Source organism: Hemitrygon akajei, chromosome 19 (genome assembly GCF_048418815.1).
Source record: "Hemitrygon akajei chromosome 19, sHemAka1.3, whole genome shotgun sequence".
Lineage (NCBI taxonomy): Eukaryota > Metazoa > Chordata > Chondrichthyes > Myliobatiformes > Dasyatidae > Hemitrygon > Hemitrygon akajei.
The window spans coordinates 35,299,340-35,443,518 of record NC_133142.1 but is presented as its reverse complement, the minus strand read 5'-3'; positions in this window follow the sequence as shown (position 1 = coordinate 35,443,518).

The following is a 144,179-nucleotide window of genomic DNA, read 5'->3' as shown; positions in this document are numbered from 1 at the left end:
ACTCCTTACAGACAATGGTGGGAATTGAACCCTAATCTTACAGTTTTGTGCTGTAAAGTGTTGTGCTAAAAGCTATACTAATATGCCACTCCACACCAGATCCCTGAGGCATCCTGATGGGGACAATTTCCCAGCCAGGTCGTAATCCATGTCCAATTGTCGTCAGGGTTCTATTGGTTATCTATGCAACATATTTTCATTTTACTTTTAGTACTAAACTTAAATCTAAGACTAGTCCATTGTCTGCCATGATTCTATCAACTACCTTCTTCACAACCTTAAACCAAAAACGAAAATGAAGTCAAGATGATCATTTTTGATTAATATGTGTTCTTTCTGGCTTAAAATATTATTTACATCCAGTAACTCCTTCCTATTTTCTTTGACAAATGATTCTACTACTTTGCCTACAATAAGGCAACTAACAATGTGCAGACTCCTTGGCCGTATTTGCTACCTTTTGTTTAAAAAAAAGCAGGAGTAACATCTGCCTTTCTCCATTCCCCAGGCACATCTCCAGTACTCAATGATTTCTGAAAGATTTGTGCCAGAGTTCCTGTAATTTCCTTTCTTACTTCCTTAATGATCCTCAAATACATCTTATCCGACTCGCGGGATTTATTTACTTTAAATTTGCACAGCTGTTCAGCAACCATGCAAGTAGTAATCTGAATGGTGTCACATCTTACCTCTGCAGCACCCTGATTCCCTTTTCCTGATAACATAAATTATATCCCCTCTTTGATAAAAACAGAGGCAATAAAATTATTTAACGTTTTTGCTGAATATGCAGTGTCTACTGCCAGTTTCTCAACTAACTCCGATTTCAGTATTCTGCTCAACCTCTGACTTTCCTAATTGAACTACAATAGCTTTATTCACCTTTGCTTCTCTTGCTATATTCAATACAGGAGTTCTGATGCTTGCTTCATAAAACTGCGATGCCTTTTGATATTGAATCCATCTTAATCTTGTGTGACTTTCTCCATGTCCCTTTCCATTATTATAAATTGCTTAAATATACTTCTTCAATCTGAGCAAATTGCCTTTCATTTCTGACACATCCTATCCCCCATTTGGCTATTAAAATATAAGTAAAGACTTAGTCACAGAGCCACCATATTGGCCTTCCTTGCAGCTGCAAATGGACCAACTATTATACCACCAACTGTCTTAACATTTGAACAGCATGCCTTGTGTTTTTGATCAAGCTGGAATCTGATTTCACTCTCACCTATCTTAGCCAGAAACACAAAAAAAACAACTTGTGCTAGAGGAAGTTAGAAAGCCAAGATGCACCTATCTAGTTTTTAGGAGATGCAACAAGGTAGGTCTATCAATGATATGAGGCTGTGTTGAGGCAAAAGAAGCAGAAACACTAGTGGCAAAACCTCTCTAGATCATGACGCAAGCACTTACCATTTGGAGTGCACTCTGTTTCTTGGTTCATCCATGGGACTCGGCCTCGATCCTCCATATGTATAGATAGTCAATAAAAAGGAATTTGAAAGCAGGAGGTGTAGTACTGGGTGAATCCCATACATACACAAGGAGTGCCCAGTAGTGGGAAGAGATTGCGCTGGAAAAGGAGTGATTACCTCAGTTCCTTTCTCAATAGCTTCAGGTACGACTTGCAGCCAAAAATTGAAAGAAGCCCCGATGGAAATATTGGTCATGTTCAGCTTCAACACCCTCAACTGCAACTATCTCAACACAGGCAAAATACTTCAGGGAAATGAAGACCTGTTGTTTCCAATGTAGCTTTTCAAATGATCTAATGTTCTATATAACATCCAGGGCAAAGTTACCTTTGCTTGACACACATTCATTACTTCATTCTCATTTTAGAACAATCAATCCACCAATGGGATTTAGAACATTTGTTATGAACAATATCATTCTTTGTTTCTCTCCCTTTTAGTTATTGTGGCAAATGACTAACTGATCCTTAGAATGAATATAGAGTCAGAGAGAAGTACAACACAGAAACAGACCTGCCAGCCCCTTTAGTTCATGTTGGAACTGTTATTTTGCTTAGTCCCATCCACCCATGTCTGGACTACAGTCCTCCATGCCCTTCTCATCCATGCACCTACCCAAACTTTTCTGAAATTTTGCAATCAAACTTGTATCCAGCATTTCTACTGGCAACAATTCCATAGTCTCCCTCAGAATGAAGAGGTTTCAAAGGTTTTAAGTGCACATTTAATGTCAGAGAAATATATACAATATACATCCTGAAATGCTTTTACTTTGCAATCATCCATGAAAACAGAGGAATGCCCCAAAGAATGAATGACAGTTAAATGTTAGAATGCCAAAGTCTCCCCCAGCACCCTCCCCCTGCGCATAAGCAATGATCCCCCCTCCCCCCACTGGCAAAAAAAAGTATTGGCACCCATCACCGAGCAGTCAAGCATGCAGCAAAAGTAACAGCAAAGACACAGACTTGCAGTAGTTCAAAGACTACGCGTTGACACGGTATTCGACATACCGCAGGTTCTGTCTCTCCCTAATTAGGGAGAAAGAGGTGTCTCCGTTTCACAGCGCGAGGGGAGACATAACAAACAACTTGCTGGTTTCACCTTAAATATTTCATCTTTCACACCTAACTTATGACCTCTTGTTCCAGTCTCACCCAACCTCAGCTGAAAAAGCCTGCTTGTCTTCTCTATCCATACCCCTCATAACTGTGTATAATTCTTTCAAATGTCACATTATTCTTCTATGCTCCAAGGAAAAACATCCTAACTTAATCAACTTTTCCCAATAGTGAGGGTCCTCAAGTCCTTGTAAATGTTCCCTGTAGTCTTTTATTTTTATTGGTATCTTTCCTGTAGAATGCTCCAAATTTGGCTTCAATCCCAATTCCTGTACTCAATACTCTGATTTACAGTATGAAAGCCAATGTGCCAAAACCTGTCTATCTGTAACACCACTTTCAAGGAATTATGGACACACATTTCCAGATTTCTTTCTTCTACTGCTACCCTCAGTCACAGCTATTCACTGTGGAAACTCCTATCTTGGCTTGTCCTCCTGAAGTGCAACTCTTCACACTTGCTTGCATTAAATTCCATCTACCACTTTTCAGCCCATTTTTCAAAATTGTCCATATCCTGCTGCAAGTTTTGATAGCCTTCCTCGCTGTCTACTATGCACCCTATCTTGATGGCATCTGCAAATCTGATGATCCAATTTACCACATTATCATCCAGATCGTTGATATAGGTGACAAACAGCAATGGACCCAGAACCAATCCTTGTAGCACATTATTAAGCACAAGCCTCCAGTCAGAGAGGTAAGCATCTACTATCACTCTCTGGCTTCTCCCACAAACCCAATATTGAATCTATCTTACTACCTCATCCTGAATGTCAAGCTATTAAACCTTCTGGGCCAGCCTACCATGTAAGACTTTGTCAAGCTTTTGCTAAAGCCCAATGACAGGAAATGTATAGTCATGCTCTTTGGTAGAAGGAATGAAATGGTTGACTATTTTCTAAATGGAGAGAAAATACACAAAACTGAGGGAGTTCTTGTGCAGGATTCCCTAAAAGTTAACTTGCAGGTTGAGTCTGTGGTGAGGAAAGCAAATGCAATGTTAACATTCATTTCAAGAGGAGTAGAATACAAGAGCAAGGATGTAATGTTGAGACTTTATAAAGCACTGGTGAGGTATCACTTGGAGTTTTGTGAGCAGCTTTGGGCCTGCTATCTTAGAAAGGGTGTGCTGAAACTGGAGAGAATTCAAAGGAGGTTCATGAAAATTATTCCAGAATTGAATAGCTTGTCATATGAAGATCATTTGATGGCTCTGGGCCTGTATTTGCTGGAAGAAAGATGAGTGACCTATTGAATGGTGAAAGGCCTTGATAGAGTGGATGTGGACAGGATGTTTCCTGTGGTAGGAGAGTCTAAGACCAGAGAACACAGCCTCAGAATAAAGGGGTCTCATTTGAGAATGGAGATGGGGAGGAATTTCTTTAGCCGGAGAGTGGTGAATCTGTGGAATTCTTTGCCACCGGCAGTTGTGGAAGCCAAATCTTTATGTATATTGAAGACAGGTCGATAGATCTTTGATTTATCGGGGCATGAAGAGATAATGGGAAAAGGCAGGAGTTTGGGGCTGAGAGAAAAATTGGATCATCCATGATGAAATGGTGGAGCAGACTACATAGACCAAATGGCCTAATTTTGCTCCTATATCTTACGGTCTTATGGTCTTATAGAAAATATCCACTGCATTTGCTTTATCAACCTTTCAGGTAAACTCCTCAAAACACTTTATAAGATTAGTTAGGCAAAACTTACTACACCCATAGCCATGTTGGCTATCTAATCAGGTCTGGTCTATCCAAATACTTATATATCCTATCCATTAGAATACATTCCAATAATTTACCCACTACTGATGTCAAGCTCAATAGCATATAATTTCCTGGCTTATTCTTAGAGCCCTTCTTAAACAATGGAGGAATATTAGCTGTTCTCAATTCCTCCAGTAACTCACCTGTGGCGAAGGATGTTTTAAATACCTCTTCCAAGGTCCCATCAATTTCTGAAGTTGCCTCCCCTAAGGTCCGAGGGGATATTTTGTCAGACCTAGGGATTTATCCACCCTAATTTGCCTCAAAACACCAAGCACCTCTTCTTCTGTGATCCACTTGACCTTGCTACTGTTTTGTGTTAGTTCTGTAGAAATTGTGTCCACCTCCCAAGTAAATCCAAATGAAAAAAATCCATTTAAGATCTCCCCTTTCTCTTTCAGCTCCATGCAAAGATAACCATATTAATCTTCAAGTGGACCATTTTTGTCATTTGTTATCCTTTTAACATCTTAACATATCTGTAGAAGCCTTTAGGATTCTCCTTCACCTTGTCTTCCAGAGCAACCACATGCCTTCTTTTGGCCCTTCTGATTTCCCTCTTAAGTGTTCTCTTGCTGCTCATATATTCCTTAAGTGCTTCATTTGTTCCTTTCTGCTATGCACCCCCTCCTTCTTAAATGGGGCCTCAATATCCTTAAACCTGTAAGCCTCACCTTTTATTCTAACAGGAACATACCAACTCTGTACTCTGAATATTTTACTTTTTGAAGGCCTTCCATTAACCAAGCATCCCTTTCCCAGAAAACCATCTATCCCAATCTACACCTTCTCGATCCTTTCTGATGCCATCAAAATAGGCTTTCCTCCAATTTAAAATCTCAACCCAATGACCAGTTCATTTCTTCTCCATAGTTACCTTGAAACTAATGGAATTGTGATCACTAGATCTAAAGTGTTTCCCCACACACATTTCTGCCACCTTCCCTGTCTTGTTCCTTAATAGAAGATCCAGTTTCATGCTCCCTCCAGTTAGGACTTCTACATATTGATTAAGCAAACTTTCCTGAAAACATTTGATAAACTCTATCTCATCCAGTACAGGAGTCCTAGTGAATAGGTGGAAAGTTAATATCACCTACTATCACAACTGCAGTTTTCTTGTAACTGTCTGCTATCTTTCTACAAACTTGTTCCTCTAAATCAGTGTTTCCCAATCTGGGGTCCATGGACCCGATTCTTAATGGTATTGGTCCTTGGGATAAAAAAAAAGTTGGAAACACCTGCTCTAAATGCTGCTGACTATTAGGTCATTAACATGACCTTTTTCATTCCTCAGTTCCAGCCATATAGCCTCAGTAGACAAGCCCTTCAGTCTGTAGAGTCTGACCACTGTTGTGACATTTGCCCTCATGAAGAGTCCAATCATCCAATATTCTGAAGCCCTTCATCCTGCACAATCTCCCCAGTGATACATTATCATCTTATTTCTATCCTCACGAACATGTGCTACAGGAGTAATCCTGAGATCACCACCCTATCCTTTAACTTAGCACATGATGCCCAGACCTCACTCTGCAGGACCTTGTCACACTTTCTACCTATGTCACTTGTACTGACATGGACCACAGCATTAGGCTACTCGCCCTCACCCTTAAGAATGGTATGGACTCAGTCTGAGATGTCCCTGACCCTCACACCTGGGAGGCAATATTCCATCCATAGATCTCATTCTTGTTCATAGAACCTCCTGTCTGCTCCCCTAACTAATGAGCCCCATCACTACTTGTTCCTTTCTGTGCATTGTGGTGCATCGGGTGGCAACCTGGCATTTTCTTCAGCATTTTTGTCTGTTTTTTACGAGGCTGAGTTGCTAGCTCGATGCTCAAGTCAGCACGGATGATATGTGTTCAAGGAGCTAGCTGGACTCGAACCCAGGACCACTCACCTCAAAGTCCGGTGTGGATGCCACCACACCACCGGCTGGCTCCTGTCACTACTGCTCACCTCTTATCCCCACTTCCCTTCTGAGTCACAGAGGCAGGCTTCTTGCCAGTGACCTGACTGCTATGACTTCCCTCTGCTAGGTCATATCATCCCCAACAGCATCCAAAGCAGCATACTTGTTTTTCCCAGTGGCCTGTGTCCTAGAAACACTGAGTGAGGAACACTTGAATGAGCACACTGATTTGGTTTGAACTTCTTATGTCTCACAGGTATCAATCTGTACCCTCTGTTATGGAATTTGTTTGTGATTAAGAACTCACTGAGCACTTATTCCACAGTGGCAATGAGAATGGAATCGCAAAGTCTCCCAGCCACCAAAGTGGCTGAATAGTCTGAATAGGCTGAATATCTGAATAGTCACTAACACTGAGTGGCTGCATGTCGGCTTGTGGGATGGTTGGAAAGCTCTGATTGTAACAAACTGAAGGTGCAGACTGGAGCACAAGGAAAAAAGGTAGAATTTGCAGATTTGGCAGAAAGATGGATTTCTGGTAAGATGACAGCACGCTTGGATGCAGTGGCCCCTCTGAGTCCAAACAAAAGTGGAATTGTTTAGCGTTTTTGTCTTTTTTATCACTGTAAGCTTTACTGAATAGTAAGAACATCAAGTCAGGTAGGTCTACCCCACAAGTGAGTTGCTCAATAGCAGTGGAATGGAACTTGTAGCACACTGTATTGCAGTTTGCTTCAGCCACTCAGGGTAGAAGGCATCAGAGGCAGAGTGCAGGCCAACTAACAGTGGAAATGATTGGCTTGGGCATTTTTATTGTGATTGCAAAACCCTGTTGGACACTGGTAATGCAGAATACTGCAAGCTCAGTTCACTGGTTCATTGGTGAAACTGACGACGGGGAAGATGCGTGGCCTTGGTTTTGGCAAGGCCCAGGCTCTCATGCCTCTAGGTCACCTGTTACAGCCACCGGGGAAGGAGATGCCAGAGCTGGCTGTGTGCTGCTGGATTCTATACTGGGTTGGGGACTGGCCTCTCCCATTGGTACTGCTCTCCAGTGTTTGCTCGGGGAAGACAAGTTGGGTTGTATTCATTAGCAGCTGCACTTGCATGAACTGAGGAACTACTGAGGGCTTGTTCTTGTTGAAATGTGGCTCCAGGGCAACATCCATGCACCATCAATCTATAAACGATGACACGAGGTCTTGGGCTACATTATTATTATTACTTTCATATATTTTTTGTAAGTGTATGTTTTTCTGCTATCATAATTATATGTGATATATGTGCTGTTTGCTGTGTGTAACTATTGGTACTGTGTTTTGCACCTTGGCCCCAGAGGAAAGATGTTTGGTTTGGCTGTATTCATGTGTATTGTTAAATGACAATTAAACTTGAACTTGAACAAATGGTCACCCGAGCTTAAATTTGTTACATTGGAAATCTCAATGGATTTCAAAGCTCACAAGCAATTCATAACGTTGAAGAAACAAAGATCTTTTATAGGTTGAATAGCATGATAAAAGTAGAGATTGAGAGAAAAAAGAAGTTTCTCAGACAATGCCCAAATACAAAAAGATGATCCAGTTCATTCATAGGAGTAGGAACAGATTCTTATGGAACACCGGCAAATGTAATACGTTCCATTGAACAATGTTAATAAGGAGAAGTACAGTGAAAAGCTGGAAGATCAGACATGTAATCGGAGGTCAGGAAAGAAGCTAACAGTGACATAATGATTGAAAAAAGATTTGTCATGGCATTGTAAGTGTGCTGTTGGGTCCATTGCTGCAAGATATTTTTGTGTATGGACTAACTGATGGCTACTTTCAGTCAATTTGTCAAACACACTAGATAAAATACTGAAAACTGATGTGCAGTGTAGCTACATCCATGGAACTTTAAACTTAAATTTGAGAAGAAATTTTGCATGGTACAAAATGTTAGTATAACTCTTATAAATATTGGTAAGGAGTTTAGAAGGGGCCATGAATACAGCTTTGTCATAGCACATGGCCCTTAGTAGAACAGTGAATCAGATTGTGAGATCGAAGATGACAACACAGTGAATCTCATAATAGTTTAAGGACAAATGTAATTTTTCTGATAGGGGTCAAGTAAGGCAACATCACTGAGTGCAGTAAACTCTGGTGAAAATGTGATCTTAATAAAGGTAAAACCAGCATTACAGTGAAGATGATGGCATCTTGAGTCTTGATAAATTTATAGTTGTTGCTTTAAGGCTTTTAGTTTGTGAAGAATTATATCTTGTGACTAACCATTTCATGAGCTTCAGCAGTATACATAGGATGTTCCAGAGAGAAGCTGTGAAGAGCCTTTGGATAAATTAACCACAGCTAGTCTGATCCCTTGATGTATCTGGTGTGTTAGTTCCTATATTCTGTAATGGAGGACAATAACCCACTCAGCACTCACAACTACGATACATTTTCAATAGTTATTGCAGTTTTCTACAACTTAATTTGAATTGAGATTTTAGACTGAAGTATTTGCAAAGTATGGTGAGGTCAGCTGGTGACTCTTGTTAACTGATGATGGTACTGCAGGAATGAAAGGGGGATTTGGAAATCCATGGTGTTGTTGTTTCAAGGATATTTCACTGTTGGTAGTTTTTTTTCTATCCTTTCCTCCTCTTCTGTATATGTCCACCATCAAGGACTTATATACGGAAAGCTGCCGAAGAGGGACATAAATATTATGAAGGATCCCACCCACCCTGATCATGGACTGTTTGTCCCATTTCCACACTTCCATCAGGGAGGAGGCTACGTAGCATCCACACCAGGATCATCAGACTCAAAAACAGGTACTTTACCAAGCAGAAAGGCTAACTAACACCTCCACCCACTAACCCACCACCACTACTTTATCATTTCCTGTCAGTGTCACCTGATGTACAAACAATCCAGTACCGAGCATCACTTGATGTACATACCGTCAATCTATGCATGTAAGCTATCTTCTGTATTTATACTTACTGAGTTTTTTTATTATTGTGTTCCTTATCTTATTGTGTTTTTTTGTTTGGTGCTGCATTGGATCCAGAGTAACAACTATTTCATTCTCCTTTACACTTGTGCACTGCAAATGTCATTAAATAATTTTGAATCTTGAATTCGGATTCCTCCTTGGGTGAGAAAGCTCCCAGCATCACACTCAGCTGATAGTGTGTGACATATCATCATGCGTAACACTGCAGGTTAGCAAATCTCGTCCTTGCTTGCCTTCGTGACCTGCTGACGTCTGGCTGAGGTGATGGGGTTACGGAGACTGCAATTCTGGCAATTTCCCCCAAATTACAGGCCATACAAAACAAGATGGATAACTGATGAAACAAATATGAAGTGATAGCAAGGTGGCCAGGACCGGGAAATGAATTTTCAAAGATAGTTGGGATTTTAGTAAGCAAGCAGAAAGAAAGAGGAGGTGGGTACATCTGTTAATAAAGTACTGCAGCAAGCCTGTACTGTTGGATCTCTGTTATTTTTCTGATCCTTGGGGTTTTTCTGGGGGTTAAGTATGGTGAGGAGTTCTAATTCTTAACAATCATTTATGTTAAAGTTTAAATAAAGAACCAGATATTTGAAACTAACTGAAAAGCTGAGATGCAAAGCAGTGATTCAATAAAAAGCAAAGATGGAGAAGGCAAAAAGAAAAGAACAGAGATTGTACCTCTGAAAAATCTATCACTTTTTATAATCCATATAACAGAAATTCCTTAGATAAGAATAAACCAATCACCGGTTGCACAATTACCTCATGTGGGTAACGTGCTAACACTCAGCCAATGAAAAATGAGAAAAGCGATGCATCATTTTGTAACTGCTGTACTGTTTTGTGCCAGTAAGTGGGAACGGACCAAGACATATTGTGAAAAATGTATGAGTTTGTTAAAAAATTACAAATTATGATTAAACTACAACTTTAGTCTTACATTAATTCATCCAATATCTTATAAAAAGTATTAAAAAGCAGTGGGTTCCAACAGTACTTCATTAATAGAGTCTGCACCCAGATGTGTAGTCAGTTTGTATGAAAATAAGAAATAATAAGAAAAATAAATCACTGATAGGAGTAGTCTGCAGGTTCTATAGCAGAGTATAAATGAAGAAATAACAGGGACTTGTAAGAAAGACTTGTAAGTACAATAATTCTGAATGACTTTATTCTTCAAAGAGATCAGACAAATCAAATTGTCAAAGGTAACCTTGAAAAGTTGTTCACAAAGTATATTTGGGGTCGCTTCTTAGAACAATTTGTTGTGAAACCAACCAGGGAACAGATCATTTTAGATTTAGTTTTATATAATGAGATAGGATTAATTAATGATCTTATAGCAAAAGAACCCCCCCCCACCCCCCGGGATTAGCAATCATAATATGATAGTTTATAGTGCTTTGAGAATGAGAAAATTGTCTGTAACTAGTATCTCAAGCTCATATAAAGGAAATTCAAAGATATGAAGATAGAGGTGGTTAAAATGGACTGGGAAAATAGATTAAACAATCAGACAGTAGATAAATAGCAGCTGACAGATAAAATGATAATTCATAATTCCCACTAAGGATCTATTCTACTGAGAAATAAAATCCTTCAAAACAATAATATATCTGTGGCTAACCAAGCGAGTTTAGTATCAAAGTATAAGACAATGTATGAAATGTTGTAAATACTAGTGGTAGGCTAGAGGATTAGGACAACCTTAGAACCAGAAGAAGATGACTAAACTATGTGAAGAGTGACAACATAAATAAAAAAGAAGAGAATGATCACGATTCACATTATTTCCTTGGAGGATGATCCTGGGGAATTAACAATGATAAATAATAAAGTAGAAGAGTGTTTCAACAAACATTTTGTACTTCTCAGCATAAAAAATAATAGCATCGTAGTAATAGTAGTGAATCTGGGAATAAAAAGGAGAAACTTATAAAATCTCCATCAAAAGAGAAAAGGCAGTAAGCAACTTAATAGGAGTATAGGTTGGCAAGACTGTGGACCTGATAGGTGGCTTCCTAAACCAAGTGACTGCAGAGATTACTGATGTGTTTCCCATGATCTTCCAAAGTTCCATTGATTGGGAAAAGATGCCAAAAAATTGCAAATACAATACATCTAATCAAGAACGATGGGGAACAGAAAGTGGTTAGCTGAATAACTGTCCTTGGGGAAATGCTGGAAGACACTATTAAGGAAGAAGTAGCAGGACATTTAGAACATCATAATACAATCAAGTAGAGACAACATGGTTTTATGAATGAGAAAATGTGCTAGAATTTTTTTTACGTTATTTATGGATTTATGGAGGTAATGAGCAGGGTGGATAAAAAGAAATCTATGAAGCATTCAAAATACTGCGTGAAATAGTATACACGAGCTAAGAGCTCACGGCATTGAGAATACAATGGGAGGATAGATAGAGGATCAGTGAAACAACAAAAAGACAGGGTATGAGCAGGTTATAAATAATGTGGTGCCATAGGTATTTATTTATTTAGCCATATGACACAGAGAGCAGTCCGAGAACGAATGACCAGAGGTTTGGATGATTTAAGCCGCCGAGCCAAGTTGAAAGGTCCAAGGTTTTGGGGCTGGAGGTGAGGGACAGGCCAGTTCCACTCACTGCTCCAAGTGGGTGACCAGTCTCCCTGGTGGACTGAGGCTGTGGCCTGCAAATAATGGGCTACTGGATCAGCTGCAGTGATGACCGGCTCCGTGGCTGCGGACTCACACTTGTGAACTTCAGTTGTCTGCTCGCTTTTGTTGTTTTTTTCCTGCATGTTGGGTGTTTGATGGCCTTTTTTAAAAAAAACATGTTTTATTTGGTTTCTTTGTTTTGTGGCTGCCTGTAAGGAGACAAATCTCAAGGATGTATATAGTTTAAATGATAATAAATGTACTTTGAACCTTTGAGTGGGGCATACCAGCCCTTCAGGACAATGCATTCCATAAGACCATAAGAGCACTAGGTGATTAGATAAAGGAGCAGAGTTAGGAAATCCAGCCTATTGAGTCTGCTCCCTCATTTCACCATGGCCCCTCTCAGTCCCAATCTCTTGCCTTCCCCTCAAACCCTTTCATTCTCAGACTAATCAAGAATCTTTCAATTCCTGCCTTAAATATACCAATGACTTGACCTCCACAACTGCCTGTGGCAAAGAATTCCACAGAATTCACTGCTCTCTGGCTAAAGAAATATCTCCTCATCTCCATTCTAAGAGGACACCCCTCTATTCTGAGGCTGTGTCCTGGTCTTAGACTTTCCCACCATAGGACACATCTTCCCCACATCCACTCTATTGAGGCCTTTCAACATTTGATAGGTTTCAATGAGGTGTCTCCTCATTCTTCTGAATTCCAATGAGTACAGGCCAAGAGGCATCAAATGATCTTCATATGACAAGCCTTTCAATCCTGGAATTGTTTCCGTGAATCTCCTTTGAACCCTCTCCAATGTTAGCACATCCTTTGATAAGGGGCTCACGATACTCCAGGTGAGGCCTCACCAGTGCCTTATAATGCCTCAACGTTATATCCTTGCTTTTATATTCTATTCCTCTTGAAATGAATGCAAACATCGCATTTGCCTTCCTCATCACTGACTGAATTAGCAAATTAACCTTTAGGGAATTCTGCACAAGGACTCTCAAGTTCTTTTGCACCTCAGGTTTTTTAATTTTCTCTCCATTTAGAAAATAGTCAATCCTTTTATTTCTTCTACCAAAGTTCATGACCATGCACTTCCTAACACTGTATTCCATCTGCCACTTCTTTGCTCGTTTCCTAATCTGTCTACGTGTCTGTAGCCTCTCTGCTTCCTCAAAACTAACTGCCCTTCCACCTGTTTTTGTATCTTCCGCAAATTTGGCCAATAAGCCATCAATTCTATCATACAAATCATTGACATGAAACCATACCCTTAACAATCAACTCCAACATCTTCCCAACCACCAAGGTCAGAATAACTGGCCTATAATTCCCTTTCTTTTGCCTCTCTCCCTTCTTGAAGAATGGAATGACATTTGCAATTTTCCAGTCTTCCAGAACTATTCCAGAATCTAGGGATCCTTGGAAGATTATTTCTGATGCCTCCATGATCTCTTCAGCCACCTCTTTCAGACCTCTGGGGTGAACACCATCTGGTCAGGTGGCTGATCTACTGTACCTGCAGACCTTTTAGTTTCCCAAGAATCTTCTCCCTAGTAATGCCAACTTCACATACTTCTGCCCCCTGACTCTCTCAAACTTCCGGCATATTGCTAGTGTCTTCCACGTGAAGACTGATGAAAAATACTTGTTCAGTTCATCCGCCAGTTCATTGTCCCCCATTACTACCTCTCCAGCATCATTTTCCAGCTGTCTGATATCCACTCTTTCCTCTTCTTTACACTTTATGTATCTGAAGAAACTTTTAGTATCCACTTTAATGTTATAGGCTACCTTACTTTTGTATTCCATCTTCCCTTCTTAAAGATGTTTTTAGTTGCTTTCTGTTGGTTTGTAAAAGATTCCCAATCCTCTAACTTCCAATAATTGTATGCCCTCTCTTTGGCTTTTATGTTGGCTTTGATTTCTTTTGTTAGCCACGGTTGTGTCATCTTTCCTTGAGAATACTCCTTACTCTTTAGGATGCATATATCCTGCCCCTTCTGAATTGCTTCCAGAAATTCCAGCCATTGCTGTGCTGATGTTATCTCTGCTAGTGTTCTTTTCCAGTCAATGTAAGCCAGCTCCTCTTCAACGTTTCTGCAATTCCCTTCAATCCTTTGTAATACTGATACACCTGACTTTTGCATCTCTTCCCCAAATTGCAGGGTTAATTCTATCATATTATGATCACTTCTGGTTCATTGCATAACACCCAATCAAGAATAGCTTGTCCCCTAGTGGGCTCAGCCATAAACTTCCCCAAAAAAAATCAACTCATAGGCATTCTACAAATTCACCCTCTTGGGATCCAGCACCAAACTGACTTTCCCAATCAACCTGCCTGATGCACTGTCAATAACTCCAAAAGACTGGAAGTAGAGTAAATACTGAAAGGGTTTTATTAGCAGTAAAATGGAGCACGTCCATGCTGGATGACTGTGGGAGGAGCCACAGGAGCAGTCAGCAGAGAGGCGTGTCCAGACAGATATACATGGTTTACCACACTGCCTATGGAAATCCCCCATGACTATTGTAACATTGCCCTTTTGGCACGTATTTTCTATCTCCTGTTGTAATTTGTGGACCACATCTTTACTACTGTTTTGGGGTCAGTTCAGACAGCCCGGAATAACTTGCCAACTTCATTTTACTTTAGTGACGTGCACACATATGACAAGGTGGTGTAATGACATTTACCATGTACTTCTTACATAATCCGTAATGAATTATGTAAACAAGCAAAGAATGTTTAATCGAACTACATATTTACAATATTACTGAAATAATACATACTCTACATTCCTCTCTGCTTAGCTATAAACTCCAACTCAGTATAGAATGCACCTCAGCTTGTGTATAAATATATTGCACTCTAGTCAACATATATACTGAATATATATACTGTATAATACAACTACTGTAGTATATGGACATCCACATCATAGTAAATTTTTAATTGTTCCATTCAGACCTAAAGATATAAACAGTATGGAGGACTTCTTGCTCTTCTGGGATAATGTCTTTCCTGACAAGGTGGGGTAGGTGTTGTCACACTGCCATGGCAATGCTCGTCATTCCCAGGAAAGGAGAGGCACTGATCTTGGCATCTTCTGGACATATTGGAGTCTGCTGATCTATCCCAGGACACCAGACAAAGCTTCAGGCCAACACTTTCATGATTCTTAAATGACTTGTATGTAGCTCCTCCAACACTTTAGCTCTCAGCTTGATAAGTACAACAATTCTCAATCCCCATATGTCAACCTATGCCAAGGTCAAGTTCATCAAGGCGCTGATAAAATTGGGGGAATTAGGATTTCTGCTGCACATTCTAGCCATGTTTGGTGGCCATGTGAACCTTAGACAGTGTGGGGCCTCTTCTGGTTTCCTCATGGATCATCTCTGCTGTATAAGGAGACTTTCAATTTGCATTAGGGAGAATATGTCATGAAGAGGGTTCATTTTTGTACATTTTCCAGTTGTTTCCTTTTCCAAGGGTAAAGGGAAAAATCCATCATCATTTCCATGATTAGTTGTCCTCTTGAATTCGATCTCGTAACTGAGAAACAGACAAGAAACAGCCCATCTCTGCATTTGTGCTGCTGCTGTGGATTGAAAATGGACACTAGTGGTTGATGATCAGTAATGAGGGTAAACTCTCTCCCATACAAGTTCAGGTTAAAATGTTTTACACCCCAAACCATACTCAAAGCCTCTCTGTCAATCTGTGTGTAATCTTTCTTTGAAGTAGTAAGGGAACATGAAGGCTATGGGGTGTTAACTTTTATCACTCATAACATGTGTCATCTTAGGTTTGTTTTAAAACTTCCTCGTCGCTTCTGCTACATTTTGTAATTCTAGAAATTAATTGAAAGAGAAACACAGGAGCCCAGAATAACTTGTCTACTTTGTTTTACTTTAGTGAGGCACTCACATATGATGTACTGGCATCATTACGTATGCCATTCACATACTTTTTCCATGCAACTTGTAATGAATTAGGTAATCAAACAAAGAATATTATTGAAATATTAAATACACTATAGCAGATACCCTCATTGCCACTTGCACTTTGCATCATAATAAAGTTGTTTTGTTTGCAACTTGGAAGCAAAATTATCTTCTCCTTTGCCAGAAGACTGTAGGAAGAGGAGGGATGGGTTGATGATAATAGCACAGAGCTTGATATCCTGCAGCATTACTTCAGAGAGTTGTATGAGAGATTAGTGTTTTAGGTTGGAAGGATGAGTGTCACGGCGAGATTCACCAGACATCATTGGGTTGCAGTCTGACAATAGAAAAGGGAAATCTGATGCAGATATCACCAGAGAGATGGAGAAGAGAAAGGTCAGTCTAATCATCTGTATTGTCCCTATAGTCAGTGGGGACCATAACTGTGATGCTTTCATGACAAGTCCATTGAGGGTATCAAGCAAGACAGATTGTATGTGGTAAATCTGCCTAACCAAATCCAGAGGCATAGAGACCAGAAATACTTGACAGTAATTTATTAGATGATATCATTCATACATGATTTACATCAAATGACTATTACTGGAAAGTGTAACACTGGACACAGTATTCTGGTTCTGGTTAGTATTTGGTTTGATATTCATATTAATTGGGTGGGAATAAAGGGGGAAAATAACAAAAAAAAATCACATGTACATTTTTCATAATATGGGTTTCAAATTTTTATTTATGCATTGGCCAACAGAGAAATTAAATATCCCAATGTAAATAGAATTACACACTGGTAAAATTCAAATTACTGTATGGAAACATTAGAAAGGCATTTGAAGAAAAAGAGCTAAACAAATTTGCTGCAAGTTTAAAGATTTCATTTAACAAACATTAATCTCTGAATATTAGATGCTGGTTTTCCACTTGACTGTTCTGCAAATCTTTTTTGTTTATTAGCTCTGTAAAATGTTATCAGTAATATGTGAGTCATATTTTGCATAATTAATAAATTATTGCCATCATTTGGTAACCAGTTTCAAAATGGGAGTTAAAAATGTACAATAAGCACATTCAGAAATCAAGGTTAAATGTCTATAAGAGGAACCATAAAATATGTCCTCAGTCTTCAATCAGACTGGCTTCAGATTGTGTGTGCTTTTGTTAATTTAGCATTGTCTAAATTTACATTGCTGAAATTCAATTGAAAATGCTTACTGCAATAATGGAATTATTTTCCTGTTGAAAGCTGATACTGAATGCTGGAAATTCTACAGCAAAGCCCAATGTTTCTTATGCTACCTGACAGCTTTTTATCTGAAAGACATTTGCTTTCTCCATCTGCACAAAGCTCACAATTAGAAATTATATAGCAGTCCTCCATGTATTTGATGTGCTCATCCACAGAGGCAGTGGAATGCACAGCTGTGATGTCAGATGGTATGTAACACTTGCTACTGCAATATTTTACAACCTGTTTTGAAAATGGAAAATGTCACAGGTTCCAGAGTTGGTCTTGGATTGTGAGTGAAGATATGCTTCTGGGAAAGTTTTAGGACTTGTGCCCACCTGAGTTACTTTTGGGAAGTGAAAATCAAAATAAACTAGCATAAATTAAATGAACAAAAATACTGTAAATATTCAGCAGGTCGGGCAATGGAAAGCGAAACACATTTAATATTACAGATTGAAGACCCTTCACCAGAATTCCTTTTCAGCATATTTTTATTCTAGTTTAAGGGAGATTGGTGACGAAGCTAGGCTTTGAGATATTTCAAATGCTTTCAAAATTGGAAGGAATTTATCCTCAATCTTGGAAGACTTTTAAGAAGAAGTTGTTTCCTCTTTCCTGGGAGGAAGTTGAGAGTATGGGTTAACTATTGTAGTTTTGCCCCAGAAACACACCTTTGAAGACAACATCCATTGTTTAATGGATCCATCTCCATCCATCTCCATTAATCTTCCACTGTTTGAAGTTGGGGTAAAAAACTGGGTTAAATTTTTGATAGGGCATTGTGCTTTAATTTCTGTATGTCATATGTGACTTTTGAAGTAATGTACATTTTTTACGAGTAGTTATGTGGGACATCTGGAATTTGTGATTCTTTCATCTCCAGCATATTACATATTATGCATATTAGACTATTATTCCCCAGCAGTTGTGTATGAAACTCACAAGGGTTTCCCATACAGTGACATTTCACTTCGGTTGGAGGAGGTAAAGTGGTGTAAGTTAATGTAGGCAAACTAAGAGACCAGTACTCTTATTTGGAAATTAGGAAAAGGAGTTCCTAGGACTTTGCCAATATATAGAGGGAGAGTCTTGCCTGGGAATCATAACTATGTCACATAAAAAAACTCAGAGTAGAGTAAAACCATTAATGATGTATTAGTCAAGTAATAATCCCTGGGGTGTGTTTTCAGAAAGTAACATATTTCAAAATTAAGATGATATTAATAAATCATCTGAGTTCGAAGTATAGGTTTTGACATCTCTTAAGTTTTAATATTTTACTCTCTGTTAATGCATTGCAGTTGATAAGCTATCTAATCATTTGCTTAAGCTTTTAACACTGGAGGAGTATTTTCAATATCCTGGTTGAATTCCTGCTTTTGTTTCTGGTTCAGAAAGAGTTTTGTGTTTACATTAAGCATTTTAGTTTGTTTTAATAGAAGATCATGTAAACTTGGTAGCTGGTGACAGAGAAGATAGTATAAATTAGGTTATCACATGAAGGTTCATATGTTTGGAAATAATCATACAAAATACACTATATATAATGAATTCTAGTGGATGCAATAAGAATTTTATCCAAAAATAGAGTCTGTTTTGTTTTACTTTTCAGATGAAAGGATATAATCACCTTTCATCAAGACAGAATTGTAAACTTAATAGTAAGGACATTGAGTTAAAATTACAGAAGACAGATAATCTGAAATAGACTGCATTGCATTACCAAGTCACACAACCAGGATGAGGTTAGAACATTTTGAGTCATACATGTACAAAAAAATACAAAATGCTTCTATACAAAATTAGAGTTCACTCACAGTACAAACTGAAGTAAAAATATTTTTCTGGTTATTTTGAGTCATGGAGATTAAACTTCATCATAATTTTTTGACTCATAAAGACCAGACGATATCAACTAACCTTTTAAAAAAAAGCAAAATCAGTGTTCAGGCTTCATTAGTGAATTGAAGTACAGAGATAAGTCTCTGCCGAAAATGAATCATACAGATCTGAGTTCTGTAATTTAGTAATACAATAAATTGGAGGCTGACTTGAAAGCAGGGAACTGTCTGGGAAGGGTGTGCAGTTCCCTTTACAGAGCACTTTTCTGACAATAATTTATGCATTGTAGTTTCATGTGCAGAAACAATCATACAAACACATACACACACAGAGTGATAATTTTAGAGACAAAATTAGGTATAAGCTAATCTTTATGCTTTCTCTTTATTTGCCTGATTAGCTGCCTCCAACTTCAAAATATTTTTCTCCAAAATTTTAGTCATAGTTAACTTTGCATTTTGAAAAATGTTTAAGCTAATTTGCTGAATTCCTTTTCAGTATTTTCTTTTGTGATTTCAGGATCGCAACTGCTACTTCCACAGCTATTCACTAGACAGTTGGAAATTTGAAAAGTACTAAACTGATAATTAAATAACAACTAAGACTTTATTTTTCCATTTCACTTTTCATCATCTGATACAAAATATGTTTCTTCAACCCATGTTGTTTTTGTCCCATCATATTTCAGTTTTATTTTGGATTTCAATTTTATATTTGTTTTCAATATTGCCAGCTGGAGTTCAATAGAACTTTAGCCTCTTGGTGAAAAGACTGTGGATGCAAATCATACTGAAACAATAAATGTTTCTCTTTTAGATGTCTTTAACAAGATGACAGATAAAGATGTTTTACACAAGTAAGTGTTTTCACACAGCAGTACCTTATTTTAATATTAAGTTCAATCAACATAATATAATATGGAATTTTTTTGGCATCTGCAAATGTGTGTTAATTACATGGCTTGCAGAAAGGCAACAAATGACTTGTTTGCGAATCACCACTGTAGAGTTGCTTTGCAAACAAAGTCTAAGGTGCTGCAGGCGATGTATCAGTCTTGCACGTTTAGCATATTTAGAGGCATATAAACTGCAAATTCTGCTGGTTGTGGTGAAGAAATATTAATGTGTTAATTACTGGGTATTAGAATCTAGGGTGTCAGTTCAGGGCATTAGTAAGAATGGGTGGTACTATCATCAGATGCTGGATTGGAAGATAGTATTACATTTGAATGGGGGAGTGACGAGGGGCTCCAAGGAAAGAGCTTTAAATTGACGTAGATATAGCTGAAGTCAGTACCTGTTGCTGGAGATCATATTCCAGGTAGAGATGTTCATCCTGTGATGGAATGTTGATCAGCCTCAATGCCTCTGTTATCGTGGTCAAACATACTTGAATGAAAATCTAGATATGAATTTTGCTACATTCCATAAACGAGAACCTACATGCTTTAGTGCATTGAGTATAGGAAGAACTTGGAAGGAAATCATGGAATTCATGGCCCATGCAGTAAGTATCCAATGTAAGGAAAGACTTTTCAAAGACATTCTATCACCTAACATGCAGTATGTGATAGAACGCCAAGCCCCGTTCCTCCTTTATGACTCAAAATGAATAGAGCCTCTACCATAATCCCAATGTATTCCAAAGTACTTTGCTGAAAATGAGGTACTTTTGAAATGGAATTTCTATCATAATGTAACAATATACAAGAGCTATCAATCAGGTTAAATGTAAGATCACAAAAACAGGAATATGTTAATAACTAGTTAATCAATTCTTCTTTAACTGTTACTTGAAAGATGAATGTTGGCTAACATACCAAGGAGATCTAATTTGCTTTTTTTGTGAATAGTACTTGGAATCTTGTGCACCTACCCAAGAGGACCAATGGGAGTTTCTACTTACTGTTTTCTCAGGAATAGTACATGGAATCTTCTGCATCTACCCAAGAGGACAATTGAGGGTTTCTGTTCATTGTTCTATCAGGAAGTCAGTAAACCAATAGTTTAAAACTCCTGCTTGTCATTGATTGAGTAAAGGCTGGCTTGATTTGACTAAGACATTGCCGTAATCAAAACTAATCACCAACTCAAATCTCACACATTGTACAAATTGTTTGAAGATTGAAGACTGCTGTTTGAAACATTTCAAAATCCCATGAAGCAAAATACTAGATAATGTTATCTGCCCAGTAAATTCAAAAGCAACTTTGATGTGTCATTTTTTTTTTGGTGGTGCATCATTTTTCATTTTTAGCTGAGTAATATCCATAACTTCAAATAGCAGTTGAAACTGCATCTATGATGTATTAAGTTGATAAATGACAGGTTACCCTTCTACTGAAACATCTTTTGTCAATTCCTAACACAGTCAATGTTTCAATATAATTGTTTGCTTTCATATCTGTTCGTGTTCAACTGTTAATACCCCTGTCCTAACATTCAACTTTTCTTACAGTTTTCTGTTCTTTTTGCTGTATGCTTCATAATCAAAATTTTCAAAATTGCCTGGAAACAAGGATAGTATTAAAATCAAAATTGCATAAAGTTGCCAAGAAATCTGCCCATGTTTTGTGGTATTTAAATCTAAATGGTAGTGGTAGCTTGCAAACTGAATTCTATGAGAAACATCAAATTATTATTGATCTCATCTAAGTTCTTTTGGTGTTAGTGACTGGCAATGAAATTTAAGGAAGGTGTACCTTTCTTCTTTTAGCATAGCTGTTCATTGTCATTTTCAAAAATGTAAGACTTGCATTAACATAAAACTGTTCTTGTCTCATTTAAGATGTGTCAAAGTGTTTTACAGTTTGAAGTGTGGTCACCGTTAGAAATGTAGGAATTGTGGAGACTGCTTTGCACCCACATGTAACAAGGTGTGAATAAATAATCTCATTTTAGTAAAGTTAAGGGGAAAAAATTGACAAAACATCAACTCAGAACAATTCAACACTAAAATTCACAAAATATCCTTTGAAACAAGTTTGTGTGTGTTTGCATATTTCTCTGTATGTATATGCATTGTCCTATGGAATCTATTGTGAATTTCTGTGTATGTATATGTGTTGTTCTTTGGAATATACTGCAAAATTTAGCCCATTTTAATTTTTGAATAGGCAAATAATTTTTCAATTCAATTTCACAGCAACAGTTTTATTATGATTCTATTTAAGAGACCATTTTTATTTGCTGTCATGTCTTGTATTGATTAATGCAAGTGTGGGAACAGTGTACTGCAGGGATGTAATAGATAAACAGAAATTATTGATACAAAGCTCAAAGTACAAACTAAATTTATTATCAAAGCACTTATGTCACCAAATACAACCCTGAGATTCATTTTCTTGTAGGAATACTCAATAAATCCATAATAGAATCAATAAAAGACTGCGCCATCTTGGATGTTCAACCAATGTGCAAAAGACAACAAACTGTGCAAATACGAAAAGAAAGGAATAATAATAAAAAAAAGTTAGTAACTATCGAAAACATGAGATGAAGAGTCCTTGAAAATGAGCCCTTAGGTTGTGGGAACATTTTAATGATAGTGCAAGTGAAGTTGAGTGAAATTACCCCCTCTGGTTCAAGAGCCTGATGGTTGAGGGGTAATAACTGTTCCTAAGGCTCCATTATCTTGTTCCTGATGGTAGCAGTGAGAAGAGAGTATGGCCTGGGAGGTGGGGATTCCTGATGATAGATGCTGCTTTCCTGTGACAACATTTCATGTAGGTGTTTCAATAGTGTGGAAGCCTTTATCCGAGATGGACTGAGAGATATCCAATACTTTTTGCAGGATTTTCCATTCAAGGGCATTGGGGTATCCATAACAGTCTGTGATGCAGCCAGTCAATATGCTCTCCACCACACATCTATAGAAGTTTGTCAAAGTGTCATACTGAATCTTCACAAACTCTTAAGTAAGTAGATGCTTTCTTCATATTTGCACTTTACTGCTGGGCCCAGGACAGGTCCTCTACCACCTGTGCTGAGTTCATTGACTTCATCAACTTTGCCTCCAACTTGCACCCTGCCCTCAAATTTACCTGGTCTATTTACAACACATCCCTGCCCTTTCTTAATCATTCTGTCTCAATCTCTGGAGGTAGTCTATCCACTGGTATCTTTTATAAACTCACTGATTCTCAAAGCCAACTAGACTATACCTCTTCCATTATCACTTGTGAAAATGCAATCCCTTCTCTCAGTTCCTCCGTCTCTGCCACATCTGCTCTTGGATAAGGCTTTTTATTCTAGAACTAATGAGGGTGTCCTCCTTCTTCAAAGAATGGGGCTTTCCTTCCTCCATCATTAACTCTCCCCTCATCCACATCTCTTTTAATTCTCTCATATCTCGCTTCAACCCATCTTCCTGCTGCATACCAGGGATAAGGTTCCTCTTATCCTAACCTACCACCCCACTAGCCTCTGCATCCAGCACATGATTCCTCACAACTTCTGCCATCTCTACAGGATTGCATCTCTCTGCTTTCCACAGGGATTGCACCCTACATGATTCCGTTGTCCACTCGTCCCTCTCTACAGATCTCCCTCCTGGTACTAATCCTTGCAAGTGGAACAAGTGCCAACCCTACCCCTATACCTCCTCCCTCACTACCATTCAGGGCCCCTAACAGTCCTTCCAGGTGAGGTGTCATTTTAACTGTGAGTCTTCTGGGGTCGTCTACTGTATTCAGTGCTCCTGGTGTGGTCTCCTGTATATAGGTGAGTTTTGGCATTGATTTGGAGACCACTTCGCCGAGCACCTTGTAGGATTTTATATGCCCATATGCCAGAAAAAGCAGGATCTCCTGGTAGCCACCCATTTCAATTCTTCTTCCTATTCCCATTTTAACACGTCAGTCCATGGCCTCCTCTACTGCCATGATGAGGTCACACTCAGGTTGGAGAAGCAATACCTTACATTATGCCTCCAACCTGATGGCATGAACATCCAATTCTCAAACCTCCAGTAATTTCCCCCCCTGCCCTCCTTCACCATTCCCCATCCCTGTTTCCCTCTCTCTCCTATCTCATTAACTGCAAATCACCTCCCTCTGGTGCTCCTCCTCCTTCCCTTTCTTCCATGACCTTCTACCCTCTCCAATCAGATGCCCCCTCCTCCAGCCCCTTATTGCTTTCGTCAATCAATTTTTCAGCTCATTACTTCACCCCTCCCCCTTCTCCCGGATTCACTTATCACCTGCCAACTTGTACTTCTTTGTCTCATCCCCCAAACTGCTTGCTCTGACCTCTCAACTTCTTTTTTCGGGTCTCGATGAAGTGTCTCCGCCCAAAATGTTGACTGTTTATTCATCTCTGTAGACGCTGCCTGACCTGCTGGGTTCCTCCAGCACTCTGTGTGTTTTGCCTCTGGAATGATAACTCTGGGGAATTTAAAATTGCTGACCGGCTCCACCTCTGATCTTCTGATGAGGATAGTAGAGAAGAAACTGGTGCAAGAAATAAATATGGCATCGGGGTTAAGTGAAGTTAATTCCATGGTTAGCACAACACTGCAGTATATCAAGTTGTCCTTTTGACATTAGGGCTGATGTTCAGTAGGTGAATTTTGAGCCAATAAAAAAAAAAGAAATCTCCTGGATGAAATGAGAGACATTACCGGCATTTTAACATTGATACTTCACTCTAGGTTCTGTAACTGACATCCATGAATCAGCACAAACACTGAATGGCCATGAAGCTGCCCACCTAGCAGATGGGTGGACTGAGTTGCTTGTGGCAGTTGCTGTAATGTTGGTTGAACCTGGTCTGGCATCCAGCACTGGGACTATTGCTCCAAAGACAGGAAGTTGAATCATGCTGTGGTGGCTGGTGAATCTGGAATAAAGAAACCTGGCATCAGCAATGGGAGCCAAAAATAGTTGTAAACACCCACCTGGTTCAGTGATATCCTTCAGGGAAAGAGATTAGTTGTTTTTTACATGGTCAGATCCAAATATGGTTCCAATCCAACCTTTATGGTTATCTCTTAACTGTTCTCTTTGTTTAGAGGTAATCTGGAATGAGGAATAAATTCTGACATTGTCAGTGATGTCCACTTCCCATAAACAAATTTTAAAGAGTGGTCCTCCAGTATCTTTGGTACATATCGACCCTGGGTTGCTCCAGCAAGATATTCACTGCCCATTTCATCCTTTATCTCCTCATGAAAGATAGCATCTGGATTTCTATGGCACTCGTGTGATATGGCAGAACGATGTTAAAAAAGGAACCCTGACCAGCTGTTCCTCATAGCACAATGAAAAGACACCAGTTCACTGTTCCAGAGTGGGAATGTAACCAGAATGATTTCATACACTCACATGCCTCACTATAATTTTTATGCTGACTATTTCACTATCCAGCTATCAGGGCATAAGGTTGGTGTTAAAAGAAGAGGGAAATAGGACAAGGTAACACCAGATGGGATTTTTAAGTGCTTTTTAGAATTTTCTGCTTTGTGATAAAAGTATCTATTTATTCAATTACTCCTATCATTTTAATACTAATTGATTAATGTCAAGTGTCATTAAAAGCTGTTAATGCTAATTTTTTCAGTCTTCAATAGCAATACTGACAAGAGAATATCTGCAGATGGTGGAAATCCAAGCAGCACACAAAATGCTGGAGGAACTCAGCAGGCCAGGCAGCATCTATGGAAAAGAGTACATTCGGCATTTTGGGCCGAGATCCTTTGGCAGGACTACTGGGTTGGAAATATTCGACAAAATCCTGAAGGGTATTTGGGTTGAAAGATGTTATCTCCTGTATCTTTGGAAGAGATTGACGCAGCAATGGTTTCATAAAATTTTCAGGTTTTCCCACAACAGTTTCACATGGGGCTTTGTGCAGAAGCCAAGAAGTAACTGTTTGTGTCATATCCTGAAGAGACAGTTACTATGTGAGGCCACTCATCAAGATTTAGAAGATTGAGGGGGAATCTTATTGAAACATATAAAATTCTAAAGGGTTTGGACAGGCTAGATGCAGGAAGATTGTTTCCAATGTTGAGGAAGTCCAGAACGAGGGGTCACAGTTTAAGGATAAAGGGGAAGCCTTTTAGGACCGAGATGAGGAAAAACTTCTTCACACAGAGAGTGGTGAATCTATGGAATTCTCTGCCACAGGAAACAGTTGAGGCTGGTTCATTGGCTATATTTAAGAGGAAGTTAGATATGGCCCTTGTGGCTAAAGGGATCAGGGGGTATGGAGAGAAAGCAGATACAGGGTTCTGAGTTGGATGATCAGCCATGATCATACTGATGGCGGTGCAGGTTCGAAGGGCCGAATGGCCTACTCCTGCATCTATTTTCTATGTTTCTATGTTTCTAAGATTGGAAGTCAAGGTAGAGGCAATTCCTAGGCTTCCAGAGGTACTATTGCTTTGGATAAGTAGATGTGATGTGGTTAGAGTGCAATAATGGCTATTCCCATCAGCATATCACCATAGCACATCATAGCACTAGCGATCAAGCTGTAGCAGAATTGTCAACAACCTTTATGTGCCCTTAAAACTCCATTAAATACGCAGCAGGTAGAAACTGCCAATCGTCTGGAATTGTCAGTTGAACAACATTTACAATAGATATACTTTATCATTGTACAGTTGACGTGTGACCCTAGTTTAGTATTTTACTTTTATTTTAATAAGATACAGCACAGAACAAGCCTTTCTGTCAGCAACTCAGCTATTTAAACTTTGCCTAATCACAGGACAATTTACAATAACCAATTATCCTGCTAACTGGTATCTCTCTGGAGGATGTCACCTTGTAGTGGAGAGGCTTGTGAGTTCCTGAGAACTCAAGAGTGATGCAGTCTGGAGGTCAGCCGTCTGGCACTTAGCTTCTGGTAGGACCATCCATCGTGGTAGGTCAAGGGGAAGGTTCTAGACAAAGAGCAATCCAATCAAGACCTCAGTGTTGGAGTTGGTAGAGAACCTTGACACATCACAGTGGCAGTGAAGGTGGAGGAAGGCTGTAAAGTGAAGGGACCCCAGTCATCTTGCATTCCATGCCGCTGGACCCTGACCCTGATCTGTCAAGGACCGTGCAACAGCTTTCCCATGTTTAACAAAGTCATGTACAGGCATTCTCCATTGAGAGAAGCCACCCAGCAAGGTGGATCCTGGATCAGCCTCTACAGCCACCTGAGGACATGCCAGTAGGCAACCACTTTGGAGAACATCATACTCAACTCGAATGATCCCACTACTCCTACTACTAATACAACTAGTACTAATACTACAGCTAGTACTAATACTACTACATCTAGTACTAATACTGCAACTACAATCAGTACTACTATTACTAATATGTCTACTACTACAACTGGTATTAATTCTACCACTAGTACTACAACAACAACAACAACAACAACTAGTACTACATCTAGTACTAATATTGTGACTACAATTACTACCGCTATTACTACTACTACCACTACTACTGTAATTTAGTAAGATGCTGTTTAATAGACTTTGTTTCAAATATCCTGGTAATACAACATGCTTAAGTTTATTTATTAACTTTGAGAATTGTACTGGACATAGCAACTACGAGATGTGAAACTCACTACCTCAGATCTAAATGGTAGGATGAGGAGGCTTGCCTTGAGGCCTGTCTGTTGATTATGCAAAATGACATAAGACTCAGCTTGATGCTTTAAGTACATTAAGCAGCCATACCAATCTGCATGTCAGTGAAAATCTGATCAAAAAATAAACTGTGTCACATCCTATACAATCCTCCTGGCACAGGAAATGAGGAAAATGTCTGTGTATGATGGAAGAAGAATTGACTATAGTATCAAAACAGTAGTCATTGCAGATAATCTGGGATATTTTAAAATCGTATTTGAAGTTATCTTTTCTGCTTGGCTACTGTTGCTGTGTTTTACCAATAATTCATCAACATTAACATATGTTTGGTGTTTGCTCAACAAGCAAAGAGAACAGGATTTAATTATTAGAAATACTAATTGAACTGTATTATGTAATTATGTGTGCTCATGTGGGTGTGATGGGTATTTCCACATCTTAACCATCAAATGTAGTGAACTGCAACTCCATACATGGAAGATTTATATGAAATAATTTGTTCTGTAGGTGCCAATTATCTTGAATTTGGGTGTATTATTTTGGATCTGTTAAACATCAATTCTAAGAGTTCCTCTTTTCTACAAACTGCTTACCATGTTAATAATTCCTACAAGGGCTAGACCGTGTCAAATTATCAACACATACACTGTTTAGACAACATTCTTCCTATTCATAGTGCATATTTTTAGATTATAAGACAGAAGAAAGTCTTATACTGGGTCATGATCTATGTTGCTGGTAAATTAGCTTATTCAAATATGCCTAATTCTTTGAGTAGGAAAAATAGATACAATACATACATCTTCAAAATTAATGGAATGAAAAAGTTCTTAGTAGGCCACTGAAACAAAATTACTAGAGGCATCACTTCAGGTAAATAAAGTAAATAAACATATTCATAGGGTTATAGAATTCAAAGATAGTGTAGATATATAATGTTAAACTTGTGTAGTTTCATGTCAGGCTGTGCATACATACCTGCATAAGTGTAGACAGATATCCAAAGATGGCATCTGAGCTGTGACATTATTGCTGTCAGGAAAGACTAAAGGTTGGGTTTATTTTCCTTTAGAAAAGGGAGACTTAACAAAGGTCCTTGAAAAATAAATGGTTGAGCAAGACTGATATCGAAGAGAATAATTCCACTTGTCAGAAAATAGCAGTCATGAGCATATAAAGATGAGATGGTAGTGATTAATCTGGAGGTGGAATAAGGTGAAAATCCTTTATTCAGTTTTAACTACAAGAAAAACAAAATTCCTGAATTGTTGATTACTGAGACCTTCACAGCTCCAAACTCCAAATTCTCCTTCCTCTACAATGTACTGAAGAAGCTGAATGTAGATCTATGTTCACAATTCCTGGAACTTCATGTTTGTAACCTTCCAAACACATTTCCATTCACAAAGTCATGAGGCGTTCCTTGTTGGAGACACATATGGCATATGAAGACCATAATTGACTACGGTAAGGCATCCCTCTCCTCTTGACCAGACTGTAGTTTTTTGAAAGTCAAAAATACTTTGAAGAGTGATATATTAGAAAAGTAGCTGTGCAAAATTCAATGTAATTTTATAAACTTAAAGCAAACTTTATAACAAAGTCATTTAAGTAATAGATTATGCAAACTCATTCCACTACTAACACCAACAATAACTTCCGGCCTTCTTTGCTCTTTTATTTTCCATTAGTGGAAATAAATACTGCAAACTACAACTGTTTATCAAAAGTGGAGTAAAATAAATTACAGAAAGTATTAAAAGTAGATTTTGCCTTTTGGTGGATTTATTTAATTGCTTGGCTTTCCTTTACATTCTTTCTGATTCTGAATATCAGTTCTCAAAAATCAATATTTTCTCATATGTGGGAGCCTTTTCCCACTGCTTCTCAATATTTTATCCCAAATGTAAAATTTTACATAATATTATTCCAATCATTTCACGTCAACAGGCAAGATCAAGAAAAAAATACAGGAAGTCAGGCAATTTCAGTCATGCTGTTTTCATGACTTTTCTGTTTTTCCTTTGTAAAGGTAGAGATCACAAGGCTGGAAATTGTTGCACAAATAATCTGGCACGCTATAAATTGCACACACAGCAGCCACAGTATTCCACTGTGAAATAAGTGGAAATGCAGTGGAGACACACGAGTCTGAAGATGTTGGAATCTGGAGCAAAAAAAACAATCTGCTGAAGGAACTCAGTCAGTCAGGCAGCAGTTGGGTGTGGGGGATTAACTGTGTACATTTTGGATTGAAACCCTGCATCAAGACTGATATGGATTTGCTATACCTATCAAGTGAACTATCCTGAAATCAAAACAGAAAATGGATTGTTTGAATGTACCCATGGTCCAAATTGTGAAGGCTGGGATTCCAATTGCAATCTGCACGAGTTGTGTTGGAGCCAGTGGCAATTACTAAGGAAAAAGATATAGAAAAAGAAGAAACGGAAGAAAACAGAAGAAGCATTATAGACAAGACTATTACAAAGAGATACAGAGATCATTTTGTCCCGTGTTTAGTGAAATTCTTTGAAAGCTGTTGCTGCAAATGAGGAAGGCTTTTTAGTAAACATTGATACAGGCACTGTGACCAGACCACTCAATGGCAGATCAGATTTGATTCACATCGGGCAATATCCTACATACATCATATAAAACAACAGCCACAGTGAATGTGGGAGAAATGAAGCCATTACTAACTACAGGAATTGGAAAATTTCTTTAAAAATATACGGTGTAAAAAAGTCATTATTGCAGAGCCTTGATCCAAATATCTACCATGTCTTTACATCCAAAGATGCTGTTTGATACACGGAATTAGTCCAGCAGTTTGAATTTTGCTCAATTTTACAGCATCTGCAGTCTCTTTTGCCTCCAATTTCTAAAAGTTGGAGTTTAGAAACAGTTCTTAAATATGGGATTGGGGCTGTACTTAGTCAGAGAATCATAAGAGCAGGGGCTAAGCACGCAGCCAGTTCTGATGGAGATTGTGGAGGAAGTGTTGTTGCCACTCCCTATGGACTAGGGTCTGCAAGTGAGGAAATCAAGGATCCAATCGTGCAAGGAGGTATGGAGACCAAGGTCTTGGAGCTTATTGTTTAGTTTTGAGGGGACGGTGGTATTGAATTCTGAGTTGTAGTTGATAAAGAGCATCCTGATGTATGCACCCTTGCTGTCCAGATGTTCCAGGTTTGAATAAAGAGCCAATGATGTGGCATCTGCTGTGGACCTGTTGCTCCGGGAGGCAAATTGGAGTACATCCAAGTCACTTCTCAGGCAGGACTTGATATATTTTATCACTAACCTCTCAAAACACTTCATCATTGTGCATGTAAGTGCTACTGGATGATAATCATTGAGGTAGGTCATCGCATTCACCTTAGGCACCGGTATAATTGAAGCAAGTGAGAACATCAGACTGCCGAAGCGAGAGATTAAGATTTTTTTGTGAATAAATAAAGCAAGAGCTTTTAAAAATTGGAGTTTTAAAAGACATTTTATTTATCTCTGTTAAAGTAGCAATAATCTTACAAATTTCTGTCATATGTGTAATTATGATGTAATAGTTATTTTCAAGTTGCTTTACATTCAGTTCCCATAAAGTAATAAACATTAATGCCCTTAGTGAGATGTTTTTGTGAAATTACAAAACCTGATTGAAGAGTTAATCTGAAAGAAGATAAATAGCAGAAACTGAAATATTTTAAGAGATAATGATCAGGCAGTGTTAACCTTGTGTTCGATAGGTCCAAGGATAATAAAAATTTTGGAAGACCAGAGAAAGTAAAATTGTGTGCTAAAGGGATGTCGCAGAGATGCATTGGACTGGAGGATATTTTAGAGATGTTTGAGACCAAGGAGGGATCTGAAAACAACTTTGAGAATTTTTAAATTATTGGTCAACTAACCAAAAGACAATGCAGATTAAAACACACATGGGGTGCTGGCTGAATGGAATTGTATGTTGAGACATGGGCATCTTTTTGACTTTGTACTTGTGCAGATACCTCAGTAAAAAGTCTTTTCATCTAAATTAGCAGCCTATTGTAGCATGTGATATTGATAATTTGCAATATAGTCCACTGAAATAACAATAAGGGATGTTGGACAATTGGGTGGAGCACTGTTAGATTGCAAGTCACTGCTAGGTCTCAGTGAAGGTTAGTACTCAGCTGATCACTTGATGAGGTTCTGTCCCTAGATCATACTGGTGGCTTTTGTCTTGAGATAAAGCTGAAAACAGAGACCTGAAGGCTGTCAAGAATTGTAAGACATTGAAAGATATTAAAAAGATTTCTGATAATCAATATTCATGCTATTGACAGAGCTAAGTGATATTACAACCAAAGGATTAGATCAAAAATTTTCCACTACCATCATATCTAATAACACTGGCAGTGAACAGTCAAACAGCTAAGAGGAGGAGACAATTCCAGGAACATCCTGATCTTGGTGGATTGTGGGACCCAGTGTCTGAAGGATAAGAAAAAGCTAGCATTCATAACAATGTTCAGTCAAAAGTGAAAAATAAAAAAAATCATCTTAAATTCCACCCGAGAGATATACCATTACAGAAGCTGGTTTTCATTTAATTTGATTCACTTCATATGAAGAAATGGCAGTGTTTCTTGGAGTAACATCATTGAAGACTGCATTCCAGAACAATCTGTTCTAGTACAAATACAACATCGGCATTTATTAGGTAATGTGGAAAATTGCTCATATGTTTCTTTTTTAGCAAAAAACAGAACCTATCTAATCTAGCTCGTGATTATTCAACAAGTTTATTCTCAATCATCAATAAAATAATGGAAGCCATCATAAACAACCCTTGAGCACCAACTGTTGCTTTACTAGGACCACTTGGCCCCAAACCCCAAACCCCATCACAGCTTCTGTCCAAAAATGTAGAGAGCTGAATGGGCATAAAAGGAAAAAGAATCCAGCTGAAGTTATATCTTGCAAGATTTGTGTGGTTTATACGGTCAGAGATCAATTATCCCAGTCACATCACTAGAGGACTACCTCAGGACTATGTCCTAAGCCAAAACTTCTTCAGCTGTCTCATCAATAGCCATTAGGTACTGTAAGAAGTGGTGATATTCATTTCTGATAGTATAAAGTTCCTTTTCAGTCACAACTCCTCAGTAAATGAACAAGCCAATGCTGATGTGCAGCGAGACGGAGACAGCATTCAGTCCTGATCTGGTAACACTTCTGCTTCAAAAATGTTCAGCTATTGACCTTCTTCAACAAAAGAGATTCTAATCACTTAACCTTGACATTCAGCAGTGGTTCAAGAAGATGGCTCACCACCATCTTTCAAAGTCAGTAAGAGATTGGCAAAAAATGCTGGTCTTTAATGATCATTAAAATTGAATTAAAAATATTACATTCTTTCAAATTGGAAAACTAAACAACAATATTAAAATTCAAAGAATACAATTTATCAGACACTAATAAATAACTAAAATGTTAAGTAGTGTAAAAATAATTAAAATAACTTCATTTCCTGTTCCTGATCTGGTCAATAGTCCCATTCCTATAAACAAAGACCCCAGTTCAGGGTGGCCAGGGGATCACTGACTGAAGTGAAAGCTGTGTCTCCTTGTTCTGGAAGGGTAGTTCAGGTCTATGACTTTTCTTTACCTGCTGGTTGCTGATTGCCAGTGGTTCCCATCAGAATATCAATGACAACCACCTCAATTTGGCCTATTTTGTTCTGAAATAGTTTATAAATACTCGTCATGAGCAGGTTCTTGTGATCTCATCATGACATCGGCACCAAAACATCAAAAACATAAACCAGCAGCAACATCAAGCATGCCATATTGTAAATGCTGTGCTATTGAGTCATAATCTAGAACAGTTTGATCTCCAGCTTTTCTTCGTTCTGATTAAATTCCACTGGCCTGGAATGTTAATATTGTTTCTCCAGAGATGCTGCCTGACTGCTTAGTTATTTCCAACATATTCTGTTTTTATTTTGAATTTCTTGCATTCACAACTTGCTTGTAGTTTAATTATTGAATAATCAATGTGGATATTTGGTGGTGAAGGCAAAGAGGATGTCTGCAGAACCCTAAGAGAAGAAACAGAGAAGACCTTTGATTGATACAGCACTATCAGAACCTGATTTCAGAAACCAGGGTTATATAAAAAAAACTTGAACACTTCACCACATATCATTTCTATTGAAAAATAGGTGGCAATGCTGAGAAAGCACACAAAAACATCACATGCTGGGGGGAAGTGAGGACATTACCGATTAAGTAGTTTATCTGCACTGTGCAAGCTACTCGCTATTTGTGGGATAGAGTTGACTGCTGAAGTACTTTCAGATTCAAAGTTGAGTCAAAGTGCTCATAGTTGGGTGATGAATGTGGGAACATTGTGGGAAATGGTTTGCTTCTGTTATTGGTCAACCTTACAGACAACAGTGCTAGTATTTACATGAGTGTGGGTGGGTGCGGCGGTCTTATACCATGTGAAGAATCGACAAGCCTGGAACACAAATATCTCCACAACTATCGTGCGGATGCACTGTCATTCTATAAGCACTTTTTTCTGTGTAGCAGATAGGCATTTACAGAAACATTCTGACAATGTTAGTAGGCAGCGGGCAGTGTGTGTGGTAGAGCGTTGGGGAGGAATTGATCTATATGATAAGGCCAAATTTTACCGGTGGTGACAGGATGTGAGTATTAGAAGCTATAAGCTATTAGAAGCTATAAGTAGAAGCTATTGTAGCAGGAGGTATAGCTCAGGGTAGGGCTATAGGAAGTTTCAGTAGACAGAAAAGGCCACCCATTCTTGGCAAATGGGAGAACAAAGGTATCTGCATTATATTTATCATATGTATCATTTGTTGTGAGCAATCATTTGCGTCAATAGCATCAGAAATTTTGTTCTGGCAATAGAGCCTTGTTGTTAGTTTGATTTACAGACTAGTTTCCTCTTTTTTAGAGAAAGAAACTTAGGGAGTTTAACCAAGGCATCTGGTGGAACAGAACTGATCAGCTTAGCCCTCAAAGAAAAAGTCAATTATCCTTCAGGGTCAAGAGCTTATGTCTCCATTTCACCAATGGTTCGCTTGACTTTGTAAGCAACAGTGAATGTGAAATCTTTCTCCCACCTTAGAGACTTCGTGTAGTATACCTCCTCCCCATGGCTCTCATAATAGGCTGTGCAGTATGGATAAGGTGAGATGAACCTGGCTCTGATATATGACTTCAGCCTCAACTTTGTCCCCTTTTCTTTCTAACTCTAGCTGTCCTTCAAGGTGAGAAGTTATCTTCTACAGCTCAAACAATAGCAATTCTTTTGTGGGAAGTAGAGTGAGGAAAGCAGGACAAACCCACAGCCACTTCATGATTAAGGACTTCAAAGACTGGTGTGTATGTCAAAATCAGGTCTATTATCACCGACGTGTCATGAAATTTGTTAACTTAGCAGCAGCAGTACAATGCAATACACGAGAATATGGAAAGAAAAACAAAGTAAATCAATTACAGTGAGTATATATATGTATACTGAATAGAATAAAATAGTGCAAAAACAGAAATAATATATACTTTTAAAAAGTGAGGTAGTGTTCATGGGTTCAATGTCCCTTTAGGAATCGTATGGTAGAGGGGAAGAAGCTGTTTCTGAATCGCTGAGGGTGTGCCTTCAAGCTTCTGTATCTCCTTCCTGATGGTAACAATACAAAGAGGACATGCCCTGGGAGATCGCATCCTTCATAATGAACATCACCTTTCTGCGGCACTGCTCCTTGAAGATGTCTTGGGTACAATGGAGGCTAGTACCCAAGATGGAGCTGATTAATTTTATAACTTTCTGTAGCTTCCTTTGATCCCATGCAGTAGCTTAATCCCCCCCCCCCCATACCAGACAGTGAGACAGTCTGTCAGAATGTTGTCCATGGTCCATCTATAAACGCTTTCAAGAGAACCCAAATCTCTTCAAACTCCTAATGAAATATAGCCGCTGTCTTGCCTTATTTATAGCTGTCTCAACATGTTGGGACCAAGTTATATCCTCAGAGATCTGACACAAAGGAGCTTGAAATTGCTCACTCTCACCATTTCTGATCACTCTTTGAGGATTGGTTCATGTTTCCTTCTCTTATCCTTCCTGAAGTCCATAATCAGCTCTTTCATCTTACTGACATTGAATGCAAGTTTGTCGCTATGACTCCACTCAACTAGATGGTATATCTCGCTCCTGTATCTCATCTCCAGCTGAGATTCTACCAACTGGAGTTGTATCATCTGCAAATTATTAGAAGGCTTTGAGCTATACCTAGCCACACAGTCATGGTTATAGAGCAGTAGGCTAAGCACACACCCCTGAGGTGCGCCAATATTGAGGAGAAGACATTGTCACCAATCCACACAGATTGTGATCTTCCAGGTAGGAAGTTGAGGATCCAAATGCAGAGGGGAGCATAGAAGTCCAGGTTCTGTAGCTTTTTGATCAGTACTGTGGGAAGGATAGTATTAAACACTGAGCTATAGTCAATGAACTGCATCCTGACATAGGTGTCTATATTGTCCAGGAGATCTAAGGCAGTGTGAAAAGCCATTGAGATTGTGTCTGCTGTAGCCCTCTTGTGGTGATAGGCAAATTGCAGTGGTTCCAGGTCCTTGTTGAGCCAGGATTTCACTCTAGCCATGACCAACCTGTCAAAACATTTCATCACTGTAGATGTGAGTGGCCACTGGGTCATAGTCATTAAGGTAACCCACACTATTCTTATGCACTGGTATAATTGTTGCCTTTTTGAAGCAGGTGGGAGCTTCTGACCATAGCAGTGAGAGGTTGAAAATATCCTTGAATACTCCTGCTAGTTGACAGGCACAAGTTTTCAAAGCAGGTACTCCAACATGGCGTGCCATCTTGCAAGGGTTCACCCTCCTTAAGAACAGCCTGACATTGGCATTTGATACATGTATACATGTATGAGTTTCTGCACATAGCTTTGTGCAATGCTAAAGTCTACTGATGTCATACAACTTTTCTCTCATCCAGTAGTATTAGAACTTATTTTTATGAAAACCAAAGAAACAACTTGTGTGGGTTGATGACTTCCTCATAGATCCAAAGACCTGAAATTGATCCTGACCTCAGATGCTGCCTGTGTGGAGGTCTCTCTATGACTACATGGCATTCCTTCAAATACTCTGGTTTTCTCTCACTTATCAAAGACATGTTCATGTTCTGTTATTCCTTAATATAGGTTAATAGTAAAAAGAAAGATAATAAGTTCTAGAGCCACAGGGCAATAAGGAGAGTGGGAATGGGACTGTCCCTTTGAAAGATAGCACGGGCTCTCTGTACTGTCTTTATGATGTTATAAATATAAATTATATCACTTTGAATGTCAATGGTTTAAAAATTAAACATGCAGTTCCAAAATATCTAGTGGATGCTTTGTAGATGACATAATAAAGAAAATTATGCCACTTCAATACAAAATTAAGTTGTATTAAATATAAATACTCAAATGGGATGAATTAAAACATTGAAATATACCCAACTAATAGCGTTATGAACAGCATACAACTGCAAATATTTATATCTGATCACTTTTTTTTTGTTATCTTAGCATTCTGTTTCATGGTGGTAATGATGCTGGAGAGGAGTAATTATTTTAGGGATGGCTTAGGAGCTCTTGTTATATGAATGGAAAGGGAGAAAGGGAAATAACTATGGTGATAAATAAAACAAAATTGCTAGACTCTGTAACATTGAAAGAGACAACAATCTTAAAAACAAGCAATCTTTTCCTCAAAACTGAATCTCTCTGGGTGATTATTGTATAATAAAGCCAATTATTGTATTTTGACATACTTTATATCATTAGGTACACATTCAAAGGCTGATTTCTTCAAAGATTTTCTGTTTAGACTCAGGGTAGCAAAATCGCAGGAAGTTTTGCTGGTGAGGGAATTCAGTTCCAAGCCATTTCCACATCGAAGCACTGCCACAGAATTTCCTCATTTTTTTTTAAACCTTCCTGCAATCTGTCTGCTGACTCAGTGATGGACTCACTTGAATCCCTCGCAGTGAGCTGGAATCAGATACGTTATACATATGTGGCTCCTGGGTTTGCACTGTTTTTGGACTTAAGGGTATGTGAAATACAATGAAGAGTCTGCAAGCTTAACTTAGCAACATCTGCAGCTCAGAAATGCATTCAGAATATTTCTGTAATTTTTTTTCAATAAGATGACAACTTGACGTTGAGTATCTCTGACAGAAGAGCAATGAGTGAAGATTTCACAATAATTATCTTCAAGGAAATTCTTGGGCATAGTAATTCACTGGAGTTTGAAATGTGCAAATATTGCAGGTGTGTGGGTGATCTAATCTAGATTGCCCCAGTGCCGTTGATGTGAACACTGTGCATTGGAAGCTAATCGTGATGTTTGCTCCATTAGCACTTGTTAAATGCAAGTAATTTCAGTAATCCCACACACCTGCTGAAACTAAGCAGTGGTAGTTGACGTGACAGAAGAATTTAAGAAATAGAAGTAGTAGTAGTCAATTCAGTTACTTGTGCCTGTCCCATTTTTTGATAAGATCATGGCTGATCTTTTACTTGTCATCACTTTCCTGTATTGACTCTGATTTCCTTAATATTTAAACATCTGTTGCGCTCTGTAGCAGCAGAGCCTCCACCATCCTTTTACGCAGTGAATTCTGAAGATTCATTAGTCTCCGTGTAAATAAATTCCTTCTTGTCTCTCTTTAGAATATTCAGTCCTTTATGTTGGTAGGAATCCCCGATTCCAGACTCACTACACTGAAGAAATAACAACCCTGCCAAGCACCTTAAGAGTTTTGTTTTAATGGAATCACCTCTCATTTTCTCAAACTAAATATTAGTCCAGTTTGCTTAACCTTTCTTCATGAGACAAACCTACCACTGCAGGAATCATTCTGGTAAACCTTTGCTGCAGTCTCTGTAGCACAAATATATATTTCCTTCACTGGAGAGACCACACCATTTTAGAAGTCACTGTGCAGCATTGGGAATAGTGATACAAACATTGGGAACAGGTTCTCTATTTCATTGTTGCTAGTTTGGAGATCCTGGGACAATACAGGTGGACTAGAAGAGAGATCCTGCACACCACCAAAGGCTGAGCAAAAGTGGGAGGAGTGGCCAGGGAGATCAATGACCATTGTGAGTTTCTGAGGGCTTGTACAATACCCTCACTCATATGGTTAACGGAGACAGGAAAACATCTCATAAGCAAATGTTCACACACCAACCACTACTACAAAGTTCACATGCATAGAAACCATGCCCTCTCATCTTATCACATTCTTAGAATCAGTGACAGATACATCATGCATGTTCATGGTAGCACATGCACTAACACAAGTTCCTGCCTCTTTCTGCAGTGGATTGCTCATGACCATAGAACATACAGCAGAGTGGAGGGGCCTCCACCATGTTCAAAGGATTAATCAACTAGTTACAGCTCTGGTGACCATCAGCTGAGCTGCCATGGGGACCATTCACCAGGAAAGGCTTAGAAATCATTCAATGCATCCCTTCTTCTTTCATCTCTTTCCCTTTTGTCTTATAACCTTTTCATCTTCATGGTTCAAATACCAGTTGCTGCCTTCTATCATCTTGATCATATTCTTATGGATTTCACCTAGTCAGGATATAGAATCTGATCAATCCTGGCCACTGCAGTGGAGAAAACATATCCTGGAAATGTGTTAATATTGTAGAATTTGGAGACTTGGATAAATTACAGGTCAGGAAGAAAGTGAACTTATGTACCACCTCCCTACTAAATGAACTCACATACTAGTTCTGCTCCAAAGACATATGATGGAGAGGCATTAAGCATATACATTGAATGCTTGAGTGTTCTCAAGCCTGTGTGAAATACTTTGGAGAAGAAAGGGGCCAAGCTCCAATATTTTACATGGGATAAAAAGAGATTTCAGGCTGCTTTTCTAAGATGGAAGGCCAAGGCCATTTACCATCTGCAGAATGAAATATGCTGTAGAGTATGAAGGCTGATGTCATGGTCTGTTTTGCAGCACAGGCAGACTGTGCCAGTCTGCGCTGGATCCCTCTGTTGCCTGTCGCTTCTCTCCTCCAGCAGACTGACCCACCAGCTGATACCCTGATCTGAGGCATGACAGTGGTCTGTAGAACAAGAAAATCTTGCCACCTCTTGGGGCTGCTGTCATTATTCACTCTTCCATCACTGCTATCCCAACAGTGCTCTCACAGCAGCCTCTCATCCAGCTTGCCCAAACTACTGGCTCACTTGAAATGTTGGGGTTGTCTAAAGGAGGAACACTTATGACCAGAATTTCTTCTGCACACCATTCATAGCCACCTGCACCTGGCTCCATTCCAATGGAATATCCACCCAACAACTTCGTGCAAGCAAAGCAAGGTGGTTGTACAAAGGTAGGTAGTGCTTGGCTTGATTTTAGTCTTCATTGGATGTAATGAAAAGTTCGCCATGTGTCCAAGAGTGACATTATGCTTTAATGTTTTTGCAGGTGCACAAAAAGATCATCATTGGAAAAGAGATGGCAACAGAGGGATTTGAGACTTTGGTTAGTTATTATCGTATGTGAGTGGTGGGTTTCTCTGCCCAGTAATCTGCTGTTCACCTCTTTGTCGTTGAAGGTAATAAACAACTACTTTCATGATCTTACGCAGAGCCGGAGGTAAAGGAACTCTGAGACTGATTTTATGAAAGACAACCCAATGCCATGAATAAGCGAGCATACAAGAAATAGGTGGAGTCCACTCTGCAGTTGTGAGTAAACCTACCTCATGGTGTCCTCTGACTGAAATTTCTCTTGGTAATGGGAGGAAAAATTTACAAGCTGTGGTCATTCAGTTGGAAAATGACACAAACTGCAGGCATTTGCACCAATATATAATTGCAGTAAAAGGTCAGGCTGGTGCCTGGGGGTGGCAGTGCAGTAGGTTGCTTTCTGCAAAGATAGAATGTTGTTCAGTGCCTTTAGAGCTGCAGAAAACATTTGCCACAGCTCTAAATGGAACTGTGCAGATCAAACAATACCTTCTTGAAGTGTTTTCATCACTGTGGCAATCCAGCTCTACACATGTGCACAGCTAAGCTCTGCTTGTCCTCACCTAACACCCCATGAGCTCCTACATACAACAATCCATTCTCTGCACATTGTACCATCTTCAACACTATCCTACTACCAAACATATCTTTACCTCCTTTGCTTTGCACAGGGATCACTCCCTCCATGAACCCCTTGTCCATCTGTCCTTCCCCACTAATCTCCCACTTGGCACATATCCCTGCAAGGAACAGAGATGCTACACCTGTCCAATCACCTCCTCATTTAACCTTCAATCAAGGCCAAAAATAGTCCTTCCAGATGAGGTAACACTTCACCTACGAATCTGTTGGGGTCACCTATAGTATCTGATGCTCCCAATGTGCCCCCACTCTACATTGTTGAGACCCAACAAAAATAGGGAGACTGCTTTGTCAAGTACCTCTGCTCCATATGCCAAAAGTGGAATTTCCTGGTGGCCAACCAATTTAATTCCTATACACATTCCCATTCTGACAAGTTGGTCCAAGGCCTCCTCTTTTGCCACAATGAGGCTACACTCAGGGTGGAGGAGCAACACCTCATATTCCAGCTAGGTTGCCTCCAACCTGATTGCACGCTTCATTGATTTTTCCTCCTCCTGCCTCCTTCGCCCCTCCCCGGTGCCTCTTCTTCTTCCCTTTCTCCCATGGTCCAGTCTCCTCTTCTATCAGATTCCTCCCTCTCCAGTCTTTTACCTTTCCCACCCACCTGGCTTCATCTATCATCTTCGAGCTGGTCCTCCCCCCCTCCTCCCCCACCTTTTCATTCTGGCATCTTCCCTCTTTCTTTTCAGTCCTGAAGAAGGGTCTATGTGTGAAACATCAACTGCTTATTCATTTCCCATAGATGCTGCCTGACCTGCAGAGTTTCTTCTGCATTTTGTGTTTGTTGTTCTGAATTGTCAGCATCTGCAGAATCTCTTGTGTTCATATCTAAGTGGCTGTTTCAAGTAATTTACCATTGTATGTTGCCATTGCGGAAATGGATGTAAGTATTACCATTTAAGTTCAAGAGGAATTGGTGGAACTTCCATTTTTTGCATTTGGCTATTGTATCAATCATAAAATGCTGAAATCAATGATGTTTGACACATTTGCTGGAGGTATATAAAATAAAAGAAACAAAATTTAAACTGGCAGTTAGAAGTTCTAAATGGTGCCATGAAATCTCTTTGGTGAGCAAGATTAAGGAGACTTCAAAAGCATTTTATACATGCATTAAAAACAAGAGGGTAGCAAGGGGAGGGTAGGACCACTCAGGGACAAAGGAGGGAGTTTATTCCAGAATCCAGAGGAAGTGAGTGAGAAGTTAAATGAATACTTCACATTGTTATTCACCCGGGGGAATGTGGGATTAGGGAAGGGAATGATGAAATTCTAAGGCTTGCTGTAATGAAGAAGGTCTTTTGAAGAACATTAAGGTGGTTGTATCCCTAGGGCCTGATGGGATATATCACAAATGTTAAAGAGAAGCAAGAGAGGAAATTGACAGGAAATTAACATGGATCTCAATATGTTCTTTAGCCACAGGTGAAGTCCTAGAGAAATGGAGAATAGCCAACATTGTCCCTTTGTTTAGGTGAAAAATCAACAAAGCAGGAAATCATAGGCCAGTGAGCCATGAAATCGCAGGGCCATGGAGATACAGGACCTTTGATCCAAGTTGTCCATGCCAACCACGGTGTCTTCCTGAGCTGGTCCTATTTGCCTGCATTTGGCCCATATCCTTCTATACCTTTCCTGTCCATGTGCTTGTCCAAATGTCTTTTAAGTATTGTAATTGCACCTACCTCCTACCACTTCCTCTGGTTGCTCATTCCATATACATACCACCTTGTGTGTGAAAAGGATGCCTCTGAGGTTCTCATTAAGTCTTTCCTCTGTCACCTTAAACCTATGCCCACTACTTTCAGACTCTCATACCCTGGGAAAAGGGCTGTGACAATCCATCCTTATCTATCGTCTCATGATTTATAAACCTCTGTAAGGTCACCCCTCCACCCCAGCCTTCTATGCCCCAGGGAAAATAATTCCCACCTATCTAGTTTCTCCTTATAACTCGTCCTTCAGTCCCGACTGAAAACCTTGTCTGCACCCCTCTACTTTATCATACTTATCCTATAGTTTGCTGATGAGAGATACACAGAATATTCCAGATATGGTCCTGTATCGTGCCTTCTTCACCATCTTGTCTACCTGCATTGCCACTTTCAAGGAACTATGTACTAGTATCCCAGCACCTCTCTATTCTCCAGAACCTTGTCATTTACTATGCAAGTTCCACCCTCCTCCAAAAATTTACAAGTTTGCAGATGATACCTCTGTAATGGGCTATATCTCAAATAACGATAAGTCAGAGTACAGAAATCAAGAGCCCAGCTTTATGACAGCAACCTTCCCCTCAATGTCAGGAAAATAAGCATGTTGGACATTGACTTCAGGAAGTGGGTGGTGCATATGTTCCAGTCTACATAAAAAGCCATTGAGTTTGAGGGGGTTGAGAACTTCAAGTTCTTCTGAGTGAACATCACCATAGCTTGCCTTGATCCAAACATGTAGACACTACAGCCAAAAATGCTTACCAACATCTCTACTCCCTCAGAAGGCTAAAGAAATTTGGAATGATCCTTTAACCCTTACCTTTTTTTTTTATTGATAAACTATAGAAAGCATCAGACTTGATATGCCAATTGCTCTGCCCATGACTGCAAGGAACTCCAGAGAGCTGTGCCAATAGCATAAGACATAAATGAGCCTTCTGTCTGTGGATTTTGTCTACACTTCTTGATGTAACAGTGAAGCAGCCAACACAATCAAAAGTCCCCTCCAGCCCTGGACATTCTCTTTTCTCTCCTCCATCGGCAGGACATACAATCATCTGAAAGCTCATACACCAGGCTCAAGGGCAGCTTCTATCCCACTGTTATCAGATTATAATAACTATTCAATGGTTCCCTAATACAATAACATGGATTTTTGATCTCAGGATCTACCTCATTATGTCCTTGCACCTTATTGTTTACTTGCTTTGTTATAATGAGTTGATCTGTATGAACAGTATGCAAAACAAGCTTCACTTGACCTCAGCACATGCAACAATAAGAAAACCCATTCTAATACCAATTCCAATTCCATGATGTATCACTTTGCACTTATCTGAGTTAAATTCCAACAGCCATTCCTTGGCCCACATTTCCAGTTGATCCTTTTGTAGCTGTAGATAACCTTTTTTACTCTATACTACACCAAGTTATTAATTTGTATGTTAAATAACAGTTGGGTTTACTATTGTTTGTTTTGTAGATTAATTATTTTCATCCAAATAATTAATATATAGGATATGACAAACAATAGTGATTCCAGCACAAATCCCAGTAGTCCACAATTAGTCATAGGCCTCCAAACTGAAAATTATTGCTGCGCCATTATCCTCTGTCTCCTCCCACCAAGCCAACTTCGTATCCAATTGGCCAGTGCACACTGGATCTCATGTGATCTAACCTTTCGGACCATATGGGACTTTGTCAAAAGCATTGCTGTAATCCATATGGACAGTGTCTACTGCCCAGCTCTCAGTAATGCTCTTGATTATCCCTTCAGGAAACTCCATCCAATTTGTGATACCGTCTTAGGTAAAAGTAAAACATTAGCCATTCTCCAGTTCGTCACCAATTCTCCTCACTGATGGCTAAGATACACAGGAATCTGTAAGGCTCCCTGCAATTTCTTGTCTTGCTTCCTAGTTCCCAGGAATTTATCGGCATTTATGAACCTCTACACCACCAGTACCTTCTTTTTTGTAATATCAATATGTTTCAGGACATCATTGTTCCCTTTTTCAAGTTTCCTGTTTCCCCTGATCCTTTCTACAGTAAATATCTGCAATGCCCCTGCATATTTTCTCCTTTAATTCCTGCTGACTATTGAGGGGCTTATAGTACAATCCAGTTACTCCCCTTTTTTTTATTTCTAAGGTCCATCCATAATGCTTTCCTAGAGGGTCCCCCAGGAAAACCCATTCCAGTAGTACAGAGATATTCTCATTAATCAAAGATGCAACTTCCCCTTTTCCCTTACCTCCCATTCTATCATGCCTTTAGCATCTGTACATGGAAATATTTAGCTCTCAGTCCTGCCTAACCCCCAGCCATGTTTCTGTCATTGGTATAATATCCTAGTCCCATGCCCTGAGTTTCTCTGCATTACCTGTCAGCAGTAAAATAAATGCAGGTTGATCTATCAGATCTTGCTCACTCCCTGTCCTGCTGCTGTATGTTCTGCCTGCTGAATTTGCTTGCTTTAATTTCACAATTTGGATTATTTATCAATAGGTAATGTCAGAGAAATGTATACAATATACATCCTGAAATTCTTCTTCTTCGCAAGCGTCCACAAAAACAGAGGAGTGCCCAAAGGAATGAACGACAGTTAAATGTTAAAACCCCAAAGCCCACTACTAATTGCGTAAAGGTAGCATGTGGGAGGGTTAAGTGTAAGGGTTAAGGGATAGTGATAAGGAGGTGCTGGAGGTGAGGCCTTTGTCCTACATTCTGCGTTTAAAGTCCAGTGATATGGATGGATGACGGAGGAAATCTGGAGTCAGGGCCTCCACTCCGCACTCGAAGGCCAGCGATGTGGATGGGTGACGAAGGCAATCTATGGATGTTGGGCTGTTCCAGCTTCGGACGGGTCAGTGTGACCAGGAGGCACAAGGGTTCATCACTCAGTGCACCTGGATTTCAAGCCTGCAGTATCGATCCCGTCATCAGCTCATTCTGGGATTGATATCAAAGACTGGAGCATGAAGGTTGATCGGAAATGGGCTTGTTTTGTTGTTGCTTGTTGTGTTGCTTGTAGTGTTCTGCCAAGCATTGTGGGCATGCTATGCTGGCGCTGTAGAGTGTGGTGATGCCTGTGTACTGCCCCAGCACATCCCGAGATGTGTTTCTCGTTCACGTAAGTGACACATTTCACTGTATGTTTTGATAAGAAGTATATAAAATTAAGAGGGAGCATAGAAAGGGTACACACTTGGAGCCTTTCTACCAGGGTGGAAGTGTCAAATGCAAGAGGTGAGGAGAGAGCTTCGAGGAGAGGGAGGAAAGTTTAAAGGTGATTTTCAAGGCAAGTTATTACATAAAGAATGGTAGGTGCCTACAATGTGTTATCAGGGGAGTGGTGGAAGTTTCAATGAGATTTACAGGAAGATGTTTCCTCCATAGCATTGCTGCCTGCCACACCACCACCAGTGCCATTAAGTCAGCTGCAGGGTCATCAGCCAGGGACCACCATTCTTTGATGTTTTGCTTCCTTAGCCCTGGTACATCTCCTGGTGGCGGAGCAGTGGCAGGCAGATACAGTATAGTAGCAACATTTAAGAGGCATTTAAACATACACATGAACAGGATGGATATTGACCATGTGCAGGCAGATTGCCATGAATTCGGGTGGAAGCTCCAGGTGGTGGGGACAGAAGAGACTAGCCGGCACAGGGATGTCTCCAGCTCCTGAATCACTTTCTGAGTCTGGCCATTAGATTGGGGGAGGAAACCTGATAAGAGGCGCATTGAAATCCCAAAAGAGAACAGAAGCCTTCCAAAAATGGGACATGAATTGTGGTCCTTGATCAGACACTATACCCTGAAGGAAGCCATGCAGCCTTGACACGTGCTGTGTCATGAGGGTGGCAGCTTCACAAGCTTTTGGGAACCTAGTGAGAGCAATGAAGTGGTTGCTTTGGAGAACCTGTCCTCAACTACCAGAGTGGTAGTGTTCCCATCTGATGGAGGCAGACCAGTGACGAAATCTGCTGAGAGATGGGACCAGGGGAGGTGAGGCATAGACAGTGACAGAGCAGACCAGCGGGACACTGATATGATACCTTGTTCTGAGAATAAGTTGGACAGGAAGAGATGAAGTCGTTGAGATCTTGGGCCATAGACAGCCACCAAACTCCTCCTATTGTAAATTCCAGGGTCCGTTGAAACCCCAGATTGGCAACCAGATGGGAAGAGTTACCCAACTCCAATACTCTGAGGTGCACCATGGTAGGGACAAACAGCTGGTTGGGAGATTCCTCACCTGGGCTTTGATCCAACCATCAGCTCTGTTTCTGTTCCCCAAATTTTGGTTTGGAATGGTGTTGTTCACTTCAATTGTTTGCACAATTTGTATTTTTTTCTTTCTCTTGCACATCGAATCTTGGTCTTTTATTTAATTTTTTTTCTTTTAATTGGATTCTTTTGGATTTCTTGCTTTGCGGCTATCTGTGAGCAAACAAATCTTAATGTTGTATAATTTATACGTTCTTTGACAATAAATGAATCTTGTATCTTGAATCTTGAATCACAGGAGCAGCATCAGGGAAGAATGAGCTCTGGATTGGTGTTGTCCTCAGAGATGTCAAACTGGTGGGGCGAGCATCGACCTTGGTATTTTTGCTGCCAGGACTGTAGGTGACAATGAAATTAAACTATATGAAGAAGAGAGCCCAACGGGCTTGATGGAAGTTGAGTTTTTTGGCTTCATGAATGTAGGAGAGGTTCTTGTGATCTATCCAAACTAGAAAAGGGTGCTCTTCTTCCTCCAGCCTGTGTTGCCAAGCCTGCAGGGCCTCAGTGACAGCCAGAAGTTCTCAGTTCCTGACATCATAGTTACACTGTGAAGGAGTCAGGCAATGGGAAGGAAAAGCACAGACCGGCAGTCAATTATCTACAGAAGAGTGCTGGGAGAGTACAGCTCCAATGCCAACATCTGTTGTCCAGATACACAAAAGCTAACTGTTTCAACATGTCCCATTGACCAATGCCTGAAAAATAGCAGGGTCATTGGCCAGATCAAACAGCATCATGAGGCACTCATAGTGGCCAGTGGAGGTTTTGAATACTGTCTTCAACTTGTCTCCTTTTTGTGTGTGAATCAGGTTGCATGCATTGTGCAGATCTATCTTAGAGAAAGCAGCTGATCTTTGGTGATGTTCAAATGCAGAGGCAAGTAGGGGAAGAGGATAGTGGTTCTTCACCGTGATGTTGTTCAGGGGTTGACAATCAATGCAGTAAAGGAGCTTGTTATTCTTCTTGATCATGAGAAAAGCTCGCCCCTGCTGGCGAGGTACAGGGATGGATAATTCCCAAGGCCAATGTCTCCTTGGTGTATTTTTCTATGGCCACAGTTTCAGGATGACAGAAGGAAAAGAGCTGGCCTCGAGGAGCACCAAAACCTGGTAGGAAGTGTATTCATATGACCGGTGTGGAGGCAAGAACATAGCCTTCTTCTTACTGAAGACCTCAAAGAAGATGAGCATACTCAACTGGAACACCAGACAAGACAACACTAGTAGTTGGCTCTGGAGGGGATACACAAATAACGAGTTGAGTTAGATTTGAGACAAGAAGAAAGGCACGCTGGTCCTCACTCTCAGAGTGCCTTTAAAGTCTAATTGATCAGTGGGTTGTGTCAAGAAAGCCAGGGAGGGCTAGGTACTAGCAGTAGTTCAGGTAAGATAGAGGGAGAGATGTTCCCTATGGTTGCTCTCTAGCATGTTGGAAGGGCACCATGGAAAGATAATCTTGCCGGTGCCCGGAGGCAGACCATCCAGAACTTGGATATCTATATTGTCTCTCAGTTGTTGAGTGAGAACTCCCCATATTTGAGTCTGAGAGTTATCCAGGAGGTTCCTGGGTTCCCCAGAGTCAATAAATACCAAAAGCATGTGAGTCTGGGACCATCATAATGGGGAAGCTGGGAAAATTACTCGATTAGGGGAAGGTGCTTGCAGTGAGAATTGATCCATCAGAATTGCTGGCTAGTCAGAATCTGTGGAATTCTCTGCCCAAATGAAGCAGTAGGGGCTACTTCAGTAAGTATATTTAAGACAAGGTTTGATAGATTTTTGCATAGTAAGGGAATTAAAGGTTATGGGGAAAGTCAGGTAGGTGGAAATGAGTCCATAGCCAGATCAGCCATGATCTTATTGAATGGCAGAGCAGGCTCTACAGGACAGATGGCCTACTCCTGCTCCTGTTTCTTGTGTTCTTGTGTTTTAGTCTCCTCTTTTACTGGGCACTTGGAACATTTTGCCCGGAAGTGTCCGCAGTGGAGGCAGCAACCTGTTCTCCTGTGTCAACCACATTCCTCATGAGATGCTGCAGGTGCAGGCCCCCTACCTGCATGGGCTCCTCAGTGTACTGTAATGGGAGATGAGAGAGAGGATGGTGATCCAATGGGTAGGGTACTCAGGGCATTCTCCCTCTGCACCACTCAACTGCCTGGTGTCAATTTGATTAGCCAGATTTATCAGGTCATTCAGGCTGTCCTGTCCATCACATTCTGCAATCTCATGTTGGAAATTTGTGCTCAGCCCACATTGGAAAAAAGTAATCTTATCTCTCATTCCACCCGATTTCAACCGCATAAGTGCAGAACTTTATTATGTAGTCTCTCACTGACCTTCTGCCTTGCTGCAGGCTCAGGAGTCAGTGGGCAGCCTCCTGACCCATACTAGAAGTTCAAACATTCCCTTGAATCGACTACAAATTGCTGGAAAGGCTGGATTGCAGCCAGTTCTCGTTGGGCATTGAACAGGCTAAGTGGGGGTCCTACAGGCGTGCGGGCCTGTTTACATTCATCATCACTGACCTGACCTGGCTGGGCTTGGAAATTCAGCCCACTTTGAGTAATTACATTTCTGCAGCCATTGGGGTCACCAGAGGACCTGCCTGTTGGAGGAATGCCCAGTTCAGGCCTGGAAGCAGGGAATCGGGGCTGTGGCTGATGAGGCTGCAATAGAGGAGGGTGGGGTGGGTGCCAGTGTTGGAAGTGGGGTTGTCCTGGCAGAGAGCTGCTGAGTAGCAGCAGTGAGAGCAGTAGTGGCTGCCACCTGAAAACCTGGCAGTCTGTTGCAAGAGCATTAACGGCTGCCAACTGTTTGTGGCTGTGTGCTGTGAGTTGCTGAACATTCATTGTGTGTGCTGGCATCTGTTCTTCCAACTTGCCACCCTAACAGTAGATGCCAAACTCTGTGAGCCATTTCTACCAACAAATCCTCCACTGAGTTTAACTTCTTCTTCATCTGACCAATGAAATTCGGCTTGGATTGTGCTTGCCACTCTACGTGTAGTTGTCACACTGCATAAGCCACTTCTGCCAACCCAGCCTTATCCCCTACCTGACCAAAGAAGTTCATGTCCGAATTTAGCTGTTCACTCTCTACTCGGTCCATTTTGATTGGTCAGATCTTGTTGACACGAATTCAGTGGTGGTGCATGTGCAGAGGGAGAGCCACAGAAATGGAATGAACAGTTCACTGAGTTTTAATTTAAAACTAAATCTATATCAATGATCTGGATGATAATGTGGTAAACTGGATCAGCAAATGTGCTGATGATACAAAGATTGGAGGTGTAGTTTACAGTGAGGAAAGTTTTCAAAGCTTGTAGAGGGATCTGGACCAGTTGGAAAAGTGGGCTGAAAAATGGCAGATGGAGTTTAATACAGACAAGTGTGAGGTATTGCACTTAGGAAGGAAAAACCAAGGTAGAGCATACAAGGTAAATGGTAGGATACTGAGGAGTGCAGTAGAACAGAGGGATCTAGGAATACAGATACAAAATTCCCTAAAAGTGGCATCACAGGTAGATAGAGTAGTAAAGAGAGCTTTTGGTACATTGGCCTTTATAACTCAAAGTATTGAGTATAAGAGTTGAAATGTTATGGTGAGGTTGTATAAGGCATTGGTGAGGCCGAATTTGGAGCATTGTGCGCAGTTTTGGTCACTGAATTGCAGGAAGGAGGGTGAAAGAGTTGAAAGAGATTGAAAGAGTGTAGAGAAGGTTTACAAGAATGTTGCCAGGACTTGAGAAACTGAGTTACAGAGAAAGGTTGAATAGGTTAGGACTTTATTCTCTGGAGCACAGAAGAATGAGGGGAGATTTGATAGAGGTATATAAAATTATGATGGGTATGGAGTGAATGCAAGCAGGCTTTTTCCACTGAGGCTAGGGGAGAATAAAACCAGAGGACATGGGTTAAGGGTGAAGGGGGAAAAGTTTAATGGGAACATTAGTGGGGGGCTTCTTCACACAGAGAGTGGTGGGAGTGTGGAACGAGCTGCCAGATGAAGTGGTAAATGCGGGCTCACTTTTAACGTTTAAGAATAACTTGGACAGGTACATGGATGAGAGCTGTATGGAGGGATATGGGCCGAGTGCAGGTCAGTGGGACTAGGCAGAACAATGGTTCGGCACAGCCAAGAAGGGCCAAAAGGCCTGTTTCTGTGCTGTAATGTTCTATGGTTCTATGGTTCTAACTGTATAGAACAAAAGGAAAATAATAAACACTCAGGCAGAAACTACAACTCTCAAACTGAAAACTAGTACCATCACCGTGGCTCGGAAGCAGTAATTTATTACTAAGTTAGTATCGCTCCTTTACAACATCAATCTTAATTGTTAAACTTCTTTCCCTGAGCATGGACTAGTGTATGCAGGGAGTGTTGCCATTGCTGTGCTTTGGTCAAGACTTGACAAGACTGAAACAAGAGGAAGGGAGTTAAATACAATTACCAAGAAACTCAAAATGGCAGGAATGTGCCATCTCACATGAGTGATTGCTAACTTCTTCCATCTGCCTGCCCGCGAGAGCACCCTGATTCTGTGGCAGTGTTGTAGTTGTGACACAGGTGGGATCGGCTTAAATTGATATGATGCTCATCGAAGACCTTCTGGGCTGAAGGGTCTTTTTCTATGCTGTACTTTTCTATGTCCTTAGCTATCTCCAATAACCTCCGTGGGCCAGTGTAGTGATAATAAATGCCCTTTTCTGCACATACATGAACCCAGATGAGTGAGGAGCCAAGTACAGAGGTGAAAACTTTCATCATCTAAGACTCACTTGCTCAACTGGCATGGCATGGAAATCCATCAGCAAAGTGGAACGCTTCAGAATGGACAAGTCATAGCATCGTCCGCAAATATTTCCAGCTGTTGCTCATACAGAGCCTGTGCTTTCAGAGAGCTGTAATCTTTGTGGCTCATGTCATGGCTGGAGCTTATCTGAATGCAGTCTTCACTCCATGAGCTTTCAGGCAGATTGCAGTCAGTGTAACTCCATGTGTCTATGGTATTTAAAGCCGAGGGAGGGATGATTTCCTCTCTCCTCCAGCGGAGAGCTGCCATAATGCCATATGTGCCATATGTTACCTGCTGGTGTTCAAGAGATGCAGAGGCTAAGAGGTTCAATACAATCATAATCTTCACTTTCATAGGTTGAACAGTCCAAGCATGGGCAAGTGACTGGAGCTCCAACTGCAGAAAATCACACTCCTGACAGAAAGTTCTAGCCTCTGAGTACATTGTTCTTCAATCAAATGAAGATTTGACATGGAGGGCAGGGTTTCTTTGCCAGATACCCTCCTCTCCTTCCTGCTGAGAGTGTCAGGAGTGGGTGCTTTGACTTTGGACCCTCTTCTCCTTTTGCTAATTCTCCTTTGTGCCACAACAAAGGAATTTCTCATATTGTCATTTCTGAAAAGCAATCCCGGGGTTCATCGAATGCAATACCACAGCAGTCTTAAGGTACCTTCACTGCCCATGGCTCCAAATGACTCTCTAGCAGACCTGCAAGTAATTGATAAAGCTTTAACTCAAGCAAGTGCTGATCTGTCCCAATCATTGAGACCTGCTTTCCTGTGTTTGACCTGTACTGAAACTTGATTGACCATAAGTGAATCAATTTTGCAAAAGAAACATCAATTGGGCATTGAGTGGAATCTGACATCACTCCTGGACACTTGTGCACATACATGGAAATGCAGAGAATATTGTGATCAAAAGCTACATTATGTAATAACCCATTGTATTTTGTGATCAATTTTATGGTCCAATCAATTGAATATTACATTAAAAGCATGCCCCAGACGGTTGAATTTCTAGCTCCAGGCCTCAGTATTGACACCTTGTACTCATCTATTTTGTGTGCAATGCTCTGAGCATGTATGTAAATGAGGCACTTCAGAACAAGGTTGTAAATCTATTAAAAAATGTGATTTAAATCACCAACTTTCTCCACCATTATTTATACTGCTCTGAAGCAGCATAAAAGTGGTACTAAATATAAATGGCTGTGTTTCAGTGAATGAGTCAAGACTGCAATGGCAGATGGGTATCAATGGTACTGCCAAGACTGAGTTGCACAAAGAGAGATATCCCCCCAGGATTCACAAATGTCACATTAGTTTTACAGATTGTCTGACATGCGCTATTTACAGAGATTTACACTTAATAATCAAAATGCTTTATCCTGTGTGAGGAGTTAAAACAGGATCTGAAATGCTATGCTCCCATGAATTTTTGACAGTTGTTGTTAGTGAAGTTGACGGCTACTCACCTATTTAACGGCACTTTTTCAGCTCCCAGCTGAATAGCCAAAGGCATTAGTCAGTCAATATTTTTGAGGTAATCCTGTATTTCTTAACTTGCAGAATTAGAAACAAACTATGATTCATGACCATTAATCCTTTCCTTGACATCCTGGGTGATGGCAGAGGCTATAAATAGACTATAATGACCAAACTTTCTTCTGTTCTCTGATATCTCTGATGCCTGTGCCAATTATATAGCACAATATCATTAATTTCTGGTCTAACTTAGAACGTTGAGGATAAATGTACTTATTGCTCCAAATTCTAAGTGATGTAAAAGATTAATGATCATGGTTGATAAATAGAATTCAACCTAACCCTGTGGTATTAGGAACGTATTGTGAATTCTCTCCTTATACTTTCAGAGCCCTTCATGTACTGTATAAGTTCTGAGAGAGAGAAGCATTTTATTTTCAATTGGAATTCTAAACACAATTCTACAGTATGACTACTACCTCTTTCAATTGGAAAAACCTTTTGTAGGACCCTTCAGCAAAAGATACTGTAGACAAGCACGTTAATAGGACATGAAACCATTGCTGAGGGAGAAAAAGAAAGAGAGGCAGAGGTATTTTCACCTGTTCTGTCAAGATTACCCTTAGCCTGTTCTTGGATACATTTTCAAATCAAACTTTCAACTAAAAGATCCTTGCCCATGTGTCTGACTGTACCTGGGGAAACCGTATCCTTACCAATGTTCCCCCTTCATCTGTGCCTCTCTCTTTCTTTCCCTCCTATCTCTCCACACTTCCCTCTCTTGATACCATTCTTGGTTTTTTTCCTCCCTGATGTAAAAGGAAGTCACTCTCACCTCACCTCGGAAATTCAGTTTTTTGGTCACTTGGTTTAAGATTTAATGAAGTTATGAGTAAATGGTTATCCATAATTTAAACTGGGCATTTCAAACAGGTTATTGGAGAGTAACTGTTATCTGATATTACTATCAGCAATGTTTTCCATTATATCGGCTGATGATTGACAATAAAACGATTGGCCAATAGTTAGTTGATTGGATTTGTTCTGCTCTTTATGATCAGAGCATACACCGAGGTGATTTCCCCCATTGTTAGGTATTTGCTAGCATGGAAACTTTACTGGAGGAGAGCTACAACACTGACTTGTTTGTCAGTTTTGTTTATGTATGGATCTTCTTACACGTGATATCACCACATCTTCCCTTCCTTAAAAAGAAAAACAATTAGCAACAGTGTCCAGTGTATGGGAAAATGTGCAATGACTGCGGTAAGAGTAATCATTTTTCACGCTGCTGCAGAAGTAGAAAGAAAATAAAACAAGTAAATGCAATGCTTGAAATTGACCTTTAGGAGTTTTATTTTGGTGTGCTTTGTGAAAACAAACAAAGTAGGAATGACTGGACTATTCCATTGCAAGTGAACCAAAACAATATTCTGTTTAAACTGGATACTGGAGCACAAGTAAATGTTCTTGCAGATTCTGACTTTATTGCATTAAAGCCAAGACCAAAGTTACATCAGACAAATATAAAAGTGACTGGGTATTCAGGTGCAGATATTCCAGTTAAAAGAACATGTGTGGCAAAAGTAACACACAAAAATATTGTGCACTCGCTTTCATTTGTGGTGGTGCCAAGGAATGTACAGTCAATACTGGATTTATCTGCCTGTGAGAGACTGAATTTGGTGAAAAGAGTTTTAGTCCTGGACAGTGACACAGAGTCAGAATACAGTGACTTGATGAAAGAGTATGAGGACTTGTTCAAAGTGCTTGGTTGTCTTTCAGGAGAGCACACGATTAAAACTGACAACACAGTGCTACCCATAGTACATCCATGTAGAAAAGTGCCTTTTGCATTATGCCATCAACTGAAAATGGAGCTTGATAGAATAGAACAGCTAGAAGTCATAAAGAAAACTTCCAGACCCATCCCTTTGTTACCATCATCTGACAAAGCTTTGCCACCAAAACCAGGAGTTGCAATGTTGCCCTCTGGAAGTAATGCACATGCATCGATGGGCCATGCATTGCATCACAATCTCACCTCTGCAGGAGGACAGAGGCCAAACTTGCCAGTACAGTACGATACTGATCTGAAGCCAAAGAGTGACAAGAATCAGGATCCAATTGAAGAAGTGAAAGCACAAGTGAAGGAATTGAGAAGTTTTATTGAAATGTGAAGTCTCAACATAAAAAGATTGCACAGTTAATGAATGAATTAGATGAAGAAATAGAACTTTTATTTACAACAGCAGAAACCACACGTGTTTTACAGTGCCATGCTTCCAGGTCTTTCTATCATTTCTGCGCATGCTTAGAACTCTTCAATCACGTTCTTACACGTGATATCATCTGAGATTCTGCCAACAATGGCGGCATCATCAGAAAATGTATAGATGGTATTTGAGCTATGCTTAGTCATGGGTATAGTGAGAGAGTAGAGCAGTGGGCTAAGCACATGTCCCTGAGGTGTGCCAGTGCATCAGCAAGGAGGGGATATTATCACCAATCCACACAAATTGTGATCTTCCAGTTAGGAAATCGAGGATCCAGTTAAAGAGGGAGGTACTGAGGGCCAGTTTCTATAGCTTATCAATCTGGACTGTAGGAATGATGGTGTTAAATACTGAGCTATAGTCAATGCACAGCATCCTGACATGGATGCTTATGTTGTGATGAATAACCTGATTCTGAAATGGGGTATCTGTTATGGACTGAGAATGGAAGGGGGGCAGGGAGAGGGGAACCACGGTTGGAAAAGGTGGAAAGGAGAGGGAAGGGGCAGGAAATACAAGACAGACATTCTGTAATAATCAATAAACCAATTGTTCTGAATCAAATTACCTTGCCTGGTGTATGAGGGCTGGATGTGTTTGCACCTGTGCCATCTTCTACCCTTGGCACTCCTCTGCCACCTGTCCTACATCCCTCCCATGGTGCTCTATCCTTGCCATTTCAAACATCCTTTGTTCCTGCCAGAGTTAATAACTTGCTTTCCACTCCACATTGGCAAATACAGTACTGTGCAAAATTCTTAAGATACTCTAGCAATGTTTATCTGCCTAAGACTTTTGCACAGAACTGTATATAGTAATATATATGTTCTTTGATAATAAATTTGACTTTGACTAGCTGCAAATTGGTATCATACAAGGCTGTGCCAATCTTCTCAATCTTTCTTACTAAAATAATGCACTTCGCTCCCAAAGGCTCTTTGCTTGTGTGGAGTTAATCCACATAGCTAATGGGAACGGAAGTGGTTCAATCTTTGTCACCTCCACTTCATCACCCCAGTCTCAGTGGCTACAATATGAAAAATATGTTTGCAATATGCATAGGTTTATTGATGAGCCCAAGTCAATGATGATCTGTTTACTAAGGTATATGAGATACTTCATATGAGGCTTTTTATTCAATATTCACAAATCCACATTGATGAAACTTACTATATCTTCTGTGCATGAGGACTGTCTTTTTCTCACACACACAAATCTATTGTGTGAAGTGAAGCCACTTTTCAGAATTAATGGGAAACCGGTCAACCTATAGTAAATTAAAAACTACATTGGTGATGATTTGCTTGTTAAAATATATCCAGGAATCAACATTGAATTAGGATTGATGGCTTATCATTGTAACTCCTCTTGTTTCACATGGATGAGAAGGTTTAGCATGCTTATTAATAAATAATTTAACAACAGAAATTGTGGTTTCATTCATCAAATGTTGATTTCTTGCTGCAGATAAACATGTTTGACTCCTGGTTGGCAAAAATACAACTATTTCATTCCACTCAATTATTAAAAATCCTCACATTTGTTATCAATCTTTTATTTAAGAATATGCCATCCATTAAAAAACATACTGTGCAGTTTTGCATAATCAACATGTAGGTATCAAACTTTCAGCGGTTAAAGAGGTGAACAAGTGTTAAAACTTGCTGGCTGCAAGTATGTGCATTGCAAATGCACTGTATTCAATTGTCTTATCCCACAGGTTCACATGGAGCACACTAGAGGTGACTAAAGATTAAGGAGTACAAATTTAGAAAGGGTTCGGTGCTTGCTTGATTTGGCTTGCCGAAGTATCTGACATACATAATGATAACTCAGTCAAGAATATCAGGCTTGATTGAGTCTTTCGTCAGTTCCTTATAAAGGGATGGTGCAGTAGTTAGAGGTTGATTTTCTTTTTCACTTTCAGATTGAAATCTGCAGTTACCTAGGGCTCACAATGAGTGTCTGCCTCTTCTATCAGTCACTGGTTTCTCAGCAGCAGAATCACTTCGTGCAGCAATAGGTTCAGCACCAGCCTTTCTTTTAAAGGGTGGATTAGTGATCAGTCAGCTCTGGTTAGTTTCAAGGCTCATGAAGTCATTTAATGCTTGCCGACTGGAGGTTTACAGGACTAACCCATGTAAAGCGTGCACCTAGTTGCATGAGCACAGAAAGTGCGGCACAGGCACAAACTGCTGCAGTTTCCCTTGTGCTGCTATTTTGCTGCATGTTTTGACAGACAATAAAAATTCCAACCACTCCAAGACATTAGAGAGAGTGAGAAATTATTCCAGTGCTTAGTAACACCTCAGAGAAAAGTACAAGTGCAGAAAGGAGAATAGATAATTGTGAGCCAAATGAATGGAGGTAACCTAGGTGAACATTAGAACATAAGAAATAGGAGCAGGAGTAGGCCATCTGGCCCATCGAGCCTGTTCTGCCATTCTATAAGATCATGGCTGACCTGGCCATGGACTCATCTCCACCTACCTGCCTTTTCCCCATAACCCTTAATTCCCCTACTATGCAAAAATCTATCCAACCATATCTTAAATATATTGACTGAGGTAACCTCTACTGCTTCATTGGGCAGAGAATTCTACTCTTTGGGAAAGACAGTTCCTCCACATCTCCATCCTAAACCTACTCCCCCGAATCTTGAGGCTATGTCCCCTAGTCTTACCTACCAGTGGAAACAACTTTCCTGCCTCTATCTCATCCATTCCTTTCATAATTTTATATGTTCCTATAAGATCTCCTCTCAGCCTTCTGAATTCCAGTGAACACAGTTAGTCTAACCCCCTCATCTCTGGAATCAACCTGTTGAACCTCCTTTGCATTGCCTCCAAAGTCAGTATATCCTTCCTCATGTAAGGAGACCAGAACTGCATGCATTACTCCAGATGCAGCCTCACCAGTACCCTGTACAGTTGCAGCATAACAGAGCTGAATAATGGTGATGACTGAGACTTGTACTGAGCTGGTTGTCATAAGTTTCAAGATCCTTAAAATGGATTAGGAAGATGCTAAAAGAGCAATAACATCGTTAAAGATCACTACCACAGCATTAGAATAAAAAACACCAGCAAAGGGGAGTACACAATAGAATTAAGGTACAGAAAAGTTTGAAAGCTGCTGGACCATCACAACTAGACCATCAGAAGGAAATGGTAAAATAGCGGGATAAATAAGTGGAGGCATGTACAAAAACAGGTGTCGAAAAAGGAAACTCATAAATTTTCTCGCAGGCTGGTAGAGACAGAATACCTTGAAGGTATTTCCTGGAGGAACACCTTGTTACCAGTGACAATTATATCATAGAATTCAGTAGTTGGTTTAAGTGGGTGATGTTCAAAAGGATATTTGATAGAATGTAAGATGAGCAGATGATCCTAAATGACGTGAACTTACTGGTGTTATTTAAAAACCTTGATTAACAAAAGAAGTGAGGGATAATATAGGACAAGTTGGATCAAAGCTGAAGAACAGTAAAATCCGAAGGCCTTGGAAAAATAGAAGGAATGACAATATAAAAGGCTACAAAGAAAATAGGAACAAACTCATAAGGGAACATGAGGTCAAACCTCTGAGAGGCATATAGGTCAACACAGAAACTTTATGATTGTACAGTAAATAAAGGATGGTGGATAAAAATAACATGGACAGGAAAGCAGAGGTACTAGATAGCTACATTGTCTGAGTCTGCACAGCAACAAGACGATAATATCGCAGAGATACAGGGAAGGAAAAATAAACCAAAGGAGGAGCCAACAATTTAATAAAAAATAAAGAATACTCTTCAAGGAACAAATGTTATTAAAGATAGTGAAATCTCCAGGACCTGATAGTTTATATTGTAGGGTGTTAAGGGAACTAGATTAAGACATTTTGTGATGTTTCAGGAACTGAAATGTGCCTATCTCATTTCATTAACAAGATAAGAAGCTAGGAAAGATGAATCAAGAAATTGATGCTGAGATACATTCTAGGATTATCAGTTGTGGGGAAGTTCATAGAGTCTGCTAATGGGAGCAGTGTGACACATGGTAAAATATAAGCTGATAAAAAGAAATCAAAATTGATTTGGAAAAGATTTGATTTGTACAAAAACATGACTGAATTTTTGGTGGAGTTCACTAACTTGGTAGATAAAGAAAAGTCTGAATTGTAATTAAATGGACTTTTGGAAGACACATTGCAACATTTCATGTTGGAGATTATTACACAATTGGGAATGAAAGAAATTGGAGGAAGTCTATTGTACAGGGAATTGATTAGAGATAAAAACACTGAGTAATAAAGATATGTGTATACCCTCAGCCAACAAAAGGGAATAACTACACTCATTGTACTATTGGTGTTCCTACAACTGATGGTTTCACTTTAAGGACTCTTTATCTTGTTATTTCATGCTCATTATTTATTGCTATTTATTTATATTTGTTTTTGCCCAGTTTGCTGTCTGTTGATCCTGTTTACAGTTACTGTTCTATAGAATTGCCAAGTATGTCTGCAGGAAACACATCTCAGTGTTATATGTGGTGACATGTATGTATTCTGATAATAAATTTTACTTTGAACTTTGAACTTAAGTTGGCAGCATGCAAGTGAAGTATCATCTTAGAACAGGAATTTCCAACTTTTCTTATGGACCAATACCATTAAGCAAGGGATCCATGAACCCCAGGTTGGGAATCTCTGCCTTAGAAGTTTTATCTGCTTCACAGCTTTTCTCCAATAATAAATGGATAAAAGAATAGAGAACCTTATATAACTCTGTCCAGTTTTTTTAATGCATTTACTTGGTGTGCTCATTGTTGGGAAGACCAGCATCTGTAGTTCATCTTTATGGTTCTTGAGAAGATGGAAATGAGTTACTTCATTAAGCCATCACAGTCACTCACACTATATATTTTCCACATTACCAATGGGTGTGGAATTCCAAGAATTCAACTTGTACTAGAACTTCATAGTTGAGATACCAATCCATAATATTATGGTTGCATCAAGGAGCTCAGGTAACACATAAGGCGATTAGCATCCAGCAGTCTGAAGGGCTGGATATTGAAAGCATAAAATGTATGCCTTCTGCACCGAAATTAATGAGAACAGTTTAACTGTATATAGAAATCTCCTTGTCCTCTTTAGCAAAATGTCAAATTCAATCTTCCATGTCTGCCATGAAAGAAAAGCTGATATGCAAAATTTTAGAGTGGGGTGTGAAGATGTAATGGTTTGTGTCAAGTATATGTGTATGAGGTGATATGGTCAGCCCACTGATTATGGTAGAGGTACTGGGAGCATTGTAAGACATTGAAAGACTAGCAGTGATGATGTAAACATTCGGCAAGAGCACTGTTACCTTGACAACTCTGCTTAGATTATTTGTGTCATTGCAGACTTGTGAGCCAAAGTGTGGTATTGGCATCCTTCTATGACATCTTGACGTTGGTGAGAGGGTGTTATTTGGAGGGAATTCTTTGTACTTTGGGTAATTGGATATCTGTCCACATGTTCAATCCCTGTGTTAGTTTTTGAAAGTACTTAGCACAGCAGAGGGTCAGGGATCCTTCATGATTTGCTCTGAGTTGCTTTCATCTTCCGAACTGCATCTTCTTACCATCACCACTCACTCTTTTTGGGTGTGAGCCTCCTCCACATGACGCCAGATATGGCTTGATTAACAGAAGCTCCAATAGTAACAGAATGGATAAAGTGTGATTCTATGTCATTCATGATATGGAGCACAATGCACTAATATTACACTGCACACTGTCTGAAGTACATTAACTGCTTGCTTTGGCTGCCTATCCATTTCTCATCCATTGTCTACATTCTTAGTTTATTTAAGTTTTTTCATTGGTGGAACTCTTCCATTAATCCTCTTTATTTTACTTCTAAAAATATATCCACAATATTTTAGCAGTTAGAGTCATAGTACATGGATAATTATACAATGCTAAGGAAAGGGAATGTAATTCTAAGCAATATGAACAAGGATATTGTTAATTCAGTTATTTTTATTAAAGTATATCCATTACCACAGTAAAAGATTTACCCATTGTTTTCAGATTTTGAAGTTACCTTACACGTTGATTCGAGTCGGTGGACTGGACGTATTCAAGGACTCATCAGAGGATCTGAATGAATACATCAAGGTTGTTACAGACTTTCCAAAAACAGTCATAGATGAATGTTATCCACAAAATCCCTCAAAGTCTTCCCCAACTAGAAGCACTGGATGAACCAAGAGATCCGACATCTGCTGACAGTCAAATCAGTTGTTTTCACATCTAGCACCCAAGTAAAACACAAGAGGTCCAGGTACCACCACCGGAAAGCCATCTCACATTCAAAGTGGCAATTCTGGGCCAAACTTGAATCACTGAAGGATGCTCGACAGCTGTGTCAGGGCTTGAGTGCTATCACCTCCTACAATGTGAAACCAAGTGACATAGGTGACAGCAAGGTTTCGCTCCCAGATGAACTCAATAACTTTTATGCTCGACTTAACTGTTCAAACATGGTGGCACCTTCATGAACTCCCACAACCCTCAACGACCCAATGATTTCAGTCTCTGAGGCCAAAGTGAGTGTATGCTTCAGGATGGTGACCTATTACACTAAAGATGTGTGCTGAACAACTGGCTGGAGTGTTCACTGACAGCTTTAACCTCTCACTTTGGCAATCTGAAGTACATACTTGCTTCAAACAGGCTTCAATTATACTGGTGCCTAAGTATGTGGTAACCTGCCTTAATGACTGTCTTCCAGTACCACTTATATCCTCTGTGATGAAGTGCTTTGAAAGGTTGGTGATGAAACATATCAACACTTGCCTGATTTGGGTCTACTCCAATTTGCCTACCGTCACAACAGGTCAACAGCAGATGCCATTTCTTTGGCTCTTCACTCAACCCTGGAACATCTCAACAGTGAAGATCCATACATCAGGATGCCATTCATTGACTACAGCTCCATATTCGATAATATCATCTTCACAAAACTAATCAATAAGCTCCAGAATAGAGGGATGCCCATCTAGAACCTACAAAATTAGTGAATACAGCCCAGACCATCCTGGGAAAAGCCCTCCTCACCACTGAGGACATCTACGTGGAGCGCTGTCACAGCGAAAACAGCACCCATCAATAAGGACCCCATCATCCCAGCCATTTCTTTTCTCACTACTACCATCAGGAAGGAGGTATAGAAGCCTCAGGACCTTCACACCAGGCTCAGGAACAGTTATTACCCTTCAACCATCAGGCTTTTGAACCAGAGGAAACAACTTTACTCACCCCTACACTGCACTGTTACCTTAACCTAAGGACTCACTTTTAAGAACGCTTCATCCCATGTTCTCAATATTTATTGCTTGTTTATTACTATTTTATCTCTTTGTGTTTACTGTTGATGCCTGCAAGAAAATGAGTCTCAGGGTTGTATATGGTGACATGTATGCACTTTGATAATAAATTTAATCTGAGCTTTGAACATACCTGTCAAAATTACATTCATGTATATTAGTCACATTTATAAGCTTATTGTATGACAAGAAAGGCATTTACCCTTCTCAGATTATCTGTTTCTCGGAGCTTACTCTATACCAGTTTCCTATTTTTGGCTTTCAAACAGTCACTACAGTACTTTGTTGAGGGTAAGGGATTTTGGGACATCCCGAATTTCGACAAGCATTATATAATTGCAAGCCTGTCTGCCTTTCTCTCTTACTTAAATTACTACTGCTGCAATCATAATAAGAATATAATTACTTTGAGGTTTGTCAGAGACAGGCATTTCAACATCAATATTCATTTCACAAGTTTATATCTCTGGACTGATTCACTAATAACTATGTGTCACAAAACAGAATCAGAGAATGATAACAGTACAAGAGCACATTTGAATTTGAGTCTTCTTGTTCATCACTTTGTTCCTGGAAGTGCTTAGATAATTTTGGCATTGAATGCATCCAATTATTTTGTTTGTGTGCTTCAAAAACAAAGCTATTTGGTGAAACATTTCAAATTCCAGTGCTTAGATGGCAATTACGTAATAAGTTTTTCCCTACTTCTGGGGATTACATTTTTGCGAAGTCTTCGGCATTCTTTGTCCACACTGTTCCCTGTCCACACACTGGGAGTTGCTCACAATACAGCATTATACAGTGTGTACTGCCCAGATCCAAGAGTTGAACAGATTGCAAACCAAAGCCACACACTTGTATTTTTTTCCTGAAGTCCATGGATGTTAGCAAAGTATGTAAGTGCAATAGGCCTTCACTATTAAGATGTGGGGATTAGAAGTGGAGTCTACAGTACAGTCAGGATACTGCCCATCATATGAAAAAGAGCTTTGACCAGCGGCCAATCCAGACATCGGGAATTGTGAGAGAAGGGTACTTCAATCAGGTCCACTGCCCGAGTACAAAAGGCAGCAGAGGGTTGGTACAGTGAAAAAGAGCTTAGACCAGCGTTCGGGATTGATTAGCAAGAGCAAGTTAAAGGAAGGTAGGGGCAAGTGGGCAAGTGCAGCCATCGTCTGAGTGGACAGAGTCAGAGTGGTGATCTTGAGGTTTTAGTTCTTCATGGCTTTAGTGAAGAGAGGTTTCAGTCAGAGGAGGCAAAAGAAAAGCCCCAGGTTAAGTGTTTTTGCTTCCTTTCTTTCTTTATATCTGCTCAGCTAGATTAGTCGAGATGCCAGGTAGATAAGTGGAAAGCTCCTCTTGCAGGATGTGGGAAGGCAGTGTCCTGACTACCACAGCTGCCAGCAGTGCATCCAGCTGCAGCTTCTAACAGTCCGCATTAAGGAGCTGGAGCTGGATGAACTCCGGATCATTCAGGAGACTGAAGGGGTGATAGACAGGACATGTAGAGAGGTGGTTACACCTAAGGTGCAGGGCACAGGAGACTGGGTGACAATCAGAAAGGGGAAAAGAGTTAAGGAGTCAGAGTACTGTACCCCTGCGGCCATCCCCTTCAACAACAGGTTGCTGTTCGGGGGTGGGGTGGGGGGAAATGACCTAGCAGAGGAAAGCCACAGTGGCTGGGTCTCTGGCATTATGAGTCTGCCTCTGTGTCTTGGAAGGGTGGGGGGAAGAAAAGGCACACTTTGGTAATAGGGGATTCATCAGTGTGGGGAATAGACAGGAGGTCTGTGGGCGAGTACAAGTTTCCCGGAGGGCATGTTTACTCCCAGGTGCCAGGGTCCAGGATATCTTGGATCAAGTCTACAGTTTTCTTAAGTGAGAGGGTGAACAGCCTGAAGTCGTGGTCCTTGTAGGTACCAATGATAGGGGTAGGACAAGTGATGAGGTTCTGCATAGGGAGTTCAGGGAGTTAGGTGCTAAGTTAAAGGGCAGGACCTCCAGGGTTGTGATCTCAGGATTGCTACCTGTACCACATGCTAGGGAGGCAAGAACTAGGAAGATTACACAGATATACAATTCGTGGCTAAGGAGTTGGTGTAGGAGAGCATAAGTTTTTTTGGATCATTGGGGTCTCTACCAGGGAAGGTGGGATCTGTACAGAAGAGATGGTTTTCACCTGAACTGGAGGGGTAATAATATCATAGCGGGAAGGTTAGTTAATGCTGCATGATGAGTTTTAAACTAGAGTTGCAGGGGTTTGGAAACAGAATGCCAGAACAGTTAGTGGAGAGGTTGTGGAGGCTGATGTTGGTAAGACTTCAGACAAAGTTAGCAATCAAAAGGTTGAGCATGGTGTGACTAGTATCTTGAGCTGCATATACTTCTATGCAGGAATTATCATAGGAAAGGCAGATAATAGTGTTGAAGATGGGGTAGCTGGTTTATAAACAGGCAATGTGTCATGAGGAGAGGCTGTTGATAGGGTAAACTTGCAGGCAACAGTAAGAGTTGCAACGTTAAAGGCAGACAAAATTGAAAAGGGTGAATACAGGACCAGAGGTGTTATATTTGAATATGCACAGAATATGGAATAAGATCAACGAACGCAGCACAGTTGCAGATTGCCAGGTGTGATGTTGCAGGCATCACTGAATCATTGGTGAAAGAAGATTATAGCTGGGATACATATTGTATTGAAAGGACAGACAGGAAGGCAGAGGGGTGGCAATGCTCTGTTGGTAAAAAATGAAATCAAATCATTAGAAAGAGATGACATAGGATCAGGTGCTGTTGAGTCATTGTGGATGGAACTAAGGAACTGCAAGCGTAAAAAGACCCTGATGGGAGTTGTATACAGACCCTCAAACAGTCGTAAGGATATCGTCTACAAATTACAATGGGAGATAGAAAATGCATGCCAAAAGGTAATATTACAAAAGTCACGGGGGACATCAATATGCAGGTAGATTGGGAAAATCAGGTTGGTGCTGGATTCCAGGAGAGGGAATTTCTACAGTGTCTATGAGATAGCTTTTCAGAGCAGCTACGATTGATCCCAATAAGGGATCAACAATTCTGGATTGGGTGTTGTGCAATCAACCAGAATTGATTAGAGAGCTTAAGGTAAAAAACCCCTAGGGGAGTGTGATCAAACTCACCCAGAAATTTGAGAATGCGAAGCTAAAGTCAGATGTATCAATATAACATTGGAGTAAAGGGAATTACAGGGGCATGAGAAATCAGTTAGCCAGAATTGATTGGAAAAGTACACTGGCAGGGATGATGGCAGAGCAGCAATGGTTGGAATTTCTGGAAGCAATTCGGAATATATATATATCTCAAAGAGGAAGAAGTAGTCTAAAAGAAAGGTGATACAACTGTGGCTAACAAGAGAAGTCAAAGCCAACATAAAAGGCAAGGAGAGGGCAAATAATAAAACAAAAATTAATGGGAAGTTAGAGGATTAGGAAGCTAACTGAAAATAATGAAGGTAAAGGTGGAATATTAAAGTTAGCCAATAACATTAAAGAGGATACCAAAAGTTTCTTCAGATACATGAAGTGTAGAAGAGAGGTGAGGGTGGATATTGGACCAATGGAAAATGGTGTTGGAGAGGTAGCAATGGGGGACAATGAAACAGCAGATGAACTGAATAATTATTTTGCGTTAGCTTTCACTGTGGAAGATACTAGCAGTATAGTGGAAGTTCTAGGTGTCAGGGATCATGAAGTGTGTGAAGTTACCATAAATAGATAGAAGTTTCTTCGGAAACTGAAAGGTCTGAAGGTAGATAAGTCACCTAGACTAAATGGTGTGTACGCCAGGGTTCTGAAAGAGGTGGCTGAAGAGATCATGGAGGCATTTGTAATGATATTCCAAGAATCACTAGATTCCGGAATGGTTCTGGAAGACCGGAAAATTTCAAATATCCTCCACTCATTAAGAAAAGATACATAAGTCACTCAGACCAGATGAATTGCACCCTAGGGATCTGAAAGAGGTAGCATTAGAGATTGTTGTAACATTAGAAATGATGTTTCAAGAATCATTGGACTCTGGCATGTTGGAAAATACATGGTCATGCACTTTGGTAGTAGAAATAAATGTGCAGACTATTTTCTAAATGGGGAGAAAATCCAAAAATCTGAGATGCAAAGGGACTTGGGAGTCCTTGTGCAGAACACCCTAAAGGTTAGTTGCAGCTTGAGTTGGTGGTGAGGAAGGCAAATGTCATGTTAGCATTCATTTCAAGAGGTCTAGAATACCAGATCAAGGATGTGATGCTGAGGCTTAATAAGGCACTGGTGAGGCCTAACCTTGAGTATTGTGAACAGTTTTGGGCCCCTCATCTTAGAAAAGATGTGTTGGCATTGGAGAAATTCCAGAGGAGGTTCACAAAGATCATTCCAGGAATAAAAGGGTTATCATATGAGGAACGTTTGATGGCTCTGGGTCTGTACTCACTGGAATTCAAAAGGGTGAGGGGGGAACTCAATGAATCCTTTTGAATGTTGAAAGGCCTAGATGGAGTAGATGTGGAAAGGATGTTTCCCATGGTGGGAGAGTCTAGACAAGAGAGCACAGCCTCAAGATAGGGGGTGCTCTTTCAAAACAGAGATGTGGAGAAATTGCTTTAGCCAAAGGGTGGTAAATTTGTGGAATTTGTTGCCATGTGCAGCCGTGGGGGCCAGGTCGTTGGGTGTATTTAAGACAGATATTGATAGGTTCTTGATTGGACATGGCATCGAAGTTTACGAGGAGAAGGTTGGGATCAGAGGTTGAGGAGGGGAAAAAAAAGGATCAGCCATGATTGAATGGCAGAGCAGACTCAATGGGCTAGATGGCCTAATTTCGCACCTACGTCTTTTGGTCTTATGGTCTAAAAGACAGAGTTAGAAGAAAGTAAACTATAGGTCAGTTAGTCTGACCTCTGTGGTTGGGAAGATGTTGGAGTTGATTAGTAAGGATGAAGTCTTAGGGTACTTGGAGACACATGATAAAATAGGCCATAGTCAGCATAGTCTCTTCAAAGGAAAATCTTGCCTATCAAATCTGTTGGAATTCTTTGAAGAAATAACAATCAGGATAGCCAAAGGAGAATCGGTTGATGTTGTATATGTAGATTTTCAGAAGTCCTTAGACAAGGTGTCACACATAACACTGCTTAACAAGCTATGAGCCCATGGTATTATAGGAAAGATTCTAGCATGGATAAAGCATTGTGGCAAAGTGTGTGAATAAAGGGAGCCTTCTCTGACTGGCTGCTGCTGACTAGTTGTGTTCCACAGGGGTCTGTGTTGGGACCGATTCTTTTTACGTTACAGGTCAATGATTTGAATGATGGAATTGATGGCATTGAACAATGTGGGCCCCTTATCTTACAAAGGAAGTGCTGAAACTGGAGAGGGTTCAAAGGAGGTTCATGAAAATGATTCCAGGCTTGAATGGCTTTTCACATGAAGAGTGTTTGATGGCTCTGGGCCTGTATTCACTAGAATTCAGAAGAATGAAGGGTCACCTCATTGAATCTTATTGAATGGTGAAAGACCTTGATAGTGTGAATGTGGAGAGGATGTTTCTTATGGTGGAAGAATCTAAGAGTGGAGAACACAGACTCAGAATAGAAGAGCATCCTTTTAGAACGGCGATGAAGAGGAATTTCTTTCACCAGGGAGTGGTGAATCTGCAGGATTCTTTGCCACAGACAGCTGTGGAGTCCGTCTTTGTGCATATTTAAGGCAGAGATGAATAGAATCTTGATTGGTCATGGCATGAAGGGATACAGAGAGAAGGCAGGAGATTGGGGTTGAGAGGAAAATTGTATCAGTCATGATGAAATGGCAGAGCAGGCTTGATGGGCCAAATGGCCTAGTTCTGCTGTTATATCTTCTGGTCTTATGGTCTTTTGTGGAAGTGACATGTCTTTCAGCTGAAATGGACATGCCAGTGTGGCAATAGATCAGTAAGAAGAGGGGTGAAATGCCTAAAACAATATATACATCTGACCCTCAGGTAGCAAAGGCTCCGTGATGGACACAATGGTGTATTAGTACACTGGTCTATGTCCCCTCCACCTCTTTGTGACACTTTATAAAGCTACAGTCAGTCCATGTGGGCAGCAATGTCTCTAGTCCCATTACGCTAAGCACTTGTGCTCCACTAGGCTGTATGCTCAGTCCGCTGTAGTTCACACTGCTGATGCGTGACTGTGTCGCAGGATTCAGCTCAACAAGCTTGCGGAGGACACAACAGTAGTTTGCCTCATCAACGAGGCGAAGTACAGAGAGGAAGTGGACCAGCTGGTGGACTGGTGTGAGAAGAGCAATCTAAGCCTGAACGAGGAGAAGACCACCAAGGAAATTGCTGTGGACTTCAGGAGGTGCAGATGAACCATCCCCTTCTGAAAATACATGGCTCTTCCGTAGAAGGAGTTAAGTGCACCAAGTTCCTGGGAGTTCACATCACAGATGACCTTATCTGGACCCTTAATATCACCTCCCTGAACTAGAAGGCACAGCAGCACCTCCACTTCCTAAGAAGCCTGAAGCAAGCGAGGGTCTCCCTCCAACCCCATCTTAACTGCGTTTTACAGGAGCACCATTGAGAGCATCCCGACAAGTTGCATCTCCATCTGGTATGGGAGCAGCTGAGCATCGGACCCGATGCCCCTACAAAGGACTGTGAGCTCAGCTGCAAGGATCGTCAGAGGCATTTACAGGAACGCTGTGAACGCAAGGCCCTTAGTATTATTAACAATCCCACACATTCATCCAACATCCCCTTTGACTTTTTACCATCACATTCCAATGGATAAGAACAGGAACAGTCAGGATGGGTGGGTGGGATCCTTAATAACACTAAGGGAGCACCATTAGGCTTCTGAACTCCCTGCACTTCATATTCAAAGTGTCACAGGTTAATCTGTTCCGTACTGTACAGTATTTAATTTATGCACTTTAGTTTTGTTATTTATGTGTGATTCGCCTGTAGATTTTATCCTTGCCTTCATAATTATTGTGTGTTATGTGTGATATGTGTACTATTGTGCTTTACACCCTGGTTCGGAAGAACGTTGGCTTGTTTCTAATCTATTATATTATGGCGGTCTGCACACATGGGACTCGAACCACCACTGGGAGCTGCAGGCAGACGCGTGGCCCGCTCGGGGTGGACCTTCCGGGGACAGTCTGATGCCACGTCTGCCCTGCTGGTCGCAGGGACCCATGGGAGGGGAGATTTAAGCGTGCGAGTTTGTATCGGTAAAGTCATTCCGAGTTCAGCTCTCTCTGCCTCCGTGTGTTCCTTTCGTAGCGCTTTGCGCGCGACTACAATATATGTTATATGCATCCATATAGTTAAATGACAATAAACTTGACTTCACTTTGAAAATTCACCTATGTATCATACTTTATGGTATAACTGATCAGAACTTCAATTACTTAAGGAAGTTTCCTTTTGATTATTAATTACTGAGAATACTACATGTGCTGCAAATGTGACCATCTGTTCTGAATACTAATTAACTGGATGGTGCTGGATTCAGCCTGTCCTCCACCTCACACTCCTGTGGTCAGAACTTTCACTGCCTGCAGTTCCCATCGCCGTGGCTGCCTTGAACGCAGAAGGGTTTATGAGTAGTGACCCACCTCTGGGCGGCTGACCACAGTGCTCTAATTATGTGAACTATTGCTATCAAAGTTCTTAGGAATGATTTAAAGGTCTCTGATGATCAGAGATTTATATAAACAATTTAATAGTATCCAAATAATTTTAAGAAATTACACAATAAACATAATGCATTCACATAACACTCAGTTAAGTGCTATCAGTTAATAAAATCTTTAGGAATAATTATAATAACAAAACACTCGTTTGCAGTTTCCTTTTCAGTCAAGGCCAATGACTCATCTCACCTAAACAGACAAAATCATCAGCGTGCAGGTAGGAAGTACATTTGAACTGCACAGTCTGGACATTAGTGCCCAACCTCTGATGTTGTAATGAGTTAAAAGCTGGAGCAGCAGTGCCAGTGTCCAGCTGTCAGCTCAACTCGGACTCCAGCACTGTAGAACTACACAAACATGTGTAGTACTGGGATAGAACTATAATGTCCCAATCAGTAGGGCTTAACTAAATGCTGCAAGTGAAAACCCAATGATAAGGAAACAGAAGAGATAATTTAATTGATTGGTGATAAAAAATTAATAAACAGATAAGAAAAGTAATTAGAATCAGTTTGACAAAGATATTGGAGATGGAACTAGAAAACAAAATGGTAAGTAAAGGCGAAACAGAGAAGAAGTAATGAGAAAGAAACGCATAGGAGTCTGTTTGGAGAGCAAGGGACTGAGTGCCATGGAAAGATATGCTGCAGAGGGAGAAAAGATGTCTTGCTTGTAAAGAATATGTGAGGTGCATCAGAAAAACCACATCATCCAGGAGCAGTGGGCTGGAAGAGAAACCTGCATGCTTTGGATGGACACACTTAATGTTTTAGGAGCAGCCTCTTCCTCTCTGCCATCAGATTTCTGAACGGAGAATGAACGAATGAACACAACTCACTATTTGGCTCTCTTTTGCACTACATTTTTAAAAAATATATAAATTTCTTATTAAAACTTATGGTATATTTTATGTACTACATCGTACTACTGCCACAGAAAATCAAAATTTCACAGCATACGTCGGTGACAATAAAGCTGATTCTGATGTTGCCGCATTACTTTTGCTCATAATTCTCATCATCCTGAGTTATGGATATATATATGAACCTGTTGCTTAAACTAACAGGATACTGTATAGTAACAGGTAAGTCTAGACATTAAAGCACTCACTTCACAGTTACCCTCAAACAGATTACCAGGATTGTTGCACTCAAATAGTCGGTGACAATTTTAGATAGTGCTGGGGATGAATTCCCTACTGTGTTCAGTTCATTCTCTCAGCTTAAAAGAATGACTAGCTGGAACATTGAACTCCAAAACAGCAGTACTTGTGCAAAATCACTGCATATTAACTAACAAACTGTGTACTGTTTGCACTGTGTACTTCTGTTAGACAACAGACACAAGAAAAGATTCAAGGATATGCGCAATGCTTCCTTGAAGAAAAGAAACATTTCCTCTGACTTCTGAGAATTTCTGGCCCATGACTGCTCAAGACAGCATTGAGAAACTTGTGGCAAAGCTTTAGGAGAACACAGAAGGTTGATGTAAATGCAAGTGGAGAAAAGAATGGTCCAGCTCACAATGACTCATACATTTGCTGTGTCAACTACTGTCTGCCCCATTTAAGGAAGGATCTATGTTTCCCATATTGTCTTCATTAATCACCTCAGAATCACAAAAGTGGAAAGCACATGTCATCCCCTGTCATGAAGAACTACCTAAGAAGAGTCTTCCAATAGATGGCAAGAATGGACAGGGTGACATTCTCTGATTTAATCCACAATCTCATGCATGGTCTGTTTTGGATATAGGACACTCATCTTTAAAATATGAGTCATCAATCTGATTTTTTTGCAGCCTCTTTCTTAAGTGTTTTTGTAAGATTATATTTGTATTTTCCTTGCATTTGACTTTAATGTTTTATGCTTGTTTGCTTTTGATGAATACAACATCTGAGCTACAGCTATAAGAAATTGGTACATATTTGTTTATATACTTGCAATGTTCAAACATAATGAAAAATATGATTGACATATAGTAGAAGCAGCATTTTATTTCAGATCAAGATATAGCAAGAGAGAGACAAGAAGAGAGAGAGAAGATGAAAAGGATCATTTAGACATTCTTAATGGAAAGTCAAATGATGTATTGATATACAAAGAAAGGACAGTCATATTTTTCAAAACAGTAAGTATTATTAGACCATAAAACCTAAGAGCAGAATTAGGCCACTTAGCCCATTGAGTCTGCTCCATCATTCCATCGTGGCTGATATATTTTCCCTCTCAATCCCATTCTCCTGCTTTCTCCCCATCACCTTGGCCTCCCTGACTGATCAAGAACCTATGAACATCCACTTTATATATACTCAACGAATTGGCCGCCACAGCTGTCTGAGGCAATGAATTCTTAGAAGCAATTATTCTGCTACTAAGGTAAAAAAATATTATTTACATTTGCGAAATGGAATTGCCAATAAGTAAACATATGGTCAGTTCAAAAACTACTTACCGTAATTATGTTTTCGTATGGGAATCTTGCAAGTTGTTATGTTAGCACCTAGCATTATGTGACTGTGTCTTTCTTCCTTATGACATGTAACCAGTAAGGTCAGTCAAGGGTACAGATATTCAGACTGTTCTCCCAGAGAACTATTTTTTTTAAAGTTTTCTAATCATTTTAGTTTGAAATTTGACTATGAAGCCAGAAAAACACATATATTCAAATGTGTCAAATGGAGTCAAAAATTATAGGCGATGTAGATGCACTGTACATACATAGATTGACCCATAGAAAATACTTTGGCAGTAGAATGCTTTGTTAAATGTTTCCATATTTTTTTTCTCTGGAGAAACTACTTGGTGTCCTGAATTGTCAAGAGCACTTTGATAGATCTAGTAATACTCCTATAGAATTATATATAGAAATGGTATTCATTGATTCACACAAACATTTGATGTGCAAATTTGCAGTACAATGTCATTGACTCCCTTGACATGCATGTTTTTGTGTTACAAAGCTATTTTCCACTATAGCTCAATTTCTGTCCTCTCTATGCATTGGAATAGGATATACCCAAATTCTCATAATTGCCAGTCTTTTGATTTGGAACATTTCACTGAATGAAAATATTTTCCAGGAACGCATCTCCTTCATAAATCATGAAACATTCTCCTGTCAGTGACAACTGCTCAACAGCTTTCCATTCTCACAAATGCATCATTACCATATGGCGTTAGGAATCATTTATAGTTTGCTTTGCTTAAGTTGGAATTTAACTTTAGCAGGAAGGATAAAAGAAACACCTACATAATACTAACCAAAAACTTCTTGGTAAACGGTACAATGGACTGAATCATGGTAGCTCAGTCCTCCTTCACTGAACATCCACGCAAGTACCACCTACACCAACTTTCCCAGGTAGACTTGGTCCTCCAAATCTGGTGATACTTGACTGGACCTAGCACAGAAAGAAATTAGACCATAAGACAATAAGACATAGGAGCAAAATTTAGACATTTGGCCTATCAAGCCTGCTCCGCCATTCCATCATGGCTGACTTATTATCTCTCTCAATCCTTTTCTCCTACCTTCTGACCACATCCTTTGATGCTCTTACTAATTAAGAACCAATTAACTTGCACTTTAAATATACCCAATGACTTGTCCTCCACAGCCACCCATGGCAATCAATTCCACAGATTCACCACTGTCTTGCTAAAGAAACTCCTCCTCATCTCTATTATAAAAGGATGTTTTTAAATTCTGAAGATATGCAGTCTGGTTCTACATTATCCCACTTTAGGATACATCCTCTCCACATCCATTCTGCCCAGGTTTTACAATATTCAATAGTTTACTATGAGAATCCCCCCTCATTCTTCTAAAACCCAGTGAGTGAAGGCTCAGAGCCATCAAACGCTCCTCATTTGGTAACTTTTTCATTAAAGGGATTGTTCTCAAGAACCTCCTCTGGACCTTCTCCAATGCCAGCACATATGTTCTTAGATAAGGGCCCCAAAACTGCTCACAATACTCCAAGCACAGTCTGATCAGTGCTTTATAAATCCCTGATGCTGAAGTAATAGTGACAGCCTTTGACATCTGGCAAAGCTGAGAATGGAGCTTTGACAGCTGTGAAAATTGCTATTTTTAAGTGTCTTTGACTTTCAGAGAATCTATGCATATAGCGTTAGACTAGAGTTAAAAAAAATCAAAAAAGGGTAAAGTTTGTGAAAATGAGGTAAAACAAAAACATTTATCTTGTGCCTCCTACCCCATTTCTGCATATTCTCATTGAAATCAATGTGATCTTGAGTTCTGCACCAGAATCTACCTGGTCTTGATTATTTTTTAGGACCTCGATGAGAATGCACCTCGAGTACTGTGTGCAGTTTTAATCCCCTTATCTGTGGAAAGATGTTCCTTCTATGGAAGGAGAGAAGCAAAGATTCACCAGACTGATCACTTGGACAGCAGGAATGATGTATGAAGCAAGATTGGATTGGGATGGTTGTGGGTTTAGAAGAATGATAGAGGACTTCACTGAAATGCTTAAAATCTTGATAGGAGTGGGAAGACTAGATACAAGATGCATCTTACCAGTGATGGCGTAGTCAAGAACTCCAGTAATAGCCTATGGATATGGAGAAACTATTTAGGACTGAGATGAGGAGAAATTTCTTCATCCCATGAATGATGAATCTGTGGATGCCTCTGTCATAGAAGGGGGTTGAGACTAAGTTATAAAATAAATTTATTGCTTTAAATGCAAAAGGAATACGAGGAGAAGACAGGAACAGGGTGCAGCATTGAATAGCTATGATTTTATTGAATGGTGGGAAAGAACTAATGGGACAAAAAGCCTGCTCCTACTCTTATTTTCTATGTTGCTATAACCCAATTTGGGATTTCATTCAGATACCAGTTTGAGTCTCTGTGACCCAACCTACTACTTTGCAAAGGCACGTTTGTGTTTACTTTAAGATATTTCTTTGGGATCTGTGCTATTTTTAAAATGATAAAACTATAAGGCTATTTTGCAATTTGAGCGGCTGTACTCAAAGTATCAAACACATGCCTTGTATAGTTGTAGTTATTTTCAGTGAAGAAACGAATTATCTTGAAATATTTCTGTTTTCCATTTAAGCACAATGATTGCATAGTCAGGGGAAAAAAACCCTCAAATCTGCAGCAACCCTACACAGTAAAGCTGAATAAACAAACTCTACTTAGACTGGTCATCAATCATACCATGTGATTCACTGTATATTGTGTGAGGGAAGTTGTTTTATCTAAAGCCTGTGTCTGTAAAAATTCAAAACAATAAAGTTGTTGACATGGCACAAGATCTGATCCCAGAATTTATGATTTTAATGTATGTCGCCTTTGAGGTTACAACAAAAAAAGAATGTTTTGCAAAGGGAAGAATATAGCAATAGGGATTCAACAGAAGCAATGTTACAAATTATATTTATAACATTGGTCCCAGGGTAGAAATGTCAAGAACTAGAGAACGTAGCTTTATGGTACGAGGGGGAAAGTTTAAACGAGATGTGCTGGTAAGTTTTTTTACACAGGCAGTGGAAAGTGTCTGCAACTTGCTTCAAGGGAAGGTGGCGGAAGCACACTTAGTAGTGGCCTTTAAGGGGCTTTGAGACAGACACATAAGCAAGCAGGGAGTGGAGGGCTATGGATCATTTGAAAGCAATAGGATTTAGTTTAATGATAGTCGGCACAGACATTATGGGCTGAAAGACCTGTTCCTGTGTTGAAAGACCTGTTCCTGTGTTGTGCAGTTCTATGTTCTACATTAATTAACATGACAGAGTAGTATCAATTGCTAAGCCTAGCATTAATGAAAATACTCATCCTGACCCTAACCTAAAATAAAGTCAGAAGTATAGCATTTTCTAAGGTCTGGAGAGGGAGAAGATATTTCCCTGCAAACCCACTGCTGTATAAATGAAATGATTTCTTGTGCCTTTCCTGTATTAGCAGCCCCACTTGAATGCATTACTTATTTCATACTCAATCTGAATCAGGTTTATTATCACCGGCAGGTGACGTGAAATTTGTTAATTTAGCAGCAGCAGTTCAATGCAATAGATAATCTAGCAGAGAGAGAAAATGAATAATAATAATAAATAAAATAAAACATAATAATAAATAAACAAGTAAATCACTTTCATATATTGAATAGATTTTGAAAAATGTGAAAAAACAGAAATACTGTATATTAAAAATAAGTGAGGTAGTGTCCAAAGCTTCAATGTCCATTTAGGAATCAGATGGCAGAGGGGAAGAAGCTGTTCCTGAATTGCTGAGTGTGTGCCTTCAGGCTTCTGTACCTCCTACCTGATGGTAACAATGATAAATGGGCATGCCCTGGGTGCTGGAGGTCCTTAATAATGGACGCTGCCTTTCTGAAACACCACTTCCTAAAGATGTCCTGGGTATTTTGTAGGCCAGTGCCCAAGATGGAGCTGACTAGATTTACAACCTTCTGCAGCTTCTTTTGGTCCTGAGCAGTAGCCCCTCCATACCAGACAGTGATGCAGCCTGTCAGAATGCTCTCCACGGTACATCTATAGCAGTTTTTGAGTGTATTTGTTGACATGCCAAATCTCTTCAAACTCCTAATAAAGTACAGCCGCTGTCTTGCCTTCTTTATAACTACATCGATATGTTGGGACCAGGTTAGATCCTCAGAGATCTTGACACAGAGGAACTTGAAGCTGCTCACTCTCTCCACTTCTGATCCCTCTATGAGGATGGTATGTGTTCCTACGTCTTATCCTTCCTGAAAGCCACAATCAGCTCTTTCATCTTACCGACATTGAGTGCCAGGTTGTTGCTACGGCACCATTCCACTAGTTGGCATATCTCACTCCTGTACGCCCTCTCGTCACCACCTGAGATTCTACCAACAATGGTTGTATCGTCAGTGAACTTGTAAATGGTATTTGAGCTATGCCTAGCCACACAGTCATGTGCATACAGAGAGTAGAGCAGTGGGATAAGCACACACCTCTGAGGTGCGCCAGTGTTGATCATCAGCGAAGAGGATATATTATCACCAATCCGCACAGACTGTGGTCTTCTGGTTAGGAAGTCGAGGATCCAATTGCAGAGGGAGGTACAGAGGCAAAGTGGGGCAAACCCAATTCTTGAGACAATAACATGCAAAATAGAAAGATGGGATACTGGATGCTGGAAATTTGATAGAAAGTCAGAAGATGCTTCAAATACTCAACGAGGCAAGCATCCTCAATGGAGAAATTCACTGATTCTGTAAATCCTTTGTGAATGGATCTTTGGGTCTCCTGTGTGGATTCAGAAGCGCCATGGGTACTGACATTTACTTGCTGGGACTTTGCTGGCTGCAATCTGACATGACTTGTTATGACATGTAGCAGTGGAACCAAACCGCACAGAGTGACAGAATGGTTGCAGCACAGGAAGAGGCAGTCTTGTTTTCCTTTCAAATATTTATCCAGCTTCCTCTTGAACCTGGCTCCACCAACCTTCCACACCCTCTAAAAGTGGATTCCAGATCCTGGCCCCTGGCTGTGCAAAAAAACCCCCTCATGCCTCTATCAGCCCTGGCTCTTGGCGCTTTGCCAATGGGAACAGTTTGTCTTAATCTTTTCTTCCTATACCCTTTGTGATTTTAAATACCTCTGTCAGATATCCTTGCAATCTCTGCTCCAAGGAAAACAACTCCAGCTACCCCAATCAATCCATGCTAAGCAAATCTGCTTTCTGCCCAGTATAATGCCTTCACGTATTTCACAATTTGTGGCTGTCAAAAGAGGGGCTCATCACTCTGTACCTCAGAACCCCAGGACCCTGAGTCCTTTTTATTCTACTTTGCTACTTTACACACACATCCCTGCAGACTTCTCAGTTCCTTCATGCACTTTTCAATTCTGTACGTTATTTACAGTGCCTATCCCCCAGATGCTTTCATGTTTTATTGTTTCACAACATTGATTAACAGCGAGTTTAATTTGGCTTTTTTGACACTGATCAACAGAAAGACTCTTTCTTGTCAAAGTGAAAACAGATCTCTACAAAGTTATCTCAATTAATTACAAATATAAAGCACAAACTAATTGATTGCATAAGCATTCACCCCCTTCTAGTCAGTATTTAGTAAATGCACTGTTGGCAGCAATTATAGGCTTGAGTCTGTGTGGATAGGCCTCTATCAGCTTTGTACATCTGGACACTGCAATTTTTCCCCATTCTTCATTATAAAGCTGCTCAAGCTCTGTCAGATTGCATGGGGATCATGAGTGAATGGCCCTTTTCAAGTCCAGCCACAAATTCTCAATTGAACTGAAGTCTGGACTCTAACTTGGCCACTCCAGGACATTAGCTTTGTTGCTTTTATGCCATTCTGTGCCATTATGCTTGAGGTCATTGTCTTGCTGGAAAACTAATGTTAGACCATAGGAGCAGAATTAGGCCATTCGGCCCATCGAGTCTGCTCCGCCATTCCATCATGGCTGATCACGGTTCCCACTCAACACCATACCCTGCCTTCTTGACATATCCTTTATAAGACCATAATAAATCTTCTCCCAAGTCGCAATTCTCTTAGAGATTGCATCAGGTTTTCCTCCAGGATTTCCCTGTATTTTGCTGCATTCATTTAACCTTCTACCTTTGCAAGTTTTCAAGGGCCTGCTTCAGTGAAGTATCCCCACAGTTGATGCAGCAACCACCATGCTTTATGATAGGGATGATGTGTTTTGATGATGTGCTGTGTTTGGCTTATGCCAATCATAACCTTTAGTCTGATGGCCATTAAGTTCAATTTGGTTTCATCAGGTCATAGAACCTTATTCCAACTGACTTCAGAGTTTCCCACGTGCCTTCTGGAAAACTCTCACCGAGATTTCATGTCAGATTTTTTCAACAGTGTCTTTCTCTTTGCCACCCTCCCCTAAAGCTATGACAGCAGAAGCACCCAGGCAACAGTTGTCCTATGTGCAGTTTTTCTCATCTCAGCCACTGAAGCTTATAACTCCTCCAGAGTTGTCATAGGACTCATGGTAGTCTACCTCATAAGTCCCCATCTTGCATGGTCACTCAGTTTGTGTGGACAACTTGCTCTAGGAAGATCTACAGCTGTGCCTTATTCTTTCCATTTCTTGATGATGGACTTAACTGTACTCCAAGAGATATTCAATGACCTGGAAATTTTCTTGTATCCATCTCTTGACTTATTTTTTTCAAAAACCTTTTTGCGGAATTGCTTGGAGTGTTTGTTTGTCTTCATGGTGTAGCTTTTGCCAGGATACTGACTTACCAGCAGTTTCACCTTCCAGATGCAGGTGTATTTTTACTACAATTAATTGAAACACCTTGACTATACACAGGTCTCCAAAAACAGATCTCCATTTAACTGATAATGTGACTTCCAAAACCAATTGGTTGCACCAATGATGATTTGGTGTGCCATATTAAAGGGGAGGGGGGTGAATACTTATGCAATCAATTATTTTGTGTTTTATATTTGTAATTAATGTAGATCACTTTGTAGACATCAATTTTCACTTTGACACAAAAGAGTCTTTTTCTGTTGATCAGTGTCAAAAAAGCCTAATTAAATCCATTGTGATTCAATGTTGTGAAACAATAAAACATGAGAACTTCCAAGGGCAGGGTGAATACATTTTATAGGCACTGTATATTGCCTCTTCCCATTCATCCCACCAAAATGTAGCACTTCACATTTTTCTGAGCTATATTTCATCAGTCTTGCCCAAATATCATATGAAATTCTTGAGAGGAGCTGCCTGACAAATCTGCTGGAATTCTTTGAAGTAATAGCAAGCAGGATAGACAAAGAAAGATCAGAGGATGTTGTGTACTTTGATTTTCAGAAGGTCTTTGACAAGTTGCCACACATGAGGCTGTTTACAAGTTAAGAGCCCATATATTAGTAAGGATAGCACATAGGATGACTGGCAGGAGGCAAAGGGTAGGAATAAAGGGAGCCTTCTCTGGTTGGCTACCTGTGACTAGAGGTATACCTCCCCCCTCTAGTCATATACCTGTGACTAGAATGTTTCACAGGGGTCTGCGTTGGGACTGTTCCTTTTTACGCTATATGTCAATGATTTGGATGATGGAATTGATGGCTTTGTTGCAAAGTTTGCAGTTGATATGAAGATAGGTGGAGGGACAATTAGTTTTGAGGAAGCAGAGAGGTCACAGAAGGATTTAGGCAGATTAGGGAAATGGAAAAATAAGTGCCAGAAGGAATACACTGTTGGGAAGTGTATGGTTATGCACTTTTGTAGAAGAAATAAAAGTGTAGACTATCGTATGTTCATCAGGGAACATCCCTAATTCTAATCCAAGGAAAGGTATGTTAATGATAATGTAACTGAAGATGGTTGGGCCAGGGACACTTGCCTGATGAACTTTTGCAGCAATGTACTAGGACAGAAAAGACTGATTTCCAATAAACCCAGACACCTTCAATAGTGTGAAATATATTTCAGTCAGTAGACACCCGTCTTGATAAGACCGCTGATAACACCTTTCGTTGCCATGAATATGATGGATGGGGTACAAATTGATAAAAAAAACAGAGGACACAAGGACTGGTCAAGGTTAAGGTAAATAGATCATTTAGCTTGGGTACTCCTGGTTGTAAGGGGAGAATCCAGAAGAGTTGCCACAAATCCTCCATAGGTACAGCAGAAGAAAATAGCAAATGGGGCAGCAAGAGCATACCGAAACAGTCTTGGCCTGTCAGCTTAATATGACGGTTTTTTAAAAACAATTATTAGAAACACGTAGGCACTTGGAGAGAGAATATGATGAACTATATGTTGAATATCCTGATGGAATAGCTTGAGAAGGTTGATGTAGGGAATGGAGAAGATGTAGTTTACATGGGTTTTGGAAAGCTCTTGACACGAATGCACAATTCAGGGTCATGGGACATGAAGGTCACTGAGAGCATTGGTTACAAATTGATTGAAAGCAGAAGGCAATGTGCTGCAATAAAGGGCTATCTTTCAGATGAGGTAATGGGAGCCAGTGGTCACCTTAGGGGAGAAGGCTGACGTAATTTCTTTTGCAGATAAATACCAGTGATTGGGACATGGGAATACATGAAAGCATTTGGAAACCTGTTGATGATGTAAAACCTGGAGCTGTGGCAAAATGCGAGGATTGAGGTTGATAAATGCTCTGGTGAATATGGTTGAGAAAATGTGAATAAATTCACTAATGGCAAGAACAGTGAGAGTCAAAATAGGTGATAAGTGTTATTCTAAAGGCCATGCAGAAACAAAAGCAGCTAGATGTGTACACCTATAAATAAAAGGTCAACTATTTTAGGTGGTAAGTAGTAAGCCATGTGAGTTTCTAGGTTCTGTAAATAAACTTACAGAATACTGAATGGAACAGCAGGTAGAACTGCTTTAGTGACCCTGGTTTGGTCCTGATCTTTGGTGCTGTCTGTGTGAAATTTGATGTTCTTCCTGTGACAACATCAGTTCCCTCTTTGTGCTCCTGTCTTCGCCACGCCTCTACTGTGTGGATGAGGGGAAGAAACTGAGGGTGTGGTGTGGGATTGAGGTGTTGGTGGTAACGTGGAGGATAAGATGGGTAGAGAGACATTTGTATAAAAATGGGCGCTTAATAGTTAGCATGGATTTTTGTGGACTTACCTCTGTGATGTTTTTCTCAATGACCCAAAGGCAAAAGCTGGTGGGAGGGGAGGTTATAGACTGGTTATGGCAGCTGTAATACAGAGTCATCTCCAGTAATCTCACTTTAGGAAAGATGCAGAGATTCTAGGTAAGAGGTTCCACTGATGAGGAATTTCAACAGCGTGGTTAGAATAGAATAGTTGGTGTTGCTCCCCCTGGAGTAAGAATGATTGAAGGGAGACTTGAAAGAGATATATGGGAGTACAACATATTTAGATAGAGTAAACAGTGAAAAATTATTTCCTGTAGAGGATGTTTGATGTTTCATGGACCAGAGCACATTGATTTATTTAATTTTACTTATTGAGATATAGCAGGGAATAGGCCATTCTGGACTTTTGAGCCACACTGTCCAGCAATCCCCTAATTAACTCTGAGCCGAATCACAGGATAGTTTACAATGACCAATTAACCTACCAACCAGTACATCAATGGAGCACCTGGACAAAACCCACGTGGTCACAGGGAGAACGTATAAATTCCTTACAGGCAGTGGAGGGAATTGAACCTGGGTCGCCTATACTGTAAAGTGCTGTGCTAACCACTACACTACCATGCCGAACAAGTAGTTTAGCGGGAATTTGAGAGAAAATGTACCTTCATGCTTAACCATGGCATACAACCCAGTGTCAATAAGGTTGGAGGTGGGGCAGGGGTAGCTGAGGGATGCTGCAAATGGGAACCAGATAGGAACTTGAAAGAAATAATTTCTGGAGATAAGGGGAAAGAGAAAGAAATTGGGTTTAAAGGAGTTAATGAGAACCTAATAGCTGGATGGCCGCCTTCTGTGCTGTAATGTCCCAATGATTCATTGATTCTAAATTTCAATCTGACATGGGAACAAATGGCACTTGAATACTGATTCCAACTGTAGGGATGTGATTTCTAGCTTCTAAGCTTCGCAAAGTTGTGATAATTTGTGCTGCAACTTATTTTACAAATTGCAGCAGAATATTTTATGAAGCCCTTCTTATCGGTGGGGCTCAGATGACATGTCCCTGACTGACTTGTTTGGTCTATTGTTATAATCAGATGAAAAGAAAAGAAAAACCTGAGGCATTTCTACACCTTGTTGCTGACTACTGGTCAACGTGTTTCGCCTTTGCTCAAGTCGCAAGGTCAAAAGTTGGGCCAAATCCCCCTCAATTCACTCAATACATGCTCTCATCACTTGCAGAGAGGATGCACCATTATCTTTCAGGTCCATTTTGTTTCTTCAAGATCTCTACATTATCTTACTTTAAATGGACGATCAACATTTCAGAAAATGCAGCATTTTGATCTTTTCACCTTCCACATGTTAGAGAAGTGCAGCTCTGATCATGTTTTGCAGCCTCAAAGCACATTTGCAGTCACAGGCAAAATTACTGAAACTCTGCTAAGTAGAAATCTGGAAGTAAAGAACTTCTGTTAGAAGTGGTAGCAATCCATCATTTTACTTTTTTTCAATGCAATGGGTGGTCTGCTAAAACCTATCACCAAAACACTGCCAGAACACATATGAGAATTTAACTCTATAGGGGCACAGGAATAACAACACCATGAAACCAATTTTCCCCTTTGTTTTTTCTGCCAAATAATCTGAATGTGTTTTCTCCATTTTTTTCTGATATTATTATAGCCAATTTAAGACTACCTGAGGCCCTTCTTTAAGAAACTTGCACACAATGTAACAAAAGAAAGGAACATGATCTAACACCAAAAATATCTGTGCTTTCTGAATATCCTGATCATATATTCACCACTTTAATGTTAAACGCCATAGATGATGCTCTCACGAGAAGCAAATGTACGCTTGATCTTGTGACATTGTAATAGGATTTACCACTCTGCTTTGAAAAATCTTAAGAAGATCGTCACCATTATTCATGCCTGGTATTGACATATTAAAGTAATGACATAAAGTGGTGAAGTGGGATATCCCTGCTTTAATAAGGATTCCATCAGTAGGAGAAAGAATGTTGAATTATCTTGGGAATTTAAAAACAATTTTACAGAAATTTAAAATGGGTTTCTGTAAAAATTTTAGAGAAAACCCTTGGTGAAATACTGAAGTTTTTTACATGCAAAGCAAGGAGAAAAAAACTTCCAGTATTGTAAAAGTTGAAAAGTGGATGTCAACTGGGCCAAATTACATTGCTTTTTCTATCTTCTGGAAATAAAGCATTTATTTTTTGGATTATTTTTTTAACTCTGTAACATCCTTGCATTTTGTGCTTCCTTAAATACAATCTGCATCTGTCCTTGCATGTTCTACTCAAGGAAGTGTCTGTTACTAAAGTGCACTGCTTTATTCTATTTTTGTTTTTAAATAAAAATTATTATTTGGTTTCGTAACAGTTTAAACACACTACCATGCAGAATGGATCCATTTAAAGTTGTGTTGGAGAGAAAAACTCCATTTGCTGCTACATTTTACACTGCTGCATGTTTTTGGCAACAGTCTCTCATCATTCTGTCAGAGTTTATACTACTGACCAATCAAAATTTTAGTTCCAAGAAAGATAAAGGGCTGAATTTAACCTGGCTAGCAACAGCAAAGTGCTGGTTATGGGTCAATGGGGATTTGGGGATGGAATGTTGTACTGTAAGTTTCAGCACAACATTTTTCAGCACAGTTTTAAATAAGTCATGGAGTTAATATATTGTTTCCTGATCAATTTAGATGAGTGAAGTGATGATAGTGCCCCAGTGTCAATTTGCAATGTCAAACCACATTTACGACCGAGACACTTTAATGGATTTTGGAATTTTTCCATTCTTCTGTGGGATGTGAGAGCCTACATTTACTACCCTTTCCTATTAACCTGTAAATTGAGAGTCCTCCTACAGTGCTAGGGTAGGAATTTCCAAGCTTTTAGGATAGAGTGTGACTTGGTGAGCAGCTTGTAGAAGATGGTGTTCCCAAGAGGTTGTGACGCAGGAATCGAGGGTTGTTACTGCACACCTTGGACATCATACATGGTGCATTAAGGTGTTCTAGTGGTGGAGAAATTGAATGCACATGGGATTACTGATCAGGCAGTTTGTTTAGTCTTGAAGAGGATCTTGATTTTGTGAGATATTGCAACTGTGTCTGTCTTGGCACGTAGAGAATGTTGCATCAACTTCCTGGGCAACAAAAGCAAGAGAGAAAATTTACCATCACTTTTGACCACTCTATGGCTGTCTAACTTGAGAAGTGACAACTTGAGCAATAGGAAGCTGGGCAATGTAGGCTGTTTCCCAGTGTCTTCTATTAAAAGAAAGTCTAGATTGAGGAAATACAGTCGGCCCTCCTTATTCGCGGGGGACTGGTTCCGGGACCCCCCCAGGATACCAAAAACCGCGGATGCGCAAGTCCCTTATTTAACCTGTCTCAGTGTGGTGGTCTTTAGGACCCAGCGGAACCCCGCACTTTATTTAACGTGTTTCAATGCGGTGGACATTAGGACTTGGAGGGGCAGCTCTGAATCCACAGTGTTTCTGTTCCCGAAAATAATCACGATCATGATTGAAAATGAGGTGGAAGTAATAAAGCGATCAGAAAGAGGAGAAACACCATCAGTCATTGGAATAGTGTTAGGCTACAGTCGGTCAACAATTGTAACAATTTTAATGGAGCATGTGAAAGGCCCTGCCCTGATGAAAGCTACAATTATTACTAAGCAACTCAGTGGTTTAATTATTGAAATACGTATGTTTCTTAAGTGTTTTATATGTATAGAAAGGTAAAATATGTACTATATACTAAGAAAAACGTTTGACTAACTGACGCTAAATAATACCAGATGTACCTATTCCGACTTCAAATCTGACTTAAAGACGGACTCAGGAAAAGAACTCATTCATAACTCAGGGACTGCCTGTACTTTTAAGTCATTTCTAGATTACTTATAATAGCTAATACAATGTAAATGCTATGTAAATAGTTGTTATACTGTACTGTTTAGGGAATAATGACAAGAGAGAACTTCCGGGTTTTCCCGATCCACGGTTGGTTGAATCCGTGCAAGCGGAATCCGCGGATAAGGAGGGCCGACTGTATGTGCATTTGCCATCCAGATATTCCACTAGAGACTGGATGGAGTCTGAATGAACTTCACAGTATTGAAGATTTCATGGACATGCCAGCCAGTTTATGTACATTAATTTTTAAAATTATTTGCTGCAATTTTTATGTTCTGCGCTATTCATCCACACAGGTTCAACCACCCGTGCCTCATTCCCTAGCCTGTGTGTACTGATTAGCCTCCCTAGATTTACAGAGATGCCTAAAGTGCCTAAAGTTGGCTTGCTGAATACACATTTATTCACACATTTGGTTGTCAGATGGCTTCAGCTGTTTGGCACAAGGAACTTATTGTTCGGGATCTTCCTGCATTTCACCCGCCACCTTTAAAAGAGCATCCCTTCTGTCTAAGCAAACTGCTGATAAGTCTGCTTGGAGATGTGAAGTCATCAAGAAGAGTAGTTCACCCAATTTGAAGGCATCATAGAAGTTGTTTGGAATTTTCCGCTAAGCTATAAAGATATTTTGTGGTTGCACACAGGTAAACATTTGTTGAGTGGATAATAAACTATCCTGGGTGATTTGAGGTGACTTAGTTCCCACAAATGTAATCTGTGTGGAAAATGAGTTGGAGCCAAAAGCTGACTTTCCCCAAAGTCTCACTTTCCTTATCAAGGGCATATTTATTGTGTCAGCCTTGGCAAATCAGCCAAAGCAACAAGGCTTTTATGTTTATGTATCTCCTTCTGTGAAATTCTATAAATATCTCTAGCTGTAACCTGGAGTAGATACAGCAGGTACAGCAGTCTTGAAAAGCCCACTACCATCTAAACTTACACTTTCATTCTCTTGCCTAAAATTCTCATAGAAAACAAACTTTTCTTCATGTCTTTTCCATGCTAATTTTAATCAAGTTTATACATATATTTTTAAAATTTTGACATCTTATCAAAACTCTGAATTGTCTACTCAAACCAATACGACACCTCAGTGATACATTTATGGATCACTCACAGTGAAGCTAAAACTACTACTTATTTTAAGACGATAAACAACCTCAAATATTTGTTAAAGAACAAACACCATTTTGATAACTCCTAAACATTATGGAAAGCAAAACAAAATGATTCAAGCAAAATTTCCAACACGCACTAACATGTACACAGGTAAGTCACACAGGTCAGGTGGGTTCCAGAGATGAGTGGCAATGGAATAGCCATCAGGCTTCAATGAATACTACATAATTTGTTTTAATAAGATGTGGAATCAGAGAATTGTTTACTAAATTGGCTATATTCAAATTATATTTTGTGTTCACTTGCATCTATTTAAAGTGATCTATTTGATATTTTTGAAGTTATGAAGCAAGGAAGAAGAAAATGCAGGAGTCCATTCTGCACTGTGCTCAACACCCCTCTCAGTAGCCACCCACCCATATTGGATTGATCCCTACCTTTTGGTTTCACAAGTACAACTCCTCATTCCTGCTCGGTAATTCCATCACAGTTGTGATACAAATTTCAAGAAGCTGTAATGAAATTTTAGCAAATCAGAGCACGATAATGCCTCAGATGTTGACTTAGTTTCACACACAAGAAATCTGTCCTTCCATCATCAGTGGTATTAGCAAGCCGAGTGAAGCAAATTGAAGAATTATCATTGATACCAAGTTTTGCAGTGTGAAGCCAACTTTTTCTGAAGAATAATCATTTGATACATTTTTGAGCACAAAATAAAGATTGAACATATGTAATACTTGTAGAAAAAGGAAGATTTTTTTTGTTCACAAGATGTGAATGCCACTGACAATGTCAGCATTTATTGCCTGTCCTTGGCAGCTTGAATTGAGCAGACTGCTAAGAATCAACCGCAGTAGTCCTTCAGGGAATAAAGTCTGAAAAACACCTGGTCTGGCTGGTGTCTAATAGCCAGACCATGTTGCTCTACTCTCTCTACACCCACGATTGTGCGGCTAAACACAGTTCAAATGGCATCTATAAATTTGCCGATGATACAGCTATTGTTGGTTGAATTCAGATGGAGACAGGAGGCATACAGGAGTGAGTTAGATCAGCTGGTTGAGTGGTGTTGCAACAACAACATTGCACTCAACATCATTAAGACTAAGGAATTGATTGTGGACTCCAGGAAGGGGAAGCTGTGGGCCCATGCACCTGTCCTCATTGAAGGATCGGCAGTTTCACATTCTTGAGTGTCAACACCTCTGAAGATTTATCCTCTGCTCAAAATATTGCTACAATTGTAAAGAAGACATGACAACAACTATATTACACCTGGAGTTTGAGGAGTCTAGGTATGTCACCAAGACTCTTGCAAATTTCTTGAAATGTACAACGGAGAGCATTCTAACTGGTAGCATCACAGTCTGGTATGGAGGGGACAGTACACAGAATCAGAAAAAGCTGCAGTGAGATGCAGTCTCAGCCAACTCCATCATGGGCACTAGACTCCCCAACATCAAGGACATCTTCAAAAGGCAATGCCTCAAAAAAACGACATCCGTCATCCAGGACATGCTCTCTTCTCACTGCTCCCATCAAGGAGGAGGTACTGGAGCCTAAAAACACACACTCAGTATGTTAGGAACCACTTCCTTCCCTCTACCATCAGATTTCTGAATGGGCAATGAATCCATGTGCACTATCTCACTATATTTTTTGCTCTTTTTTCCCTACTTATTTATTTGAACTTTAAGTATGCATTTCATATCATAATTTATAGCTTGCTTTATTACTATGCATTGCAAAGTACTGCTGCTGCAAAACAACAAATTTCACAACATATTAAACCCAATTCTGACTGATTCTTAAAATAAACAACTTGGGTTTTATATCAGTCCGGTGACTTCATTGTGAATGTCTTTGAAACTAGCTTTCACTTTTAAATTACTTATCTATTTGGCACTTGAATTTAAACTCTTTCGCTGCTCTTTTAGTATTCAAACTTCCATTATTTGTGTTTTTAATCAGGTAGATCAGTAACTTAACCAAAGTGATACTGCACTCACCAAAATTATGAACACATTATAAAATTATTTTTATTATTTTGAATATGCATGGAATTTTGAAATATTTGGGAGAATGGCAATCCACCTATGTATACAAAATTAGAGTTCTAGAAGTGAAGATGTTATTATGCAAGAATTATACCATTAAAATCCAGACTACACCTGAAAGCATAAAAATTTGTGAATTTTAAAAAAAGATTAATTCATTGCCATATTAAGTTTTCATTGGTTCCCAGGCTTCCATGTAATGTACTGGCAAAGATTACAAACAGTGTACCTTGTGAAGGGGCAGGGAATTACTGACAGCAAGTTCTGGATTTTTAATACTACCCTTATTTCCTCCATTTGTAGTGCCTCAAAGACTCTTTCCTTGTGAAATACAACATTGCATTTATTACTCTCAATGTTTGCCTCCTTTGCAATGAAGAGGCAAATGTGGACTGGGTCACCACATTGGAGAACCCTTCACGCTTTGTCTGTGGGAGTGCCTGCAACTTCCACTCACTCTTCATTTTATTTCTATTACATTCTTCCTCCAGCTTCACCCTCCTCCTCTCCTCCTTTAAAGCTCAATGTAAACCCAAGGCACATCTTGCAGACTCAATATCACTTCCAACAACTTCAGATATTCAGCTTGTCAGAATCTTTTAGACTAGGACCTTTCATCCGGATTGTCCAGATGAAGAATCTTAACCTCAAAAAGCAACTGTCCATTTCCCTCCTCAGGTGCTGCCTGACCTACTAAGGACCTCTGGCGTTTTGCGTGTTGCTCCGAATTCCAGCATGTGCTGCCTGTTGTGTTTCTGTTGGAACGTTTATTTCAGATTTCTGGCAGTCACAGGGATTGTCTAAGGCATATTCACTTGTCTACTGAAGCAACAGGTCTACAACAGATGTTATCTCACTGGCTCTTCACATACCCTGGAATATCTAGACAATAAAGCTGCATACATCAGGACACTCTTTATCAATTACAGCTCAGCTTTTAACACCATCAACCCCTCAAAGCTAATCAGTGAATTCTAAGACCTGGGCCACAATACCCAGTTGTGCAATTGGATCCTTGATTTCTTCACTTGTAGAACCCAATCAGTTTGGATTGGCAAAAACATCTCCTCCTCAATCTCAATCAGCACAAGAGCACCACAGGAATGTGTACTTAAGGGCTTGCTCCACTCACCTTGCATCTAAGGCTGTGTGAATGGGTACAGCTCCAACACCATGTACAAGTTTGCTGATGACAGCACTGTATCAAAGGAGGTGATGAATCAGCATACAGGAGGGGGAATAAAAAATTGACTGAGTGGTCTAATAACAACAACCTCTCACTCAATGTCAATAAGGCCGAGGAAGTGGTTGTAGACTTCATTAGAGGACCATGAGCCGGTGATCTTTAGAGGATCAGAGGTGGAGAGGGTCAGTAACTTTAAATTCCTGTGCGCCAGTATCTCAGAAGACCTGTCCTGGAGGTGTGTGTTGAAAGTGTGATGACTGGTTGCATTATGGCATGGTATGGGAGCACCAAAGCCTTGGAACAGAGAACCCTACAAAAACTAGTGAATTCACATTACAGGTAAAATTCTCTCAACCATTGAGCACATCTACATGAAACATTGCCGCAGAAAAATAGCATCATCATCAAAGATCCTCACTACCCAAGTCATGCTGTTTTCTTGCTTCTGACATCAAGTAAAAGGTGCATGTCCCTCAGGACTCACACCACCAGGTTCAAGAACAATTACTACCCCTCAACCATCAGTCTCTTGAACAAAACAGGACAACTACATTCATTTAAGGACTCATTTTATCTTGTTATTTATTTCATGCTTATTATTTATTGATATTTATGTAACATGCTGTAATGGAGAGAGTTGGTAGACTGCCGGATGGAGTGGACTTGGAGTGAGGGTCTGAAGGTCAGTGATGATCAGAGGAGGTTGATGGTGGATAACTGGCTTATCGGTGAGCTCCAACACTGCACGATAGACTGCTTCATAAGAATGGGCCCCTTTTCTTTTTTTTGTTTTCTTTACTAACCATATAGTCAAATTAAGACTTATAAAGCTTAATTGTTCAATCGCATATTGTGTACTGTTTGTTATTTCGGGGTACTGATTTGTAACAGGGGACACATCACACAGTATCCACCCAAGCGAGATTTCTTAAGTTTAGCTGGGCTGGGGTTTATCACCCCCTATATTAAGCTGCTAGCTGAAGCGGGAGTTACAATTGTGGGGGCTCCTACAGGATAGTTTCTCTCGGAGGTTGACAGACACTGGCTGACAGATGCAATGGGCCTCAACCCAGAGCCCTGATCCTGATACAGATGTGTGGTGATATCATGTGCCATGTGTCAGAACATGATTGGACTGAGTTGTGAGCGTGCGCAGAACGAACAGAATGATCGAGAAGCTTGTGTGTTAAACGTGGTTGCTGTTTGCTGTTAAATAAAAGTTCTAGTTTTAATTCTTCCAGAATATGGTTTGTTCTTAATAACCCGTGGTACGTACAAAGAACACAACATGGTGTCAGGAGTCAGTCTGGAAGAATAATTCATTTCGCTAACACAGGAGAAGCGAAGATAATCGAAAAAGAAAGCGCAAACTTTTTCGTCAATTGCTAACAGCTGTAAGAATGGAAATTTTACAATTCCCATCAATGCTTCAGCTAACTGGAAATGTAACTGAAAACTGGAAAAGATTTAAACAGTGTTTTGACATTTATTTATTGGTGATTGGAGCAGATAATAAAACAGAGAAAACAAAAGCTGCAATTCTATTCCAAGTGATTGGGGATGACGCAGTTGAGGTATATAACCACTTTACTTTTGAGGATGGAGATAATTTGAATCTAAAAGCCATTATTGACAAGTTTGAAGCGTTTTGTATACTGAAGCGCAATGTGACCTATGAACGGTACAAATTCTTTACATGCAAGCAAAAAACTGGTCAAACGATTAATCAATTTGTTACGGAATTGAGAAATCACAGTAAAACTTGCAAGTTTACAGAGCTGATGAACTCTCTCATTAAAGACAGAATTGTTTGCGGCATTCTGGATAATGCTCTGAGAGAAAGACTCTTAAGAAAACCAGGCGTAAATCTGGAAAAACCTTTGATTCTCTGCAAAGCTTCGGAGTCCATAAAGTCGCAGGCCTAAGAGTTTCTTATTGAGAACTGCAGTGTACACGCTGTGAGTAACCGCGAACATGTTAGAAAAAATAATGAAATGGCAATGAAACCGACAGAGAGCAAGACGTCATCTGAAAAGAAAAAATCTTTGTGATCGCTGTGGGCGGCAGCACCAACCTAAAGTGTGTCCAGCGTATCGGAAAGTGTGCAACAACTGTGATAAGAGTAATAATTTTTCATGCTGTTGCTGAAGTAGAAATAAAACAAAACATGTAAATGCAGTGCTTGAAAATGAACGTGAGGAGTTTTATATCGATGAGCTTTGTGAAAGAAAACAAACTAAGAATGACTGGTCTATGTCATTGCAAGTAAGCCAAAACAATATTCTGTTTAAATTGAATACTGGAGCACAAGTAAATTTTCTTGCAGAATCTGAGTTTAATGCATTAAAGCCAAGACCAAAGTTATATCAGACAAATATAAAAGCGACTGGGTATTCAGATGCAGACATTCCAGTTAAAGGAACATGTGTGGCAAAAGTATCACACAAAAATATGGTGCACACGCTTTCATTTGTGGTTGTGCCTAAGAATGAGAATGTGCAGTCAATATTGGGTTTATCTGCCTGTGAGAAACTGAATTTGGTGAAAAGAGACTTAGTCCTGGACAGTGACACAGAGTCAGAATACAGTGACTTGATGAAAGAGTATGAGGACTTGTTCAAAGTGCTTGGTGGTCTTCCAGGAGTGCACACGATTAAAACTGACAACACAGTGCTACCTGTAGTACATCCATGTAGAAAAGTACCTTTTGCATTACGTGATCAACTGAAAACAGAGCTTGATAGAACGGAACAGTTAGGAGTCATACAAAAATTGATGAACCGACTGAATGGGTTAATTCGCTTGTCATTGTTGATAAGAAAAATGGAAAACTCAGGATTTGCTTAGATCCAAGAGCCTTGAATCGAGCCATTAAAAGAGAGCTTTTCAAATTGCCTACTCATGAAGAAATTATGTCACAGTTTGCTAATGCAAAATACTTTAGTAAATTAGATGCATCCTCTGGATTCTGGCAACTTAAACTAGATGAACCAAGTTCAAAGTTGTGTACCTTTGACACTCCTTTTGCCAGATACCACTTTCTTAGGCTTCCATTTGGAATTGCATCAGCTCCTGAAGTGTACCATAAAACCATTCACATGCTATATGAGCACATTGAGGGCATAGATACTTCCATGGATGATATTATTGTTTGGGGATATGCTAAACAAGAGCATGATACCAGACTTAGACAAGTCTTAGAGGCAACATACAAGGCAAACCTGAAGTTGAATAAAGACAAATGTCAGCTAGGAGTGACTGAACTTAACTTTGTGGGTGGTATCATCAGCAAAGAGGGTGTGCGTCCTGCTCCATTGAAGGTTTCTGCTATTGAAAGCATGCCAAGACTGCAATGTAAAAAGGATATTCAAAAGTTTATGGGAATGGTCAACTACATGGGAAAATTCATACCCAATCTTTCGGAACAGCTTGCTCCATTGAGGCAGCTGACAGAAAAGAAAAATGAATGGAGCTGGAATAATGAACAGGAGAAGGTCTGGCAAAATCTCAAGAAAGTGCTCACCAAAGAACCTGTGTTGAAATTCTGTGATGCTGAGAGACCCATCAATATCTCATATGATGCATCTCAAGCAGGCTTAGGGGCAGTATTACTCCAAAAAGATGATCAGGATTGGCTACCAGTGGCATATGCATCTCCTGCATTATCCGATCCAGAAGCAAGGTATGCCCAAACTGAAAAAGAATTGCTCAGCATTATGTTTGCTTGTGAGAGATTTCATCAGTTTGTGTCAGGGCAATCTGTTGATGTTGAAACTGATTATAAGCCTCTGATTGCATTGTTTAACACACCTTTAGGCGACTGTCCTTTGCAAATTCAGTGAATGATGATCAAATTGCAAAGATATGCATTGAATGCGTCATACACACCTGGAACATACATGTACATGACTGACACACTTTCCAGAGTTGTGGATCCAACAACAAAAGACAGTCACAGGAACATTATTGATGTTCAGGTATTTACTGATATGGTCATACAAACTGTACCTGTTGCTCCCAAAAAGTTGGAACTGCTGCATCTTGAGACAGAGAAGGACAAAATTCTCAGTCAGGTAACACAAGTGGTGATGGCTGGATGGCCAGATAATGAGCATGACTGTACCTTAGAAGTACAAGAATATTGGAACCACAGATCAGAACTGTCTGTTGTGGATGGGATATTGTACAAAGGTAGTTGGGAAAATTCATGAACACCACCTAGGTATTGAAAAGTGTAAGAGAAGGGTGTGGGAAGTGGTGTTTTGGCCCGAGATGATTCAAGAAATTGCAGAATTGGTGTCATCTGGTCGAATATGCTTTAAATACCAAACTAGCAACCCTAGGGAGCCACTGCATCCACATCCTAGTCCTCAGAGACCTTATCAGAAGGTAGGCATTGATCTGTTTGTAACTGACACAAAGATTATCTATTAATAACAGATTACTACTCATTGTATCCTGAAGTGTGTGGTTTGGGCAGAACAACAGCAGAGAATGTAACTACATGCATGAAATCAGTTTCTTCCAGACATGGTGTACCTGATGAAGCTTTCACAGACAATGGTCTACAATTCAATGGTGAATGCATGAGGCATTTTGCTCACGAATGGGGCTTTGTTCATACAACATCTAGTCCATTTTCCCCTCAGTCCAATGGATTAGTTGAGAAGTCGGTAGGAATTATCAAGAAACTGATGCACAAAGCAAAAGATAGAGGAGGTGATTTTTATAAAGCTTTGTTAGCCTACTGTAGTACTCCATTTGAATGTGGATTTTCACCTGCTCATCTCTTGATGGGACGCTGTTTGAGATCCAATCTGCCAATAAATGAGAGCCTTCTGAGAACAGAGGGAGGTGAACAAGTGAAAAGATGGAAAGATGAACACAAAGCAAAGCAGAAAACATACTTTGACAGATGTTCTCATCCATTACCTGAACTGCACCAAGGAGATGAAGTGAGGACACAAGACAAAATGAACACATGGACATAGAGAGCTACAGTACTTGAAGAAGTACAACCCAGATCATGCATGGTACCGAACAGAAGAAAGAGCAGTGTTAAGAAGACCTCAAGAAAGGGCTGACTTCAGAGTTTCCATTAACTGATGCAGACTGGATGAAACATGAAAATACCAATGAAACACAAGAACTGTGTGAACCACTTAGAAGGTCTAATTGTGTTCGTAAACCCCCACAGAGACTGGTAGAGATGTGTTAAATTATGAATTTGTTTTGATGAATGTTGCTAATTGTTTCCTTTTTAAGGAAAGGAAGATGTGGTGATATCATGTGTCACGTGTCAGAACGTGATTGGACCGAGTTGTGAGCATGCGCGGAACTGACAGAATGATCGAAAAGCTTGTGTGTTAAACGTGGTTGCTGTTTACTGTTAAATAAAAGTTCTAGTTTTAATTCTTCGTAACCCACGGTACGTACAAAGAACACAACACCGGAGCCCTGATCCTGATACAGGACGCCACCTGAACCCTCTCAGCTGACATCCACGTGCAGTACATACGGCAATCGGGGGTCTCCACAAGCCACCACCGGCTCCTGGGTCTGCAGCTCCTTCAGCGACTGAAAGGCCTCCTCACATTTTGCATCTTACCTCGATCCAAAGGACTCCGATGGGCTAAGATACGCTCCACCCTCCTGTCCTTTTCTCCCCCTCCCTTTCTTCCCCAAGGGTACCCATCAGCTGGGTACAGTTCTTGGTAGTAGTTCCCTGCAGTGAAGTGACCACAGATAGTCTACCCTGGGAGCGGTAGAGGAGCTCGTGGCAGAGTTGAGAATCGAGATATGTCGGCTGTTATCAGTGGGTGTGACCCCCCCTCCATATAATGTAGTTGATGGGGGGGGGTGGATTCCCCAAGGGGACGAACAATGTGGAGGGCTGCTGGCAGCAGGTGTCACGCCTGAAGTAGAGTGTGACCCCTACTGTTTTGGGGAGCTATGTCACTGCCTTTTACACCTGGATTGGGCTTTATGTTTTGCAGGAAGGGTTGACGAATTATCTCAACAATTTGGTTTAGGGGGTGGAGAGTGTAACATGCTGTGAAGTTTCACTGCTAATGTAATGGTTTCTCTGTAGCAGCAATGTTTGGGTTATGACTAGAGATAATGGAGTTTGGAATGCTAGAGTTATCCAGTGAGAGAAATGTTGTTCTTTCTTGTGAGTCTGGAAGAGAGATTTTCGCGGTCTTTTGCTGGGGAGAGATGAGGAGAGAAGACGTGAATGGAGAGAGTTGGTAGACCGCCAGACGGAGTGGACTTGGAGCGAGGGTCCAAAGGTCAGCAATGATCGAAGGAGGTCAATGGTGGACGACCAGCTTATCAGTGAGCTCCAACATTGTGCAACAGACTGTTTCATGAGAATGGGCCCTTTTTCTTTCATTTTGTTTCTTTACTAACCATATAGTCAAAATAAGAATTATAAAGCTCAATCGTTTAATAGCATATTGTGTACTGTTTATTATTTGGGGGTACTGAATTGTAACAGGGGACACATCGTGCAGCATCCACCCAAATGAGATTTTTAAAGTTTGGCTGGGCCGGGGGTTATCACGCCCTATATTAAGCTGCTAGTTGTAGTGAGAGTTTCATTTATATCTGCTATAAGAGCGATTTTTGGGTTTAGGCCATATACATTTAACAATTGACTTTGACTACCAGTCTTCACATCTGAAAATGTATTGTGGATGTAATCTGGAGTGCAGCTCTGAACAATGGATTCTTAAAAGCAGTGAATTCCAGACCAGACAATGAAGATTAAATTTCATCTGGATGCTTGTGGTGTGGATGTGAATCAGGAGATGTGAAGGTTGTTTCAAAGAAAGCATTGTCCACACATTGTAAATATGGAATTGTCCTTTGGTGTTTAGCACATAAAATATTGAGCCCCACGTTGCACCAGCAGACCTTTTTACCAAAAGCATCTCCATACGATGCCTGCTGTATGAGGGATGATTGATACGTTCATGCCCTGAGGTAGAAGGAGTCAATTTTAGAAAACCTAGTACATTTATTTTTCCTACATTTACACACTTAGTCCAGCGGTCGTGGAGCATTCAGATCCTTTCTTTGTAGAAGTCGGTGCCTTGGACCTCCATAAGTGGTCCACAGCAGGGGGTGAATGATAAGTTTGTGGTCTAGGGTGGAAGGAGATGAGTTATTAACTTCAAATTTTCATTCAAAGAGTTGAACTACACGTGCATGTAATGAGAGCTGTATAACTCATCTCCTTCTACCGTAGGCCATGAACTTATCAATCACCCCTGCTGTGCACCACCTGGAGGTCCAGGATGCTCTTGTTACATGCACATGCAGTTCAACTCTTTGAGTGATAATGCAGAAAGTTTGAAGTTAATAACTCATCTCTTTCTACCTTAGCCCACAAACTTATCAATCACCCCCGCTGTGGACCACTTCTACAAAGAAGGGATCCGTATGCTCCAGGACTGCTGAACTAAGTGTGTACATGTAGGAGGGGACTATGTTGAAAAATAAATGTGCTAGGCTTTCTAAAATTGACTCCTTCTACCTCAGGCCATGAACTTATCAATCACCCCTCATACTTTGTTTTGTCGAATAAAGAGGCTGCGTTGTATCTACCAGTAATTTTCTCCAGTAACTTCATTCACACAACACCTGCATTTGCACAACTTGTTGTCCATCGATCCTGTTTACAGTTACTGTTCTATAGATTTGCTAAGTATGCCTGGAGAAAAAGAATCTCAGGGTTGTAGGAGGTGACATGTAAGTAATCTGATTTTACTTTGAACATTGAACTTTGATTTACATCTCCTCTGTGTTAGTGCCTTTTTAAAACTTGTTGCATTACCAAGTTGTTTCAATTTGTATTATTTTCTTTTTTAGGTATTTAACATCTCTGGTCCTCCACCCTATCAACTTCTACAATATGTTCCTGCTGTACAACCTGAATTATTAACTTACAGGAAAGAATCATTTTAAAAATGCTGAACCATTCATGACTAAAAGTGCTTCCACCAGTTCTTCCACCTCCTCCCCCAACTCCCCCATGCCACCCCAACTCATTAGGCATCCAATTTGAAACCATGCTCCAATAAAATTTATATTAAAATAGCAACTGATGGGCTTCTTAAAGATGGAGAAGATGAAGGCTTCTGCCGACTGGCAAAGTGTATTTCATAGTCTATTAGCCCCAATCACAGGATCATCCAACCTGTTTCTACCCACCTCTCATCCCCATTTTCCATGATCCTTACTACTCTTCATTTCATCAGGCTGCCATGGAGGGGTCTCTTTAAAAGTACTTCCTGTGAGTCACTTTGCAAATATCAAAGTTGCTTGTCTAGCAAGAAGCTGCCATCTGTGAAATGAACAGGTCAGGTTTTAAAGGTGTTAAGTGGGAGTATACCATGATAATGATTCATTAAAGTATAGATGACCCAATTCTGCAATTCATTTTTGGATTTTACTATAGTATTAGTGCATTTGCAACATCCATTTGACACACCAATAGCCTCTGATCTTTGGTCTAACATTTCCATCTTTTTCTCATTTTGTAAAAAATTATTGACCCGAAATTTTATTCTCTTTGTCTCCTCACAGATGGTGACTGACTTGCTAAGTGTTTCTGGCAATTTTTGATTCTACATAAGAAAATATGAGTAATAAGTGGGGAACAGATCAAACACCTAAAATAGTCGCAAAGGAAAAAAAAAGCCATTTTAAATATGATTTTCAAAGGAAATCCTAACTGTTTGAAAGGAAATGAGCTGTTTCTCAAGAAGCAAAACAGTTATCATCATCAGCACTAAATTTTGAAATATTCTAAAATAGACTGGAAAGAAAGGAAAACAAAATAAAATTCCTGTTTTATGTTTCTAGTTTATTGGTCATCTAATCAGAATCAGGTTTAACATCGGCGGCATATGTCATGAAATGTGTACTGCTTAGTGGCAGCATTGCAATGCATTACGTGATAAATATAGAAAACTTAAAAATAAATCCATCAGTTACACTAAGTATATACACGTATGTATATTAAATAGTTAAGTTAAAAATAGTGCAAAGACAGAAAAAAAGGTGAGGCATGCCCTTTACTCATTGAAACCTGAAGGCGCACGCTCAGTGATTCAAGAACAGCTTCTTCCCCTCTGCCATCCAATTTCTAAATAGCTTCAGCTCTTCCACTACACCAACCCTGTGACTGTGCTATAGGTCTTCTGCCTGGTACTTGTCCTCTGTATGGTCGATTATAAGCACTCTCAAGCCCAGGGAGAAGCACAATGGGAAAGTATAAAGGAAGCTCTTGCTAGTGGATTCATTCAACCCTCTACCTCACCGACTGGTGCAGGCTTCTTCTTCACACAAAAGAAGGATGGGTGCCTACAACCATGTATTGATTATAGAGGATTAAACCTCATAACAGTTAAGAATCGTTACCCCCTTCCAGTCATGAATACTGCTTTTGAGATTCTCCAAGGGACAAGAGTATTCACTCACCTCGACTTATGGAATGCATACAATCTGGTGTGTTTTAGGAAAGGCATTTGCAGAGCTTAAACAGCAGTTTACATCTGCTTCCATCTTGGTTTCACTTAACCCAGACCTTCCTTTCATCGTGGAGGTGGGTGCCTCAGACGTCGGAGAAGGTGCAGTGTTTGTCTCAATAGTCACCTCCAGCTAGTAAACTGCACCCATGTGCTTTCTCCTACATGCCCCAATCCCCGGCAGAGAGAAACAACAACATTGAGAATTGGGAGCTATTAGCAGTTAAGTTGGCATTGGAGGAAAGGTGTCACTGACTTGAGGGGACTGAGAACCCTCTTATTGTCTGGACAGGCCACAAGAACCTGGCATATGTTCATGAGGCCAAGAGACTGAATTCCAAGCCGGCCAGCTGGTCTCTTTACTTCAACTGTTTTAACTTTGTCTTGACCTATCGACTGGAATTAAAGAATTAAAAACCAGTTGCTTTGTCTTGTCAGTTCAACGAATCCAAAGGAGAGGAGCAACTTATCACCATTTTGCCCCTAGTGAAGGTGATAGCGCCAATCCATAGGGAATTGACAAGCTCGTTCACAAGGCCCAGAAACAAGGGGAGACTCCTAAGGACACTCCTCTGGGTCAGCTGTTTGTCTCAAGCTCTGTCAGGTCACAGGTACTCTAGAGGGGGCATTCATTGAGAAAGACCGCTCGCCCAGAGATTGCCAGGACCCTCGAGTTCATCAAGAGAAGATATCGGTGGCCTGGAATGGTGAAAGGGTTTTGACAATATGTGCAGCAATATATTTGACAAGGTGTGCACCCGGAACAAGGAGCACCCTACCAACCTCAAGGGCTCCTCCATCCTCTACCTGTCCTGGATAGACTGCGGACGCATATCTCCATGCACTTTGTCATGGGTCTTCTGTTTTCCTAAGGAAAACCGTCATCATGGTAATTGCTGATCAGTTTTCAAAGGCTTGCAGATTCATTGCCTTGGACAAGTTGCCATCTGAGGCAGAGAAGTCCATATTGTCTTCAGAATCTGTGGTTTTCCAGTGGACATAGTCACAGATCACATTTTGTGTGTGTTGCTTGAATTTCCAGAATCTGCAGATTTCTTTGTGTTTGGATATTGTCCAGCATTTAGTTTTTGCTCTGTTCTCATTCCAGCTTTATATGGTATCTCAACTCCAGCCATCCTCATCAAGGTCCTTCATCGCAGTTTGTGTTCCCTCGTCTTACTCTTACTGTCATCCACAATCTGCTCATTGGTCTTATTAACTTACTAGGTTAATAAATTCAGCAGACCAAGCACAAGATGTGCAAAATGCAAACACATTCATATCATCAGCAGTCTCAAAATATTTCTGTATTAGAACCTGATGGCTGTATTATTTATGAAAGCCAATAAAACATTCTTTTTACTCTTTTAATAGCTCATAATTACATTATTTGCACCTTTCTGACAGTAGTGAAGGTTCTTAAGTTGTTGCTTAGCAACATAATGTACCAATAAAGGACTCTGAAGAGAAGAGGAAACAAACTTGCCAATTGATGCCAAAATACTTTTAGCTTAAGGCCACTATCGTTGCCTGGTGAGACCAATGATCTAGCAGAAATTAGATGGAAAACAAGAGTTAGTGAATTTAAAAGGAGTCGACAATGCAAGGAAAGGACCTTTACTTTGCTTTGGTTATATTTTTAAGCGCTAATGCAAATACATAAAACTTTATCAATTCTTAATGTTGACAGTAATATCATTTTCAGATATGAAAGTTTTATTCTGGTGTAATAGCAAATTTTCAAAGCAGGCTTTATGCTTCCAAAATTGACTGGCTTCAGTTTTGTGCTTTCCATCAGTGATTAGTTGCAATTTAGCGGGCTATCTGAAGTTGCCTATTGGTTTCGTATTACTTTACAGCTGACCTATCACAGTCATAGAATCTGGTGTGTAATATCCACTGCCTTCCTGTATAATGATAGATACTCCTTACACCAATGTTTGAGTGATTGTTAATTGTTGTCAGCATCCATACAGGAAAGTTTTTGTTATGAATTATAGAAGGAGAGTGAGCATGAAAAAAAGATTTAAACTTCATGAAGGCACAAACTAGCAACTGACAGGGGTATATCACATTTACATTTATAATATCAGCTACAGTAGACTGCTCAACTGAAGTCTTCTAAACAACAAATAATGGGGCTATATTTATTTTAACATTCTGACAGTCTTTAAAGTTGTATAAATCAAAGCATTTATCTTTGAGCTGGGAATCTGACAGACAGTGATTTACTTACTGTATTCTTTAGGGACAGCAGTAGCACTAAAGGTAAAAGAATGAAAATAATCCAGTCATCTAGTAATTATTTTATTTTTCTGTTTCTTAACTGCACTAGCACATATGTTGGTTCGATGGAATATTTAATGGACATTTATAGGAAATAAATTAAGGCATCGAATGTGAAACATATGGGCTCCACGGGTTTATTTGTAAAACTCAGCATCAAAGCTTTTCCAGATCTCACCATATTAGCTATATTTTTCCAGTCCAATGGAATCATGAAGGTAACCACAAACTTCCTTGATGGAAAACACATGAACAACAGGCCAGAATGTAATGTGAACACATATAGAGATTGGCCAACTGTGTGCATTACTTCAGTTAAAATGAGTATAAGAAAAATAATTGGATGTTACTTGAACCAACAACACTTAACTTCAAAAGTAATGTCAACTGCTGTTCTCCAACTTTTGAAATAAAGCAGCATTCTCTTTTTAATAATAGATAGCTGGGAGCACATCTGGAAAATGCTCACTCCTTCACAAATGTCCGGTAGTAAAATGATTTATAGATATTAAAAATTTCCTGATAGTTTTATGCACTTTGAAAAGGAATCTGAATAAAAGCTATATTCACAGTCCAATAAAAACTGTCTGCTTGTAAAATCCCACTGAACACCAAGGAATACATAAAAAATATAAAGAGATTAGCTAGTGACACACGAAGGAACCGCAAGACTCAAGTATGTCCCTTGAGACCTTTTGGTCCAGACAACACTGGCATATTTCTTTCTAACCCGCAGAATGGAAGGGGTGGATTTCATTTCACATTATTTTATTTCTGATCAGCTGGTGCCCAGGAGTGTGAATTTGCTTTTGGCTTACCACTTTAGAGCCAGTAGCAACTTGTCCTTTAGATATGCTGCCAAGTAAAATGATTTTTTTTGGGATTGCACCAAGTGTTCCTAAGTTTGATCAACTCATTTCTGAAATGTAGCTTTAGATTTAAAAACAAGGTTGTCCTTGAGAATTAATGTAAGTGATTTATCATACGTATTTTGTATTATCTTGTTAATGATGGCAATTTCTTCAATCTGTTTACTGCCCTGAATCAAATAATTGCTGAAAAATAAATTAATTGCTCAACCGAACTAGTGCAGAAAGTGTAAAGTAGAATTTGTTACACTGTTTATGTATAAATGAATAGCTAGTAGATTCTTTTGCATTAACTTGATGAGACAGTAATTATAAACACACGTTGCCTGGCTTCTCTGCACTGTATCAAAGGAAATGAGTTTCTCTCTATTCTAAACATTGTCAATTGTTTATTGAGTCTTGCATGGGCTTGACTTCATTAAGCTGTGTGTCTGCATCAGCAATAGAAAACAATATCACCCTTGTTAAACTGATTCATAAGACTCATTATATGAAAAAAGACTCTGCAGGCAATTTTACCAGGTGCTTTTGACAGCTTCAACTGGAATAGGATGGTGTGTGTGTGTGTGTGTGTGTGTGTGTGTGTGTGTGTGTGTGTGTGTGTGTGTGTGTGTGTGTGTGTGTGTGTGTGTGTGTGTGTGTGTGTGTGTGTGTGTGTGTGTGTGTGTGTGTGTGTGTGTGTGTGTGTGTGTGTGTGTGTGTGTGTGAGAGAGAGAGAGAGAGAGAGAGAGAGAGAGAGGAGAGTGGGTGTGTATTTGCCTTGCTGTTTTTGAAATATGAGGACTTTAAATTCCTCCAAGGTGGAAACTATTCACTTAGAGAATAGTCGAATATTTTTTCCATTGCTCAGTTTCCATGTGCTTTGTGTTTCAACGTTTTGCTCAGTAATACACATACCTAACCTCGTTCCAAGTAATCTAGTATTTCTTTTACTTATTGCCCTACTCAACTGCTCTGAATAATCATTAAGATAAAGATTTTTGTGATATAACTGTAAAATATCTTCTTCCTCAATCTTATTCCCAATACTTTGCAAATGCTGATTATGGTCATCATTCATACCTTACAAGGACAGGGAGAGTAAGTGTATGCACGTCATTCAAGATCAGGGTGATATGGCAAGCACATCTGCTCCAGTTCTCTCATATCTTTTCTGAGTGCACATGGTAACTTTTGCTGCTCTGGTTACTTTAAAGGCCAGGAGTGCTGATGCCAATTATTTTTCCCTGAATGCTATGCTGGATGATACGAGATAATTCAGTATCTGGTTCAATTCCTTTTGACCTTTGTACCTTATGTTTTACTTAGAGTGGAGGAATTATTAACCCTGTATTTGATACCTTAATAAAAAAGAACTCCTACATTTGATTTCCTCGTCATCAACAGTAAATTTTGCTGGTAAATATCAGGTGGAAACAATTGAACACCGCAACTCAGCAGAGAATCAAATCCACTATTAAATGCAAAAAGAAATCTAAAATATGGAAAGCATAAGGAGGTATATGAGCCAGTCAGTGAGCTTGGATTTCAAGCAGTAGCCTCTCATCGTTGTCTAGTCCAAGGGTCGCTTCCGAAATTCAAAGCCAAAAGCCTGTCGCGGAGATGGAGAACCGTCTGTGTGTGTGCGTGGGAGGGATGGTGGGAGAGAGGAAAGGGGCGTTTGTTATTGTTTTGTTGCCTGTTGTGCTCTGTGTTGTTCTGCCGAGCCTTGTGTACATGCTATACTGGCGCCTGAATGTTTGGCAACACTTACTGGTTGCCTGCAGCATATCCTTGGGTGTGCTGGTTGTTAATGTAGACGATGCATTTCACTGTCTGTTTCAATGTACAACTGATAAATAAATCTGCTAATAAGGTGATAAATAATCCTCTTCTGGAAACTTAGTTATGGATTTACACCCTGAGCAAAAGAGCAAAAGTCTTAGAAAGTAACAACCAGGTTTTTGATATCAATAAACTGATAAATTGGTTTATTATTGTCACATGTATCGAGGTACAGTTCATACAAATCAGTTCATTGCAACACTGCCCTGAGGTAGTACATGGTAAAGCAATAACAGAATGCAGAATGAAGTGTTACAGTTACAGGGAAGTTATAGTGCATGTAGATGATAGAGTACAAGGCCGTAATGAGCTTAATTCTGAGATTAAGAATCCATCTTGTCATACTAGGGAACCATTCAATAGTCATATAAGCTATCATTGAGCCTGGTGGCATATGCTTTCAGGACTTCGTATCTCATACTCGATACAAGAGAGGGGAGAAGGGAGAATGTCCAGAGTGAATGGGGTATTTGAATATGCTGGTTCTTTACTGAAGCAGCAAGAAATGTAGGCAGAGTGAAGGAGGGGAGGTTAAAGTGTGTCCACAACTCTGGTTTCTTGCAGTTATGGGCAAAGCATTTGCCCATACCAAGCTGCAGTGCATACAGGCACATTGGTTTCTATGGTGCATCAATGAAAATTGGTGAAGGTCAAAGAGAATGAGCCACATTTCATTAGCTTCCTGAGGAAGTAGAAGCACTGGTGAGCTCTCTTAGCCGTGGCATCTATGTGCTTGGACCAAAACAGTCTATTGGTGATGTTCACTCCTAGGATCGTGAAGCTCTCAATACTCTTGACTTAAGTACAGTTGATGTAAACAGCTGCATCTGTCATCTGCATCCACCATGAAATTCTAGTGTTCCTTCTCTCACGACGCTGGCATGGAATTGGTTGTCCACAGGGCCACACCCAGAGGTTTGTGTCTTCCAGGCTGCTCCTGCATATGTCAAAAAACAGTGCGTCGGTGACCTCCGAGGGCGGGAACACATCCAGCATGAAACACCACAGTTTGAGTGCAACTGCAGATCATGGACTTTGACAGAAACCCAGCCACCTTGAAAGGGAAAAAAAAAGAGATATTAAAGAGTGGAATTTAAATGAGCTTCAAGAAGCAGCCATTTGGTGCCATCTTAGCCCCACCCATTGTACCTGCGACCCTAGCTGGGACCAAACCAGGTAGCTTAAAAACAAGGACAAGGTAATGTAAAGACAAGTACTGGGGAAGGGCACATGGAGGTAGTAACGAGTCTTAGTAAAAACACAGTTCAAAAGAAGAAGGGCAGTGGAGACATTTACTGTCCCACTGCCACCACAGATGCTGACTGACCAACTAATTTCCTCCAGCAGTTTGTTCTTTAGCAGAAGGAAAAAGAAACTAATTCCTCTTTTGAAAGACAGACACATTTCAAATTAAAAACACAACCAGACTGTATTTGTTGTTCCCCATCCTGCCACTTTAGTCATGCATGAAATCCCTTCAAGCAATGTTTAACCATCTCACATCTGAACATGATACCTTTAAAGCAAGTCACATTCTAAAATCCATCAAAGTATAAAGAAATACTCTCTTATTCGGAAACTCAAGTGGACTATGAAGATGGACCTCCGTTGGTAGATGGTACAGTTACATCTTTCAGATGATCAAACTACGCTTTTTATATGTTTCCAGAAAATTGAGAAAGGCAAGGATACACACCCTATTCTTAAATCAAGATGATTAGATCATTAGGAAAATGTGTAGGGAAGATAAATATTAAAGGAAGTATTATTAAAACAAAACTGAAGTGATCCTGAGTAGACACAATATGATAACATGCACCTAGGGGGTGTTAAGGGAATGAAGAAAGATGTGGAAGCAATTTTGGATGAAATATCTAATAGCTCATTGCAAACAAGAGAGATATCTGAAGATCAGAAACTGCATAATGTGGAACGGTAGAGGAATGATCTTGGGAATCATAGTGGTTAGGAGTTTGAAACATTACTAATTAAAAAATACCTGGGAGGGCATTGAAAGGGACACAATTTAGTATCACCTATCAAAAACAAATGTGATTAACAAAAGCTGGCACAGATTTGTAAAAGTGAAATTATGCCCTTCAAATCGAGTGGACGTTGATGATGTGACCAAATTAGTAAATGTGGCACCTTATAGATCTTGACTTTTAAACATGTTTAATAAAGTATCCCTTAAGAAATTGGAAGTGATGGTAAGGATGTAATTAGGGAAGAAGTAGCAACGTGAATCAGATATTGACTTGAAAATAAGAAACAGAGGTTAATTATAAATGGAAATGAGTTGTGCTGGGGAGAGGTGACAATGGAATGCTCTGGAGATCAGACCTTGGATCACTTCTTGCTCAATTTACATAAATTACTGAGATAAGGGAATTAAAAGCAGAAATTCTAAATTTGCTGATTACGCAGATTTTTGTGGGATTTTAAAATGTACAATATTACACAAAAGCAACTATGGAGAGTTCTGGTATAAACAATGAAAATTAACATTAAGTGAGGAAAATTTTAGAATAATCTGTATGGTGTGCAAAAATGCACCTCAGTTCCAAGGGATGTGACCACAGTTTGACAAGTGATTATACTTTATATTGTTTATTTAAAGCCTAGCAGCAGTGTGTTTGGGAGATTGAACGAAAGCTTATTCTATCAAGATAGTATTGTCAATGGGTTCTTTCTTCATGATTACAGCTTTCTCCTGAATTCTATAGCATAAATTTTACAATATTCTGGTTTTTGGAGAGACCTTATATTTGGATAACATGCACTTGATACTAAATTTGGCAGCTTCCACTTGCAATCGACACAATGGTTAAAAGACAAAGATGTGGTTTTAACTGCCAAAAAATTATTAAAGTCCAAAGTTCAAAATAAATTTATTATAGAACTACGGTATATATATGTCACCATGTACAACCCTGAAATTCATTTTCTTTCGGACATGCTCAGAAAATCCAAGCAACATAATGGAATCGTTAAAAGACCACACCCAACAGGGCAGTCAAACAACCAATGTGCAAAAGACAACAAACTGTGCAAATACAAAAGGAAAAAAAGAAATAATGATAATAATAATAAAAAATACATATGTACATATACAAATAAATAAATAGATAGATAAATAAGCAATAAACATCAAGTATATGGAATGAAAAGTCCTTGAAAGTGAGCCCCTAATTTGTGGAAACAGTTCAGTGATAGTGTGAGTGAATTTAAATGAAATCATCTTCATTGGTTCAAGAGCCTGATGGTTGATGGGTACTAAATGAACATGGTTTTTTGGGTCCTGAGACTCCTGTATCTTCTTCCTGATGACAGTAGTGAGAAGAGAACTTGGCCAGGGTGTTGGAGGTCCTTGGAGATGGATACTGCTTTATTCCGACAGCTCTCCGAGTAGATATGCTCAATGGTGAGAGGTCTTTACCCGTGAATGGCTAGGCTGTATTCGCTTAGTTTTGTAGGATTTTCTGTTCATGTGCATTGGTGTTTTCATCCTAGGACTTGATGCAGCTGTTGATGGATCCATTGCAGTTTGCCTATCGTCACAATAGGTCAACAGCAGATGCAATCTCATTGGCTCTCCACATGGCTTTGGACCACCTGGACCACACAAACACCTACGTCAGGATACTATTCATCAACTACAGCTCAGCATTTAATACCATCATTGCCACAATCCTGATTGAGAAGTTGCAGAGCCTGGGCCTCTGTACCTCCCTCTGTAATTGGATCCTCAACTTCCTAACCGGAAAACCACAATCTGTGCGGATTGGTGATAACATATCCTCTCATTGACGATCAACACTGGTGCACCTCAGGGGTGTGTGCTTTGCCCACTGCTCTACTCTCTACATACACATGACTGTGTGGCTAGGCATAGCTCAAATACTATCTACAAATTTGCTGATGATACAACCATTGTTGGTAGAATCTCAGGTGGTGATGAGAGGGCGTACAGGAGTGAGATATGCTAACTAGTGGAATGGTGCCACAGCAACAACCTGGCACTCAATGTCAGTAAGACAAAAGAGCTGATTGTGGTCCTCAGGAAGGGTAAGACGAAGGAACACATACCAATCCTCATAGAGGGATCAGAAGTGGAGAGAGTGAGCAGCTTCAAGTTCCTCGGTGTCAAGATCTCTGAGGATCTAACCTGGTCCCAACACATTGATGTAGTAATAAAGAAGGCAAGACAGTGACTATACTTTATTAGGAGTTTGAAGTGATTTGGCATGTCAGCAAATACGCTCAAAAACTTCTATAGTTGTACTGTTCAGAGCATTCTGACAGGCTGAATCACTATCTGGTATGGAGGGGCTACTGCACAGGACCGAAAGAAGCTGCAGAAAGTTGTAAATCTAGTCGGCTCCACCTTGGGTATTAGCCTACAAAGTACCCAGGACATCTTCAGGGAGTGGTGTCTCAGTAAGGCAGTGTCCATCATTAATGACCTCCAGCACCCAAGGCATGCCCTTTTCTCACTGTTACCATCAGATAGGAGATACAGAAGCCTGAAGGCACACACTCAGGGATTCAGGAACAGCTTCTTCCCCTCTGCCATCTGATTCCTGAATGGACTCTGAAGCTTTGGACACTACCTCACTCTTTTCAATATACAGTATTTCTGCTTTTGAACGTTTTTAATAATCTGTTCAATATACGTAATTGATTTACTTGTTTATTTATTATTATGTTTTATTTTATTCATTTTTTTCTCTCTCTGTTAGATTATGTATTGCATTGAACTTCTGCTGCTAAGTTAACAAATTTCACGTCACATACCAGTGATAAATAACCTGATTCTGATTCTAATTCTGATTCTGATATACTCTCCACCATACATCTATGGAAGTTTGTCAAAGCTTTAGATGTCATGTTGAATCTTATAAAGTTTCTAATGAAGTAGAGGCGATACTGTGCTTTCTTCGTAATTGCGAAGTGGGCCCAGGATAGATCCTCTGTAATGGTAACACTGAGGAATTTAAAGTTGCTGACCTTCTTTGACTCTGTTTTCCCAATGAGGAATGGTTTATGGACCCCTGATTTTCTCTTCTTGAAGTCGATAACAGCTGCTTGGTGTTGCTGACATTGAGTGAGAGGTTGTCGTTGTGGCACCACTCAGCTAGATCTTCACTCTCCCTCCTATGTGCTGATTCATCATTGCTTTTGATTTGGCTCATGACAGTGGTGTTGTTAGCAAACTTAAATATGGCATTGGAGCTGTGCTTAGCCTCAGAGACAATAGTATGAACCAAGTAGAGCAGGGGTTAAGCAAACAGCCTTTTGGTGTATCTGTGCTGCTGGAGATTGTGGAGGAGGTGTTATTGCCAATCGGACTGGGGTCTGCAAGTGTAGAAGTTAAGGATCCAATTGCTAAGGAAGTATTGAGATCAAGGTTTTGAAGCTTAATGATTAGTTTTGAGGGGATGATAGTATTGAATGCCAAGCTGGAGTCAATAAAGAGCGTCCTGATGTATATATCTTTGCTGTCAAGAAGTTCCAGGATTAAGTGAAGAGCCAAAGAAATGGCATTTGCTGTGGACCCTGTTGTGCCAGTAGGCAAATTGGAGCAGATGCAAGTTCAATAGGTTGAATAGGTACATTTAATGTCAGAGAAATGTATATAATATACATCCTGAAATTATTTTTCTTCACTAACATCCATAAAACAGAGGAGTGCCCCAAAGAATAAATGACAGTTAAACATTAGAATCTCAAAGCCCCCATCCCATGTCCCCCCTCTCACACACAAGCAGCAGCAAGACAGCAACACCCCCTCCCCCACCAGCAAAAAAGCATTGGCACCCCCCCAAAAAGCACTCAAGCGTGCTGCAAAGCATCAATAAAGACACAGACTTGCAGTATCCCAAAGACTACTCGTTCACCCAGTAATTCGACACACCACAGGCTCTCTCTTTCTCCCTAATAAAGGAAAAAGAGGTGTCCCCATTTCACAGCGAGAGGGGACACATAACACACAACTTGCTGATTTATGATGTTAAAAAGTCTGTTTATCTGAGCTCTGTGCCCAGAGATTCGGCCCCAAGTCTCAGGTCTCTGGACCCACAGCCCACGGTAGCTAATCCGCTGCTCCCAATGTTTTGTGTTTTCCCATGATGCATCAGTCAGGGGCACCGGCCTAAAATCAACCCATCTCCAGAGCCATGAAAATCTGGCACCCTGAAGGCCCTGAGAGCAGGTCCCATTTCTGCAAAGAACCAAATTCAGAGTGTAACTCCAGATCAGGGTCTTCAAAAGAACCTTGAAAAGGAAATAAAGAGATATCAAGCAACACACACAAAATGCTGGTGGAACGCAGGAGACATCTATATGAAGAAGCTGTCAATGTTTCGGGCCGAGACCCTTCATCAGAATAAAGAGATATCAAAGACAGAAATAGAGCTGTTTCTGAAGATGCAAGCAAAGGAGTTGCCGTTAAGTGCCATCATAACTTCACTCCGCCCCTACGAATATGTTTAATCACCAACCTCTCAAAGCACGTCATCACTGTGGATGTAAGTACTTCTGGACGATAGTCATTGAGGTAGGTTATCATGTTCTTTTTAGGCACGGGTACAAGTGAATGCACTTTTTTAAACAGGTGAGTACCTCAGACTGCTGAAGCAAGAGCTTAAAGATATCGGTGAACACTCTAGCCAGTTGATCAGCGCAGGTCTTTAGTCCCATCTGGGTCACATGCTTTCCATGGGTTCATCTTCCTGAAGGTTACTTTCACATCAGCCTCAGAGGCTGAAATCACAGAGACATCGGTGGCAACAAGCTATATGTTCATCCTCCCATTCCACGTTTGAGCCAACAATGAATATTGTTACAAGAGAGAAGCAGACTGTTGGAGTGAATTGACCGCCCGATGCCCAAGTTAGCTGCGTCTGTTAATAAGCATCTTAGATAGGAGCAGCTTAAAAGCCCCTCCATCTGCCCAGACACTCTCTTTGCCAAGTGCTCAAATAGGAGGAGCCCAGGGTGGAAGTACATCAAGAAATTAAACAGCAAGACCACCCAGAGTCTGTAACTTCAAACGAACATGGACTGAGATCTCCAAGCCTCACTTTAATATTGTTAACAAAATCAGATTATGCTAGCATCCCTGGCCTGGCCTGACGAAATAAAAATCATCCATGCTCTCCTGAATAGTGAGACTGGTAATACTGAACAAATACTACATGGCTTTCAGAAGAGAATGCTACTAGACTTAGCAGGGTTGTGCTGAATCAAGTGGACTGACACACATGGGTGAAGTATTGTGCAAAGTTCTGCTCACTATAAAATGGAGAACATGTGCTAAGCAGGCTTTATCCAATGAGGACTAGAAATAAGGGCCATAGGTTAAGGATGAAAGATGAAATGTTTCAGTGGAACATGAGGGAGAACTTCTTTGCTCGGTGAGTGGTGAGAGTTTGGAAAGAGCTGCCAGCACCAATGGATGTGGGCTCCACTTCAACATTTAAGGTAAGTGTGGATAAGTACGTGGATGGGAGGGGTGTGGAGGGTAGTGGGCCAGGCGTAGATCGATGTGTCTAGGGAGAATAATATCTTGGCATGGACAACATAGGCTAAAAGCCTTGTTTCTGTTCTGTAATGCTCTATGACTCTATGATGCTATGACTACCAGATGGAGATGAGATGGAGAGGATCAGCAACTTTAAATTCCCCTGTGCTATCATTTCAGAGGAGCTGTCCTGGGCCCAGCGTTTAAGTGCAATGACAGAGAAAGCACGGTATCGCCTCCACTTCCTTGGAAGTTTGCAAAGACATAGTGTGATATCTAAAACTTTGACAAACTTCTGTAGATGTGTGGTGGAGAGTATATTAACTGGCTGAATTTTTCCCTTGTATGGAAACACAAATGGCCTTGAATGGAAAATTCTACAAAATATAGTATATCTAGCCCAGTCAATCACGGGTAAAGCCCTCCCTATCACTGAGCACATCTACACATCGTGTTGTCGCAGGAAAGCAGCATTCATCATCAGGGACCCATTCTGCACTCTTTTCACTGCTACCATCAGGAAGAAGGTCGAGGAGCCTCAGGAACCACCAGGTTCAACAACAGTTATTAGCCCTCAACCTCCAGAGGGATAACTTCACTCAACTTCATTTGCCCCATCACCGAACTGTTCCCACAATCTATGGATTCACTTACAAGGACTTATTATTTCACTTCCTGGATATTTATTTCTTACTCATTTATTATTATTACTGTTAATTTTTTTCTTTATAATTATTATATTTGCACAGTTTGTTGTCTTTTCCACACTGGTTATCTGCCCTCTTGGTGTGGTCCTTCATTGATTCCATTGAGGCTACTGATTTAATTGAATATGCTCACAAGAAAACGAATCTCAGAGTTGTATATGGTGACATATACAGTATGTTCATTGATAATAGATTTACTTTGAACTTTGACTTGATAACTTTAGAGAGATGAGGAGGAAATTTAATATGTCACCTAGACTGAGAATTATAGTTATAATTGTAATTAAACTGGTGTTGATTTCCTTAGAACAAAGAAGACTGTGATAAAATTTGAATGCAAAATCCTGAGGTTTAGATTGGTGAATTTGCTGTTTGATGGAAGGCTAATAACTAGAAAGGGTAGCTAATCAGTGGAAAGACCAGACCATAACTGAGGAAAGTGTTCTTTTGCTGAATGGGTAATGGAGGTTTGGAACATACTGTCTAAAAAGGCAGTGAAAGCAGAACGTATAACCACACTTATTTTGAAACTACTTGAAGAAACATTAACTATAGAAGTATGGACTATGAATTAAGAAATAGGATTAGCTTACATTCTGTGTCTGGGTAACATGGACAAAATGGGCCAAATTTCTTCCTACTGGGTTATAAATTTCTCTGCTCCTATGAAATGAAGAAGCCTTCTCCTACTAACACAAAAAGATCCTTTTAAAGGCCCAGTGGATCAAAAGCCAGTGCTGTTCTGTCTCAATGGGATGAGGAGAGTGTGGCTATTCACTTCATTAGACTCAGTTTGATATTTCTCCCTGAAATTGCTGTGTAGCAGCTTCAGATCAATTATTAGAAACAGATTCTTGCTGAATATTCATGAGAAAAGCTGCAAATGAGGTTTATTGTTGAATAGCCTACAGGCTTCCCTGTGCCCAAGTTGGTAAAATCAGTGAGCAGCCAGGAGTGGGGAGGATGCCGGGGGATGTACTCCCTTAATTATCATAATGAGTATATATGCATAATATGTGCCCATTTAAAGTGCTTCCCCAAAATCTGTTCCTGCAAGTGCCTGCTAGGCATGAGTCCTGATTTCTGGGCACAGCAGCCAAAATTACAAATATTGGCAGTTTGAAATTAAAACAGGAATTACTCAGCAGATCAGGCAGGACCTGTGGAGAGAGAAAAGGATTTGATTGTAACTGAAAATGTCGTGGATAAAGTAAGCTTAAAGAGTGAAGAGAGGAAGAAGCATTTGAAATGAGCAGGGTGAAATGAAATAGCAAAGAAGAGATGATAGGTGCTTCGGGAAAATAGGAAAACAAATAATGAATAAAATGTCTGTCTGTAGGTCAGCAGATGCTCAAAGTTCAAAGTAAATTTATTATCAAAGTAGTTATATACTACCCTGAGATTCATATTCAGACAGACAGACAGACATACTTTATTGATCCCAAGGGAGATAGGGCTTCGTTACAGAATAATGAAGAAATATAGCAATATAAAACCATAAATAATTAAATAATAAGTTAATCATGCCAAGTGGAAATAAGTCCAGGACCAGCCTATTGGCACAGGGTGGCTGACACTCCGAGGGAGGAGTTGTAAAGTTTGATGGCCACAGATAGGAATGACTTTCTATGATGCTCAGTGTTACATCTCAGTGGAATGAGTCTCTGGCTGAATGTACTCCTGTGGCTAACCAGTACATTATGGAGTGGATGAGAGTCATTGTCCAAGATGGCATGCAACTTGGACAGCATCCTCTTTTCAGACACCACCGTCAGAGAGTCCAGTTCCACCCCCACAACATCACTGGCCTTACGAATAAGTTTGTTGATTCTGTTGGTGTCTGCTACCCTCAACCTGCTGCCCCAGCACACAACAGCAAACATGATAGCACTGGCCACCACAGCCTCATAGAACATCCTCAGCATCATCCGGCAGATGTTAAAGGACCTCAGTCTCCTCAGGAAATAGAGATGGCTCTAACCCTTCTTGTAGACAGCCTCAGTGTTCTTTGACCAGTCCAGTTTATTGTCCATTCGTATCCCCAGGTATTTGTAATCCTCCACCACGTCCACACTGACCCCTTGGATGGAAACAGGGGTCACCTGTGCCTTAGCCCTCCTCAGGTCCACCACCAGCTCCTTAGTTTTTTTCACATTAAGCTGCAGATGATTCTGCTCACACCATGTGACAAAGTTTCCCACTGTTGCCCTGTACTCAGCCTCATCTCCCTTGCTGATACATCCAACTATGGCAGAGTCATCAGAAAACTTCTGAAGATGGCAAGACTCTGTGTTGTAGCTGAAGTCTGAGGTGTAGATGGTGAAGAGAAAGGGAGACAGGACAGTCCCCTGTGGAGCCCCAGTGCTGCTGACCACTCTGTCTGACACACAGTGTTGCAAGCGCATGTACTGTGGTCTGCCAGTCAGGTAATCTATAATCCATGACACCAGGGAAGCATCCACCTGCATCACTGTCAGCTTCTCACCCAGCAGAGCAGGGCGGATGGTGTTGAACGCACTGGAGAAGTCAAAAACCATGACCCTCATGGTGCTCGCCGGCTTTTCCAGGTGGACGTAGACACAGTTCAGCAGGTAGATGATGGCATCCTCAACTCCTAGTCGGGGCTGATAGGCGAACTGGAGGGGGTCTAAGTGTGGCCTAACCATAGGCCGGAGCTGCTCTAGAACAAGTCCCTCCAGGGTCTTCATGATGTGATTCTTCCGGGCATTCACAGTAAATGCAATGAAACACAATAGACTCAATGAAAACTACACGCAATGATGGAAAACAATCAATGTGCAAAAGACAACAAATTGTGTAAATACAAGAAGAAAATATTATCTATTATAAATAAGTAATAAATAATATCGAAATTATGAGTTGTAGAGTCCTTGTAAGTGAGTCCATTTGTTTTGGAAGCAGTTCAGTATTGGGGTGAGTGAAGTTGCCAACTCTGCAGGAGCTTGATGGTTGAAGGGTAATAACTGTTCCTGAAACTGGTAGAATGTGACCTAAGGTTCCTGTACCTCCTTCCTGATGGCAGCAGCAAAACGAGAGCATTGCTTGGGCAGTGAAGACCCTTAATAGTGCTTTCTTGTGATAGCACTCCTTGTAGGTGTGTTCAATGGTGGGGGGGGGGGGGGAGTCTTTACCTGTGATGGACAGAGTGGTATTCACTACCTTTTGTAGGTGTTTCTGTTCAAGGGCATTGGCATTTCTATACCAGGCTGTGATATAACCCGTCAGTATACTCTCCACCGTGCACCTGTAAAAGTTTGTCAAAGTTTTAGATGACATACCAAATCTTCACAAACTTCTAAGAAAGTAGAGGCTCTACCATGCCTTCTTTGGAATGGCATTCATGCGCTGGACCAAGGAAAAATCCTTTGAAATAATATCACCGAGGAATTGAAATTTATTGATCCTCTGCACCTCTGTTTCACTAATGAGGACTGGCTTATGGACCACTGGAATCCTCCTCCTGTAGTCAATAATCAGCTCCTTGGTTTTCTGAACATTGAGAGAGAGGTTCTTGTTATGGCAGCACTCAGCCGGATTCTCATTCTCCCTCCTAAATGCTGATTTGTACCCACCTTTGATATGGCCAATGGCAGTGGTGTCATCAGCAAACTTAAATATGGGATTGAAGCTGGTAATAGGAGACATCCGAAATGACCAAGGGTAACACTGAAGGAGGAAAGTCTGAAACAGCAGTGATGGTAAGCTGATTACTTGAAATTATTGAGCTGAGTGTGTAGGCAGAAAAGGGTACGGCTGAGTTGACTGATCTCAATCAGTGTGATGATTGGCTGCTACCACCTGTTAGTGACTTTAGGTTAAAGGATGTGACAAACTAAACAGTACAGTGCTAACAAATACCATCCAAAGACATATTTGGAAATATTCACATTTGGATGACAATAATACCTCTAAAGAATATGATTTGAGTTGATTCATGATTGAAGATTTTTTGTAACACAGAGGACCGCTTAATGGATCAGAATTTAACACATGACGACCAGCTTTTAAATTGGTTGTTCACTTGTGCAACAGATTATTGCTTGTTTTTTTTTTATGTGAAACCTGTCTGTTGTTTCAAAAGGGAGAAAGATGTTGTTAAGTTCAGGAAATATTCAATCGAAGGAAAAGCGGTGTTCACTCAGGGTTGTGATTTTTAAGGAACAAAGGATCTGCACTAGTATTAATTACCTGACAGACCCTGAAGACCATTCCCTATACTTGTGCGGGGAAAATTATTGTAGTGGGTGAGCAAAAAGATTGGTGGCTTCTTTTAGCAAGTCTGGAACTAGTTAAAATGTCAAGGTAAAATATGTGAGGTGAATAGAAAAGGGAAAGCTCCAGAAATCAAATAAAAATGTGTGACCATCTGTTCTATTAATGCTAACCCACCCAATACCATGGGATTGGTTTGTACAAATATGTATTTGAAAGGGGTTCCTTGAACATTTCCCTGCCTGATTTGTTATGAATATTATGCTAGCAATGGAAACTATGATGTTTTTCTTGCTTATAATGAATTGTTGTCTCTCTCCTTAATTACAGTAGGATGGTATCTCAAATATTTGTTTTTTCTTCCTCAAGGTTTAACACGTTACTTCTGTGAAGCATCCTATCCAGTGTTCTGGCTCAGATCCGATTCAATCATTACACATGTGGTTGGCAGATTTGGGTGTCAGCCAGCACTGGGCCTCCAGTCTGTAACCACATGGGAGAGAGCCTGATATCTTGATCACTATCCTGCAAAGCTACTTTATTTCAACCTGTTTATAACAAATTCAGTTACTTCAAATAACCTTTTGAAACAATTCCATCCTTGCTAAATTACATTTTACGCATTTGGACGTGATTAGACTTTCTTCAGTTTATTTCTAGACTTGCTGTCTTCAGTGGTGCAAAGCAGCATAATGCTCACTTTGAAATAATTTGGTAGATTAGAGTACAAAAAACAGAGAGTAGTATTCTTGCAGCTTGGAACATTAAAATAATCTTCATTTTCAGTGTTGGAACCTTTGTGACCTTATCAGGAATATTTTGACAGTTTAGCTGACAAAATAGTTAATGCATTTCAAATACTTAATTTGTTTTCTTCTATTATTGGATTTATTTAAAGCTTAAATTTAACTGGAACTGCACTATTTGTGCTCTGCATCATGCAAAGATTAAATTAGGTATTTTCTCTCTGAATGTAAGAGACAAACAATTCCATTCCATTCAGCAGCAACCTGTCTTCGAAATGCAAAGGGAAGTCTGAGAGTAAAATTTTTTTCCAATGGCTTAAGATGATTATTCATTGTAGAGAAAAGCCCTGTTTATCTACTCTAGGTATACTCCAAATAATTACTCTTTTTGTGGGATTTTCTTATTTTGCTTCAGATCTTTGCTACAATCAAAACAGGATTCAGTTCTGAACACTATTGAAATAAACAGCAACTATTTGGATCCTGCAGCAGAACTTGGGATACAATTCCCATGTCACAGCTTTGCTATGATTTAACAAAATCCTCTGGAACTGATTTGTCCTCTGTTTTAACAAACAAACAGCAGGTGTATAAATAGCTTTCATTCCTCTTTCAAAGAACAAAGGTATCATTCAGCTGCAGTGTGAAAAGTTTTTGGTAATAACCTTTAACTAGGTTTAGTTCTTTTTCAATTTACCAGAAGGTACTGTTGTTCTAGGAACTGTTCCAAATATAATCATTACTCCATAATCCAACTGCATTTGTCATAGGTAAATTGTGTTGGATAAACAAGACGCCAGGAATATGGTCTGCATTTGCAGATGTGACTCTGTAATTTAAGCCCTGTTTACTTATGTCTAAGTATGGCTTGTATAGACACAGACTCAAAGTCCCTGTATTTCTATGTTTAAAAAGCTAAATGTCAGCAAGCTGCAGCAATGGGGGAAGGACAAGGATTATGAATATAATATATGAAAGATACCATAAATGGAGCACAGCACAAGAATAAATGGCTTCAAATTACTTGATAAATTAACTTATAGATTTTTCTATGAGTTTCTAAATAATGTATAAACAACAAGATACATTCTATTCATGAAAACATTAACTAAAATCATAGTGTGGATTAGATACAGATTTCTAGCTCATTCTTATTGGAATTTTTATGAATATATTACTATCAATCCACAGGTCACAGTGGGGATCAATCTCTCTGGTAAATGTTAGAATATGAATTGAAATGTAACAGTGTGTAGCTATTTTAATTCATTTATTATTTCTAATAAAATTTACTTCTGGTAATTTAAAAATGGTGAAAAATAATTCATGACCATATAGTATATTTTCTTCTTAAGTTGAGTGAAATTAAGCCTTGCCACATCAGCTCCAAACATGCAAGCAATATGCTTATATTTCATGAAGGAATTAAGGAATTGATTAAAGAGCCATGTGACTAGGGAAAGAAATAGGACCGTAATGATTATTCACATTAATAATAAATAAAAACTAAAAATGAATTTCTTTCATGATTTTGGCAAAGAAAAAGCAATAATCAATAACAGAAATAATAAAACAAAACAGGGAAGCAAGCTATACCTAGTTGTGTGAGGCAGTGAACAAAAGGAATCAAGCAAAAAATTAGCTAATAAAATCACCATTTATTAATATATATGAGCCTGATTTCTTTGGTCTGAGCAGAATCATTAACATATCAATCCTATCAATGAACAAAACAGCAGGAATTACAGCAAATAAAATTGAAGACACAGAAAGCACTAAGTGTGGAGAACCTGAACGGAGCCATTAATTGACCCTCATTAGCTCAGTCCAAAATTTCAAGCAAGGTTCATGAAGTTGCCGCATGATGTGTAAAACTTTCAGCTGTTGCAAGGTGTAATGTAGATGATGTAAAGCCAGATCAGCTGCCTGCTTTGTAGTCGGTGTGATTCTCCTTTCTGTTTGGATAGTTGTATAATGTGCAACCAGGCCTCCATAGCCTGCAATATGCCTTTGCTGAAGTGAAATTGATTTGCATTATCACCATTATGTTCAGAAAGAAACTAATAATTAGGACACAAGAAACAGAAGCAGCGGGGGCCTCCTGTCTATTCCACTACCTGGTAAAATCATGGCTGATCATTCATCTCAGTGTCACTTTCCTGCACTAATCCCATATCCAATGATACTCCTAATATACACAAAAAAGCAATTTGTTTCTGTCTTGAAAGTACTCAGTTACTGAGCCTTTCTGACTCTCTCAGGAAGATAATTCCAAGTAAATTGCTCTTTTGCTGAAGGATGTTTTCACAACTCTGTCCTGCATGGCCAGTCCCTGTGAGGAAAAGTGTTGTGAATTATTAACAATCGGCCCTTCCAATTGTTAATCACCTGGAATGATTTTGTGCCTGAAGATTTCAGTTGGCACATGCAATTCTTTGCTTCTGGAAAGTTACTTTTCAGATTGAGGGTGGATGGCAGAAAATGTTCTGTCATTGATAGGCAGGGTAGTGGGTCAGGACATCACTTGTCCAAGAGTGGCATCAAGGTGCCCTGGCAAAGCTGAAGTCAATGGACATCAAAGGGAACACACTCCACTGCTTGTGGTCATTGGAGGTCAGTCATCTCATTCTCAAGATATCGTTGAAGAGCAGGGCAGTTTTCTATGGCTGTCATCTTGAGCTGCTTCATTAATACATTCCTTCCATCGAAAACTCAGAAATGGGTAATTATTGCATAGCGTTTTCTTCATTTGCTACTCTTCTGCAAATGAAGCAGCCCAGGCTTGCATGCACCAAACCTGGGCAACATTTATGCACTGGCTGATAAGTGGAAAAAACCCCTGTGTCACAAAATTGATCTTTCCAAGAGAGAGTCCGATTGCCTATACTTGACATTTAATGGCACCTCCATTACCACGATCTCCAGCAACGGTATCCTGGGGTCACTGTTTATCAGAATCTCAATTGGACAAGACTCTTCAATATTGTGGCTCCAAGATTAATGAGTGACTCTTCACAAGGCCTTTACAACAGCTATAGGGATCAAATGAAGGAATGCTCTTCACTGGCCTCGATTAGTGCAGTGCCAACAACTCCCAAAAAGCTCAACATCAATAGGACTAAGGCAATCCACTTGAATGGTAATTAAATCACCATCGTAAACACCATTTCTTTCCACCACTTTTGGATGGAGTTTACAGTGATGTCATTTACAAAATACACAGCAGTTACTCACCCAGGCCTCTCTGACAGCACTTTCCAAGCATGTGACCTACTCCACCAATAAGGATAAGGGCAGAATATGTAGGGAAACTTGCAGAGAACATGCAGGTTTCCCTTAAACTCATTTATCATCCAGACTATGGCAAGGCCTTCTTTGTTTTTGGGTCCAAAAGGCAGATCTAACTCCAACAGCACTTAGAGGGCATCTTCTTAATGAGACTACAACAGTTCAAGAATGCAGCTCACCACTGGCTTTGCAAGGGCAATTTGCAATGGGTAATAAATGCTGGCCTTGCTAGCAACATCCAGATCTTGAAAATAAGTAAAATATATAAAAGAAAAGTTCTGCTGAGTAAGAACTGGATGAAGAACACACTGTACAGCTGCATTATGTTGTACTTTTGAGGACCAACCTCTGTCCTGATGTGCTCTCAGTATAAATCCTCATTTATCATGTTGCAGTGCCAGCTGCCACTTGCTGACTTTTAGTACAACCAGTTTGTACGAGTCCAGTGGGGGATGAAGACTCATAAGATCAGCGTAGTGAGAGTGATGAATTTTATCTTGCTTTTGACTTGTGGAGGTTACCAAGGTTTGTCTCAATGATAACAGCATGTACACTGAAAATAGTAGGCACCTGAGGAGAATCATTTGTCTAAAGCTGTTTTGCAGTGGCCTGCTCAATAGCATCTATGGCTAAAATTCTTATTTTGCTGAGGTACTTAATTAGTTTTTGTTTTCCAGTTAGAGATAACGTAAAACTTTATAAGCTTAATCTGGATACAAAATGAACAAAATTCGGGAAAACATGAAGTCAAAATTTCCCCCTCCATATGCAAAATGTCCTTGTGTATTCTGCTGTGCCCTCAGTAAAAATACAGAGGAAGTCAGTGTAAATCCATCGGGACTCAGTTGCACTCAGACTCTCGAGTTGCGATGAACTCGTCGGTCTGTGTGTGTGTGTTGTCCAGGTCTATTTGTTTTTCTTTTCACTATTCCAAGAATATTCCACGGGGCATTCCAAGAAGTGACAGTAAATGGTGGCTGGGCAGGAAAGATGGTAGAGACTGTAGGTCTGCTGGAAGTGATGGCAGAATAGTTGGAAGTGATTGCTGAAAGCAATTAAGTTCAAGTTAAAACTTGAACAATGGTGACCTGCTTTCTCTGACTGGGGACTGGGAGAAAATTCTTCTTTGTGGTTGCAACCTGCAGTTGTTCAAGACCTGCTTCATGGGGTGCCCTGACAACAGATTTGATCAGCTCAACTTGGCTCAGGGAAAACCAGTCATACAACATGTGCCCTCAATTAGCAGTGGGTTCCTTATTTGTTTGTTGAAAGGAAATAATGCCCATTTCAGGTGCAGCCAGTTCATTTTAATTTTTTGACCTTTACCAAGCTAGTGCTGAGATTGCACTTCATGCCAGACAGACCCATAACCTGGGAGACTGCTTATTGCTCATAAAAAAATGGGTGTTGTACAGTTGATCCTCTGTTGTAGGTTTCAGAAATCTTTATGTTGAAGCTTTACCAGAGCTTTATGATTTGGGTCATTATTTTGTCACACTAGGGTGTATAAATAGAAATATTACTTCCATGCGTTCGATTCAGCAGCAATACTCATGGAAACTTCTCTTCCAAAGTAACGTATTGCTGAAAACTAACACAAAACTTATATTATCTTGTATCATCAGTCTGGGTAATTTTGGTTAGCTCACTAGTGATATCTGACCAAAAACATGCAAATTTGGAATTATGGGGACAATTATGTTTTTAGGTAACAGAAATGACTTGACGATAGCTAAGTTTAACAATTATTGGTTACACTTGAATTCATGATTATTTGTGCTTGTTAAACGCATAATTGTGTTCAAAATAGGATTTTTATAAATAAGAAGTGCATAGGTTTAAAATATGTTCTTTGCATGAGATAGTAAATTAGCTCTGTGATAATTTTTATATTATATTTTAACAGCTTTGACTATAATCCATGCATAATTATACCTCTGTTTATTTTTATGCCAAATTTAGTGTAAATAAGGATTGAACAGTGTGCTAATTAACACTGTGGCAATGCACAAATATAATGCAAGTAATAACAAAAGTGTTTTCAAAGAAAACCAGGTTTCTAAATTATGAGGAGCATATTTTTGTTCTGTGAATGCACATATTGATAAAATTGTTCCAGTTACTCCAAGTAACATTGTAGCCAATGCTTGAAAATAAAATGTTCTACCATTGCAAGTTGCATTGGGTATGTGGTATGAATTTCTCTTTTCTCCCCATGATATGGATGGAATGCAAACTAGATGTTAACTCTGATTCTGATTTGCAGAGTAATCATGTCATAACCTGCAAGATTGGCTATGAAAAGTGTAGCAATAAAACGTTTCTTTTCAAACAGCAAAGTTCACATTCTAATTTTTCATAAGCTTCAAAAGTCTGATACAATATCAGATAGCTTTTCCAGACATTATTGCTTTTAAATAATTGCGCTGGATAAAACTTGTATTCTTTTGAAAGACCTCATCATAGATTTACATACATTGACAATAAAGGGCTCATAAATATGTACATTTGCTTTAATGCATCATCTTTAATTTCTCTTCATAAGTCTCTGGAGTTTACGCAAACTTCAGTGCTTTGTTTCTTTATCAATTAAACTCAGTAAATTGGAGCAGGCAACTGTGTATCTAATGTTTGCTAGAAAACACAAATAGATAAGATTTTCAGCTGTCTTAAATTTTAGCAACAATTGCCCTTCATCTGCAAAAATAAATGATAATCCAGACCAGTTCTATTAACTTATTAGATAGCACATTATGTTGGAAGACATTCCCTTTGGTGCCGACTTAGAATAGAATCAGTCCAGACTGACAGGTTAACAGTATTGTTCTCTCTGAAAGATACATATCCTAAGGGATGGGTTTCCTGCACTATTTGTACTGGTTTCTGGCACCATACCAGACAGCAGATGCAGGGAGGCATTTTACTGAATCCCTACATGCGGAAATACTGGCAGGATTTTTGCTGAAAGCTAAAATGATGGAAAATTATACACAACTATAGATGAGTATTTATAATATAAACATACATTTTGTTTACAATATATGGCATGTTAATGATATTCTGCAAAGTACCATCCATTTTACACTTCTCCAGATGCACTTCTGCCCAGAGCTGTCAAGCCCTTTATAAAATAACTATCCAGAATCTCCAAATGGTTATATCAAGGTGAAAGCCATTTCAAAGGGCATTGGTAGCTCATGGCAAAGCTGCTGCAAAGCCCTTAATATCCAAAGCTTTTCCATAGACTTTTGTTAGTACTATTTTGATACTCAGCTCTTTAGGAAAGAGATACAGCATAGTATTTTCATTTTATTAAAGCTGGTTTTGGAGAATTCACTAGAACGTGATATTCAGAAGAAGTAGAGGACAATCCGCTTGTCTAAGGACTTGGCTCTCAGCACTCTGTTTGTCTGAAAAGGCTTAAAGTAGCCAATTGACTCACACACAACTATCACCCGGAGAGCACCAAGATAAGCCACATGTATTCGTAGCAATCTAATTTGTGACCATTCTTCTGCACCTGCCTTGGATTTTACTAATGGAATTTGAAACTAATCCCTCCACCTTGGACTTGCTCAGAGCTTGATATAGTCTTCGGCTTCAAGCACGTATCCAATTTTTCTAGCAGGGGCATAATTGCTCCCTGTCCACCTTGGTAAATCTAGGTATAATTTTTAAAAAAAGTTTTTTATGCTGGTAGTGAGGTTCTTTTCCATTAAGGCAGTCAGTACCACGATGGTTGATATTTACATCCCGGTTGGTGTAGTAATTATAGACACTTTCGTACATCTAATTAGTAGGGCAAGTAGTAAGTAGTAGCCACTAAGCAAGCATTCTGTACTGAAGGGAAACAATTGTTAACTGCCAGCTGTGGCCGCCCTCTACATGCATCAAGAAACATACCATCTGATACACATAATTTATAAAGGTATACATATCACACTCACTTTCCCTCAAAACTCAGAACAACTGTTGGCAGGTTATATTTTTCTGTAAAGTAACAATTCACTTTCAAATTAATTTATAAAATATAACTAATTATTTACAAAGACAGATATATACATTTCTTAAAATTCATTAAACATGAAGCCACTCAGATGGTGATCCTCTCAAATCAAAGCTCAGCTCTACAAATTAAAGTCACATTTTTTAGAGTTATCTTCCAAAGACACGGAAAATCCCAATAGATTGTTTCTCCAATAAACTTCATATGTATCTAATTTTGCCTCCTGTACCTTGAATATGCATAATAATGATACAATACAGTACACAATTTTCTGAGAGTCAATTGTAACCCCAACTATGTCAGTATACCCATTCACCAACATTGTGCCAAGCTTCTCATGTTTTGGCTTATTGTGTGTTGCCTTTGCAGATGTTTTCACAATGGATTTCCTCTGCCCAAATTTGTCACTGCCATTGTATAGTGGTCTTCGCTTAAGTTACTGCCCTGTAGTGAAGTAAGTATAGCTCTTGCTGGTTGACACTTATTCAGTTAACACTGACAAAACAATACATTTGTCTTGAAAGTTTCAGCCCAATCGATATTCCCAATGGTAGGGAGAGCGAGTGCGTGATGTATGAGGCAAACTTCTCCTTTTCCAGATTTTTTAGGACTCTTTGTGTTTCCAATGCATCTCCATGTGATTCTGAGTGCTCCTTCCAGCCTTTGAGTTTCCAATGCACATCCTGTAATGTTACAGATTGCAAGGTACCAGCACGATCATGCATTCTCATCATGGCATTCTCGACTGACAAATTAATGTACCATCAATAACACTCTATTTAGCCATACATAGAAAGAGGAAGGCAATATCGTTATTGGTGGAGGAACAAGAGTCTTGAGGGACATTATGCTCAAAAATGAACTCTAGTCCTTTCTCTTCCCTCACACTATCTTGCTTAAGCAGCAATTCCAAAAGATATTGCAATGTAGCAATAATTGATGGCTTTGAATTTCTAGAATCACTGAGAAGGTTGGGTAGCATTTGTGGGAAGGGAAACAGGGCCAATGTTTCAAGTTGAAGTCTCTTTGTTCTAACTTCTGATAAATGGGGGAATGTGATTGGTGGGATTGCAGTGAGAGTTAGCATAGACTTGCTGGGCTAAATAGCTTCGTTTACATTATACAGAGAATGAATGAACAATTTCTGATTCTTCCTGCATTAAGTCCCAATATACCATCTTCATGCACATTATTAACATTGTGTGTTTGTAACAAGCTACCGCACATCCTGGTGAAGATAAATTCTGCAAACTGTGTCACAGTAACTAATTGGACACAAAATTCAATTTGGTTCTCCCTCAGCCCATTGCTAGAGAGAGGTGGAAATCACTGGCCATGAAACCACAGTTCCAGCCTGGAAAAGAATGGTAGAGAGCAGGTGGTGCAGGAAGGGTAAGGCTGGCTGATGAGTAGTCAGGGATAAAGTTGCAGAGCAGAAGTGCTCCAGAGAAGATGATAACCCTGAAAATCCCCAGAGAAAATATATTCTCCAACAATGAATCACAGAGTCTTGATGCTCCACCTTCTGAAGTAGCAGAAAAAAATTGCTCAGCAGGAATACTTCCATTACTGATGTTGTTCAGCATGTTCTGTCCCTTTAAATTGGTACAGCCTTCAAAGTGGTGCTGCGGGTTACGAGTCTGTCTTTTCCAGTGGTGATCTCCCAACTGTAGGTAGCAAAACTGGGAGTATGCCCAGAACAAACAAATGAGACTGACCTGGAAAATGCATAAAGGTCACAGCAGAGTCATGCTGGCAGGTAGGCGGCCTGCTCCAAGTGGGAGTCCTGCTGTTCCAGAAAGCCTGGATGTGGGTCTTGTCACAATTGTGAAAGGCCAGAAGTCCACAGCAAGCTACTTCTAATTCAGTGCTACTTGGCAGTAAATTATCCTCTCACCATGAAAAGCCACATGAATGACTAGTGTCGGAAGTGGAAATGTTGTATCCCTCTTCCAAAACCGAGGTTAAGAGTATCTTAATCTCTATCATGTGTCTGATCTCCACTATATCTAGAGTCTGAGGGCTGAAATCCTGAAGTTGTGTGAGAAGTGGGAAATGTTTAGATCTTAGCAGACCATTCGTGCATTCATATGCTCAAAATTACCCAGAGTGAAAAAAGAACACTTCTTTTGTCAGACGAAGGAAAAAAAACAGATCTCTTTGAAAGTGTGGAAATGCCTTAACAGATGGCTATTTCATGTTGAAAATCCAGGAGTAAACTGAACTAAACACTTGTGTCAATACTTTGGGTGCCACAAATATTTTTCTGCTGAGCAAACACATTTTGATGTGTTGAGAGTTGCCACTATAAAAATACTCAACTGTTTATACTGGAAGGAATATGCTGTAATGTAGTAAAGGTTTATGTACATTAGATCAAGAGCTGAAATAAGGAAATGGAAATCCAAACATCTGACAACAATATATGAATCCAGTGAACTGCAAGGTCAGAAAAGCTCTTTTAAGAAATGGCTAATTAAAACAGTTAAATGGGTGGTTCCTGTGTTACACTTCCATGAGTGAAGGCTTGCAATCATCTAAATAGATTATTTAATTAGTGACTTTTCCAACAGTTAAATATATAGGGGTGTAGTTAGCTCACAATCTCCACTATTATTTCTCTCTGAAGAAGTTGAATGATGTAAGACTTAATTTTCCCTTTATATTGAATAAATATTTCTCAGGTTTCCAGCCAGGTATTAGTATCAATTATAACTGATGTTTCAATGACAAACTACACCATCTTCATCAGGAATGATCTTGGGCATGTCATCCCACCAGATTAGGCATGCCCAGGCATCATCCCTGATGAAGACATTGGACTTTCTCATCGAAACGTTGGTTATAATTGATATCTGTACCCGGCTGGAAGCCTGAGAATAGTTTACTCATCGTATACACTGGGAAGTACCAAACACTTTACGTGTTTGAAAAGAAATCATTGCATTACTTCAGTTTGCCTAGTGACAAGATAGAACAGGAACGTAGAGAGGACACAACCTTCCTTTGAGGGATTATGTATTTATTTTAGGTGAATGGAACATTTAACATTTCTACCATCATTCCACAGTCCCACATCACAAGTAGCATGGGCCAAATATAAATAAATTAACTCACTGCAGAAAAATTTTAAAAATTTGCACAGGCCATACACTTTCTGTAAATAAACATTATGCACTTTCATGAACTTGGGTCATATGTAAAATAGAATTTACGAGTATTTATAAGATATATTCATTTATATGTTTGCATATGCACAGGCATACGTGTGTGTTCGTGTGAAGTAATGCTGATCTCATTGTCACGTTAAGGATGAGTGGAACTTACGTAATGTGCATGAGTTTTAGGCAAAGGGTAGATCTGATGTTGATAGCTTGCCGATCTGAACTTGGAAAATATCATACTTCTCTAGTACCAAAGGCTTGTAGGGTTACACTTAATTTTTTACACAATAAACATATTTATTCCATTTAAGAATATCAGAGAAATAACCTAAAGGGCATGTAGCTGTTTGGCAGCTGATGCTTAAGTGCAGCTTTAAGAGAATTCGTCTCATTAAAATTACTTTTTTTTTGAAGCAGATGATCGGAAGCAGGAGATGGAGGTGGATGAACAGTTAGAGGTATTTCCACTATGTGATGAATGGCTTCTTGATAGTTCACCGAAACTACTGATCTCATCAGTTAGAGCAAGGTTAAAAGGAGTCATTTTTGCATTCTTCCGTAAGAAACAAATATCCTCACAAATTTGAATGTTGACAGGAGCAACACACAAAAGAGCTGGAGGAACTTAGCAGGTCAGACAGCAAGTATGGAGGGAAATGGACATACAATGTTTTGGGTCAAGGCCCTTCTTCAGGATTGGAAAGAAAGAGGAGAGAAGGCCAGTCTAAAAAGGTGGAGAGAAGCGGGTGGAGCAAAAGCTGACAAAATGATAGAAGGAACAAATTGTGTGAGTTGATAGGTAGGAGAGGGAGGGAATGATGTAAGAAGCTGTGAAATGATAGGTGAAAGTGATCAAGGGATAATGAAGAGGGAATCTGATAGGAGAGGGCAGTGGACAATGGAATGAAAGGAGATGGTGAGGGGAGCAAGTAGGTAGTAAGTGTGGGTGACGGGCAAATGGAGAGAATGTGGGAGGGGAAAGAGATAGTGTGATGGGAGTCAGTAGGATCAGAGGATCACCGGAGGGTGGTTACTGGAAATGAGAGAAAACAACATTCATGCCACCAGATTGAAGACTACCAAGGTGGAATATGAGGTGTTGATTCTCCAATCTTTTTTGGCCACAGAGGAGGCCATAGCCAAATGTGTTGGTTTTATCAGACTGTGAGGTCTCAAACTCTTCACATCCTGGATAAGAAAGATGTGGAGATTACTAAGTGGTATCTTCTAGTGAGACATTCAGTATATTTTACTTCACTTTGGTGTCATCTTTGACTCTGTAGTAGAAATCTCATATGGATTAAAATGCTGCTCTGCAGACTCAAATGCCCCATCTTGGTTGACACTTCAGTGTAACATTGAAGGATTGCTGCAAAAGAACAACTTGGACCTGTAAAACGCTTTTGACAACATAAGTGTCTCAAGGAATTTCAAAAATATATTATCAGAAATAACTTGATACTGAAAAAGTTAGGTGACGTTAGTACATGTCACAAAACACTGGGTAAGCGATTTATGCTTAGAGGAATGCCTTAAAAAAGAGAGAAGTGTTGGGGACGAGCAGATAGAATTACAGAGGGATAGCTAGATTGTAATTTCAGAGAAACTGATCTATACTTGTCAGTGATAAACTAAAGAATTTCATAGCTACACGTGCATCCAGGGTTGGAGGAAAACAATGATATTTGAGGATGGTAGAGTTTAAGATGCTTTCCAATTCTACAGAGTGACAGATACTTGGGCATGTATAGATAAGGAGACACAAATATTTCTGTCTTCTTTCACAAATGCCACAGTGTTAACCAAACAAATCAGGTTGAGTAGTAAGGAGAAATTTCTCTGCGTATGGTGGCTAGAAAGTAGAATTCATTGCCGCTAATAGTTGTTAAGGCAAATAGCTTCAGTGATTTCAGAAAGAAATTGGATAAGTGTATGACAGAAAAGGAAGTAGTTATATTGAAAGATTGAGATGAAATAGATTGAATAAGCACAGAGATGGATAAGTATCTGCACAGTTGAGTCATATAATCTGTTTCTCTGTAGTGTGTTACACGCTTCTATGTAAGAGAGAAATAAAGGAGAACAAGATGAAGGAAATGTTAAAGAACAAAGATAAGATCTTTATTTTCAAGATTATATCACTTGAGAGACAGTTTAGGCTGGTGAACATGGGTGTAATGCGTTGTAGAAACTGGTATGAATTAGGATAGGAACATCTAAAGCAGATGTCAGATTAGACCATTTGACCCTTGTGCCTGCTCCTCCATCAACAACCAGCATGCTCCTGCATTACTGCTATATCCCTTGATTCCCTTAGAGTCTAATAATATCTATCAATCTCTTTAATTATACTCAGTGACTGAGCCTCAACAATCCTCTTGGAAAATCATTCCAAAGATTGGTCACATAATGGCTGAAGAAATTTCTTCCCATTTCTCTCCTAAATGGAGAATCCCTCGTTTTGAGGCTCTGATCTGGTTGTAAACGTCTCAGCTAAGAAAAACATCAGTCCTGCATCTAACTGGACAACCCTGCTAAAATTTGTATCTGCGTCAATGAAGATACAGATAGCAGAGCTTAGGCTATAGAAGCAGTAAGCATAGCCTGGGTATTCAACAGCTAGAAGTTGTTGTACATATTGGTACCAATGACATAGGTAGGAAATTAGAGAGGTCTTGAAGATTTAGGACCGGATTTAGGTAGAAAGCTGAAAACTAGGCCCTTCAGGGAAGTAATCTCTGGATCGTTGCCTGTGCCACATGCCAGTGAGGGTAAGAATAGGATGATTTGGCAGATGAATGCTTGGCTGAAGAATTGGTGCAGAGGGTAGGTTTTCAGATTTCTTGATCGTTAGGATCTCTTTTGGAAAAGGTATGACCTGCACAAAAAGTATGGGTTGCATCTGAACCTGAGGGGAAACTTTCCTTGTGGGGAAAGTTTAAACTAATCTGGCAGGGGGGTGGGAACCAGAGTGACAGGGCTGAGGATGGGACAGATGGTATACAACTAGATGCAGTGTGTAGAGAGACTGTAAGGAAGGACAGGCAGATGGTAGGGAAAAATTGCAGTCAGTGGGATGAGATAAAGGATATCAGGGGGCCAAAATTGGAAAGAGTGATTAATACAGGACTGAAAATAGTATAATTGAATGCACACAGTATATGGAATTAAGGTAGATGATCTTGTAGTGCCATTAGAGATTGACAGGTATGATGTTAAGGGCATTGTTGAGTCATGCTGAAAGAAGGTCATAGTTGGGAGCTTAACATCCAAGAATACACATTATATTGAAAGGATAGGCAGGTAGGCAGAGGGCGTGGGGTGGCTCTGTTGTTAAAAAACGGGAACAAATCCTGAGAAAGAGTTGATACAGGAGCAGAAGATGTAACAACTCTGTAGACAGAGTTAAGAAATTGCAAGGGTAAAAAGTTCCTGCTGGGAGTTATATATAGGCATCAGAACAGTAGCCCTGGTGTGCACTACAAATTACAACAAGAGATCGAAAAGGCATGTAAAAAGGGCAATGTTGTAATAGTCCTGGGGGATTTCAAATGCAGGTAGATTGGTAAAATCAGGTTGTGTTGGTTCCCAAGACAGAATTTGACAAGGTGCCACACATAAGACTACTTAACAAGACAAGAACCCATGGTATTACTGGAAAGACACTAGCATGGATGGAAGATTGTTTGGCAGGCAGGAGGCAAAGTGTCAGAATAACGGGGGCCTTTCCTGGTTGGCTGCTGATGACCAGTCAAGTTCCACAGATGTTGGTGTTGGGACCACTTCTGTTCACATTATATGTCAATGATCTGGATGAAGGAATTGATGACTTTGTGGCTAAGTTTGCAGAAGTCATGAAGATAAATGGAAGGGCAGTTAGTATTGAGGAAGTAGGGTGTCTACAGGAGGACTTTGACAGATTGGGGAATAGGCAACAAAGTGGCAGATGGAATATGGCATAGGGGAGAGCATGGTCATGTACTTTTGTAGAAAGAATAAAGGCGTAGACTATTTTCCAAATACAGAGAAAATTCAAAAAGCAGAGGTACAAAAGGACTTGGGAGTCCTCGTGCAAGATTCCCTAAAGGTTAACTTGCTAGCTGAATTGTTGGTAAAGAAGGCATATCCAACGTTAGCATTCATTTTGAGAGGACTAGAATACAAAAGCAAGGATTTTATGCTGAGACTTTATAAAGCATTGGTCAGTCTGCACTTGGAGTATTGTGAGCAGTTTTGGACCCCTTATCTAAGAAAAGATGTACCTGGCATTGGAGAGGGGGTTCAGGGTAGGTTCATGAGAATTATCCCAAGAAAGAACGGATTAAAATTTGAAGAGTGTTTGAAACCTCTGGGCCTGTACTCACTAGAGTTTAGAAAAATGAGGTAGGTTTCATTGAGAGACCTAGATGGAGTGGATGTAGAGAGAATGCTTCCTATAGTGGGGAAGTCTAGGACCTGAGGGCATGGCTGGATGATGTATTGGTATTACAGATGAGTAAAGACCCTATAGATGAATGAGAGAGGGTTAGAGCCTATGGTATTACAGGAAACTAACATGAACAGAAAATTTGCTGACTGGCAGGAAGAAAAGAGTGCAAACAAAGGGGGTGTTTTTGTTGCTGCATGAATGAAGTCACCGGAGAAAAGTACTGGTAGTTATGAAGCAGCTTCTTTGTTTGACAAAGCAAGGAACAGCAGGCATCATACTGAGACGCTTTGAATGGAAAAGTCTAGCTGGCCGAACATGGGGCTCGATCTTTTATGTGCTAAGCATCAAAGGACAATTCCATATTTACAACTCATCTACAATGCTTTTTTTCAAATGCACAAAACTCACACCTCCCAATTCTCACCCACACCGCAGACATCCAACTGAATTTTAATCAGCATTGTCTGCTCTGTAATTCATGACATTTAGGAACCTAATGTTCAGAGCTGCGCTTCGAAGTTTCAAAGCTCAAAATGCATTTATTATCGAAGAACGTTAAATTATACAACCTTGAGATACGTTTGCTTATAGGTAGCCACTAAGCAAGAAGCCTGAAAGAACCCAATTAAAAAAATAAAATAAAACTACCCCTCCCGGTGCCCACAGAGAAAACAAAAAAAAACACAAAAATAATCATATAAACACTAGAAGTGAGCAACAACAACAGCATTCTGAACCAAAATGAGACCTTAGATTCAAATTCCCAGAGCAGCCAGAGTAGGCCCAAAGCATTGGCATTCAGTTCATCATATTAGTGGGGCAAGTCACTGCAAAGTTTACAGACATGAAGCATAACAGCCGGGGACACTCTCACAGCCTTAACGTTGCAGAGAGAGAAGCCCCCAGATTATCTGGGCCTGTATTTAAGTTGTCCAAACTCACACTAGGACCTGGGCCCCATTGTTGGCAAATCACTCCGGTCCTAGATTTTCACTGCCAAAGGAGCCACTCTCAACCTCTCCAAATTGGTTCGTGCCTGGAGCGATCCAACCTCGCTCGACTCTCGACACCTCGCCTTTTCCAGTTTATATGGGCCGGCATTTAGATTGTCCAAACCTGGCCCTCACCTCAGCAAGCCACTCTGGGCCTTGGACATGCCACGCATCGATTCACTTCGGACCTGAATTTTGCTGCCGAAGAAGCCGTTCTTGACCTCTCCAATTTGGCACAGTGTTTGAGCTATCCATCCTCACACCCAGGCCAACTGGATGGCATTGGAATTCCATTGTCCCGTCTTCTCCCCTCTCCAAACAGTATGGTTCCCACTGCAAGTGTGCCACTTTTACAGTGCACCAGCAGTGAACATCCCTCAAATCTGCTTTGCCTTTGCTCGCTTTTTCATTGCGAAAAATAGTTTACCACAATTTACATAAAAAAGAGTTAATAATGTTTTTAATCAAATTCTTTTGCTTTCGAACTAACAGTTAGCTGTCACACATCTTTTGGAATTCCATCTTAACCGGAAGTGAGTTAACATTAAATTAAATTTCAAATTAGATCTACAATTTATATTCAGATTTGAAGGTTGGTGGCTGAAGTATTTTGCTAAATGTAAATGTGCTAAACCCAAAAATCACTCTAACAGTTTTCCGGTTGGCTACCAATGACGAGTGGTGTCTTGTAGGAGTTGTGTTGGGTTCACTACTTTCCACGTTATATTTCAATAATCTGCATGAGAAAATTGTTGGCTTTGTGGCCAAATTTGTGAATGATATGAAGATAGGTGGAGGGGCAGGTAGTATTGGGGAAGCAGGGAGTCTGCAGAATGACTTAGATAGATTAGGAGAATGGGCAAAGAAGTGGCAGATGGAATATATTTTACAGAAGTGTGTGGTCATGCACTTTGGTAGAAGAAGTAAAGGCATAGACTATTTTCTAAATGGGGAGAAAACTCAAAAATCATAGGTGTAAAAGGACTTAGGAGATGTTGTGCAGGCTTCCTATAAGTTAACTTAAAGATTGCATTGGTAGTTAGAAAGGCAAATACAATATTACCATTCATTATGAGAGGACTAACATATAAAAGCAAAGATGTAATGCTAAGGTTTTATAAGGCATTGGTTAGAGCACATCTAGAGTATCGTGAGCAGTTCTGGGCCCCATATCTAAGGAAGGATCTAGGGGAGGTTTATGAGAATGATCCCTGGAATGACAGGGTTAACATATGAGGAATAAGTTCAGATTCCGGGCTTGTACTTGCTGGAGCGGTTGGGGGGTGGGAGGCATGGAGAAGGTGTCGTGTGGTTATGTTTTGTAATTCCAAAACATTAACCTAATCCAAAGGACCACACAGGATTCCAAAACATGGGTCTGCCTTAGTCTTCGTCAATAATCTCAATGATAAAGTTGTTGGCTTTGTGGCCAACTTTGTGAATGATGCGGTGATAGGTGAGGTGTGCATGTATCATGTGGCAGCATGATAATGTATGCAATTAGCATGTTTTCAAATATAACCAGTAATGAATTACTTAAATAAACAAGAATGATTAATCAAGCAATATATATATATATATATAAGCAATATATATAATATATATATATAGATGTGGAGAGAATGATTCCAATAATGGGAGACTCTAGAACTAGAGGACACTGCTTTAGAATAAAAGGATGCCCTTTAGAATGGAGATGAGGAGGAATGTCTTTGGTCAGTGGGTAGTGAATTTGTCGAATTCATTGCCACAGACTGCTGTGGTGGACAAGTCATAGGGTATATTTAAAGTGGAGGTTTATAGGTTCTCGATCATTCTTTGCTAATTGAGGGTTACGGGTAGAAGGCAGGAGAATGAGGTTCAAAGCTTACAGCCGTGATCGAATGGCCTGATTCTGCTCCTATGCCTTATTATTGGCGAGCTCATAAAATGAGGAGCTCATATGATGAAGAAAACATTAACATAAGCTGTCAGTTACTGGAATTGCAGGCTGTACATGCCACTTTTATCTGCTCCGATTTTGTGGATGGTGAGTCTGAGAGTGCATTCATTTATGGCTATAATCAACAAAAAGTGATAATAGGACTATTACAGGAAGTAAAAGTAGTACTGGAAATGTTAGTTATATGCAATTCTTTTAATATATATTGGATAGATTTAATTGCATTTGAGATATTAATGGTAAAAATACTAAGATTATTGCTAAATAGCTAGAGAACCTTCTGAGTATTATTTCTAGTTAACCAAAAAAACTAAACAACAGTGCCTAATCTAATGACATAATAACGTACAAGGATATAAAGAAATGTTTCTAGTGATTACCATTGATGAGTTAGTAATCAGGAATGCAACATTTAGCTGAGGAAATAATTTGCCCATCACTCAATATACTTCAATATTAAGCCCACTTCATGGTATTTATGTTAAAAGCACTCTTAAACATGGGAGGGTTCTCTGATAAAAGAATGCTTACAAACAGATAGTTGCTCCGCATAAACTTTTTTTCAGATGTCAGTCTTTCTTAAAAGAAGTATAGACATTTTTTGAATAAAGAACATATATCGTCTGTACATAGGTGGATTTTGCAGCCAGACAGCTTTAACCAAACAAGACAAAACAAAAAAAAACCTGGTCATTACATTGATTTTTGTGCCAAATATAGTTTTTGCCATCATAAATCTCAAGTTGACATCTGCACAAAGCTTTTCCACCTAAACACTGCCAAGTAAGGGTGTTTATTCACAGATTGGCTGATAGTTTCTATAGCAACCAATGCCACAATTAGACAAGTACAATCCTGCATTCAAACATGCACACAATTCATTATCTCAGCAGCTATTGTTGACAAAAAGGTATTAGGAAAAATATTAATAAAAAGGGAAAATAACTCCACTATCTGTAATAAAATAAATTACAGAAACTATTGAATCAGTGTCCCGATTCATGTTTCAGCCTGCAAAATGGAACTTCACAACCCAAGAGGTGCGACATATATATCGAAGTAAACTTACATCAATTGTGCTAAGCAAACTTCATCTGGTCTCTGTTGAAAATTTTATAAATGATAATTTATGTCAATCAAGTAACCGTTCTCAGGAAGACTGAGATTAAAGATCATCCCAAAATGGTAAAAACCCATCATCCTGGTTGTTGAAAGCATATCTGCAGTCAAATTTTCACTACAATTATGCATTCTGGTCATTTCTTGTTGTAACTTTATTCTGACAGGAAGGTGTTCTCTGATTCCTTTACCTCTTAAATTCATATGACTAAATCAGTTTACCTGGTGGACAATGAGAATAAGTGCAGGTGGTTGACATAATGCTACAAGTCCCAGATTAAGGGAACCACATGTGGGAAGTAACCAACTAAAGCTATGATTGTGGCTTGGTAAAATAGTGGTCTGAAAGCAGGTGACCTGCAAACCATCTTGGACAAGGAATAATATAAAGGACAAAAAAAAATGAAAACACATGAGAAAGAAGTAAGCAGCCAATACATTAAGAAGAATTGAAAAATATGCAGCTGGTAAGACACATCTGATGAAAGTTGAAGAAATAAGGATGGGAAAAGTACTCATTAAAAATCAGCAGAAAATTCCAGCAGTCAAATCTTTGAACCCTTTCCATGCTCTTACATGTAGCTGCTTCTCCCTAATCCTGTTTTGTTACACCACATTGCTTCTCTAAATAGTTCTATTTAATGGCAATAATTTTGTGATGGACATTTTAAACATAGATGGATTCGACTAGATGTAGTATTACAATGAATATGTTATACCAATATTATCTAGAAAACACATTACTGTATATAATATGTATTATCATATATAAATGTGTATTACATTGAACCCTAAGATCATTTAAGGTATTTTCCAGAATGTTCAATCCTGACAGTTCCTAACTTAAAAGTTCTATTTTCATTTGGGAACTAGCAAATTGACAAATATGTATTTGGCATGGATGTAAAGAGCATATTTTTTCAAAATGACTTTTAAAGTTGTTTAGAATATCAAAGAGTGGTTTATCATTTTTGCACAGAAGAAACTTATGTTGAAATATGCTAAAAGGCATTATCATTGCGTGTTTACAGTATAAAGGCCTGAGGCCAGCCCTCATTAAAAGGCGTGTCACTATTAAATGACTAATGAGACATAAGCACTGACCCTGCTACCATTATTAATGGATGCTGCTTGTGTTCTGTCATGAAAGAGAATTCTATGGCAACAGATAAACATAAAACAGCAAAATATGATGAATTTAGGATCACACCAAACAATTGTGGATATGGATTCAAGTTATTAAAATGACAAAAGAAAATGTCTAAATCAGATTGAGATGAATACTAAAATGCTGAATGTTATCTGGAATTATAAATCATAAAGTTATTGAATAAGAATGAAGAAAAAATCTCTGTGGTTTGAAAAATAAAAGCACTATGATTAAATTGTAATGGGAGAAAAGAATTAGAATCAATCAAATCAAACATTTTACAGACTCTCTTGTTAATGACAATGCATTTCAACTTCTAGCTTAACATATTATATGCATTATTTGATCAGTAAGCCAACTGATGATGCACTGCAAATTGGTCTTACAAACGTATATATCCTGGAACAAAGCTTCCAAAAATTTATTTTACCAAAATGATTTCATAATATTCAATACTTAAAAAAATGTTAACTCAAATTGTTTGTATGTATACTTAAAATTAGAAATATTAATTTACATAATTTCATACAGACTACTCTACTGTACTTTTAATTGCAAATCTTTGCACTCAATAAAGACTGCAAACACTGTGGTAGACAGGGATGTTTTCACAGTAGCTGCAACAACTACATTTTCAAAGCTGTTTGCATTCACAAGAGTAAAGGAATTTTCTCAAACAAATAAAATCATATTTAGATAAGAAAGCTGCCGTTCCTTCATATGCATGCGCCACCCTCCATACTAGTGCGACACGAACTATAAAGAATATGTGGATAATCTATATAATGAGGACTGGGCCAGTGGACCATGCAATCTCATTATAAACATTCATCACACAAAGTGGAATGTAGTCAATATGAAAATACAGTAATACATTAAACAGGCTAAACAGAAATCTGAAGTGTGGTTTAATGCCACAACACGAGAACTAATAACACTGAAGTATGAAAATATTAAGTTTTGAGTGCAGGATACTCCAGTTGGTGTTGTGGTCACGAGTATCCCATTAAAAGTGTTCTCACAACAAAGCAGAAAACTGCTGGAAATTCCCAGTCGATCAGTCAGAGGCCCCAGTGAAAGATCAAGGTCAAAAACTTTAGCTCTGTTTCTTTCTCCTGTTGAATTGTTCCTAGATTGTTAGGATTTTGTTTTTTTCCCACAGTAGGCTTTCCATCCTGATGACTTTGTTTGGGTAATGTACATTATGTTAAAATAACAAAATACAGGCAAAGCATGTTAAATTATCAAGGGATATCAGTAATCAGAGAGGTGAAGGACAAGAGTGCATAGAGCTAAGAGTAGAATTGGGGAAGTAGAGAAACTATGTGTGCAACTTTTGAAAATGATTTCTCATGTTGCCCAGATGCGTGATATTCTTGTCAGAGTCTCTGTGTCCTGGTACGGGTCTGACTGCCTCAGACCTCACCCCATAGTGCGTACCACTTCATAGGATAAGATCTATTTCAGTTTTCCTGTACAATGACTGTTTCCTTAATGTTAGAGTTTACTTACTTTAGAAAAGAAACTGCCTGAGTAATGGTAGGGTTCGTAGAGTTACATATCCTCAGCCACCTTTACTTATGAGGGTTTCAGATGAGGCTCAGAAAATGTATGCTATTTAAATGCAAACTGGCATGTTCATAATTGAGTGCTCCCTTTCAGAATAGGACATCGAGGTGACATGAAACACAACTTGAGGGAGCTGCCCTGGACTAGGATCATCTATGCAGTGGCATGGGAGTGTAGTGGTTAGCACAACGCTTTACAGTACAGGTAACCAGGGTTCAATTCCCGCCCTTGCCTGTAAGGAGTTTGTACGTTCTCCCCATGACTGCATGGGTTTCCTCTGGGTGCTCTGGTTTCCTTCCACAGTCCAAAGAGGTACTGGTCATTGTAAATTGTGTTAGGATTAAATTGGGGGGTTGCTGGGCAATGCGTCTCGAATAGCCGGAAGGACCTATCGCTGTACCTCAATAAATAATTAAATTATCTCAATAAATAATTAAATTTCTACAATGTTGGAATTTTATTGCAAAACAGTCCAGATTTAGAAAAATAAAAACAGAAAATGCTGTACATACTCAGCAGTTCAGCCAATATCTATGGAGTGAACAAGAGAGTTAGCATTTCAGGTCAATGTCTTTTAATTAGAACTGGAAGAAGTTAGGTAAATGAGGGTGTAGAAATTATTTTGCATATGGAATTTTAGTATGCCATGCAAATGTGAATCTAAAATCTGATCATTAAATGCCTTTGACACTTTTGCGTTTGTACAGACCACTCACAGAAACAATATGCACTTGATGTGTATATGGATAAGTCCTGTTGGACACATGCAATGTTGTCAAGCAGCCAACTTCATCTGTTAGAACACAATGACATGGGCCCCTCACACAGTGCAGCTTTATCATGCCTTCTGTAGTATTAAAAAAACTGAGTCAAGTTGCAAGATGAAGGGAAAGGGAGGAAGAGAGAATAGCGTGAATGTTGAGGTGAACGATCAGGTGGAAAGCAGAAGAGATTAAAATTACAGAAAGGATGATGGTGCAAGACAAAAGGAGGAAGAAATGCGATAAGCGAAGAAATAAAACATGTCTAGAGGAGATGTAGATAGGAGCATCAGAATATTCCGTGGGGCAAGAATGAGCTGGTAGAACGATCCACCAGCATAGTCCTGTTGTGGATCTTGGACTAGAAATGGAAGTGGATTCTATAGGTATGTGACTGTGCTGTCAGAGGTCATAGAGGGAAGATCAAGGAATGAAATCAATGAATGCATGAGAAACTATGGCCTGATTTTCATTGACAGGGTCTGGAAAGATAGGAGAAAGTATGAGACAGCTGGCTTTTAACTGTCAGTCTTGAGATATAATTAGCTTTTTAATTTCTTTATCTGAATGCTGTTATATGGTATTCTTACACATACTATTGTTCAGATTGGCAAAAAAGAGCCAAACCAGGCAATATATTAACTAATGGTTGATTTCAAGGCAGTTGATTGCAACACTAATCAGATAGCACTTTAAAAAATACATTTTTCATTCCACTTGAAGACAATAAATTCAATAGCCAATAATAAATTGCTAATCCTAAAGAATTGTGAAGTGCAGTCTGAAAATTTATACCACACAGCATAAGCTATTATGGGAGAAGAATACATGCTTAATATTACTCAGCATACATAAGCATTCAGGTACTAAAACATCAGTAAAATTTTCCTCAGGATTCAATCTTTTATTTCACCTCTGCAAGTGGTCTACTTGTATGCAATGCTAATCATTTAGATGGACAGATTACTGCACTCATTCTGACACTTAATGCCGTACTGTGGATTGTTTATCAAGAGGTACACAAAAGATGAGGAATGAATGAATAGAATCATTGCCAATGTCCCCTTGGGGAATATAGCCCATCTGAGAGCTTACTATATTTAACATGGCTAAATGGCGCGTTTGATGTTTGATCACCATTAGGACTTAGATGTGAATTGAGATATAAATACAAAACGCTCTGAAAATACAACTACACTGTCAGAGGACATTATTGGTGGCAGCAACTAATCACTGAGAGGCATCTACTTGTGGACTAACAACTAAAATATTTCACCATGCTTTCACTTCCTTTATTGGTGGTCCTTTTGTCAGAAAACTTAATGGGGTTAGGTTATTTTTTAATAGAAAGTGCTCCTTTCATTATCATTAAAGTAAATTTTTCATGAACTTTATAACCCACTGTTCTTTGTGGATAGGAAAAATAGAAAATTTGTTAATTATTTACCTGAAAGAGAACTGATTTTGAAGTATGCTTTCCAGTGCTTGCATTCTCTGCATCACTCTGTCCTGAGTGGACAGATGCTCAAAGCAGTGAAGAGCCCATTTTAAATTTGCAAGACATTGATCATAAAATTAATTTTCAGTATTGTATTAGAAACCTGAAGGATCAGAGCTTAACTGTCACTTTACTGAATTTTTTCAAAGATAATGCCATAAAATTTCTAATATTAAGACAAAGCTATTAGTAAAATTTAATGCAATTACATTTGAGATTAACATGCTGTTTTGCCATGAATGGTACCTGTAATAAGGACAAAATAAGTGTCATTATTATAAAGAATGGAGAAAAATGTTGGGACCGGAGCAGACTTTGTAGTAAGTCTGAGTACAATAGGAACAGGAAATTAGTTGGAAGTTTATAACAGTACATGCATGACTAAATTACACAGTTATATCAGAAAAAAAGACATTTAATTAAAGTCTAATGTGTAACATTTGGTCTAAAGAAACTAGATAGGAGTTATTTCCACCATCTTGAATTACAAGTAATATTCTCTATAACTTAATTCTATAACTCTATAAATAACTTAAATCCAGTTTGTTACTTCAGTTTTGTTTCATTTTACATGACTGTGTGGTATATATTTTTAATATTAGATCTTCTCCTTAAACCATGTATTGTTTTAATGATACCATTGTATGGATTATATATGAGAAACATTTCCTGGCTTTCAGTTTTCTATTGAACATTATTTGCTAGTATGGAGCTCAAATGAAATTGACAATTTCACTCAGTCTCAGCAGGTAGCATAGCTAGAACTTTTTTTTGTAGTTTGTTCTACATTGAGAGTCTGGTCAGACAGACAGACAGACAGACAGACATACTTTATTGATCCCGAGGGAAATTGGGTTTTGTTACAGCTGCACCAACCAAGAGTAGTGTAGAAATATAGCAATATAAAACCATAAATAATTAAATAATAATAAGTAAATCATGCCAAGTGGAAATAAGTCCAGGACCAGGCTATTGGCACAGGGTGGCTGACACTCCGAGGGAGGAGTTGTAAAGTTTGATGGCCACAAGCAGGAATGACTTCCTATGACGCTCAGTGTTGCATCTCGGTGGAATGAGTCTCTGGCTGAATATACACCTGTGCCCAACCATTACATCATGGAGTGGATGGGAGACTTTGTCCAAGATAGCATGCAACTTGGACAGCATCCTCTTTTCAGACACCACTGTCAGAAAGTCCAGTTCCACTCCCACAACATCACTGGCCTTATGAATGAGTTTGTTGATTCTGTTGGTGTCTGCTACCCTCAGCCTGCTGTCCCAGCACACAACAGCAAACATGATAGCACTGGCTACCACAGCCTCGTAGAACATCCTCAGCATCATCCGGCAGATGTTAAAGGACCTCAGTCTCCTCAGGAAATAGAGACGTTTCTGACCCTTCTTGTAGATAGCCTCAGTGTTCTTTGACCAGTGCAGTTTATTGTCAATTCGTATCCCCAGGTATTTGTAATCCTCCACCATGTCCACACTGACCCCTTGGATGGAAACAGGGGTCACCGGTGCCTTAGCCCTCCTCAGGTCCACCACCAGCTCCTTAGTCTTTTTCACATTAAGCTGCAGATGATTCTGCTCACACTATGTGACAAAGTTTCCCACCGTAGCCCTGTACTCAGCCTCATCTCCCTTGCTGATGCATCCAATAATGGCAGAGTCATCAGAAAACTTTTGAAGATGGCCAGACTCTGTGCAGTAGTAGAAGTCCGAGGTGTAGATGGTGAAGAGGAAGGGAGACAGGACAGTCCCCTGTGGAGCCCCAGTGCTGCTGACCACTCTGTCTGACACACAGTGTTGCAAGTGCACATACAAGTTGGGCTGAAGGGCTGTTTTGGCTGCCAAATGTACCTCTGTGAGTGCAAGATGCATTGTTAAGTGCAAGATGCATTGTTAAGTTTAAGAGGGAGACTTGCTATCTATCTAAGCATTCTGTATCTGACTTGGGTGCTTGAAATGGAAGGTGGCCCAGTCCTGAGGATTCTATTTTTTAAAACTTTTTTTTAACCTAAAATTTGTGTGCATGAAAAGATTATTTTGAAAAATATTAACTACAGAACACTTTTGATCATTTTCTACTCGATGCAACATCACACA